Source organism: Myxocyprinus asiaticus, chromosome 44, assembly GCF_019703515.2.
Source record: "Myxocyprinus asiaticus isolate MX2 ecotype Aquarium Trade chromosome 44, UBuf_Myxa_2, whole genome shotgun sequence".
Taxonomy (NCBI): Eukaryota; Metazoa; Chordata; class Actinopteri; order Cypriniformes; family Catostomidae; genus Myxocyprinus; species Myxocyprinus asiaticus.
This window is the reverse complement of record NC_059387.1, coordinates 29918317-30062495: the sequence shown is the minus strand read 5'-3', so window position 1 is coordinate 30062495 and position 144179 is coordinate 29918317. Positions and strand designations below refer to the sequence as shown.

General features: G+C 36.9%; 4 protein-coding genes across 8 annotated transcripts; 2 read left to right on the top strand and 2 right to left on the bottom strand.

The window, feature by feature from the left end:
- Positions 1–9383: 9383 nt before the first annotated feature.
- On the bottom strand, positions 9384–12406 carry LOC127434644 (neurogenic differentiation factor 6-A). 2 transcript variants are annotated; one of them, XM_051687532.1, is made up of 2 exons: positions 12279–12406; positions 9384–11898 (listed from the first exon to the last, which is right to left on the bottom strand). In XM_051687532.1, exon 2 carries the CDS (start codon positions 11860–11862, stop codon positions 10882–10884), a length of 981 nt encoding a protein of 326 aa, XP_051543492.1. In that variant the 5' UTR covers positions 11863–11898; positions 12279–12406; the 3' UTR covers positions 9384–10881. The 2 variants fall into 2 exon arrangements, with proteins under 2 accessions (XP_051543492.1, XP_051543491.1); XM_051687531.1 differs by having other exon boundaries at positions 9384–11872; positions 12279–12401.
- Positions 12407–27891: 15485 nt separating this feature from the next.
- Positions 27892–57207, top strand: LOC127434638 (uncharacterized). 4 transcript variants are annotated; one of them, XM_051687521.1, is made up of 16 exons: positions 27892–28070; positions 31729–31870; positions 33089–33286; positions 33692–33740; positions 33934–33971; positions 34630–34686; positions 40595–40643; positions 41986–42060; positions 42984–43186; positions 43926–44398; positions 45027–45087; positions 45746–45870; positions 47262–48236; positions 53250–53365; positions 53460–53571; positions 53970–57207. In XM_051687521.1, exons 3-16 carry the CDS (start codon positions 33166–33168, stop codon positions 54264–54266), a joined length of 2751 nt encoding a protein of 916 aa, XP_051543481.1. In that variant the 5' UTR covers positions 27892–28070; positions 31729–31870; positions 33089–33165; the 3' UTR covers positions 54267–57207. The 4 variants fall into 4 exon arrangements, with proteins under 4 accessions (XP_051543481.1, XP_051543480.1, XP_051543482.1 ...); XM_051687520.1 differs by lacking the exon at positions 31729–31870; XM_051687522.1 differs by lacking the exon at positions 31729–31870 and having other exon boundaries at positions 28064–28163.
- Positions 57208–60418: 3211 nt separating this feature from the next.
- On the top strand, positions 60419–62542 carry LOC127434653 (protein phosphatase 1 regulatory subunit 17-like). The gene is made up of 4 exons (XM_051687547.1): positions 60419–60474; positions 60805–60911; positions 61176–61298; positions 61730–62542. Exons 2-4 carry the CDS (start codon positions 60842–60844, stop codon positions 61798–61800), a joined length of 264 nt encoding a protein of 87 aa, XP_051543507.1. The 5' UTR covers positions 60419–60474; positions 60805–60841; the 3' UTR covers positions 61801–62542.
- A 126-nt stretch (positions 62543–62668) lies between these two features.
- Positions 62669–141606, bottom strand: LOC127434639 (dual specificity calcium/calmodulin-dependent 3',5'-cyclic nucleotide phosphodiesterase 1A-like). The gene is made up of 16 exons (XM_051687524.1): positions 141319–141606; positions 135134–135160; positions 94982–95095; positions 93842–94024; positions 91576–91642; positions 87756–87872; positions 87311–87451; positions 83756–83856; positions 83538–83666; positions 82377–82478; positions 81057–81177; positions 77975–78056; positions 77769–77889; positions 75766–75938; positions 74279–74665; positions 62669–63470 (listed from the first exon to the last, which is right to left on the bottom strand). The coding sequence occupies exons 1-16, from the start codon at positions 141447–141449 to the stop codon at positions 63307–63309; spliced, it is 2160 nt and encodes a 719-aa protein (XP_051543484.1). The 5' UTR covers positions 141450–141606; the 3' UTR covers positions 62669–63306.
- Positions 141607–144179: the final 2573 nt, after the last annotated feature.

Below are 144179 nucleotides of genomic sequence, written 5' to 3'. Positions count from 1 at the left end.
ACTGAGGAATCAGAATGCTCGATTAAGGAGAATCTTGAGGGGCAGAGAGATAAAAAAATAATGCACTTTTTTTCCCGAACATTTTTGGGTGGCCACCCTGATAGTGCTAATGCAGAATGTTTTAAATGGGGTAGCTTCAAATGGATTGATCATAAAGCCTGATTCCACTTCTTAATGGATGAGGTTATCTACTACCTCTGATTCAGTGAGTGCAGACTGTAAATTATCACAAATAATAATCGTGGAGGGCAGACTATCTAGCCCGGGATTAAAGCCAAGTTTAAGACCGGACAGCAGATAATTGGTAAAGTGAGTGTCAGGATGATTAGCTAATTCTTTAGCTAGGTAGGAGACATTAACAGGAGTAGAGAGATAGTTTTTTTAGATTTTAATTTTTCTCTGGTTTCAAGGCAGGGCAGATGGAGCGGGCAATAACTGACATGTAGTTATTTAGCTCTCAACGCCTGTGGGGAAACACTGAGCAGATGACTTCAGTGTAGTGCCCGAAAACGATGCAGAATTCTGCCAGGGAGAGCACGCAGGAAGAGCTTGTGGAAATGTTTTTTAGGGTAACCAAAATATCACCGCAGTCTATTAGGCAATTTTAAATTCTGGGAGGGAAGAGAGCTAGGAGTGCAGAGTAGTCTAAATCGGCACCTGAAAGAATTTGAGCTCGAATATTGTTAGCAACTGCTGGAGCTCCATTGCAACGGCGTTCGGGGGAACGGCCAGGGGGGTTGCTGTGTAGAGGGTGTAAGAGGGTCGAGCCTGCAGTGAAGTACTGGAAGGAAATGGAGCCTGGCCCGATGCCACTTGTGGAGGCAGGCTCACGCTAGGGTTGGCTCCTGAGATTGCAGATTGGCAGGATAGAAGGTAGCAGGCAGAACAGAAAGCAGGAAAATCCAGAACTGGAACGGTTGTCGCTTGTGAAGGCAGCCTCACTCTAGGTTCTGCACCAGGTAGTTAGAGGAGGGATAGCTGGTTGCATAGGCAGAGCCTGAGACATGGATGGGAGGCAGAAAGGGAGGGGGAAGAGATTCTTGAATCGAAGTGCCCAGTGATTGGTGGAGCCACGGTGGGGAGAGGCTGGAGAGGAAGAGAGATTAGAGAGTGGAATCCGCCAGGGGCGGAGTTTAAGGCACGGGTCTTACTAGCAGTAGGCCTGTTGCGAAGGCCTGACATTGCCTAAGAACATTGGCCTACTCTAGCGCGGGATAAAGACGGGGTCGAATGGGAGTTAAAACCTGGATTGTGGTGAGTGGAAGCGGCTGAAAACTGTTTGGATGTACGCCTGGAAAACTTGGATGATTTGGAGGTTCCATGGGCTTTTTTGGCAAGCGGTTTGCCGATCTGAAGTAAGACATATAAATCATATAGTTGGGCCTTATTTAATCTGTGAGTAAAATGAATGTAAGAAGCACTCAATGCTTGACGTAGTCCTTTTACTGTCCGTTTGTTAGGAATGGCTGGACGGGCCGGAGGAGTGGACGTGGTCGATATGGAGGATTGAGATGGTCTCGAAGGAGGTGGCAAAGGGAGACCCTGGCGTCTAGGAGTATGGGAGCCTGCATGGGTGGGCTGACAACCTTGGGACGACGTCAGCGGTTCGGCGGCTGTGTTGGTGGATGGGGACCCAGTCCTGGGTTCGATGGGTTGTGATGAAGTCTCGGCGAATTCAAAGGATTCTTCTTCGGACAGGAAAAGCTCTTTTTCGGACATGTTCGTAGGTCAAATGCCGGAAGAACAGTCGTAGAACGGAGGTAAGCCACGGCTAGTATATGCTTAATCCGGTGCTGATTGGTTGGATTAAATGAACATGCTCCTCCCAAACTTTTGTTGAGAACTCCACATAGTAAAAATTCTAAACAAACAAGACATATGATAACATATTTCATTCATTCATTTATTCTCTTATAAAATTTCACGTGAGGCGTCAAATCAGTAGGATATCAGAATATTCAGTGTGTAATGTAAGCGTACTGTATATATCTTTGTTTACAGTAGGCAAACAATATCTTAATATCGCTTCTGCCGGGATTCTGAAGCCTAACCATCACCCAATCTAATCCATACACTAACTTTTCAAGTATAAGTGCTAGGCTTGTAGGTACCAAGAAAGTTGTTTCTCATGGTTGTTGTTGTAGATCAAAGAACACACGGTTGAAAAGACAATGCCAACATGGCGGATATAGTACTTTCAGGACTGTATTTATACTACATACCTGCATATCTACAGAACACACTTAATTAATGCTCAATAAGTAAGTTGTTCATCAAATTCAGATCATACTATGAAAGTATGGAAATTAAGACCTGGCCATAGTGTTTGATATTCACTGACCAAGTCATGATTGCACAGCTTTACCATTCTGGACAGACTGTGTTTGGTGATCATATTAGGCATGAATCATATTCCAATAAATAGGATTTGGAACAGAAGGGTTAGCAGTGCATCACACATGGACAAGGGCTATGAGTGATCGTAAATGATATAATGTAGTAATTTACCTCCAACCATCCCCACACACAAATATACACCTACAAACTAACATGTACACTCACCCACACCCACACACATCTGTACCATATGCTGACACACACAATCGACACAAATAAAAACAAGGAACTTCTTTTAACCGAGATGTAAGAAATTCATCTACAAATCATTAATAACAATCAGGTTATATACACTGCTACTTAGAAAACATATACTATCAGTAGTGTGCTAAATTGGATTATATAATGTGTATGGATGAAGAAACTAATATGGTTGAATTATATGTGCTCTTTGAAACTAATAGACATTTGTGTCATCATGGGTCATGCCTCAACATTTTTACTCTTTTGTCTTTTGGAGTTGTGGTTTTATACCAACAAAGGTACATTTTGAAAATGATTGTGACATCACATTTTTTCCAGACAATGCATTATATAAACAATTGAAATGTTGCCACTTCACAACAATTAATTTAGGAATTTGTATCTTTGTAACCATTTAGGAATGAGAATGAGTTGTAAACACAAGCTGAATTCAATTGATGGTGATCCTGATGCTTTGATAGTTTGAGTGATGCATGTAGAAGAGCCTGAGGCTAGTTGCCACTTTGGGAAATTGTCACAAGGACAAGGTATCTCATTAACTAATGTTTTGAGTTCAAAGTCCAGTTGAATAAATGCTTACTTTCATTAGCAGTTGTTGTTGGTCAAAAAGACTACTGTCCAACTTTCAACCATCGTTTTCCAGTCTTTTTTCCTTCTCTTCAGCATGTGCCTAAAACACTAGTAGTGTTTAGTTTGTGAACGAATCTGTATTTTTGAACTAATCTTTTAAGTGAATGAATCGTTCTCATTCACTTCCATTGTTTCAGTCGTCACGACCCAGTGATGTTTAACGAATCAACTGAATCAATGACTTACTCTTTAGGCTACACATTACAGATATTTGGCTACTTACTGGCATAAAGGTTTTGGTGTAATTTACATAAATGATTACTGAACTCATAAGTGAAGGAATCTCTTTGGTGAACGGATTCTAAATACTCGAGTCAGTGAGATAAATCAAAATTTCTTAATCTTGCGGCCCCTGGTTTGAAACACCTTGGTCAAAACTGTCTTATTGACCTGTTTCAGTGACTTCAATTTTCCCCCGCAGCAGCCATAATTGTGACCATCAGCGGGAGGAAACAATGGCGGTGAATGGAAAAACACCCGAAAAACAATATCAAGAAAAACATTAAAAATTGCTTTTGATCCATGCCAAGTCTCGGGAAAAGTTCATACAGGACTGAAGACAGCACAAATATTGCCAAATTGAACTTTCATGGACATTAAAGATATTTTATCTACAATTCATAAATGGATGCAGGAGAGTCTGATGTGTGACTGGCAAGTACACACACCCACCAGTACATACCGTAAACATCTCATTCAGAAGTTACAAATGTTTTTGTGTTGTTTTCTGGTTTGATTTAATCACAGTATTAAAAAATGTCTGTGATGATCCCGTCTGTATGAATGTAAGAGTTTCTTTTAACTCCTGAAGAATGTTCATACAGTGACATCACATGAAACAGGTCTATCCACCTTTTTCCTGAAAGCAGAAGTGTTCCACAGTTTGCCTGTTTTAAATTTCCAGTCTCCACCACGACCCTGCATCAGTGTGGAGAGGCTTAAAAGACTTTACTAACTTAAAGACACCATCCCCCAACACTGTAGGGAACCAACAACTGGCTGATGACTTGAATGTGTATTACTGTAGATTTGAAAGGCCCAGTCTCACACTCCTCACCCACTCTGACCTTCACTTCACACAAACATAAACACCTCCTGCAACCCCCCTCCTCCCCCCAACTGCTACTCAACCTGCACTTAAGATCTGTGAAGAGGAGGTGTGCCGTGTCTTCTGGAAACAAAAGACAAGGAAAGCATAGGGACCAGACGGTGTTTCACCCACTTGTCTAAAATCCTGTGCTGACCAGCTGGCCCCCATCTTCAAACAGATCTTCAAAAGATCACTGGAGCAGTGTAAAGTTCCCTGCTGCTTCAAACACTCCACCATCATTCCTGTCCCAAAGAAACCCAAAATCACAGGACTTAATGACTACAGACCCGTCGCTTTGACATCTGTGATCATGAATTAATTTAAGAGTCTGGTGTTGGCCCACCTGAAGGATATCACTGGACCCTTTCTAGATCCCCTTCAATTTGCTTATAGAGAAAACAGGTCTGTGGATGATGCAGTCAACATGGGATTGCATCATATCCTGCATCATCTGGACAGACCAGGGACATATGCAAGGATCCTTTTTGTGGACTTCAGTTCAGCTTTCAACACCATCATCCCAGCTATACTCCGGACTAAATTACACCAACTCTCTGTTCCCACATCTATCTGTCAGTGGATCACCAGCATTCTGATGGACAGGCAGCAGCTAGTGAGACAGGGGAAATTCACTTCCAGCACATGTACGATCAGCACTGGTGGCCCCCAGGAATGTGTGCTCTCCCCACTACTCTTCTCCCTGTATACCAGTGACCACTGCCAAGGACCCCTCTGTCAAGCTCCTGAAGTTTGCAGATGACACTACTGTCATAGACCTCATCCAAGATGATGATGAGTCTGTATACAAATGGGAGATTGAACGGCTGGCTCACTGGTGCAGTCAAAACAACCTGGAGCTGAACACACTTAAAACAGTGGAGATGACAGTGAACACCCCAACATTGACCCGGCTCACCATTCTAAACATCACTGTGGCAGCAATGGAGTCATTTAGGTTCCTGGGCACTACCATCTCACAGGACCTGTAGTGGGAGACCCACATTGACTCCATTGTGAAAAAGGCTCAGCAGAGGTTGTACTTCCTTCGCCAGCTGAGGAAGTTCAACCTATCACAGGCGCTTCTGATACAGTTCTACTCAGCAGTCATTGAGTCTGTCCTCTGCACTTTAGTAACTGTCTGGTTTGGTGCAGCTATGAAATCGGACATCAGAAGACAGCAAAGGACAGTTCGGACTGCTGAGAGGACTATAGGTTGCCCCCCCTGCCCTCCCTTCAAGAACTGTACACTTCCAGAGAGAGGAAAAGGGCTGGAAAAATCACTCTGGACCCCACTCACCCAGCCCACTACATTTTTTAACAGTTGCCTTCTGGACGGCGCTACAGAGCATTGCGCACCAGAACCGTCAGGCACAGGAACAGTTTTTTCCCTCAGGCTATCCATCTCATGAACAGTTAAAACTGCCCCATTGAGCAATATTTATGTGCAATACACAGCTTAGTCTATTTATATTTATCCAGCATACACTACCTCTTCTGCCATACATTCTCTTGCATCTGTATATAACATATTTGTATTTGTACATACGTATTATATATCTATATCTATATATATATATATATATATATATATATATATATATATATATATATATATATATATACACACATATATATGTAATGTTGCTGCTGGCACTAGCGAAGATGATGACAATGGAGAAGTGATGAACCCAAGTGCGGTTTTATTTACAATAGTGAATAGTAAAACCAAACAAAACAAAAATATGAACAATGAACATAAACTTGACTTGACTATACTTGACTTGACATAAATATCAACTGAACTAAACTAAACTAAACTAAACTTGGCTTGGCTTGGCTTGGCTTGGCTTGGCTTGGCTTGGCTTGGCTTGAATTAAACAACATTACAAACACAATACCTGACATCAGACAATGGCAAACATGAGGGCTTAAATACAAGGAAATGGTGAACAAGTAAACAAGACAACCAATCAAAAGGCTAAACTTTAAACAAGATAACAAGACTAAATGAACTATAACTAATGAAAAGACAAGACTAATAACAAAGTAATCAAACAATAAACCAATGAAAACTAGACACATGAACAGGGGAAACACATGACAAGATCACATGAGGGAACAGGAAATCACATGACATGACAGGAACAGGAAATAAACTTGAAAATAAAAGACATGAACACAAAACATGAACAAAAACACATCTAAACGTGACAATATATATTTATAGTCTTTTTGTATATTTCTATATACTTATATATTCTATTCACTTTTTATTTTTATTCTTTTTTTTATTATTATCTCTGTCTTGTTGTTGTATTGCTTGTGCACTGGAAGCTTCTGTCACCAAGACAAATTCCTTGTAAGTGTAAGCATACTTGGCAATAAAGCTAATTCTGATTCTGATTCTGATTCAGTATTTTCACCCGCATCAGCATTTATTCTTAGCAGGTAAAGTATTACATTTGTAGAAGTTGTCAAAAAACATATGAATCTATAGTGCCGACACTTCACAGAGTCGAGATGACCGATTTTTATAGACAGTGCCTCACCATAAATAGTTTTCATTGATCAATTAATTTCATATTAAGTCCAGTAAACATAAAAAAGCTAAATCGATGTTTGTTGCTACAACCTCCGCCTTCAAAACAGCACCAATTCTTATAGGTACACCTGGTCACAGTTTTTCTTGGTTGTTGGTAGATAGGATGTTCCAAGCTTCTTAGAGAAATTTCCACAGTTCTTCTATCTATTTCGGCTGTCTGAGTTGTTTCTGTCTCTTCATGTAATCCCAGACTGACTCAATGATGTTGAGATCCAGGCTCTGTGGGGGCCATACCATCTGTTGTAGGACTCTTCTATTCTGTTCTATTCTATTTGCAAAAGGAATGTTTGGAAGTCTCAAATTGATATTTCCTATTGACACATTAAAGCTGAAGATATAAATAACCATCTTAAGACAAAAGTTTTTGTGAAACATCTTATGTGCCTAAGACTTTTACACAGTACTGTGTATATATACAGTATACATGTCAGAGGAACTATATCTTCTAGCAAAAGTATGGTACCTAATGAATTATTAAAATACAATTTTTTTAGAGTTATAAAGAGAATTTGTGTATTTGACATTATTATTATGTTGTAATACTTTTGCAATAAGAATAATGTATGAGAGTCTGTGCTGTATTGTGACCTGCTCCATCTCACCCAGAAACACATTTTGAGTTTTATGCACTTAAAGGATTATTCCAAGTTCAATACAAGTTAAGCTTAATCGACAGCATTTCTGGCACAATATTGGTTACAACAAAATATAATTTCGACTTGTCCCTCCTTTAAAACAATTAAAGCAGAGATCTTGATTAGAGTGAAGCACACACACAAACACACATACACACACACACACACACACACACACACACACACACATATATATATGTATTTATATCAATGCTATTAGGACATTTTTGTCAGGCTAATTCTATCCACCTAACAAAAGTTCCAATATTATCATATTTCTAATATGAGAGATATTTCAAAACCTGCTGGGTAATCAAAGGAACACATATTGTATTACAATAATTATTGTATAATAGAGCCTATGTGATTCTGTGAATTACAATTTCTGTTGGCCAAAACAATGGTTTTATGTTTTTGTATGTTACCTTATCCATTTTTGCCTTTTCATTAATTGTTTTGTGTTTCATAGTTCTTTAAAACCGGCACAAAACGGTTTAAATTTCGACGAAAAACAATAAATAGCCAATTTAAATACAGATATGTTGTGAAAGATGACTTTTCTTACTTTATATTTCAAAAAGAAATTCTTCTCAAATCAATGTCAATAAACAGCAGGTGCCCACTGTGAAGATTTTCTCCTTAAATGTCTCACATAATAGCCCTATCTGATTTTTTGTTTTTGTTTTAAATAAATCTTATAGTTTGGATTTATTTGTTAAGAAATAAAATGAATTTAAATGACAGGAGACATTTACATGTATCCCCACTATCAGCAATCATTCCATTTTTATTAAAGTAAATAATTATAAGAAAAAGTGAGGAAGCCTTGCGGTGAGAACTTTCCACGAGCCTCAAGCACAAAGTGAAGTATTGCTGCTCATTTTTCAGCTGTTCGTGACAGCTTTGTCTCTGGGGGAGCATGTGTTCTGCCTCTCTCTGAGTTGTGTGAAATATCGCCACTGTGGGATTTTTCTGACACCTCAGTAACGTCCCCACAGCAAATCAAGAATCTCATTGAATAGATTCGGTACATTTGCAGGTATGATTTTTGCACCTGTCAAAAGCATTAGGTGTTGGTTGTAGGCTGATATGAGACGATGAATGGGATATTAGCGTAGATTACCGGTTAATTTCCTTTGAACGCGTGAAAGTAATATAATTATGACAAAAAAGAAAGTCTGGCGAGAAATGTAACACTATTAGTTACAGAATTGTTCTTTAACCCAAACTAACCCAGGCCTTTGAATGCTGTCACGCTGATTTCTCCGGAATTACAATGCACATTCGTCTGGGAATAGCTGATCCAGGTCTCCTGATCTGCAGTCTGTCACTGTCTGGCCCGCGTCCAGCTCGGGTGGTGAACTTGGAGATAGGCTACTCGAGAGAAGCCAAGATCCAGAACATTTACTCTTTTGAACCCACCCTATATACTCTCCTTTAACCGAGAGGGATCTCTTTATGGATGACTGGCCGATGCTTCCTGAACCATAATCACTTAAGGCCTCTATATGTTGATTGTAACAGATAGCCTACAGTAATATTATACTTTCAACATTTACTTACAGAGCCTAAATAAAATAACCGTATATTTTTACACATTATCTTATACTTCATGCATTTCAAAATATTGTTACACATATTTAGAACGAATGCGACATTAAAATAATGTTGACTTCTGTTTTCGTTTATTTATTTTGTTCTTTTCTTTTGCAATAGTCGAGAGGGTTTGTTTGAATCTGTTCATTTTTTATATTGATTTACTTTTAATTGAGAGACAGTCATGCATTTAGTTGCACTGGGCTGAATAGTAATTTCAAGAGAGAACTGTATTTAATTAAACTTTATTTTACTGTACAAAACAGCTTGACAGTGTACAAATCGGCACATGACCAGTTTCAGTGCATTCAGTCATTTTTGCACAAAAACAAATCTCACAAACTTTTGGTGAGAAAAATCAGAATTCACGAATCCACCACTGAAGACGTCCATTATACATTGCATAAATGATGTGTAGCAAATATATTAAGGCAAGTATTCCCATGACATGAGTTCACTAAACAGGACACATCTTTCTCTTTGAGATCTGTACATGCTTCAGATGCATTTGCTTGATCGATTGTTCAGAGCAATGTGCCACCAATATTATATCGATGTCGAAAAGACAGAGCTGTCAAACAACATGTTGCTTAATGCAATTACATTGTTGTGTTGGGTTTTTCTTTATATCATCCTTTAGTAAAATTATGCGCATACAGATCAATGTGATTTGTGTGAATGTGAGTTAATATTTGGAAACTGAAAAGTTCAAAACGTGATTGTCCGCATATATACATTTAAATTACACTCGAATGAATGAAACAAACAAATTAATCTTTAATTAATATATACCGTAATTATTTCGTTTTTTATTATTACATTCATAGCCATTGTATTTGATAGCCTATCATATTTTGTTTCAAAATACATAGATTGAGTCATTACCTTTTCATTGAGTCAAATATTAAATAGTTATTATTATTATTATTATTATTATTATTATTATTATTATTATTATTATTATTATTATTATTATTACCATTATTACTATTAGTATCATTCTTGAAATCACAATCAGTAATAACCAATGGCTGAATCAATTTATTTAACAACATATAAGTAGTGTCCTGTGTAAAACATCACGAAACTTTTGTAATTATGAAAATAAGCAAATAGATAAAATTAATGTTATTATTACATTTAACGAACGAATAAACAAATGTTGCCTATGTGGTACAAAATGATTAACTAATACCCTTTAAGTCTTTTTTTTCCAACAATATTTTAAAAACTTTGTGCGAACATTGTGTGGATAAATCAGCGGGTCAATTCGAGAATTATAGACTTTGAAGGGACGATGTGTTTGCATAGCACCCTTAGCAGTTATTGCTCTCGGTTTTGACTGAATACTCATCGCAAATACATGACTGACATCTTAAAGAGATTTTGAACTGCCTCTGTACAGTCCGATGTGGGCGTATAAAAGATTAGCATATACATTAAATTTCACCGAAAACAAAGCATAACAAACCAAACAATTTGTCGGATAGTTTAAAACCAATAAAAACCAATTCATTTAGGAACATTGTGTTTTCTGTAGCACATTTTCCAAGTACAAAGGATAAACAATAAAACATAAGACCCAAGGTCCTACCCAGAGAGACGGGCTGCTATATAAATAATACGAATAATACGTTGTTGTAATGCGACTGAAAGTCCTGCATTTTTTTTCTTTTTCTTTTCTTCAGTCATCACCCTATAGTCTCACCCTATTTGACTTTCTCTCATTAATTATGAAAAGTCGTGTTTAATTCATCTTGACCCGGGTAAAATTGGCCGCGGAGGTGAATGTCATAGGGGAAATGGAGATCCGAGGAGCCTCTTGCGCTCTGGCTGATGGAGGTGCGCGGCGGCACCGCGCAATAACGCGTGCCATAGTGGCAGCTCTTGCCATAATCGATCGGGTCCTCGTGCTTGAGGGAAAATATACCGTTGAAGTTCATAGGAGGACTCAGGGGGGCGTCGAACTGAGGACTCCCGCATTCCGGCGAGACGCTCTCGTAGAAAGACTCGTAGGAGCTGCAGTAGTTGAACGGCCTGAAGGGGTTGACGGCGTCTACAGCGCCACTACCGTGTCCAGAGGGCGTCACCACACCAGGGCTGTGGTAGGTCGTGTACATTGAGTCGTAAGGTGACCTGCCAGAGAAAGACGCCTCCCCGTTTATCTGATCCGTGATTAAGTTCCTCGCGTTCAGCTGGAGACATCCGGCCACTAAGTTGGTGGTGGGCTGGGAGAGCCCCTTGCACAGAGTCTGCACGAAGGCCAAGAGGTCAGGCCTCTTCCCTGTGCTCAGGATCTCCGAAAGCGCCCAGATGTAGTTCTTGGCGAGTCGCAGGGTCTCAATTTTCGACAGTTTCTGCGTTTTGGAGTAGCAGGGAACCACCTTGCGCAGGCTGTCCAGTGCGTTGTTCAGTCCGTGCATTCGGTTCCTCTCCCGCGCGTTGGCCTCCATGCGTCTCAGCTTCACCCTGTCGACACGCGCTTTGCTCATTTTCTTTTTCCGAGGCCCTCTCCTCCGAGGCAAACCGTTCTCGTCCTGTCCGTCCTCCCTTTCATCTTCATCCTTTTCCGAATCCTCGTCGTTCATCGTCTCGTTTTTTAACGGTTCTTGTTTATTGACCTTCATTTCACCCACGCAGTCCCGTGGAAAGTTTGGCCCAAACTGAGTGTCTATTATGACAGCATCCTCAAACGGTAGAGTCAGCATTGTGCTCTTTCTGGGGATAGGGAGATGACAGATCTTCTAAATGATTCAGCATGCCATTGAAACAAAGTAAATTAAAATGAATAAATGCACATCAGTGCTCCATTGTAAACACAGTTATACATTGACATACAAATAATGATTCATATTTGACAGGTTTGAATTCCATGAGTGACAGCATGTGATGTTGATTCTCTAATCAAAGCAATGCACACATTAATCTGATGCTTATATAACAAATCTCAATTGCAGCCCATTCTGCACAGGGATGCAACACAATTGAAATCTGCACATTTTATTTCATGTGGGATATTGCTGATTTATCCAAATAAATGCATTTATGAAATATAAAGCTGTAAAATCAAGTGAAAAGGCACAGTCATACTGTCCATCCTTAAGAAAAACACCTTCATCCTTACCTGTATTATGCTGGTGTCAGACAGTTTTCATATTTCCATTTTTAAACTTTTTCCGGCTTGGTTTTTAGCAGGTGAACAGCTCGTGCGTTTTTCTCACCTCCCCACTGTTCTCCTAGTCTCGCGCTAAGAGAAATGACACTGATGCCAACTGCCAGAGCTGGTACCCATGCCATCTGCCGCTGACGTCACGTGCCATGGGTTGGTCATGTGACTCTGTCCAGGGGGACCAGTATTCCTCCCCGATCATCTGGCGTGTGCCTCGAGCTGCGTACCACTGCAAAACCACAATGCAGCCTAAATAAGGACCAGGTACCAGAATCCACCATTAGAATCTGATGCCATTGGTTTGCAGGAGCAGACTGCTCAGGAATATTATGACATGGTCATGATAATCTGTTTCCTAGTCTCTGCTCTTCAGAGTACAAGATATAAAGGAAGTGCAACTGGATATTTTCTCAAATACAACTATAGGTGGTCTAAATTGTCCATTTTAATAGCACCTGCAAGTGTTTCCTATTTATATCAGGCATTCTGTATGAATAGAAAATAAAGTGCTGGTGAATGACAGCAAGTACTGGATGATTGATGGCTCTTGTTTGCCTGGGCAGTCTCTTCAAGGGCATTTGCCAAATGACTGAGCTTGAACTGTCTGTCAACATAAAGGCCATTTTCTGTTGTGATCTTCACCTGAATATAATGGAAATATGATTCTTTGACCAAATAAATCACATAATTGAACTTAGAGGAAACATACTGAGGACAAAATGTGTCTGTGTTAAAACAATGGCCAGGTAATCAACAGTGTTTTTGGTTTTTATTTAATATACCTTTGAAAGAAAATTTTGCTTTATGTTTGCTCTCTCTCATGCTAACACACACACACGCACACACGCAAATCACACGGTCTCTCCCCACCCCCCTTACACACAAGCACACACATTCACATTCACATTCACACCACCTCAATTGTGTGAATTTAATGAAAACATTTCTAAAATCAAAAGAAAATGTTAGAAATTTGATTTTGCATTAAGAAGAGTATGGCTATATTAGGACCATTTTTGCCTGAGACATTATTGTCCTCACAAGTAAAGGAATGTTCCGGGTTCAGTAAAGCTCAATTGACAGCCTTGAAATTGATTCCCACAAAAAAATTATGTTGTCTCATCCCTCCTTTATTTGTATTTTTCTTTTAATGTAAAAATCATGGTACTTATAAGGCAACTGTAAGGTACTTACAAAGGAAGTGAATGGGGCCAGCCCATTAATGTTAAAATATACACTGTTTAAAAGTATGGTAAAAAGATATATACATCATGTGTGTTAGCATGATTTTAGTGTGATAAAATCATGGCATGTATAATGTTTGTGTTTTGTGGCTATACTTTTGAAACTTTTGAAATATTTAGCATTTATGGAATGGTCCCATTCACTTCCATTATAAGTGCCTCACTGTAATTGCGATTATTTATTTTTTCATGAATGAGGCATGAGACTAAATTATTTGTTTCCGTAGTAAATTTTATGCAACACATGCTGTTTATTGAGCTTAACTTGCATTGATCCAGGAAAATTCCTTAATTCCTCCATTTTCTCAATGGTAATTCTCATTATATATTTATTACAGTAATACAATTATTATTTATTTAAATTATAGATTAAAAGCAGAACAAAACTTCTATTATGATGGGTAGTGAATAATAGGCTCTAAATAGTACAATTAAAAATATACAGTATATATACAGAAATTTTGGCATTGATTTTGAAAATATGACTGATCATGCAAAAAAAAAACTGTCTTTTATTTAAGGGTAGTGATCATATGAAGCCATTTATTATCACATAGTTGTTTGGCTCCTTTTTAAATCATAATGATAACAGAAATCACCCAAACAGCCCTGATCAAAAGTTTACATACCCTTGAATGTTTGGCCTTACAGACACACAAGGTGACACACACAGGTTTAAATGGCAATTACAGGTTAATTTCCCACACCTGTGGCTTTTAAAATTACAATTAGTGCCTGTGTATTAATAGTCAATGAGTTTGTTAGCTCTCACGTGGATGCACTGAGCAGGCCAGATACTGAGCCATTGGGAGCAGAAAAGAACTGTCAAAAGACCTGCGTAACAAGGTAATGGAACTTTATAAAGATGGAAAAGGATATAAAAAGATATCCATAGCCTTGAAAATGCCAGTCAGCACTGTTCAATCACTTATTAAGAAGTGGAAAAGTCAGGGATCTCTTGATACCAAGCCAAGGTCAGGTAGACCAAGAAAGATTTCAGCCACAACTGCCAGAAGAATTGTTCAGGATACAAAGAAAAACCCACAGGTAACCTCAGGAGAAATACAGGCTTCTCTGGAAAAAGACGGTGTGGTTGTTTCAAGGAGCACAATACGACGATACTTGAACAAAAATGAGCTGCATGGTCGAGTTGCCAGAAAGAAGCCTTTACTATGCCAATGCCACAAAAAAGCCCGGTTACAATATGCCCGACAACACCTTGACACGCCTCACAGCTTCTGGCACACTGTAATTTGGAGTGACGAGACCAAAATAGAGCTTTATGGTCACAACCATAAGCGCTATGTTTAGAGAGGGGTCAACAAGGCCTATAGTGAAAAGAATACCATCCCCACTGTGAAGCATGGTGGTGGCTCACTGATGATTTGTGGGTTTGTGAGCTCTAAAGGCATTTTCTTCTGAAAATTGATGGCAAGATGAATGCAGCATGTTAACAGAAAATACTGGCAGACAATTTGCATTCTTCTGCACGAAAGCTGCGCATGGGATGCTCTTTGACTTTCCAGCACGACAATGACCCTAAGCACAAGGCCAAGTTGACCCTCCAGTGGTTCCAGCTGAAAAAGGTGAAGGTTCTGGAGTGGCTATCACAGTCTCCTGACCTTAATATCATCGAGCCACTCTGGGGAGATCTCAAACGTGCAGTTCGTGCAAGATGACCAAAGACTTTGCATGATCTGGAGGCATTTTGCCAAGACGAATGGACAGCTATACCAACTGCAAGAATTTGTGGCCTCATAGACAACTATTACAAAGACTGCATGCTGTCATTGATGCTAAAGGGGGCAATACACAGTATTAAGAACTAAGGTTATGCAGACTTTTGAACAGGGGTCATTTCATTTTTTTCTTTGTTGCCATGTTTTGTTTTATGATTGTGCCATTCTGTTATAACCTACAGCTGAATATGAATCCCATAAGAAAAAAAAAAGAAATGTGTTTTGCCTGCTCACTCATGTTTTCTTTAAAAATGGTACATATATTACCAATTCTACAAGGGTATGCAAACTTTTGAACACAACTATATATATATATATATATATATATATATATATATATATATATATATATATATATATATATATATATATAAGTTTGCAAAAAAAATAAAAAATAAATAAATAACTGCAGTCGATTATATATATATATATATATATATATATATATATAAAGAATGATGATAAATCTCAGCAAAATGAAACACAGTAGACTGAAAAACTAAAATGAAAAAAGGAAAAGAAATACAAAATGAAATACAGTAATGAAATAAGGAAATTAAATAAGGTACAATGAAACAGGGTTGAGGCTAATGTTAAATGAAAATACAAACAGGGCATTAGCCTACCCAGATGCTTCAGCATACATCACCTTGGTTAGTGACATGGTTATATCATTCACAGCATTTTATGCATTTATCACATCCTTAAATCACTCAAATCATTTTATACATTTAACACATTCTTAAATCACTCAAAGCATTTTATGCATTATTAACCAGGCTTTAAGGACGTGCATAACAGTTTAAAACAATACAGTTCTCATTACACATGTTCACTTAATTGGAAAACACTCTGGGATAGAAATAATTTAATAAGATATCATTAATTCTGAATTTACATACCAAGTCATGTGCATGTACACAAAACGTGGTCAAACTCCACACATGCAATCCATATGCATCCTTCCAAAATGACCCATAACAAGCACTCAATTTTAACATACATCTCTTCTGAACACATTTAATGTGATTTATAAGCATTTAGTCTAAAATGTTATATTTACCCAAACATTCTCAACCATTGAACAAATCTGGGAGCTCTCTTGCACAATAAAAGTTCTCATGTCTCTAACCAGCACACATGCGCAACATGAGAGAGTGCCAGACAACAGGGGGTCACGTCTAATTTATGTCTAGAGTTAAATTTCATGAAATTGCTCCACTTTGCTACATACAAATATATATATACTGAATATATATATATATATATATATATATATATATATATATATATATATATATATATATATATATTCATTTATTTTTTTGCATTACAATAATCAGATTGAAATATGTATTAGGACTGTGTGCTTGTCATAGAAATATTATCACAATATGAAAGGTGACATTATTTTATGTATGCATATGATTTATCATAGGATGTTCTTGACAGGTTCTGGGAGATTCACCTATGCACTCTTTCACACCCACGTATGTACAGATATTTGTCCATTGACCTGGTCATCTCTGGCATCTTTTTGGCTTTTTGGTTTCTTGTATCAGTAATTGTCCAGAATTGACTCATCGGACACTGAGACAGGACACCCATGCATTCCATTATTTGAAACTGAAACTGTGCCTCTCTCTGTCTCTCTGTCTCTATCTCTGTCTCTGTCTCTCTCTCTCTCTCTCTCTCTCTCTCTCTCTCTCTCTCTCTCTCTCTTAACCACACACACACACACACACACACGCACGCACATGCACGCACACACACACACACACACACACACACACACACACACACACACACACACACACACACACACACATTTATAATTCAGATCAGAAGCTCTTTAAATGCTCCCCAAGTGCATTTACCTACCTTAGATGGACTGCCACTAAAAAACCTTACACCACATAATTTACATGCAACACTTTCCTTTTCCTGTGTAAGATTAATTGACTCTTTAAACAATTTTACCTGGTGTTGACAGATTTTTACCAGTCCTGTTAGTGACAATCCAGAGATCAGGTACAAGGTCCGGTGCTGTGCATTAGCCATGAGTGAGCTTGGAGTGAAATGGAGGCTTCTGTAATTTTTGTTGGGATAGTCAGCTTGATCTGCACTTATCAGCACAACGGAAACATTGTGAACACAGCATACAGATGAAGTTTGCTGACAGTGACAACTCAGTCACGCTTGATTGGCATGTACCCTTGGATGTTTGTGTTTAGGAACACACACACACACACACATCCCCTTCTGTCCCTCTCCAAAAATGCCTCAGCTGGTGACGAGCTTTCCGGTTCAGCTCACACACCAACATCTGATGAGTCCAACTTCCCCATTTCAGACTATCACTTGACTGCACTAATTGCAAATGCAAATATGCAGATTCATATTAATTAATTACACTGTTAATTAGTTCTCTGTTTTTTATTTTATTTTTTTTTATTTTGTGTGTGCAATAAATTGTGCTGCATAAAGGAAAATGGGATGTCCATCCAACATAAAAAAATTTGCGCACAGGCTTGGCAAAAGGACTTGTAACATTAAAAAAATAGCAAAATGCAAAAGCAGTGGCAGGGCCAGACACACATGCTCCCCTGACAGACTTTCACTCCCCTGACATACCTGCTGTATTCCCTGAAGACTCGCAGTGGAGGACTGGCCCCTTCTCATGTGGAACACTCGGCTGACAAGAGCTGTCTGCCAGTGATTTCATTAACACATTATCAGCTCTTAAGGACAGTGCAATGCCAGACACAGGCAGCAAATGAAGGCATGGATGTTCTCACGTCAAGTGGCATGCACACACACTCATGCACACAAGTAAGATCAGCAGCTCTGCTAAAGATGGTCTTTTGAGATTTCTAGACGTCTTTTGATGGGCCTGCTCAAAGCTGATGATTATCAAAGCATTTGCCAAAATATGATGCTTTGACCTGAGATTACATATGCAAATTTACCCCCATAAAATGCATATGTGCAGTTTTTATTTACATTTTTAAATGGTTGCTATATCTTTTATTAAATTCTGAAGAGATTTTACACACATTGAATAGGGAGTAAGAATTTTGTGTGACAGTACACAAATGTAAAACAGTAATACTCTGTACAATCAGATACATTTACTGTAGTAGTAAACTTGCAAAATGTCAACCTGTATTTTTATTGCTTTATATTGCTATAGTACTTGATATTGCTTGCTAGAAACTGTAAATTGCTGTAATATACTGTATATTGCTTGCTACACTTGCATACAACCCAAATATTAACATGAACATGGTTTTAACATATATTTATTTACATAACAGCTGGTAAATGGAAGCAATCAATGTCCTACAAGTGTAATACCATTGCTAAATGCATTGAATACCATAGGAAACACATGTAGGTCATAAAGAACCCACATATTCACAGGGGAAGTGATGCAAATTCTTAAAATGTAAAAAGAAAATATTCAACTAAATGTTAAAAAAGTCAGTTCACATGGTCAAAGACACATTAATTGAGGAATACCTGAAATGTCAGAAAAATTAGACGACTAGATCATTTTTGACTCTCATATGCACTAAGGGTTAAATCTATGAAAATATATTTGTAATGAAAGATACATATTATGGTAAAGTGATTGAGGTCAGTACTACTACACAGGTACAATAGACATTTTAAACTGTAATTAAATGTGAAAAAATAGTTGAAATATAATCAAACAGGGTTGATACACAAAGATACCCATGTGGCAGCCATAGTATTAATGATCTGGCAGTATGGATGCACAGTTCATACATTTTTACAAATTAATAAAGTATATTTCTCAGAGGAGCATAATGGCTGTGTGCAGTAGGAACTGTTGCTTGAAAAAGCTTCTGAGAAACTTTTTGTGAATTATGCATAATATATATATATATATATATATATATATATATATATATATATATATATATATATATATATATATATATATGTGTCAGAGGAACTATATCTTCTAGCAGAAGTATGGTACACAATTCTTATTTTAATTTTTAGGGTTTTAAAGAGGATCTGTGTATTTGATATTATGTTGTAATACTTTTGCAACAGGAATAATGTACGAGAGTCTGTGCTGTATTGTGATCTTTATACTGTATATGTGACCTGCTCCATCACACCCAGAAACACATTTTGAGTTTTATGCACTTAAAGGATTATTTCAAGTTCAATACAAGTTAAGCTTAATTGACAGCATTTGTGGCACAATATTATAACAAAAAATTATTTCGACTTGTCCCTTCTTTAAAAAAATAAAAGTAGAAATCTTGGTTCCAGTGAAGCACTTACAGTACAATGGAAGTGAAGCCAATCCTTAAAGGAATATTCCGGGTTCAATATAAGTGAAGCTCAGTTGACAGCATGTGTGGCATAATGTCTATATATATATATATATATATATATATATATATATATATATATATATATATATATATATATATATATATTCTTTTTTTTTTTTTTTTTTTGACTCGTCCCTCCTTTTCTTTAAAAAAAGCAAAAATGTAGGTTACAGTGAGGCACTAACAATGGAAGTGAATGGGGGACAATTTTTGGAGGGTTTAAAGGCAGAAATGTGAAGCTTATGATTTTATAAAAGCACTTACATTAATTCTTCTGTTAAAACTTGTGTATTACTTGAGCTGTTAAGTTGTTTAAATTGTCATTTTTACAGTCGTTTTAGGGTTTGTTGACATTACATCGTCACGGTAATGAAGTTGTAAAATTAGCTATAAATTTACACAGAAAAGATTAGTAAGGGATTTTATCACACTAAAATCATGTTAACACACATATTGTTTATGTCTTGTGGCTATACTCTTGAAACAGTGAGTATTTTAAGGTTCAAAAATTGGTCGTTGTAAGTGCCTCACTGTAACCTCGATTTTGTTTTAATTTTTTTTTTTTAAAGAAAAGTCGAAATTAATTTTTGTGGTAATCAGCATTATGCCACAAATGCTGTCTATTGAGCTTAACTTGTATTGAACCCAGAATAGTCCTTTAAAGCTAATTTTACAATTTTGTTGCCATGACAATGTAATGTCAACAAAGCCTAAAACGACTAAAACTTTATACTAAATAATTGTAATCATTCAAATGCTTTTTACTTTAGTGCATAAAACTCAAAATGCATCTCTGGGACAAAGTGCCTCAAAAAGATGTATACTATAATATAATATAATATAATCTTACAGAAGAACGTCAGGGCATCAATGGTGCTAAAGTTCTAATTTCCTTATCTCATTAGAATCATTGTTACATGAAACTACATACAAAACAAAGCCTTGAATTCCCCTTGTGATTGCATGAAGAAATGATCTGTTCAGTGCCGCTGATCCACACTGTTAAGTGATTTTAATTTCACTCTTGCCAGTGCTACACTATACAGCCAATGCTATAGTCCAGGGACTAGTGGGGGTGGGTGGGGGAAATGTGTGAGTCTGTGGCATAGATGCACCGTGCCAGAAACGTTGATGTGACTGTGATTTATATCGGATTCGTGCCAAGTGTGTCCATCAGGGTGAACATACGAGCAGCCTCACCCTGTCCGTGCTTAAAACTGATCAGGCCTGCTTGCTGAATTTGGTGGGAATATACTGTACATTTAAACATATTTGGCATGGGTGAAGTCTTTGGCATGGATTAAATGGGTCGTACCCTCACATTTGGCCCCTGTGGAGGCACACATTGGACCGGTGCTGTCCCGTTCAGTCTCCTGCAGACCCTTGCGGTTGTTGCCCAGTCCCAGATCAGGTTCTTCTGGCACATTTCACGCCGGGCTTCTTCCTAAACTGTCTGGCATCTGTTTGCGAAGCAACCCTGAATGTGGAGATGTTAAGGCCAAAATTTGGTTTCTCATGAGACCAGAATGTTATTTTGTCTGTTTAAATGAAAGAGAAATCCATTTTCTTTATTACATTTTTGAAATGTTTGGAATTAGCTGCCTGTTTCATTTACTATTGTGTTTATTGGATATAGTATAGTGCTTATTGGACTGTCCTCTCTGCTTCCTAATATTTATTGTTACCTGAATGTTGCAGGAATGGTATGGAAATGTTATGCATTAGTGTGGCCCCAGCTGCTTTTCTGCATGTCATTTCATCATTTGCCATCAGCGGCCTTTTCAAGCTTGTCTAATCATCTACCCTGACGCAATGAGAAGCACCACTACAAATATTGTTTTGGAAATCGGCCTATTTTTCCTTTTATTGCAGCTTATCCTTCAATCTTACCCAGAGAAAAACATCTCACAAGTTAAAATGCATTCTTTGTTCTCCTGCTATATGCGTTGCTTTCATTACTGTACAATTTTATTGGATCTTTAGCAGCTAATATAGATGTTTATGATCCATAGCTGTAAGAGAGAGAAGACAGAAGCTGCTGTATTTGCTTGTTTTGATTATTACCCCCCCCCCCCCCCCCCCCAGAATCTACGCCCCTGGTGATTACACCCGAGCACACACAATTTTATACAGATTTGTTCCATTTAGCGGGGCTCATATATTGTTCCTTTCTGGCCAAAACCCATCTGGCAGTAGTCATTTTTATTTTGATGTACCCAATTTAACTTCGGTTACCAGCGGAAGGATCCTTGTGTTGGAGCAGTTTTGGACAGCGTGCTGGACGGTTCACCCTCAGGAACAGGCCTAAATGTCTTTGGTTTTCAACAGGCAGCTGTCCCCACCTAAGCCTTAATTTAATTTCCACTCTCCAACCCTCTGAGGCTCCTGTGAATGATCTAGAAAACAAGAATCTGGCAACACAGATACTCTCAAATAAACACACACACATGCCAGGGCTCAACAATATGGACTTTTTCTACTGGACCGGTTGGGCCAGTATTTATGTTTTTCACTTGCCCTACACCGCAAAAAAATAAATAAATAAATAAATAAATAAATAAAATCATTTTCTTAATATGTTTTTTTCCCCCCAGTAAAAAAACTCCTACAACTTGAGAAGCAAAATGGCATAAAAATAAATAAATAAAAAAAATTACATAAAAAAATTTCATCTGTTTGCTGCTTCCATTCTAATTGCTGCTTCTAACTATCCATGTTAGATGTTTATTGTTCAACTCCAGGTTTGATGTTTATTGTTATGATATCTGGTAAATTTTTACAATGTTTTGCTTATATGGGAGAAACAGACCTGTCTTACTCTCTGTGTGGCTCTCTAATATTATGATATGTTTATTTCCCTTTATCTTGAATTTGTAATAACTGCATATTCCATAAAGACAGAAAAAACTCGCAAAGTTACGTAAAAATGCCATTGTCCTCTGAAATGTTGGCCAGTTCTTGTTCTCAGTCAATCTGAAGGCCCCATCTGGTCAGCCTGGTGGGGTTTGGATTAGTCATGATCTGGACCCAATGACCAACCGGCAGCCTCGGTCTGCGCAACCCACCCACAGACAGCCTGTAACTAGCTCCATCCAAAATGAGCACGAGAACATAGTCACATTCAAAACCACCAGCACCATTCTGCTCAGATCTAAAACAGTGGGACTTAAACCCACACATGCGATGAGCACATACTGTTACTCTCAACAACGCAAGCACAATTCGAGTTCACACATATTAAAGCTGTAAGAACAGGAGTATGTGAGAGAGTAAACTGGTAAGAATGTGATGTTTTCATTCACTAATGTTCATGTTTGATATTACAGTGTAGTGAAAACCCTAATAAGTTGTCTTTACTCAATTGATTGAGTAAACTCATTCCCTCGATTGAACTGAGTAATGGCGTCTCCAAACTTTATGTAATAAAGTTCACTTTACCTTGTGTTCATATACAATGAACTAGATGCAAATAGACTTAACTCAGATTTGCCATTTAAATATTGTTGCTTTTACTTAATAATTTTAGTGGAATTGACTCAAATAAAGAAGATTATAACCGATTCTTCATCAATAATTAAATAAACTCAATTCTCCATTAAAATGTAGATAAACTTCTACTGCAGTTGCACATGTCCGAGGTGAACTGAAAAAGTATTATCAGGGTCCAACCTGACCAAAGAGGATACAGACAAAAACTACATCACAGAAAACATCTTTTTGCAACAAAACAACATAAATAATACCACAAAAGAGCTAAGACCTCTATAGATTCTTAAAAACAACTATTTAAATGCCCCCATGAGTTCCCTTTGACCAAGGAAACATAATTAAATAATTCAAGCACAAGGGATTATGGATTTTCCACATATCCTCGATTTCGTACTCAATCGTTTGAGTTATTAACACTTAAAATCTTAAGACTATAGTTTTTTAAGAATAAAAATTTCAATGAACTGAGATATTTGAGTTATGAGTCCAAAACGTGACATTTCAAGTAATGTTTAACTAAGTCAACTTGATTTTTCCAGTAATTACAAGATTTACAGTGTGTAATGTTTAGTATATAATGATTATGGGGTGTTGACGATGCGACGGACACCCTATTAAACATGATTCAATCACACCTTGAGCGTGCAAAGATGATTCTTTTTTAATGATTTCTCCTCAGCTTTTAATTGTATCCAGCCTCATATTTTAGCAGAAAGGCTAGGCAGTATCCACAGCATCGATCCTGGCATGATATGTTGGCTGATGGATTTTTTAACTGGAAGGTCACAATGTGTGAAGGTAAATGGTGTCTTATCAGATGTTATTTTCTCCTCCACCGGATCGCCCCAGTGATGTGTCCTCTCACCTCTTTTATTTGTGCTATACACTAACGAGTGCCAAAGCAATATGTAAGGTGTCATACCATTAAGTTTGCTGATGATTCGGTGATCGTGTCTCTCCTCAGTATTGATGACACTGATCATACTCCTGTAGTAGAAGAATTCACAGATTGGTGCAAGTCGTCCTTTTTGGACATTAATGTATCTAAAACTAAAGAGATGACAATAGATTTTAGGAGGAACCCAATGGCCATATCCCCTGTAGTGTTTAGTGATCAGGCTGTTGAGTTTGTGCAGCAGTACAAATATCTTGGCACTGTCATTGATGACAAGTTGACCTTCGAGTATCAGGTGGATGCTGTGTGTAGAAAAGCCCATCAACGTATGCACTTTTATCGTAAGCTTCAAAGTTTTATTGTTGATAATACTTTTATGAAAATTTTTTATTCCTGTTTTATTGAATCTGTCCTTACGTTTTCTTTTGTCAGCTGGGACAGGTCACTTAACATTAAAAATAGAAACAGATTGCAGGGTATCATTAAAGTGTGCAGCAAAATTGCAGGCATGGCCTTGAATGACTTAACGCATCTGTACAAGGTCAGGATTTTAAAGAAGGCCCAGTCAGTTTTGACTGACTCTAGCCACACTCGTCCAAGAAGTATAAGTTGCTTCCGTCTGGCTGCAGATATAATCTGCCAACATGTAGAAAAATAGACTTAAGAACTCATTTGTTCCAGCTGCCATTGGCTTTTTAAATAATTCAATGTGATTTTTTGTTTATGTTGTATCTATTATCCATTTATTAATGTTTGTCTGATGGTTGTGTGTTTACTGCTTACTGTACAACAAATTGCCCCTCGGGGACAATAAAGATATCCTTGACCTTGACCTAAGAAGGAAGAAAGAAAGAAAGGAAGAAAGGAAGGCAAGAAGGTGGAAGGAGTGAATAAAATGAAGGAAGGATTGAAGGAAGAAAAGAGTGAAGGAAGAAGAAACAAAGAAAAAAGACAGACAGAAAGACAGACAGACAAAAGGAAAGAAAGAAAGAAAGAAAGAAGGAATGGAAGGAAGGAAGGAAAGCAAGAAGGTGGAAGGAGTGATAAAATGAAGGAAGGAGTGAAGGAAGAAAAGAGTGAAGGAAGAAGAAACAAAGAAAAAGAAAGACAGACAGACAGAAGGAAAGAAAGAAAGAAAGAAAGAAAGAAAGAAAGAAAGGAAGGAAGGAAGGCAAGAAGGTGGAAGGAGTGAATGAAATGAAGGAAGGAGTGAAGGAAGAAGAAACAAAGAAAAAGAAAGACAGACAGACAAAAGGAAAGAAAGAAAGAAAGGAAGGAAGGAAGGCAAGAAGGTGGAAGGAGTGAATGAAATGAAGGAAGGAGTGAAGGAAGAAGAAACAAAGAAAAAGAAAAACAGACAGAAAGACAGACAGACAAAAGGAAAGAAAGAAAGAAAGAAAGGAAGAAAGGCAAGAAGGTGGAAGGAGTGAATGAAATGAAGGAAGGAGTGAAGGAAGAAGAAACAAAGAAAAAGAAAAACAGACAGAAAGACAGACAGACAAAAGGAAAGAAAGAAAGAAAGAAAGGAAGAAAGGCAAGAAGGTGGAAGGAGTGAATAAAATGAAGGAAGGAGTGAAGGAAGAAAAGAGTGAAGGAAGAAGAAACAAAGAAAAAGAAAGACAGACAGAAAGACAGACAGACAAAAGGAAAGAAAGAAAGAAAGAAAGGAAGAAAGGCAAGAAGGTGGAAGGAGTGAATGAAATGAAGGAAGGAGTGAAGGAAGGAAGGAGATGAGGAAGAAAAGATTGAAGGAAGAAGAAAGAAAGAAAGAAAGACAGACAGACAGAAGGAAGGAAAGAAAGAAAGAATGAAAGTAAAAAAAATAAGGAAGGAAGAAAGGAAGGCAAGAAGGTGGAAGGAGTGAATAAAATGAAGGAAGGAGTGAAGGAAGAAAAGAGTGAAGGAAGAAGAAACAAAGAAAAAGAAAGACTTTTAATAATTTTACCTAAGTCAAAACAACACAGTAAAATCCTTAAAATAAAGTATATTAAATAGAATAAGATAAAATATAAACAATGTAAAAATAAGAGGATCCTATATTTTCAATATTCTTTGTTCTAAATCTTCCTACTAACACTCTGCATTCAGTTCTTGTAGGCAGATCTTGGTATTGAAGCCCGAGTAATTGTAACAGATGCTGAATGATTAAATTAGCAGTTGCAGGCTGCTCAAATATTCATGCTGCGTTGAAAACGTGTACCGTTATGAACAAAACCCATTAAACACTACTTGATTATTCTATGCTTTTGTTTCCTTCACATAAGACACAAATCTCTCTAAATATGTACTGAGTGAAGATGGTTTCTTATGTTTTCTGTAAGGACACTTGTGGTGGCCTTGGGGGGAAAGAGATGTGTTAAAGGGCTAATACAGCCATTTACATTTTTTTCCAGCTCAGCCTATGTGGTGACAGCATTTTATTCAGCTCTGAGGTTCATTAAAGTTTAAGAAACAGACTCTTGGTGATGTCATGGGAAGCATCACAGTATGAAGTGGAAGGCAGGGGAACTGCTCTCGTGCCCTGGAGCAAGACACTTAAAACCCGTCTGCTCCAGATGTGCTCGGGATGTGTCAAATCCCATTTGGAATGTGCAAAGTATGCAAGGAAAGTCACTCTTGAGGACCAGTAAATATTGGTTCAAAACAGGTGTAAAATGTCTAAAACACATCAAAAATCAATTTTCATTGACATGTATAATGCTTAACAGATCTTTAGAGAAAAGAAAGAGAAATCACAAGAAAAATATGTTTGTTAAGTTTTAAATGATAAAACAATAATAAAACAATTTCTACTAGAAAACCTCCGTGAAATTGAGGGGAGCTGATTCCCAGTACTTTTGACCAGTTGGTTAAAAGTAATAACAAAAATGGCTAGAAATTTGAAATTAGTTCTGAGAAAAGGTCTTGAACTGTGCGTTCACAGATGCCACTTATTTTTAAGCACGTCTTCAGTGTCCAGATTTTGGGGCCACCGTACAGTACATTCAATAGTTAGAAATGTCATGAAACCTTGATTCATATAGCCTTTTGTTATGCATATATTCATATTTAAATGTAAATTAACTAAGCATTAACATTTGTTAATGACTAAATTAATTAAGTGTCACAAAGAAGAAATCAGACAGTAAATAATGCTGTATATATATATATATATATATATATATATATATATATATATATATATATATATATATACACACACACACACACACACACACACACACACACACACACACACACACACACACAGTAGGCATATATTTGCATTATGCAGCCAAATCTGTCACCTTGTTTGTGAAGAGTTTACTGGTCCATAGTGAGCACAGAATATTAATTCACACAGAAAAAAAAAATGATATAGTTTCCACCTTTTATCCTGCAGCCTTTTGGGGGAAAATTGCCATTCATTTTTATAGCGCAAATATGCATTGTGGCATTCACTATCGAGGATAAAGATGAACTGGTTTTCGAAGTAGATTTAAATTTGGTATTTTAGTGACATCTAGCGGTTCAAAAGCAGAACTGCAGCTTTAGCCGACTCGCGGTTCCTCATCAGTGACTTGATAAAGTCACATTACAAGAATAAAAACATTTTTACGATCGCATCTCCCCTTAATTCTTTATATCACACCGTGGATTTGGTGTGATTTTACATATGTGTTAACATAAGATATACGAATGTTTTGGTGACTCCCCTCACACTCGGTTTACAGGTGGGAGGTGGAAGCACATTATTTTGAAATACCACACACTTCCTTTTAACAGGATGGGCAACAGTTATCATGTTTCTGCAAGCGCTCAATTCCTCTTTCTAACACATCTAAATTCAACAGTACTATCAGAGCAGAGCGCGACTGCGCGATACACATTGTGTGTTTTGGTGGATGTTGTTTTCCTCCTAAGTTATTTGCATAAGCCTGCTTTTCCCCCGAATGTGGACCAAATTAGAAACTGTTCCCATTTTAGCCGTGGTTGATAAAGAGATCAGCAGCGTCGTGTGAGAGGTCAGTGTTAGTTTGGACATTCTCCTCAAAAGCGCATGTGAGTGTTTGTTTGATTCTCAGTAGTTGATGCTGCGTCGTGGTGGAAAGCGGCAGGTGATGTATGTTTTGTTGGTATACAGAAGCCTACAAACTTTCAATTAATAGTTTTAGTCGTTGCTGACCACATTACTGTTAAACTCGAAATGTATTCCGACACATTCTGCCTTCTTATTATTGATGTGCATTTACCTATCTTGCATGTCGATTAATGATTGTTTCATGAAATGTTTGTGTGTGCCGTTTTTCTTGCATTGTTATGACAATGGATTGTGAAGTGATGTGTATGTTGTCTACATGATATATAGAAGTTAAAGTTGGTGTGATCACTGTGAAGGGCTTACTTCTGGACCTTTCCCGGGATCAGGGTAATCCACTACAGATTACAGAATACATGCTGTAAAATGTAATTTGTAACGTATTCCATTAGATTAGATTACATTACTGACTTTGAGTAAATACTTTGGATTACTTCTTCAGTACTGGCAAATTTTTCACTTGTTCTGTAAATAAACAAGTAAATAACGTAAGAAAATTAACTTAAAATCCTTAAAGCAAGATAAATTTTTGATATTTTTTTTTTACAGAAAAACAATATTAAAATACATAAAACATTTTTACAATGACAAATCTGTTAGAAAACCTTTTTGAAATTAATGATTGAGTTCACTTACATATATTCATGGTGCAAGCAAAGTATTTTAATATATTTTGCTTTATGGTTACACTAAATTTTTTAAGTCATTAAATAAAAATTTTATAGAAAATGATATAAATGATTAAAAAAACAACAACAATGAAACCAACATGGATTTCTACGAACTTGATAGAGGCGTTTTACGTTAGAGGTCGACAGGTAGTGGATTTTGCAGATACTGATTAATAAATTAGTGGAAAAAGATGATAACCGATTAATCAGCTGATAGTTTTTAAAATTGATTTATGGAATGTTCAGAAAATAATAATATATCATGACTTTAACGGGCTCAGACATAAACACTAGAATAGTCCAAAATGAAAAATTGTTTATTGTTCGACCAAAATCCCATTAATACCCAGAAAAATGAAAATAAAAAAATGGCTCTGTTACAGTGCTCTATAGTTAAGTAGGCTATTATACAAATTAGGCTATTTATAGCCTATATATTCACCAGATGAAGGGGTTTGTATATTTATTTCACCAGATGAGGTTTAATGAGGAACAAGGTTCATTATTATTCACAAGATATGTACAGTAGTTGGACAAACAATATATGTGCTGATGGGACACGGTTCTATCAAAATAATGTATTATAAAAATAAAAATATGTATTAAAGTGAGGATAAAAATATGGATGAATATTGTCAATGATGGCAGAAAATACAGCAAATAAAAACAGCATACAGTATATATCTTTTTTTTTTTACATCTCGGACAACCTTATTCATTAACAACCCATATGTTTGCGTGGGTGGGTGTGTGTATATATATATATATATATATATATATATATATATATATATATATATACATAGCCTAATTTAATATCCTGGGCAGGGTTGGGGAGTAATGGAATATATGTTACGTATTTAAAATACAAACTATAAGTAACTGTATTCCACTACAGTTACAATTTAAATCATTGGTAATTAGAATACAGTTACAAAAAGTATTTTGATTACTGAAAAGATTACTTTGCATTTTATTGTCATTTGTTTCATTTAATGTTTAGACTATTCAGTTGGAAAACATTTATCCATATAAACAATGCAATCTGAGGAGCTTTCAAACAGCAGTGAAACACTTTCTTAAGATGTGTTACATTCATACAGGTTTGTACTGTTGTGAGTGAAAAGGTGGATATGGTGTCATTGAGGAATTGTCGCTTGGGTGCTTAATAGAGGAGCTACATCACGTTTCTACAGCTTAACAAGAACAGTTAGAAACGCTTTGACAGATGAAACATAAATCCAATAAATACATGATTACATGTCTTGGTTTTTATGAGGTTAGGGTATTTTTACAAGAAATGCTAACCAGTGTAGCGTTTGACAACGTATAGAAAGCTACAACCAATATATCTATGATGAAAATGCACATTGGGGCATAACTTTGCTTTCTCTAGTAAGACCTTTGATATTAGAGAGAAGATGTGCTTTAAAAATCTTAAATATTGTTTTTCTGTAAATAATAATATAAAAAAATCCTTAAAGCAAGATACATTTAAGTGAATTTTCTTACTTTATTTACTTGTTTATTTACAAAACAAGTGAAAAAATTTGCCTGTACTGAAGAAGTAATCCAAAGTATTTAGATTACATTACTGACTTTGAGTAATCTAACAGAATATGTTACAAATTACATTTTACAGCTTGTAACCTGTAGTGGAATACATTTCAAATATCATGATTTTTTGCTTAAAGTGTGCTTGTGCTATCTTCTTTTTCTATATGCGTGCATGCATGCATGTGCATACATATATATATATATATACATATATACAGTGTATATATACAGTTGAAGTCAGAAGTTTACATACACCTTAGCCAAATACATTTAAACTCAGTTTTTCACAATTCCTGACATTTAATCGCAGAAAACATTCCCTGTCTTAGGTCAGTTAAGATCACTATTTTAAGAATGTGAAATGTCAGAATAATAGCAGAGATAAATATTTATTTCAGCTTTTATTTCTTTCATCACATTCCCAGAGGGTCTGAAGTTTACATACACTTTGTTAGTATTTGGTAGCATTGCATTTAAATTGATTAACTTGGGTCAGACTTTTTGGGTAGCCTTCCACAAGCTTCTCACGATAAGTTGCTGGAATGTTGGCCCATTCCTCCAGACAGAACTGATGTAATGTGTCAGGTTTGTATGCCTCCTTGCTCGCACATGCTTTTTCAGTTCTGCCCACAAATTTTTAATCAGACTGAAGTCAGGGCTTTGTAATGGCCACTCCAATATCTTGACTTTGTTGTCCTTAAGCCATTTTGCCACAACTTTGGAGGTATGCTTGGGGTCATTGTCCATTTGGAAGACCCATTTGTGACCGAGCTTTAACTTCCTGGCTGATGTCTTGAGATGTTGCTTCAATATATCCACATAATTTTCCTTCCTCGTGATGCTATCTATTTTGTGAAGTGCACCAGTACCTCCTGCAGCAAAGCACCCCCACAACATGATGCTGTCACCCCCATGCTTCACACTTGGGATGGTGTTCTTCGGCTTGCAAGCCTCACCCTTTTTCCTCCAAAGATAACAATGGTCATTATGCCCAAACAGTTCAATTTTTGTTTAATTAGACCAGAGAACATTTCTCCAAAAGATCTTTGTCCCCATGTGCACTTGAAAACTGTAGTCTGGCTTTTGTATGGCAGTTTTGGAGCTGTGGCTTCTTCCTTGCTGAACAGCCTTTCAGGTTATGTCGATATAGGACTCATTTTACTGTGGATATAGATACTTGTCTAACTGTTTCCTCCAGCATCTTCACACGGTCCTTTGCTATTGTTCTGGGATTGATTTGCACTTTTCGCACCAAACTACGTTCATCTCTAGGAGACAGAATACATCTCTTTCCTGAGCGGTATGGTGGCTGCGTGGTCCCATGGTGTTTATTCTTGCGTACTATTGTTTGTACAGATGAACGAGGTACCATCAGGCATTTGAAAATTGTTCCCAAGGATGAACCAGAATTGCGGAGGTCCACAATTTCTTTTTGAGGTCTTGGCTGATTTCTTTTGATTTTCCCATGATGTCAAGCAAAGAGGCACTGAGTTTGAAGGTAGGCCTTAAAATACATCCACAGTTACACTTCCAATTCAGTACACCTCCTATCAGAAGCTGATTGGCTAATTGTCTAAATGCTTGACATAATTTTCTGGAATTTTCCAAGCTGCTTGAAGGCACAGTTAACTTAGTGTATGTAAACTTCTGACCCACTGGATTTGTGATATAGTCAATTAAAAGTGAAACAATCTGTCTGTAAACAGTTGTTGGAAAAATTACTCGTGTTATGCACAAAGTAGATGTCCTAAACGACTTGCCAAAACTATAGCTTGCTAATATTAAATCTGTGGAGTGGTTAGAAATGAGTTTTAATGACTTCAACCTAAGTGTATGTAAACTTCTGACTTCAACTGTATGTATATGTATATATATATATATATATATATATATATATATATATATATATATATATATATATATATATAATATATGTACAGTACTGTGCAAAAGTTTTAGGCAATTGTGACAAATTTTTCATAGTGAGGATGTCTTCAGAAATAATACCATAAATAGTTTTCATTTATCAATTAATGTCATACAAAGTCCAGTAAACATAAAAAAAAGCTAAATCAATGTTTGTTGTGACAACCTCCATCTTCAAACCAGCACCAATTCTTATAGGTACACCTGGTCACAGTTTTTCTTGGTTGTTGGCAGATAGGATGTTCCAAGCTTCTTGGAGAAATTTCCACAGTTCTTCTATCTATTTCGGCTGTCTGAATTGTTTCTGTCTCTTCATGTAATCCCAGACTGACTCGATGTTGAGATCCGGGCTCTGAGGGGGCCATACCATCTGTTGTAGGACTCTTCTATTCTATTCTATTCTATTTGCAAAATTAATGTTTGGAAGTCAAAAATTGATATTTCCTATTGACACTTTAAAGCTGAAGATATAAATAACCATCTTAAGACAAATATTTTTGTGAAACATCTTAAGACTTTTGCACAGTACTGTATATATATATATATATATATATATATATATATATATATATATATATATATATATATATATACTTTTTGTTACTGTGCAGTAGATATTCCTGGAACGAGCTCTGTCTGACTATCTGGGACTGACTGTTCCTACAAGCAGCTCCAACTGTTCATTCCTGATAAATACAAGGGCCAGACCACTCACTCACACTTTTAATATGGCAAAAAGTGTCTGTACAGTCTGTCGTGAGCTGGGATTAAATATATTTGTGTCTTACAGCATTTTGCCCGGAGGAGATGACCTCATATTGAAGTGTTTTCTGCTGCTGTGGTGGATGTTTGGTTGGCGTGGACCTGATGTCCACAGTGATGGCTGCAGATTTTTTGGCAGACAGAAGAGCGATTCTACGGGCTTCACGGAATAGATGGAGCAGGACAGATCATTCTGAGATTGATCAGATTATCAATTCTAACACAAGTACGTATGTTTACACTCATCTGAGATGTTTGCTTATTATATGTGCATGGTTAATGATGTTATGTTGGTCTATAATCTTATAAAGTGGATTGCAATATACTTTTACCGATATTCTTTTGCCAGTCAACCCAAGTGGTCTCTCTGTTTAGTGTAGACTGGAGTCCTAACCAGGGGTACATACTTAAACAAATAATCATGATTAATAATCATCATTAATCTCTATTAATGGGGATTTAGGGGTACATAAATAAAAAATGTTTGGGAAATATTGGTTTAGAGGAGACTGTAGCAAGAAAACTCTTCTTTACTAAAGTGTATTTAGTTAACTGAATGGCAGGAAGATGGTATGAGCAGAGTGGAACTAAATCGAATATTTTAATGATTGGCCTCATTTGTTTTGAACAGGGAACTGTGACGAAGACATTGTACAGCGCTGGCTTACGTCAATCCCCAAGTAAGAGCTGCTTCCATGTCTCTTTTAGTTTGGCTTTATTTAAGATGGGAGTTTAAACACTTCAAAATCCAGCAAGCTGGAGGCTCTACCATTGTGTTGCTGTCGTGTTTTTGCATATCTTTCGACATTGTTTTCTTAAAAGCTTTTCCTCCCGGTGATGTGGTCACTAACAGAGCTCGACTTCCTTGTTTAGGGACGATGCAAAACCAGAGGTTGCCCTGGAGACGGCAAGTAAGATTACATGTCACTGCAAATTTGCAAACCACAATGCCCCCCCCCCAAACAAAAACAAAACAGAGCTCATATGTGATTGCCATGGAATGTACAGTATATTAAATATATATGTACTTAATTGTTTTAGAATACACTAATTATTGAACATATATACTGTTTCCTAAGTAAAGCTCCAGAATATGGTGTAAGGAATATTTATTATAATAATCTGTTGTTATAAAGTGGTTTAATTCAGAATCTGAGATATTATATTCAATATTGGGGTTTGTTTTGGGGCAAAAGCTTTATATTTATATGAATATTTATTGTTTTATAGTTGCTTATTTTATAATTTCAATTCAGTACAATGTAGCTTGATTAATGTGGTCTTCAAATAACATGCAAAGCAATTTTGTGAATGCCCATTTAACCCTGGAGCTCAGTGTTAATACGCCACCTGGTTTACAGTGTAGTGCACTGGATTATGCAATTGACATACTGATATGATTCGATTTGCACTGCGAATATACTGTACAATATCATTTTATCTTGATTTGTCACTTTAAAAAGCTGTCCTATTGGCAGGTGAACTTAGGGTTTGAATTAGTTCCTTTTGAATTTCATTACTTAGACTGCTTTGTAAATACCGTATTTTAATCTTTTGCTTTGCTTACAGTGAAGCCTATAAGGAGAAACAGGAGTGCAGAAGATGATCTGGCACTAGGAGTGGAAGGTAAACATTCCCTTGTTGTATTGCTCTGTTCAGTTAAACCAAATACTTGGCTGAAAAAGGACTGTGAACAGACAAGCAATTCATCTCAGATATGTCTAGAGGTGGTGCTGACTAATAATTGATGGATATATTGATGAATGGCGGTTATTCAGCTGATATTTGGGCATTTTAAGGTACTCGCATCCGTTATAACCATAACAGTGTCCACTAACCTTATAAACTTGTTGCGTCAGTTCCAAAATCGACCAATAGCTTTTTCAATAGAGAACAAACCATTTCTCTTTTAGAATTTTCTTTTTGTGTGTGTTAATTTTGAGTGAATATTGGGTAAATCTCCCCCATCAGACATTTTTGCATTAATTCTAATGTGTTTACCTTTTTCTGTGGCGCTACTGTTGGCATGTTGCGCAAACAGCCTCAGATACACCTGTAGTCCCATGGAAACTAGGAAATAATCATGTTCACATAATCAATGATGAGTGCCATTTGGTGGGTCTGTGTAGCTCAGCAAGTAAAGACGCTGACTACCACCCCTGGAGTCACGAGTTTGAATCCAGGGCATGCTAAGTGACTCCAGCCAGGTCTCCTAAGCAACCAAATTGGCCCGGTTGCTAGGGAGGGTAGAGTCACATGGGGTAACCCACTCGTGGTCGCTATAATGTGGTTCTCGCTCTCGGTGGGGTGTGTGGTGAGTTGTGCGTGGATGCTGCGGAGAATAGCTTGAAGCCTCCACGCACGCCATGTCTCCGCAGTAACGCACTCAACAAGCCATGTGATAAGATGCATGGATTGACGGTCTCAGACATGGAGGCAACTGAGATCCGTCCTCCGCCACCCGGATTGAGGCGAGTCACTACGCCACCACGTGGACTTAGAGCGCATTGGGAATTGGGCATTCCAAATTGGGAAAAAAAAAAGAAAAAAGGAAAACAAAATTAATGAGTGCCATTTGAAGGGTGAATTTTCCCTCTGAAGATTACATTTTTATTCCACTGATGATTAGGGTTGGGGTTTGGGTGTAGAGTTAATCAAATATGCATTCCTAATGACTGTATTTCATCAATTACAACAAAAAAACAACTCGTTTTACAACTTGCTTTTGGCACCAGTTTGTGAATATTTCACCCAGAAACTGGAGCTCACACATGCCCATACATTCAACAATGGTTCAAGCATCGGCTACTGTGGAGCAGTGGTTTGAATTTCGGTAAGCACAGACCGATTTCAGCTAAAGAACTTTAGTCCTGCTGTCGCCAAATTCACAGTGAGATCAGTCTGGTAAAATAATTGTTAATTTTATTTCGGCAATCTCATTTGCTCTCATTTTGTATGCACATATCGGTATTATACTGGCAATCGGCCACCCTTGTCTCTAGATATCGGCATTGGCATCACTATTAATCACCAGTGCTAACAATGTTTGGTAAATGATTGTACTGAGGTTGTGGATTCTGTATTTAAATATTTGCAATACAGTGGCGTATGGACATCTCTATGTTTGTGAAGCCGCAGCGGGCCAAGTCTTAGAATAGATTGACCGATTCTGAATGACTGTGCTAAATCTGGATTTTAAACATGGCAAATCTCTCCATACAAACACTGACAGAAAGTGAGACAGTCCAGTCGCTGCTGTTTCCTGCTTTAGGGGACACCATTCTGAGCTGTGTCACGGCACAGTCGAAGAAAGTTTACCTGATGCTGTTTGGTTTCCAGTCACGCAAAACAGATAAGGACTAGATAAAAGGGAGAAAGATGTATTCCTTAGTTTAACATGATTTACCCAAGTAGGACATGTTCTGGATCAACAGTCTTCTTAGTTCCAGAACAAATTTCTTATCAACCACTCAGATTTTTGAGTTGGGTTAGAGTTCAACAGCATTCTTTTTAACCTATTTTTCCTTGATTTTAGAGTGAAGGTGTTTTTGGTTGCAGTCATATGTGTGCATATATTGGATATTTTACAAGGGCTTTGAATGTGGCTCATCCAATTCAGAATAGTGGCCCATCAATATAGGGTTTTCAATGACCAATTTTACGTATTAGTCCCCCAGTGTTGAAAATTAGGTTACATCCTTGGGGTTAGGATTATGGAAAGGGCACTAATTGCTTGACGTGAGTGTTGTTCCAGGATCAACAAAGGATGTCGATCTAAGCACACGTCCTAATTTGCTATATTATATTATGCATGGTCATATTTTGCCTTTTTGATGTTCTTGTCCTCTCATAAACAGCTCTATAGAAGATTTTGCCATGTTGTCAAGGACATACTGGGCCTTGATGTCTTCTTATAAGGGGATCCTGATCCATTGAGGCTAGTTTATTTTGCCAAACCAACATCTTGTATGGGTATTTTGCCTGATTTTTCATCAATTCATACCTGGGCAATTACAGGTGCATCTCAATAAATTAGAATGTCGTGGAAAAGTTCATTTATTTCAGTAATTCAACTCAAATTGTGAAACTCGTGTATTAAATAAATTCAGTGCACACAGACTGAAGTAGTTTAAGTCTTTGGTTCTTTTAATTGTGATGATTTTGGCTCACATTTAACAAAAACCCACCAATTCACTATCTCAAAAAATTTGAATATGGTGACATGCCAATCAGCTAATCAACTCAAAACACCTGCAAAGGTTTCCTGAGCCTTCAAAATGGTCTCTCAGTTTGGTTCACTAGGCTACACAATCATGGGGAAGACTGCTGATCTGACAGTTGTCCAGAAGACAATCATTGACACTCTTCACAAGGAGGGTAAGCCACAAACATTCATTGCCAAAGAAGCTGGCTGTTCACAGAGTGCTGTATCCAAGCATGTTAACAGAAAGTTGAGTGGAAGGAAAAAGTGTGGAAGAAAAAGATGCTCAACCAACCGAGAGAACCGCAGCCTTATGATTGTCAAGCAAAATCGATTCAAGAATTTGGGTGAACTTCACAAGGAATGGACTGAGGCTGGGGTCAAGGCATCAAGAGCCACCACACACAGACCTGTCAAGGAATTTGGCTACAGTTGTCGTATTCCTCTTGTTAAGCCACTCCTGAACCACAGACAACGTCAGAGGCGTCTTACCTGGGCTAAGGAGAAGAAGAACTGGACTGTTGCCCAGTGGTCCAAAGTCCTCTTTTCAGATGAGAGCAAGTTTTGTATTTCATTTGGAAACCAAGGTCCTAGAGTCTGGAGGAAGGGTGGAGAAGCTCATAGCCCAAGTTGCTTGAAGTCCAGTGTTAAGTTTCCACAGTCTGTGATGATTTGGGGTGCAATGTCATCTGCTGATGTTGGTCCATTGTGTTTTTTGAAAACCAAAGTCACTGCACCCGTTTACCAAGAAATTTTGGAGCACTTCATGCTTCTTTCTGCTGACCAGCTTTTTAAAGATGCTGATTTCATTTTCCAGCAGGATTTGGCACCTGCCCACACTGCCAAAAGCACAAAAAGTTGGTTAAATGACCATGGTGTTGGTGTGCTTGACTGGCCAGCAAACTCACCAGACCTGAACCCCATAGAGAATCTATGGGGTACTGTCAAGAGGAAAATGAGAAACAAGAGACCAAAAAATGCAGATGAGCTGAAGGCCACTGTCAAAGAAACCTGGGCTTCCATACCACCTCAGCAGTGCCACAAACTGATCACCTCCATGCCACGCCGAATTGAAGCAGTAATTATAGCAAAAGGAGCCCCTACCAAGTATTGAGTACATATACAGTAAATGAACATACTTTCCAGAAGGCCAACAATTCACTAAAAATGTTTTTTTTATTGGTCTTATGATGTATTCTAATTTTTTGAGAGAGTGAATTGGTGGGTTTTTGTTAAATGTGAACCAAAATCATCACAATTAAAAGAACCAAAGACTTAAACTACTTCAGTCTGTGTGCATTGAATTTATTTAATACACGAGTTTCACAATTTGAGTTGAATTACTGAAATAAATGAACTTTTCCACGACATTCTAATTTATTGAGATGCACCTGTATATCTACAGTATCACAAATGCCCAAATAGTGACAATTATAGTGAGCTGGGTGTTTCTTCAACTTCAGTCTTTGGAATTGATTTTTTTTGTTTTGTTTTTTGAGCCTAACCCTAACTCAGCTGACTTCAACTTTCTTTTTCTTTTTGTTATATGAAGGTTACATTAAAACTGAATTGGAAAAGTTTTACCATGCCTTCATAATTTATTTTTGATACTTTTCAAATGCCTTATGAACAGATTTGACTTTTTTAGCCTTGTCCCAGACGTTCAAAATTAAAATATGAAAATCCATTATTAAAATAAAAATTATTACATGTTTAAAAATATGATAATCTAAACATAGGGTGAAACAAACATAAACCATTTCAGTATTTATTGTGTGAAAATGATTTCTATCAATTAAAAAATATGACTGTCCCCATAGTTTTGACGTCATTTCCACCACCACAAAAAATAAAAAATAAAAATTCCCAAATAATAATGATTTTTCAAAAGTTATTGTACTTGTTTACCAAGTCAACAAAAGTGTCTGTGAGGAGCATTCTTGAGACGAAATTTAAGATGATTAAAGAATTGAAGGTAAATATCACTTGAGAGTCTTTTTATTGCATGTCATTTTGCCAAATTACTTAAAAGTTATATTATTTAATTGTGTGTATTAAGGATAAATAAAATGTTAATTGTAAAATTAGCCTTAGCAAGCAAAATTAGGCAGCCGTTTTGTTTAAAAAACTTTAAAAATGTCATTTATATTAGCGTCATTTCCACAACAGAATTCTGTTAGACACAATACAGAATGTGAGAAATGTGGTGGAAATTACACTGGTGGGAATTTTCATGACTTTTAGAAAAAAATAGCAAATGACATGACTCTCCTGTGGTACATTTACATACAATGTTATACATTGTTAGTAGACAAATGTAAAAAAATGAGAGTGTGGAAGATGTTTTAAAGAGACTTTCCTTCCTAGAAATTCGAGTGTTAAAAGTGCCCAAAGTTGAAGAAACTAACAGCCAGTTCTATTTAAATATTTTATTTGTTTCTTAAGTAGGCCCAAAACCCCTGTTTACATGTATGCTAATCACAGTAGTTTCTGAAAAACAGCAATCCACTGTGTTCTGTTCTTTCCATAGCCATTGTGGCACACACAGGCTGTAGGGAAATTTACAGAAGTTAGCCTTGAGCTGACATTTCACTTTGAGGACCAGGCCCATTTTTTTGTATTGAATATTTTGCCGAAGAGGACTGCTTTTGCCTTCTTCCTATACCTCACTCATGTCCTTATTCACCCACCTTAAAGTATATTTATTCTGTCTATCTGCTTAGCATGCTGTCTTTGTCAACAGGGTTCTGTCTTGCTTAGAGTCCTGTTTTCTGTCCTGGGCTCAATCTTTATGTTCTGGCTTCTATCGGTCTCTTTCAAGGTGCTCACTGGATTCTCTTTTAAATTAGAGTCTTAAGCTCCTTGCTGTCGACTCTGACTCAAACTCTTTGTGGGAAAAGTTGCTTGCCTCCTCTAAATCTCTGATTCACATTCTGTCAGTCATTTGCCCTCAGTCAGACACACCCCGTCTAACAAATGTGGTGCTTTGGTTTCATAACACAGTGGCAATGGAAGGTTGACAGAACGGAATGGATTGTTACACATTGGAATCGCTGTGATTAAACAAAGATGCTGGTTTGACAATGCAAGTTAGGCTCATTGGATCAGGATGCACTTATAAGACAACATCAAGGCGCAGCTAGACATTTTTTCCCTGACAACATGCCAAAGTCTTCTGTGGAAATTGTTTATGAGAGGACTAGATCATCAAAACAACAAGGATGAATATTGACCTAATATAGCTACTCTACTGGAGACTGGAGGTGTTTAATTGAAAGCGAAGCTGTTTTCCATCTTTAAATGACCTCTATGTTTTATCTGTGTCTGATGCAGCATCTTTATATAGTAAACTCTCCCTCAGGACTGTACGGAGCTTTCGGAGGTAAGAACACATCTGCTTTTCTCTTTTCACTGGCAATATTTTTAACTTGTTTTAAGCATAAATCTAACAAAATTAAGTGAGGTTTATTTCCTAAAACAAGAAAAAAATGTCTTAGCCCAATGGGGTATGAAGAATAACCTTTTTAAGATTAAACTTTTCACATTCAAGATATATGCTCTGAAAACATGTATTATCTTAAACAATTTTGCTTTTAAAGGAAATGTATCCTGTTTGAAAGATGTTTAGATAGTTTTACTGTAAAACAAGTTTTATTAGGAAAATAGAATTTTTTTTTATTTTTTTTGCAGTATTCTTATTGGACTACTGCTGTTTTACATGGTACTTTAATTTGTAACTTGCAGAACTTTAATAAACTTTAAGCTAAACGTAAGTGTCTAGCCAATTACTAAAAAAAGAGTGATTGAGTTATTATACTTGAACCAAAATTAAACATCCCTTATTACTTTTAAAATTCTTGCATGCATGTCCACCAGCTTTCAATTGGACATTCCCCCATATTATATTATATTATACAGGGGCGTAGATTCCAGGGGGGGATATGGGGGGGTAAGCAAGTACAACCCCCCAATATTTATACCATGATCAGTGGAAACATGTAAATGCTTCACAGTGCAACCCCCCATGATCAAGCCAAATCTACGCCCATATGTGGTACTATACATAATCATATAACAAACTTTCCATATCCCAAACAACCTATGATGTAACATGAATATACAAAGTGTATACCTGACTTTAATTAACAGCAAATCTTGTGGATGTAGGATGGTCCTGTTGCGAAATTTTTAACAATTTTAATATAATGTATTGTGATAACGTTGATGTTTATTGTACTCCATACTATCAAGGGTGTAGATTTGGCTTGAGCATTGTGGTGGGGGGGGTGGGTTGTACTTGCTTGTTTTGATTATTGGGGGAGTTACCTCCCCCCCCCCATCACCCCTGAAATCTACGCCCCTGGGCATGTGTATATACTATATATCAGCCCCGCCAGAGTGTAAACGTGTATATGGGTGTGAGGTGTCATAGCCTCGTTCAGACACCTGCCAAACTTGAGTCATATTTCCCATGCAAATGCTGATCCGGTTGTGCTGACCTGCCGCCACATGGGCTGGTTTGCATGAGGTGGAATGTCACTGATGAGGGAATGAGGCAGGAGAAGAACTTTTCTGACCTGTGAAACTGGTCAGAAAACTGGAGAAGAACTGGAGAAACTTGGAAGTTTGAGTGGATTGTAGGGGCAGGACAACAGTATTTGGTATCATTTCTTGAATCTTTTGCCTGATTTTACCACCTTTATTTTGATGTCATCCACATACAGGTCATCTGTAGACCCTCCTTCTCTGTCTAGGTTAAACAGTCTTGCATCGGGTTTCTCGATACAATCTGGAGCCAGGTAAGACCCAAACTTTTCAACTTAAGTGTCACTTACTGTAACTCACAATTAATTGACTTGAGACTTGAGTTGGACTCCGAATTAGACACTTGTGAGTCTTTAAGTCTACTGTTAAGATATAGGGGAGCCTCTCTGTCACTATTATTTTGTCTGAAAATGTACAGCAATTTGCTCCTGTATTCAACAGCAGTGTTTTTTTCATAGGAAATCCCTAGAAATAAGGTATTTTTAAAAATATATAAGATTAATTGTCTTGAAACAGGGTTTATAGAACTAATGGAGGCCCCAAACTACAAGGTAAATTGTTTTTTTTTTTTTTTCACAAAGTACATTTTTTATTTTAGTCTCTCAGTGCTTTCTTGAGTCAATTTCCTACTCTTTTCCCCTAGGAAAAGTATTTTTTCTCCATATTTTTGGGGGCGGTGTTTTTTGTTTGTTTTTTCCTCGTAAAATATATAAATAAATTGCGTAAAATGTTTATATCTCAGCAATTTTGATTCTCCACAATAAAATGAGAACTAGACTCTTGACAAAAGACAAAGCGACTGGTCAGACCGATCGAGTTCTTGTTCTAAATAAAAGCTAGAAAGTATAGAACAGAACGCAGGTGTATTGAGATATGTTTTTAAAAGTCACATTTGTTTTTAACTTGACATAGTGTCTAAAAAAACGCGGTGCTACTGCCCAAGATACTGAAAAACTACGAGACGTTCCGCAATGTTCAAAAATGTCCATCTGTACCACGTTTACATAAATATACAGCTGAAAAACAGCGAGGATGGAGTCAAAAAGCGTTTCGTGAACAGCCCCCAAGACCTGAGACTTGACTTGGATTGTGACAAAAGACTCGACACTTGTGAACATGTCTCTCTCAGTGGTTTGTTAACATGTATTCTTGCGTTGTTGTTTTTTTTTTTTCACAGTGTGATGGATGTGTTAAATATGTTAAAAGATGACCCTGAAGAACTGCTGCTGGATTTGGGTTTCGGCATCGATGAGCCCGACATCACGGGGAGAATCCCGGCCCGATTCCTCAGTTATAAGTCCCATGCTCGCGGCATCAGTTTTCAGCTCTTTCTGGAAGCTCAGCAGAGCCGAATGGACATTGAAAACCCAGATGTCAGGAGTGAGTACCATGCCAGCAGGAGCTAGTCTTTCAATGTCTGATCTTCATATCCATACACAGTTGTCAAAAGCTGCATTTACACCGTCAACCTTCTCCCCCTCCCCTTGTTGCAAGAGATTTTTTACGTCTGATTTTGTACCATTTTCAAATACGGTCATACATCAGATACGTGTCTTAACATCCGGTCATCTTGACCTACATTTAAACACTTTGTCATGATGACCATTCTTCAGTTGAACACAAAAGTAGAATATTTTAAAACTGTGCTGGTCACTTTTTACATTGAATTACAGTGACTGAAGGCTTCAGAAGACTTGGAATATAGTGCACAAATTGCATGGACCACTTTTATGACACATTTATGGTGCTTTGAGACCTTTTTAAAGCAAATCATTCCAATTGTATAGAAAAGAGCCATCATTTGTGTTCATGGAAGAAAGTAAGTCATACGGGTTTGGAATGAAATGAGTGAATGATGACAGAATTTGCATTTTTGGGTGAACTATTGATGTCTACAGTAAATGTAAACAGATTGGACACAAATCTGATATTCTTCAAGACGACAGATGAACACGAACAACTTCAGGTCAAATGGCTGTTTTACTGTAAAATAAAAGTTGACACTCATTTCCTGAACAGGAAATTTCCTGCAATGTGTTGATAGTCTGAATAAGAAGAACTGTTTTCTACTAGTCATGAGTCATGAAATAACTATATCTGTCTTCCTCTCTTTGCTCAGATCGATTTCGACAGCTTGAGGTTCTTCAGCAGGTCACCACAACCTTCTCATCTCTGGTTGGCCCTTCGTCTCCGGTTGCGGATGCAGCTTCAGCTTCCCGAATGTCTTCGGAGGCACGGGAAAGGAGGAAACGCATGGCTATGATTCTGCGTAGAGCATCCAAGAAGAGTCTCAGCCAGGCCCAGAACCAGCAAGCACTCCCTCCAGAGAACTCAGCCCAGTCTGGCATGGAATCCTCTGGAACTCCAACAGCAGATAAAAGAATCCCACCAAAACGGTCTCGGCAAAGTTTATCTGACAACAGCGGCCTCTTTCCCTTACAAGAGGAGCAGAGTTTTAATTTAGAATCAGCTGAGCCCATTTTAATCAGCCACACAACAAGAGGAACGACAGACCTCCTAAAACTTACGTCCGATCCCTTGTCCACCGATGGGAGCGCACAGCAACCTGTGGAATCTTTTGAGCTAGAGGAGGTGACTTATTACGTATTATGTCTATACTTGCCATTTTTTGTGATGGACTAAAGTTATGTAAGCAGGAGTTTCAATAAATGCTCTTTTTTTATTTTTTTAAAGTTATGGTACATTATCGTAGTCAATCAAGATAAAGGAAAATTCCTTATTATATGACAACTTTACATTTTATGTGAACCTTTGAGCCACCACTTCACTTTCAACTTTATTTTTCCCTGTAGGGAAATTTATTGTTTTGCAGTGATGGAAAACAAGACAACTTGCAATGATTAAAAACATTTAATAAAGAAATATAGAACTATTGAATAAAATAATTGCTTTGTTAAATAAAAAAATACATAAATGCTTAGAAATTTAATTGATGGTTCCTAATGGGAAAAATGCAGCCTAAAATTACTGAGAAGGCTAAATAGATTTGTTGTGATTGCGTGATTGTGTGAACGTTGCCTAAATTGAATTGGAGGGGGTGGGGAAAAAATCCATTATAATCCGGGAGCACTTAGACTCAGTAAAATTCTGTGGGACCGGGTAGGAAATGGGATCAAACTCTGAATGTAAAAACAATCTATCTTGCAAAACCTCTATTCCATATTGTTGCCCATGTAACTTGCTTCATTTCTTCTCTCAGATCCAGAGCTTTGATGAGGGCAGTGTTTCTGGGCTCTGCAGTGGCCCGGTGGATCCTGGAGGTGTGTTTGCTCTTGTGACTTTTGAACACAAATATGCTATTTTAATTGCAATAGATTGTTGTGTAATGAAGCACTGGTGAATTTAAGTCATTTATTTGTGCTGTTTCTTATCACATCATTCTCTGTTGGACATTATACTTTTCAAATTCTTAAAGGGATAGTTCTAGTCCAAAACAGAAAACGTCATAATGTCATAAATGATTTACTTTTATGTTGTTCCAAAAAGAAAGTCATATTGGTTTGAAAAGGATAAATGATGACAGAATTTAAATGTTTATGAGAATTATCCCTTTAATTTTTCATTTTAAACTTTTTTGTTTTGTAAAAATCAAAAACCAATGTTTTAATAAAACAGAAGCTCTCTTGGGAGCTTCCTGAAAATTGAAAGTTTTCAAAGGCTGCTGTGTGGATTCAAATAATTTACATGGAACAATTTCCATCTCTGATATTATGCAAATGGACCATGAGATTGTTCAGACATTTTCATGTGTGCTGTGGTGCATGCATTCAGGGTTTCTATTACTGTCCTGAATAAATGCATGCTTGACCACAGAGTTGTAAAAAAAACATGTTTATTTAGTCTGAACAATAAGCTTTAGTGTTCTGTTGCTGCCTTGTGATATGAAAGCACTTGTTCATGGCTCTTGGTTTCATGTAGGTGAACGTTTAGGATCTTATGTGACACGGACAAACAGTTTTCAATCAGACAGCAGTGGCTTCCTCGAGGAACCGTTCATACCCGCGCTCTCTCAGCAGAACAGCCCGGGATCTGAGCTCATGAAGGTAAGATATGATAAAAAATGTCTTCTCTACACATTGCAGAAGGTTCATTTGTAATATATAGGGGATAATGTAGGTTTATTTTGATAATGAAGGGTTTTTTTTACGATAACAACAGGCTGACTATACAATGTCCCACTTATTGCATGGCTATTAACAAAATCAACAAATTAATGGACATAAAAGATTGATTTGCATTGAAATAATGTAATTATGTGAAGAAATATATCGCTGAACAGCTGAAATCCAATCTTTTTAAAAAATAAACGTAAATTTTTTTCAGCCAATGCCATGATTTTTTTTTTTCCCATCGTTCTATAAATGTTTTTACATTACATTAATATGGTAATCATTCAGTACCAAGGTATACATCAAAATACCATGGCAATTGTATTACTGTACGAATATTTTAAAGGAATATTCTGGGTTCAAAACAAGTTAAGCTCAATCATCAGCATTTGTGGCATAATGTTAATTACCACAAAAATGCATTTCAACGCGTTCCTCCTTTTCTTTAAAACAAAATTAAGGTTACAGTAAGGCACTTACAATGGAAGTGAATGGGGCCAATCTGTAAATGTTAAAATAGTTACTGTTTGAAAAGTTTAGCCTCAAGACGTAAACAATATGCATGTTAATATGATTTTTAGAGTGATAGCAACACTTACTAACCTTTTTTTGTGTGAAGTTGTACTGCATCTAACTTTACAACTTCGTTGTCATAACGACATAATGCTGTAAACCATAAAAAGCTGTAAAAACTCAGTTTTAAACAACTTTACAGCTCAAATAATACACAAGTTTAAGTAGAAGAAATAATGCAAGTACTTTAATACAATTCTGAACTTCACATTTCTGCCTTTAAACCTTCCAGAAATTGGCCCCATTCACTTCCATTGTAAGTGCCTTACTGTAGCTTTTACTCCACTATGTTTCAAAGCATAACATTGTACTTTTTACTCCACTACATTTTAGAAAAAACATGGCATTCCTCATTTTTGGTGTGGATATACAAAAGTGACATCTGATTCATGATGAAAATGATTCGCAGTGAAATGATTCGTCTTTTGAGATGATTCTTTTTAATTCGCTGAGCCCAGTCGCAAAACAGACTGAATCGTTCGTTTACTATTCTGACTGACCTGGTCGCAGAGGTTTTTGAGTAAACAACTCGCTGGTTTAATGTGGCCAGCACAGGTCTCTCAATTTCCATGGTATTATCATCTGATACCATCATATCTCTACAGTACTTTTTATTTTTATTTATTTAATTTTTTAACATTGACTTTCATGGTAAAATGTCACACTGTAGCAGTAATGAATGCATTTATCACTGATTTAGGTGTGTATGTAAATATTTGATTGATTTCTTGTGCTTTTTCTGAATTTTGCAGATGCTGAATGTGAAATCACAAGACAGTACAGAGAGTCAAAAGAAGAGTCCAGAACAGCAAAACACTGAGGGGTCCACTGCAGATAAACAGAACTTTGGGACTCAATTTGGCCATACAATAAACTCTAGAAACACTGTTCTGAGAACAGCAGACTCTGGAACTATTAACAACACAGTGGACTCTCATACTGTTCTGGGAAAAGTGGAATCAAGGACAGACTCAACACAGATGAGCAAAACACTGACTGAAAATGCTAATTCAAATTCTTTGTCACCAGACATTAGTAAAATTAATGGGAATGGTGTTTGTGCTTTAATGTACTCTGTTCAGATGGATCCTGTTTGTTATCCACCTCAAATCTTTGACAAATTGCACAGTCTAGATCAACGTGTTGGTAAGCAGTGTATGTCCTTGTTTGATGAACTGAAATCTGCTGAGACAATCTCAAGTTATAGACCTACTGATCTTGGAACAGGTGTTGTGAAAAACGAGCTGGCCACCTTTGCAGATCCCCATGAGGTGGCTGAGAAAGATCAGACCTCCGGACATTCAGATCAGATCTGCGATTTTCTGGCCTCAAACCAGGACAAAAATGTGACATCTAATACCGCATTTGGGAACGATTCCCCAACTGCGCTCAAACGCAGAAGGGAGTCATTTTCCAAGAAGTCCAGGTCTGATGTGTTTACTGATAATGACTCAGGCACAGCACAAACACCCACCACAAATACACCATTCACGTCTGTGGAGACATGTCCAGCTGACATGTGGAACTCTATGGAATGTTCTAGAGGTCATGGACGTTTCCGGACGCGATCGATGTCTCTGGACACGGCGTTGTCATACGAGGAGGAGGATCACAGATGGGAGGGCGTGTTGTGGGCGGGAACACGGCGATGCTTCCATTGCGGATCTCAGATCGGCTACGACAACAGCTGGGCGATACCTCAACCTGAGCTGTCCTCAAATCTGCCTGTGAGTAATGCACACTGCTAAAGACGGTTCCACCCAGAGTTTGCGATACATATTCACATACTTTCCTATGGGAATGTTTCCGTAGTACGGAAACAGAATAGACTACATACTGTACATTGTTTTTTATCTTTCAGAATGACAGACTGCATTTAAAATAGAAAAGGAAAAACACTGGCAAAACAATCTGTGATGATGGCATGACAAGTCTTGTCTAAAAGTTTCACATGGTTAAAAAGCCTTGATGTTTGAAGGTTATTTTGGCCATTTGTAGTTTCAACAATTGCTAGTTATGAAAGAAAAGTCTGACTGGTTAGAAAAATTAAGCATACTTAGTTTGAACGGTCTGAAGAACTGTGCCAAGTTTGATGTAGGTAGCATGAAAGCTCTAGCAGAAGTTGCAGGTACAAATATTTTATGGAAGTCTATGGGATATTTGATTGTCAGGTATGGGAAAGTGTAAGTCTGATCAGTCCAGCCTGATCTCATGAAAGTTATGTGACTGTGATGAAATTTTTGCTAAATTATATTACGTAGTTCCTTGCACAGATAGTGGCAGAGGTGAAATGTCCACTGCGTGGTGCTAAAAGCTTGTTAAATTTTCTTTAAGGTTAATGTTCTATTGAGTTCAACAAAATAGAATAAAACTTTTTTAAATTGACACCCCCACCCTAAAGCTTAAACCTAAGTAATAGTGTGATAAAAAGCAAATGTGAGATTAAAGCACAATTGCTCAAGCAACCACGTCATTTTGGGATGCTTTTGACATTTTCACCTCACGTGTCGACTAACGTGCTCTTCGAGACTCGTACCCCGTTCCTTAGTACGCAAGTGCAGCGTGTTGTCAGTTGAGCTGCTGCACAGTTTTATTGTTCTCAAACAAGTTTGTAAATGTACTTGGTTAAGTCTTGCGTAATAACTGAAGTGTTTTGATGTCATAGATTAGTATTGTGTAAGAAACAGGGTAAAAAGTAAGTGTTCATGAACTTATAATTGAAATTTTTGGAAGCTGACATTTTTGGCCTCTGGTTAGGTATTTTATAAAAACCTATTTAATAAATATACTATCAGATCCAAAAGTCTATCTATGAACATCGGATAGTTATTTTGGATTTGAAAGTCTATCCAAACTGTGGATAATGTTGCATTACATTCAGAATAAAAAAAAGCCAATAATAATAAAAACGGGTTTTTAATTAAATGTAAAAACCCAGTCTTTGGTGTTGTTGGTCTGTTTGGATGCCTCTGAGCAAAAAAAAAAAAAACTTTTCTATTTTAGTTTGAGTGATTTCTCTGACACTGTAACCCTAAGGTCTATGCCCTGACGCTTCCCTAATACTGTAACCCTAATTTTGTTCTTTTTAATAAAAAAAGTGTATGTATTATAATTGGATACAGTTAATAAGTAGACTATCGAATCCAAAAGTACTATCCAAAGTTCATTTTTGGATCCTGTAGGTGGTTAGTTATAGATGCAATAGTAAAATATAGACTTTTGGATCCAAAATTGTTCGGATAGGGCACGAGTCTACGAGTCCCTAAGTCTACTATTTTTTTCCCCCTTAATTCCCTAACTGTTGGAACTTTCAGATATGATTATTGGATCTGAATTCTGAAATCTATATCTGTTAGCGACCCCATATGGACAAAGTCCTGAAATGTAATAATTTTTTATTTAATTTTTTTTAGAAAGAGGGTCGAGTGAAGTATCAAAATTTGCAGCATCAGTTACTGATCGTGAATATTTAGGTTACATATTCCACTTCCCTGATTTTTAAGCCTCCCAGATACACATTTTGGCCGTGATACACCTTTTGGATCCAAAAGTGTTTTCTAAACCCCAGTAAATCCCTAAATGTTGGCAGCATGTTGGCTTTGGATGCATTTTTAGCCTTTGCTGTAAATTGTAATGAGACAGTCTCATATTGGTGTATCTGAGATGATGTATTCAGTTACATTCGTTCTGAGTTCCATATATGGAGTTCTGTGGGTTGTAGACAAATACTGTTGTAGATCTTTGCACTTTAGATTAGATTAATTTAGATTAAACATCTAAAAAAACCAAAAAACTCTTCTACCTTTTTCTTTACAACCTCTGAGATGAAAAGCACCATGTGCTGTTTATGTTTAATAAGGTTCATTTGAATTTGTATAGTTCATTTGCATGTGTAATGGAAAATAGTAGAGTGCGCTAACCACTTCAGAATCTTCACAAGCTTTAAACACGCACGCACTTGCAAAATCCTCTTAAACTCACATCCTCACTTAAAAACACTTTACTGTAGCTCCTTGTATTTGGAGGTCAGAGGTCATGAACTTAAAAATACAATGTTTCTAACTCCTGCCTGTTAGAAAATCCAGTTTAAACTAGCTTCATGATACAGTAGCTGCACTGTAAAAAATGTCTGTAATGTTGTAAAAATGTTAATTGTAAGACAATACAGTAGTTTTTACAATAAAATGTTGTAAAAATTAACATTTTTAGTGGTAAAGTATGATTTTCCTGTATAATTAATGGTAGAAAATGTACATTATATTTAACAAGAGAGTACATGTTCTTTTTACAGAAAAGTATTGTTAAAATTACAGTAAATCGGGCGTTCCCACAATTCCCTGCGTGACCCATTGCATTTCATTATATTTTATGGGAATAGTTATGTTATATTTGATGTAGTTTAGTTAATGTTTACTGCATGATTTAAATTTCACATGTGTTACCCTGATGATGTTTAGTGTTTGTGTGAGTGACATTGAGCACTGTCTCTACATGTTTATTGGTCATTGCTCCTGGAAGAGACACTATTGGTGAACTTCATATCATCATGTGCTCTTCTGTAGTTACTATGGTGATTAACAAATACCTTATAAAGTAAAAAGTAGATTTTTACAGTTTCAGAAGGCTAATATCAAATTTGATGGTTTTTTTTTACTGTAAATTTAACAGATTTTTTATTTTTGTATTTTTACAGTGCCATTGTGGTCATGTAAATTACAACAGTTTTAAACTGTAAAATTTACAGGTTGTTCTGTAAAGTTGTTTACATTTTTTACATAATTATTCTGGCAACCACAGCTGCCATTTTCTTTTTTTTTTTTTTTTTTTTTTTTTTTTTGGTAAAAACAACAGTGTGGTTTTACATGGTGTTTAACTGGTTGAAACTGGCCATTAATTGGCCCAAGCTAGTTTAGGTGGTTAATGAGTTGGACTACCAGTTGGTGGGGCTAAAGTTGTCATCGTAGATGAGTTTGGTGTGTAAACCGCTTTAGTTAAGATGGCCACCTTAAAGTAGTATGTCTGTAAGATTATGGAATACAACTTCTAGTGTTGCATTAAGTTCCCAATTGACATAGTGAAGTAAAAGTAAAGATACATTTATGGAAATTGACTCAAGTAAAAGTTAAAATAGCTCATGAGAAAAATACTTAAGCACAAGTATTAAAGTAACTGAATTTAAATGTACTTAAAGGTGCACTCAGTGATTTTTTTTTTTCCCCCTCATTAAAAATGTTTCTCTCCTAAATAAATGAATTGCAATTTTGTATGTATAAAACCATGAGCACTGAGCATGAGATGAAGACTCCAGTCATATAAGTAACCTAATGAATGTTGTTTTATTCTACATGGAGAGGGTCCCCTAATGGGGGCTGCCATGTTGGAATCACATGACTAGCTAAATACTACTTGCTTAATCTCAGTAACTGCCCTGTTATTGGACGCTTTCACTCATGAATTAAATTAATCATGGCTGACTGTGAATGGTGTAATTCTACAATAGCATTGGTATCTGAAAACAACTGCATTTGAATAATGCGGCATCCATGCCCCTAGGTGTCAGTGTTAGTCCAGGACGACTTGCTGAGAGCACCTTTAAGTATCAAAAGTACAAGTAAATTGCTTTAAGGTAATTGTTAATTGTTTCAGGTTAAATGAGTTTGCAAATGTTATTGTTAGACATTTTAATGAGCACATCTGGTCATTGTTGATTCATACACATGGTACCTAAGTATACCTTAAATGTAAGTGGTAACTGCATTTTGACCTTCAAACAGCTGAACAATACACATATGAACAGGTCTCAGGGAAAGGCGTGAGACTTAAACTAATCTTATTGCACATAACATCAGTATTTCACAATGTTCATAATGTTTATGGCAAAAATGTATAAATTAAGTTATAGCCAAAAACACAATTAAAACTTGCATAAGTTTCTTCTCTTCAGATTCTAAAGTGGAAAGACAACATGCATTGTACAGGGTTCTCCTCGTGATTTTGAATCAGATTCGCAAATTGATTCACTATTCGAATCTTTCAGTCTGCTTTTGAAATGGTTTGAACGATTAAAACAATTCTAATTGATCTAAAGAGTCGACTCAAGTGATTCTTTCGCAAATCGAACATTACTATTGTTATTTGCGGTGCCTGGTCGCTAAAGTAACGAAAAAGGTCTAAGGAAATTTTTCTTCAAAATTAAGTGGTCGAAGTGAAACTCAACAGAAATATTTAAAATCGAGTAAAGTAGAAATATTCAAAAACTGGACTTAAGCACGTAACAAAGTATTTATTCTTCGTTACTATACACCTCTGATAACTTCCAACATTCACTACAAGTTAAAAGTTTGGACATGCTTACTTTTTCTTTACTATTATTCTAAAATGTGGAAAATAATCAATAATAATGAAGTCATCAAAACTCTGAAATAACACAAATGGAAGTATGGGATTTATGTAGTGACAAAAATGTTAGACAAATCAAAACTTGACAGATCTTCAAAGTTGCCTAAACAGTAGAGTTCCCACGCATGCAGAAAACTTGTTGGCTGCTTTTCCTTCACTATCCAGTCCAACTCAACTGAAATCTATACATTTTAGTTTTAAATGAAAGAAATCGATATGTATACACAATTTATATTCATCTATAAAACTAATTTCAAACACTTGAAGCATAAGAATTCAGATGAGAAACATAAATTCATTAAAATGTGTCCAAACTTTTAAATATTCCTCTGTCTTTTTAGTACTCTCTGGATGAGCTGGAGGAGATGATGAGGTGCATGAGAAAGTTCCGTACTGTTCTGACAGAAATTGAAGTGAGACTAGAGGAGGAACAAGCATCTGTACTCAGCTCCCACAGGTGAAATTTAATAGTGCTTTTCAAAAGTAGCACGTTTTTTTGTGTGTGTGATTTGTAGTGTTGTCTAGTGTTTGAAGTTGCTTTTGTGTCTTAGAGAGGAAGTGGAGGATGTTTTGAGGCTACGAGAAGCTGTCAAACAGGAAGCCGGGATGCTCGAACAGCAGCTGTCCGATTTAGTACATCACTATGACGACAGCATCAAAATGGTAATATAGCTACTCTATGTATAACCTCTATTTAATATATGGGCCACATGCAGTGAAAATATTTTCATGAGTGATTGACATTTAGAACTGTGGTTCTCAACTGGTTGTGACCAAAAAAATGTATGTGTTTTAATGTTTTGTGCAGTGAATGTGTCCTAAAGCAAAACCAGTATAAAACCCACTGATTTCAGTTATGGTGCCTTTTTATCAAAGACAAATTTCAGTAGACAAATTGCTATACAAGTCCTAGGTGGGGTTGTCTTCTTCATAAATTGAACCCAGAACCTTGGTACTAGTCAACATCCATAGCCATCAGACAGCCACCAGCCTAGCAGTGAAATATATTTCGTAGACAGCAGTATTGCATTTGTTTTATGCCTGTTCTATTGTGTTTGTAGAAGCTGAACCGGCTCTTGGATGAACAGTCACAGCTGTGCTCTCAGCTGCGGATCACCCCATCTGAAAGGTCCAGTCCTGGACTGCCCTTGACTAGGACCGTGGGCACTCAGTGCTGCCTTCTGCCGGTTACGTCCAGCCCTCAGAGATGTGTTCACCATCACTATACCTGTCATCAGAGAGCACCATGGCAGGATCCACACAGATATCAAACCCTGTGGGAGCCCAACTGCAAGCCAGACAAGCTGGACTTTGTAGCTTTTATTAAAAGTATAAGAAATGCCTTGAATCCTAACTAGGGTTTGGAATTGAGAAAGAAATTTCGAACTGAATGATTTTTATGAAATTCGGATCTGTTAACGCCTCTCTGTCGATGTGAGTGCTATACTAAAATGCTCTGAAAGGGCTTTAGTCCTACACATCTGAGATGGCATGAGGGTGATTAAATAATGAGAGAATTTTCATTTTTGGGTGAACTATTCCTTTAACTCCTGTATTTTGGCCAAAATGAAGATGTTGAATGTGCACAAATTCACCTTTCATTTTCAGTTGTGACAAATGAACTGGAAAAAATTAAGTAATTCAGTGTTGCATGTAAGAAGTCACACATTAGTTCTATGATTGAAAAAACAAACAAACGTAATTACCCATGACATATATTTTTGCAACAACCATTCATCCCTGTTACAGTCAGAATGTTTCAGGGTTGAATGTCAGAGCAAAAATGGTTAATAATGGCCTCAAGTAACATTGTATTTCACCACATTATGCACACTAAATATGTGTACTTTGTACCTAGATGAAATGAATCTGTACAAAAATGATCACTATTTTTTCCCATAAATAGTGTTGAGCTTGACAATTTCGATACTTAACCTCTGTTTGAATGAGGAGGGCAAAAAGACATTGCTGATGTCAGAGCATTTAAAGAAAAATTCTGGGCATAATACAAGTAAAGCTAAATCGACAGCATTTGTGGCTGTTGATTAGCATAAAAAGATAATTTAGACCTGAAAACAAACTTAAAAATCTGGGTTACAGTGAGGCACTTACAATGGAAGTGAATGGAGCCAATCCGAAAAAGTTAAAATACTCACTGTTCAACATGATGTAAACAATATGTGTGTTAACATGATTTTAACGAGATAAAATCGCTTGCTAACCTTTTCTGTGTAAAATTATATCCAATTATACTTCTTTGTTGCCATGATGCCATAATGGCGTAAACCCTGTAATCCCGTACAAATTACGATTTAAACAACTTTACAGCTCAGATAACGCACAAGTTTTAGAATAATTAATGTTAGTCGTTTCATCAAAGATAATTATTAATTATTAAAATCAATAGAACATTGATTAGAATCAACATTAGCTTATTTGTCCTTCAAGTCAACAATCATCAAATATAACTATCAATTATCAAAATCAATAGAATAGTAATAAGAATTAATATTACCGGGGCACCACCCTGGAATCAGGGACTAATAACCAGACAGTATAACAGTCTCAATATAGGATTGTTCTCTTAGGAAAGTCGACATCCGGAGAACATCGACATTCAAAAGGTAAACAATGAAGGCTTGAATCCGAGCACTGACATCCCCTGCCAGCCCTTGACACAGGTGCATGCAGAACAATACCAAAACACTTCTCTTTAAAGTATAACAAAGTTTATTGATGCAGTAATATCAATTAATAATCAATACAATGCAGTCGATAAACTTCCGACTTCCAACTACAAACTAAACAGTAACATGATTAGATATGGTAACAGATAAGCCTATAATATATGAGAGGAGGGTAGAGGTGTGTGTGTGTGTGTGTGTGTGTAAGGAGAGAAGGAGTGCACAAAATGGCGGGTGTGGCTCTCGTGGAGGGTGCGTCACGTGAGGTTTCCAGCCAGAGAATGTGGCCGCGAATGTGGGCGGAGAGACTGATTAATGGCGTCTGCCTGTTTAACACGTGTCTCCGCTGGTACGATAATTTAGGGACAAAGCTAAGCTCTATCGCCAAGTTACCCGTTCGGCAAATGTGTGTGCGGGTATATTTGTGAGGGGTCGTGTGTGTGTGTGTGTATGCATGTAAAGTGTGCTGTTAGTACGAGAGAGAGAACAGGGTGACGGCACCGAAGCCAGTTTAGCGATCATGGGAGAGAAGGCAACCATTAGTATTATCACTCAGAGACGCGGTGAATGGCTCATAATCCGTCCGCCACGTTCGTTGGTTCTTTAATGGATAAACTCAGTGTGCCGTCTCACCTGCAATGGCGGAAATGCATAAACAGCCCAGCGTGGTTGGACGACAACACAGCAAATCTCATTCGTAGTAACAATAAGTTACAATAATACCTCGAGTATTATTAGCAGCAATGAGCAGATTCAGCGGCCCGTAAACTGTACAAGCAATAACCTTGATACACAAGAATAACACACTATAATAATCTATCTCTGCTCAGATGAAAACCTCTTATTTGGGTCACGTGAGTACGTGGGTAGAATGTGTGTTCGTCTGTTGTTTGACTCCGACTTGGTTCCTCGCAGCTCGGGTGATGACGGGAGGCCGTTTCCTCGCTCTGTCAGCGGGCGGTACGGCGGCTGATTCTCGGCAGGTTGGCGGAGAAATCAGCAAAGTCGACTCGGTTGAAGAAGGAAGAGAAATCTTCTTCACTTCTGCAGGCAAAAGGGTGATATGCAGATTGCTCAGTGGTCTCCTTCGGATCCATTAGCGTGCTCGGTGGAACACGGAGAATCTCGGCTCGTCCATTGAGGTGGAGATTGTATGGCCAAAGTTCAGGGGCCGGTTGCACCAGCTATACGTACGTTAGAACTTAGCCTAGTTGTGGCGTAAATGGGCACTAAGTCACAATTTACGCATTACTAAATATTTGAGCATTGCACCATTAAATATAGGTAGGACGTAACCCATAGTATAAACTAAATATTTACGGAAGCCTCCGACCAGGAGTAACGGATGGAATAAAAAAAAAGCAGACTGATATTTTATGACATCAATGAGCTCATGTTTTGCGTTACAGGCTTCAATCCTTTTGACACATATGAAGATGTTGACATTTACACTCATTTACATTTATGAGAGAGAGAAAAAAACATACTTTTAAGCTGCTCTTCAGCATGAAACCGTTCAAAATGTGCAGTTTTTAGGGTGTGTCGCTCAGTGTCAAGTTTCAACACATTCAAAATATTTATAGGATATTAAAATGAATAAATGTCTATTTTTCCAGCTTGTTGTATTAGTATTTATTTATTGTCCCTTATTTATTTTAGATACAGTAATTGAATATTTATTTACATAAGCTAAATATATCGTTAATGAAATCTTGTTTTATTACGTATCATATTTTAATAGGGATATAATTTATTACAGCTGACAATTACATGAGCAGACAAGGTTTGAACATCAACCGTAGCAAGATAAACTGAAATGGGCTTTTTAACATTTCTGTGTACAAATTTGAAGGCTGCTTATTGGATAAATATGGTTAAACGTCATATTATGCGACTATGCATTACTTAACGGAGAGCTTACGACCTATTAGCTAAGTCTTGCCTTAAGAACAGGTGGTGCAACCAAATTAAGCACTGACTTAGTTACAAACTAACTAGTAGTTACTAAGCCCTTAGTGTGAACTTTATGTCCTAACTTACATGAGAACTTGCGCACAGTTGGCGCAACCCTACCCAGGTACGTATGTTACTTCCTTGGGCAGCGAGGCTACACGTGGGAGCAGCAAGGCTGCAACTAGACGTGGCAAATACTGTCGCTGGAAGCAAGCTTAGGAGGAATCTCCAGGGTTTTATACTCGATGACATCATGGTTGAGGGACGCATTCTGTCGTGCGTTTCATCCAATAAGAGTTGAGTGTTCGATCCTTCTGAATTTCACACCTAGGTGTAAAGTGAGCAAGGCTTGATGGGATCTGTATTCTGTTTGGACTCCCTTTGTTTGATTTTGGCGCTGTTTGTGTTATCAGGCTTTGAGTGTTCCTACAGGCCCCAGTCAGGCTTTATGATTGTGTGTAGGCCTGCCTTTTTCTCCTATCTGAGCACAACACTTCACAATTCTGCCTTTAAAACCTCCAAATATTGCCCCATTCACTTCCATTGTAAGTGCCTCACAGTAACCTCCATTTTGCCTTTTGTAAAGTGAAGGAGGGACGAGTCTAAATAAATTTTCGTGGTAATCAATATTATGCCACAAATGCAATCGATTGAGTTTAGCTTGTATTGAACCTGAATATTCCATTAAAAATTACAATCTATTACACAAACACACACACACACACACACAAACAGTTAAATCTATTAAAATGGTGTGGCAAAGTTCAGTATCTGCAGTATTTTTCTGTTAATTTCTGTATATCTTTTATTTAAACAAACAATTTGTTTTACCTCATAATCAGTGCTTAGGGATCATGTGAAAAGTGCCATTTTTCCTCATTCAGTCAGACCACATTTCTACGTTTCCATTTATGTTCATGGCAGATTCTTCTTTACCAGTCATTTGGCTGGCATGTGAATACTTTTAAAACATACAGTCTTCTGTTTAACAGAGCAGTTCAATGGATGAAAAATAATCAAAACCACTCCACACACACTCAACATGGGAGAAAACACCATTCACATCACAGGAGAATAAACAGACATCAAAGCCTCCCATCAAACAATATGTCCACATTGTTTTCCATTACAAATAATTATTCACTTCCTCTCATTCATGCTGTCCATTGTGCTGTTAATGAGTTCTGTGGATGGGTCATAAATTACAGAAATAGGTCATTTTTAACTCAAATATTTTCTGATGTGCTAGGCCTAACTTTGTAATTAATTTTAGATGGACACATGAAACAGAATTTATCATGTAAGCGAATCAAAATCACTCAGTGGGAATTATTGCATTTAGAACATTGTCACTAACACAATCTGTCTAATCCAAGGGTCTTCAACAAGGTCCGCGGTGGTACCGCAGGTAGTCTGCAAATTATTGTTTGATCCACCACTGGCCAGAGCTGTAGCTAGTGGGGTGAAAGGTCGTAGCAATATAGGGGCCCAAATGTCCAGGGGGGCCCACAACAAATTCATAAACTGCATTATTTTAATAGGAAAGGGGCTCAGGACAATATGTAGTCAGGGGGCCCAATTGGTTACGGCCCTGCCATTGGCATTTGTAATAATTTATCACTTGCACGTGAGCGACAGCTAGAGACAGGAGTATGAATTATCAACATGTTGAAGTCCTTTGCAGCTGCATGCCAGCCCAGACAAACCCTTCACATGACCACTGCTCATCACGAGCCACTCAAAGCGTGACACACATCAGGTTCAGCAGAGCTGCAGTAGAGGGCCATGTGTAAATAAATAGTTACCGCTGAGATTATCAAGCTGGCATACAGGGTCCTTGACGTTCCACACACACAAGACAGTGCCTCTCAAATCAACATAATTCAAGGTGCATTCATTGTCATTGTTTTCCTTGTTACAAATTTTTGCTCAATAAAATCAACAGTAATTTAAAATATATGTATAAAATCGATCACTCACATGAGATGAAGACTCCATTTTAGTAACCTTATAAAAGTTGTTTTATTCTGCATGGACAGGGTCTGTCTGTTTTTCTGTCTGTCTGTCTGTCTACCTGTCTGTCTTTTTCTTTCTTTTTGGAGGAAGTTTGGCACAGGGATTTACAGGGGTATTTAAAAATGTTGCAGACCCCTGCTGTACATCCCTGTTGAATAGACGAGCTAAAACCAGCTTAATTGTCGGCTGGTTTTAGCTGGTCGCCCAGCCTAGCCAGGCTGGTCAGTTAGTTGGTTTCAGAGGGGGTTTGAACACTTTTTAGCTGAGCAACTAAGACCACCCTGACCAGCTAAAAACATCCTGACCAGCTAAGACCAGCCTGAGCAACTAAGACCAGCCTGACCAGCTAAAAAAGGGTTCAAAACCCCTTTAAAACCAGCCTGACCAACTATAACCAGGCTGGGCGACCAGCCAACCAGCTTATGCTGGTTTTAGCTGGTCTTTTCAGCAGGGCAGCATTTAATTATTATTTCAATGGTTTTGCAATGTAAACATCATGAAGTATACATACAATAATATGGTAGCCTACCATCCACATTTTTACAGGCATAAAACGCAACAATTTTATACAATATGTAACGGGGGTCACAGCTCCGTCATTCTACCCACCAATGGATCCTTGGCCTGAAAATGGTTGAAGACCCCTGAATCTAACCCCAGCTTCATCATTTCTGAGTTTTAATCGATGCTAAGTTTGTTGAAGTTGGTTCATTTAACCTCTATGACGTGCGCTCATGGAAGCTGGAACGATTGACACAACACAAGGGCATCTATCACCGTGACAACAGGCTCTATTGGAGACTGAATTGAAGGAAGCCCCTCCTTTTGGACTACATAACCTCTCTCTTTCATCTGGCCTGTACTCTCTCTCTCTCTCTCTCTCTCTTTCTATATCTCTCTCGGCAACACTGAGGTAAGTCCCTTTCCATTAATTTATCTGTTAATTCACTTCTACATCAGTTATTTTGTGAATTGAAACTTCATATTACAACAAATGTTTGAATGAGGCATATTTAGAATTTTAATTGATTAATGATGTTTAAAACGTATAATTTTTAGTGGATATTTATTCAATAGGCTGCATGTTCAAGCAACATAAGCACAATGAATGTTTTATATATATATATATATATATTTTTTTAGAGTTTTTAGCGCCCTACTCAGGGCCAATATATTTGCTTTCCAGTAAATATGACATAGCCTTTGTTATGTGTGTGTGTGTGTGTGTGTGTATGTACACTAGCTGTTATCTGATACCTGAACAGACTGCTGTGTGGAGCATGTCTACTGAATGTGTGAGGTCACTCTCAGACAAAGCCGAGCACACATTCACCATGCATAAACATCTCTGTGAGTACCGCAGTGTGTGTTTGCCTGTGTTTTTATATGTGCATGTGGGTGCTGTAGAGGAAACGAAGTAAAGACAATTCATGGAAAGGACAAGAGAAATAATGTAAATAATAATAATTGGGAGGCAAAAAATTGGGGGAACCGTTGGGATTAACAAAGGCAATAACAGATGGCGACGGTCTGACTGATACATACACACACACACACCACTACTTGTGTCTGTTTGTGAATCCAGTTCTGAAGTGTTGTGGTGTTTTTCTGCAGATGGGCATGCTGAAATGGACAATCAGAAGCACAATTCTGAAGAAAATCAGCAAGACAAACTGGGACAGAAGAAACCTCGGAGGAAAGACACTCCTGTACTCAACATCCCTCCACTCATACCAGGCAAGACTTTCTCATTCATTAACACTACAAAAACCTTATTTTAATAAGTATTTTTGTCTTGTTTTCCAGTTAAAATATCTAAACATCTTTAAAACAAGATACATTTTTATATTATGACTACAAGATTTCTCTTTCAAAACATGCTTTGTGCAATGACCATTCAACCTTGATACATTCAAAAAGTTTTAACTGGCAAATCTAAGTGCACCACACCACATTTGGGTTGCTAAGTTCATATTAACTTAAACAATTTTGCTTCTCAAGTATGTATTTTAAGGGATGTATAGATATTTTCACTGGAAAACGAGACAAAAATACTGAGTAAGAAAAATGTTTGCAGTCTTGCCTTCTCACTGTCTGTCTCTCACTCTGTCTCTCTCGATGTCTCTTTGTCTGTGAGTTTCTGATTTCTATGTGATTCTCTTTCGCAGGTGTGAGACTGATGAAGACAGAGGATCAAATGATTCACCAGGAAGATGACGAGACGGAGATGAAGAAGTAGATGTGTTTTTAGGTCTCAAAAGCTTTGGTTTTCATTGTTTTATTTTGACTGTTCACTGTGCCTTCATTAAATGTAGGTTTTGCAGATATTTTTTTGCGTGGTCATGTCATCATTTGAAGGTTACACTGTAAAAACACAACTTGCAGTGAAGAGACTTCCTTATAATAAAAACATGATCATTGCAACATAAATGTAATTTTAGTGCATGTATTTGACAATCCATATATTATATAGACAGCAAAGACAATTTAGCCTTAATTAACATGCAAAACTATTGAGCCTAATTCTGGAAGCAGTGCTCTTTACACTTAGTATTGAACAGATGTGTCCGTGTGTGATATGTATGATATGAAACTGTCAAGAACATGTCCAGGTCATATTTGACCCCAAAGTCACAATATATAACAAATTATAATATTCTCTAAAGAAAATACAGCCTATCTATGGAACAACTGAAATTTTTTACATTGTGATATTATTTTCATGACAGTTAAGCACATTTAGCCCCTTAGTTCTTATTACCATCATGCAAACATTTATACAGGGTAGTATTCATTGTACTTTATGTATAATTTATGCTGGAAAAAAGTAAAATTGACAATTTAAATGAGAATCACCATTGAGAATAATAAAAAAACAAAACAAATGTTCAAAAAACAAATAATTAAATACCTAAATAAAAACTAAAAATACAAATAAAATATTAGTAAAATGGCCGGACAAATAAAATAAATAAATAAATCTATTTTGCTTACATTAAAATTGCCGTTTAGATATTTCATTACCGTAATGCTAAGAAATCTCATCTCATCATTCTCACCATAATGTAAAAAAGTTGTAAAGTGGTAAAACATTTATACATCATGGTAGTACACAGTATGTTGTACTGCCTTTAATTTATGTAGATATAAATGAAAAATATATTTTATTACAGTAATTTTTTTCTGGAATACAATAAAATTCCCATATTACAGTAAGGAGAATCTAACTAGAATAACCCCTCAAAAATAAATAAATAAATAATATATACAAATACACAGTATATATACTGTATATATAATTAAATGATTACCAACTTTAAAATGATTCCATTTTGACAATAGAAACAAAATAATTACTATATATTTCGTTTTTACTTCAGTACATCAAACTCAAAATGTGCTTCTCGGTCAAAATGACTAAAAACGAAGGAGAGGTCAAATATGTAATAAATACAATAAAATATAATGAATAAATAATTAAAATTACAAATAAAAGACCTCAAAAGTAAAACGACCGGATACATCACAGTAATGAGAATTGGTGCATAAAACTGACATGAAAATACTGTAATGTCACAAAGCAAAAACTGTATTTATTGTCATAAAAAGAGGCTTCATTTTCACTTTCATGTAATATTTTGAAAACTGGTCATGTTTTCATGAGTTTTTAACTATATTAACTATGCAGACCAGACCTGTTGTTGTGTGTAACTCAAACACAAGTGTGCGTAGTGCTGAGGTGAGGTCACCTCCCCCGTCTCAAAGAGATGCTTTGTAGATGTCTGGCTTTGCTGCGAGGGTCTGTGGGTTTGTTGTCTTCTCTCTGTGGCCGGGAGGGCAAGTAGGAGTTAGCACAGTAACTGGGTTTCTTAGTGTATCGCACCAGGTGGTACTTACGATGAGTAGGACCTGCAAAAAACAGAGAAGAATGTGAATGGTGGATCCTTGATATATATATATATATATATATATATATATATATATATATATATATATATATATATATATATATTTACAACATATGTATGAATAGACTGATATCAGACATGAATCTGGTCAGAGATACCAAATAAAGACTCCAACTCATCATCTGAGCCCTTTGAGTAAAGATTTATTGTCACAAAAGTGCAATTATGGAGCATCAAAAGAAGCATGATCACATGACTACATGACCACACCTGCCTTATGATGATTTTTTTTTTTTTCTAAAAAAAAAAAATAAAATAAAAAAAAAAAAAAATAAATCATCATCAACAGATATTAATATTGGGGGGGAGGAGGGTATTTTAAAAAATATCTGGCAACTTCAGTGTATGTAATAGATTGCTGTACATTAGACACCCAACAGATGGAAGCACAGCACTAGAAATCAAATGTTACTCATGCACTGCTTATACTTAATAATAAAAGTATCCATTTGCTTTACTAATGGCGCCATTTGTTGTGTTAGCGAAATAATAATAAAAAAAGAACAAAATATAACTTTGTTTTGACAAAAAAAATATAGATGTTGCCAGGCAGACACATAAACATGTAATTGACTGAGCTGAACAAGAGTTACTACAAAGCAGAACTATAAAACGACTCAAGTCAGTATCTCACTGTGCCATATTTACTCTTCATTTTCTATAAATGTACAGCATTTCATTTAGAGTATCTCACATCTCAGTCCAAAGAAGCTAAAGATGAGGCTGAAAGAGGATTTTGCAGAACTCTCAAGATATCAGTGGCAAAAAAATGTCAGAAATCCAAAATCACAGTTATAACCACAGAGAAAGTCAGTAAACTTTGCATGTACTGATTTCATTCAGTGAGGAGTGTATCCCTGTCAGCAACTTTCTATTCTGCTGGTGTCAAACACAATTAAACACAAAATTATATCATTATAACACATGTACTATTTTATAACAGCGCAGCATCAACCAATCAAGGGAGCTTTGCAAAGTTCACAAATTTGGGCAAAGCATCCTGCAGACATTCACATATGAATGAATTTGAGCTTTTGCAGTAATTTAAGAATGAAATGTCATTGAGATGTGTCTCATATATACTCTACCAGTCAAAAGTTCTGAAACACTTTACTGAATGTTTCTCATGATCTTAAAAAATATTTTGATCTGAAGACCTATGCTTAAATGTTTGAAATTAGTTTTGTAGACAAAAATATAATTGTGCCACCATATTAATTTATTTCATTATAAATCTAAAATGTAATAAAAAAAAAAAAAAAAAGAAAGTTTTTGAAATTGATGACTTGGACCAAATAATAAAGAAAAGCAGCCAATAAGTGCCCAACATAGATGGGAACTCCTTCAATACTGTTTAAAAAGCATCCCAGGGTGATACCTCAAGAAGTTGGTTGAGAAAATGTCAAGAGTACATGTTTGCAAATTCTAGGCAAAGGGTGACTACTTTGAAGATGCTAAAATATAACACAGTTTTGATTTATTTTGGATTTTGTTTAGTCACAACATAATTCCCATAGTTCCATTTATGTTATTCCATAGTTTTAATGACTTTACTATTATTCTAAAATGTGAAAAAAATAAAAATAAAATTATAATAAAGAATGAGTAAGTGTTTCAAAACTTTTGACCGGTAGTATATATATATATATATATATATATATATATATATATATATATATATATATATATATATATATATATATACACTGGTTGCCAAAAGTTTGGAATAATGTACAGATTTTGCTCTTATGGAAAGAAATTGGTACTTTTATTCACCAAAGTGGCATTCAGCTGATCACAATGTATAGTCAGGACATTAATAATGTGAAAAATTACTATTACAATTTGAAAAAAATGTTCAGAACTTCTTAAACTACTTCAAAGAGTTCTCATCAAAAAATCCTCCACGTGCAGCAATGACAGCTTTGCAGATCCTTGGCATTCTAGCTGTCAGTTTGTCCAGATACTCAGGTGACATTTCACCCCACGCTTCCTGTAGCACTTGCCATAGATGTGGCTGTCTTGTCGGGCACTTCTCACGCACCTTACAGTCTAGCTGATCCCACAAAAGCTCAATGGGGTTAAGATCCATAACACTCTTTTCCAATTTTCTGTTGTCCAATGTCTGTGTTTCTTTTCCCACTCTAACATTTTTTTTTTTTGTTTTTCTGTTTCATAAGTGGCTTTTTCTTTGCAATTCTTCCCATTAGGCCTGCACCCCTGAGTCTTCTCTTTACTGTTGTACATGAAACTGGTGTTGAGCGGGTAGAATTCAATGAAGCTGTCAGCTGAGGACATGTGAGGTGTCTATTTCTCAAACTAGAGACTCTGATGTACTTATCCTCTTGTTTAGTTGTACATCTGGCCTTCCACATCTCTTTCTGTCCTTGTTAGAGCCAGTTGTCCTTTGTCTTTGAAGTCTGTAGTGTACACCTTTGTATGAAATCTTTAGTTATTTGGCAATTTCAAGCATTGTATAGCCTTCATTCCTCAAAACAATGATTGACTGACGAGTTTCTAGAGAAAGCTGTTTCTTTTTTGCCATTTTTGACCTAATATTGACCTTAAGACATGCCAGTCTATTGCATACTGTGGCAACTCAAAAACAAACACAAAGACAATGTTAAGCTTCATTTAACGAACCAAATAGCTTTCAACTGTGTTTGATATAATGTCAAGTGATTTTCTAGTACCAAATTATCAATTTAGCATGATTACTCAAAGATAAGGTGTTGGAGTGATGGCTGCAGGAAATGGGCCTGTTTAGATTTGATCAAAAATGACTTTTATTCAAATAGTCATGATGCTGATTTTTACATCAGTAATGCCCTGACTATACTTTGTGATAAGCTGAATGCCACTTTGGTGAATTAAAGTACCAATTTCCTTCCGAAACAGCAAAATCTGTACATTATTCCAAACCTTTGGCCACCAGTGTAAAAAAATTATAAAATAACGATTAACTTTTACACTACCACATAGAAAACAAAATAAATTAAAGTTTTGTGCCGTGACCCATAACAAAGTCAGGGAAGGACAAACTAAACAGTGACAGAAGATCAACACAAATATTCTAGGAATATTCTATCAGAGCGGCATGAATGAGGGACATAAGAAATAATTCACAAGATCATGAATTAATAATAGATATAAGGCTACAACGCATTACTCTTACTTTTTTCTGTCTGTCTGTCTTTAAAACCAATGACTCACGAAACATGCGTGTTTGATGGCTTACGATGACCTCCAGTTAAAAGATACAGACATTATAATCATCTTTGGTTGAGGCAACAAACGTTTCTACAAGGATTTTGTTGGCTATTTATGACAGCCTATATACAAGTAGGCCTAGTTTTTAACATTTTTTTTTTTTTTTTTACTTGATTTCTATTTTTCTGTTTATTCATTAACACAGTTAAATAGAAACTGATTGAGAAATATTTAATGTGAATAATGCATCATAAGGATGTGTCCTATAGTAACTATATATATACACACTCTCATCAGTCTCCTCTAAAGATCATTAAGGCAAGGCAATATAGATTACACCGATAATGAAATGAGTTTGGGACATAAGTATCCATATAAATACCAATAGGACATGGAACTAAATAGTTATGTTAAAATAATATTACTGAAATCTATATAAAATCTAAATAAAATCCCTTTTTAGCTCTCATAAATTTTTTCAGAGGAAGATTCGACAACATATGTATGGTGTGCCTCCTCAAAAGTATAACGTTCATACCAAATTTAAAAAATGTGAGAAGCTCTATAAACAACACTTCATAAATAATGTCATCTTTTATATAGATTAAATACAAAAATAGAAGAAAATTCTAAATAAAACCTACTGTCAAAATAATTACATTTAACTACATTTCAAGGTCTTGAAGAGCTGAAAATGTTTGCAGAGGCTTGAGAGAAACATAAATGTACCTTGATTACAATAAATATATGCATTATTTTCCATTTCTTTTTACCTTCTTTATAATTTTACATTATGCAACTGATAAAGATTTAAGGGTATGTTGTGCAAATCACAAACGATAACATCCTATGTTTGTCGAAATGACTCCATATTCTGAACGAAATACTGAAGCGATTACGATTTGTGTGGATAACGTCCTGGTTACTTACGTAACCTCTATTCCCTGATGGAGGGAACGAGACATTGTGTCGATGTAGTGACACTAGGGGTCACTCTTGGGAGCCCGAGACACCTCTGGTCTTTGATGTCCCCCGGACATACGTGTATAAAAGGAGCTGGTATGCAACCACTCATTCAGGTTTTGTGCTGAGGATCCGAGACAAGGTCCCGGCCATTTCAGCGGGTAGTTCAGCATTGTGGCAGGAGGGACACAACGTCTCGTTCCCTCCATCAGGGAACGGAGGTTACACAAGTAACCAGGATGTTCCCTATCTGTCACTCACTCGACGTTGTGTCGATGTAGTGACACTAGGGGTCCCAATACAAAATCCGCAACTGGCTGAACTGTGTCATGTGAACTGCCAGTGTGTGACGGGCAGACCACTGTGTGCCTCGTAGCCAGCGCACCAGGATGACACGTAACCTCTCCCAACACTGTTATGAGTGTCGAACGGCCCTTTGGAGACAAGTCGACTACCCAAAAGATAGAGACGGGCTAGCCCAGTCGTGGCCTCTTATCCCCTTTTTTTCCTCTCCCCAAAAAAGGGAATTAACCGACTGGGGCCACCAGGTCTAGTCGGGAGACACCGCGGAGACCAAACCCCGGGGGGGTATTTAAATGGAAATACGTCACATGGTCTTGCCGAGCTTTGTCGGAAGTATGCCATGTGGAGAAGTCCCATGGTAGGTCCTACCCTCCGGGGGAGGAGTTACTACAAGCATGATGACTGGGGCAGAGGGGCCTCTGCCCAAGGAAGACGCAGTTTACCAACAGGGAAACGAATTAGCGGAAGATATTTGTCGCATGGGGTTACCTATGGGGAACCACCACATGTGGAGCACCTACCCCAGTACAGGGCTTAGTTATCATGTGTACTGAGCTGGCAGCGAGTTTCTCTGCAAACTCGTCTGCCACAGGGCTTGGAGGAAATCAACCAGGGAACACAGTTTGTGAACACTACTGGGAGTCAATGTCTTCAGCTCAGGGGAAGTGAAAGGCGCTATGCGCAAGTGATACACACGGCCAGCTGTCCCAGACTTACCTGCTTGTGCGTGCCACTATACGGGACGAAACCGTTCCCACCCGGAGATTGTAGAACCTCGCAAAGGTGTTGGGTGTTGCCCAGCCCGCTGCTCTGCAAATGTCTGTTAGAGAGGCGCCACTGGTCAAGGCTCAGGAGGCCGCTACACCCCTGGTAGAATGGGTCCGTAGCCCTACCGGGGGCGGCACGTCCTGGGCATGATATGCCATAGTTATGGCGTCAATGAGCCAGTGGGCGATCCTCTGCTTGGAGACAGCGCTTCCTTTCCGCTGTCCACCAAAGCAGACAAAGAGCTGCTCAGAGACTCTAAAACTCTGCATGCGATCCAAATAGATGCGTAAAGTGCGCACCGGACTCAGCAACGTCAGGGCTGTGTAGTGTACTTTACTTCTTACGAAAGCAAGTCGCGACCGCAACGTTGCCATGGTCATGTTCTCGCAATGAGCACATGATCCATCCACGAACGCTGTCTCCACGTGGTTCGCGCCCAGATACGAAAGACAGCGATCGTGACCATCAGAAGTTGAGAGATAACGACCGCAACCAGGAATAACACACAAATGGAAAGGCATCTTTAAAAAGATGTGTCTTTAAAAAGACGTTATGTGTGTGCTGCTCTTTTAGAGAAATATACTCTTTTAGAAAAATATACTCTCTTATTTCTGCCGAAGCACCCAGGGGCGTTCTCTGCAGTGCACCAGTGCAGAGGAGGGAGAAGCCATTGAAATGCGCCATCAGATCCAGCATAGGTGAAATGAACAGTCAGCTCAGTGAACATCGACCGTTCGGCTCCGAAGAGAAAATCTGAATGAGTGGTTGCATACCAGCTCCTTTTATACCCGTATGTCTGGGGGAGTGGTATGCAAATACCACTCGCCAATTTTCATTGGCCTTTTATCAAAGACCAGAGGTGTCTTGGGCTCCCAAGAGTGACCCCTAGTGTCACTACATCGACACAACGTCGAGTGAGTGACATATAGGGAACTTCAGTCACAATGAAATAATATATTTTGTGATCAAACTGACACTATAACAGTTAGTCCCAGTACTTTAATCTGATTTGACAAGCTTGCGGCCCATATTGTGTCTAAGGCCACATCCGCACTAATCCATTTAGTTTGAAAACTCAGTTTTCAGTTTCCCAATAGCAGTATGTGGTAATATAGAGCGTTTCCGAAATGCTTCATTTTCGGTGGAGGGAAACGGTGTACTAGGCCAAATCCACACTAATACGTTTTCCTTTGAAAACGCATTCATTTTGCTACGTTTGCACCTCTCATCCTCCACTGAGAATGGATCGTTTCGGAAACTCTCTCCATTACCGTATACTTTGGAAAACGCTGATGTTAGGAAACTGAAAACAGAGTTGTCAAACAAAGACGCATTAGTGTGGATTTGGCCCAAGTGTGGATGAAAAGCATAGATGTAGTGAAATCAAAGTGTTTTCAACTCAAAACATATTAGTGTGGACATGGTCTAAAATGTAAGTTACTCAGTATTAACTTCTTGTCTATAAACTTTAGTATAAAAGCAAAATCACTCTCAATTGTGTTGTGGTACTGAATTCTTCACAGCTGTGATGGCTGAGATATTCAGTTTAACAGCACTCTTGCTTGTATGATATTTCTTAATTGGCAAAGGATACTGGCAAAAGCTTACGGGTCATTAAACTAACATTGAAACCCTCTATAACATACAAGGTTTGTTTCACACCAGCATATGTACAGAGAACGGACACTCTGGAAGCTGTACAGTATCATACACATACAGTAACAAAAAACTGTAACATCAGTATTACTACTACTATACAGTTAATAACAAATAATGAGTGGGTTTACATGCACAATATTACACCAATTATGCTTAATAAGCCGACAACGTTTAAGGTCATAAATGCCTTAAACAATTTTCCTTTATTAGGGTAAGGTCATAAACGTTCTAAGTAAAAACCGATTGGCACACGTAGATTTTTGCCCATTACTCCAATTTCTTGTGGCTGCCTTTACCGACGTTCTTACCGGTTTATCCAATGTGCACAGGTTGTGCACATCACATTTTGATGTCAATTACGTACCATGATCAGATGATTTCAACTCTAATGTAAGCACAGTTTTCTTGTGTTGTCAGAGTTTTTAAATGAACTAATGTTTGGTAGTTATCAGTATATCGGTGTGCATGTAAATGCACTCATTGATAAAAAAAAAAAAAAAGCTAAAAAAAGAGGTAAACAAACAGCAATTCTGCAGACATTCTTTGGACGATGTAATGAGGGCCCGTTGAAGGCTGTGGCCTGGTTGCATGGGACTGAAGTTCTTTGAGGTTCTCTTTCTGCTGTCTGGAGGTTTGGTGCTTGAGCGGCTGGCAGATGTTATGTTGTCCCTGGGGAGGAGATCAGCTGGGGTGGCCTACGTTAACACACATATTTAATTTCCGTGTGGTTCTGGTTCCAAAAGTTCCTGAAAGCCCCCATGAAACATCATGACTTAGGCCCACATAGCATAAACAAGACAAAGTCTCGGATTGTTTTGTGTATCTCCGATTCAAAACCAGGTTTGCATGTGAGGCCATACATCTTTAAAGTCAGGTTTGAATAAAAGAAAGAAGAAAAAACATAAGGCAGGTCCATCAGAGATAGAAAATCTTCTAAATGTCCTTCAAAAAAGAAATGAGATGAGTAATAAAAGAATGTAACCACCAGGTGACAGCACAGAACAGGGTTTGGAGTCAGTTAGTATGTATCAGGCGCAGAGGCTGCACTGTCTGCCAGTGATGAGGGGCTGTTCCCACAGTTACTGTGCTCCTCTTCTGAGTCTGCAGAGGAGAGCAGATATTTGGCACATTTAGAGCTTGTGTTTCACAGCTCCGACTGAGGTCTGACACGGGAATGACATGCTACGACCACTGACATATGATGGAATGGTTCGCGCAAAAATGAAAATTCTGCAATCATTTACACACACTAATGTTGTTCCGAACCTAAAGACATTCTATCTTCCGTGGAACACAAAAGGAGGTGTTAGGCAAAATGTTAGCCTCATTCACCAAAGAAAGTCAAAGGAGTTTGGAACAGCACGGGGGTGAGTAAATAATGACAGAATTAGTCATTTATTTTTGGGTGAACTATCCCTTTAAGAGGAAATGAGGGGAAATGAGAACAAAATATCTAATTTTGAATAAACCAGAGTGCATTGAATTTAAAAACTTCCCTTAATAAAGTTAACTTCCACTAAAGTTGTTGAACAATTGTGGGGAATTGATTAAAGGCATTTAATAATTGCACACTGGGATGAACCAACATTTGCTCATACATAGAGTAGATGTCCATATTTTTGTCTGACAAATTACACAGCAAAAATGCAGAGAATGCCTGAGAACACTGAATATGGATGTGAAAAATGATGTGTGCAAATGACCAAAAAAACAACAACACAGCATTGTGATTTTAAAGTGGCTCGGTGAAGCTCTCCAGCTGATAGTGGCTGAATCCCAAATTGTATATTATCTATTGCAAAATTCTAATTAGTGCATCCCAAATAACTGTATGTTGAAAACAGTATGCCAAAGGTGCCCAGATGGTGTACTATTTCCAGTGGATTTTCAAAGAATGTATCTGTGCATACTTTTTGGCCTAACTTGTAGTTTTGTAGTAGCTAGTCCCAAAAAGTATGTAGATTGCACACATTGTGTCCAAATCGGGTTTCACGAGACTATAAAAACGACATATTACAGTATCTGTTCCATGTTGAGCTGAGTTTTTGGCAAGTTTTTGGGTTGTTACCAACACCAGTGCAGTACATACTTTTAATACATACTGTAGTAATAGTAGTAGTATGCGAATAGGGTTTCAGCCACTGTGTGGTGCTGGTAGCAGTTTAGGAAGATGATGCTGTTACCGTCTGAAATTTTGTTTTCACTGTCGCCACTGTCACTGTGTGAAGGTGAATTCAGTTCCTCGTTTCCTGACAGTTAGATAAGACACTGGTCACTAACTGAGCTCGCTTAAAGGGACAGTATCCAAAAAACAAATAGACGAACAAACAAACAAACAAAAAGACAGACCCTTTCCTCTGTAAGCTAAAATTTGCCTTCCTTCAGTATACTGACTGTGCTGCAATAGTATTAAAAAACAAACAAATTAAAAGACAAACCATTTATCTGGTCAGTCCTACAACCGCTTGAAGGAATAATTCACCCAAAAATGAAAATTCTCTCACCCTCATGCCATCCCAGATGTGTATGACTTCTTCTGCAGAACACAAATATTTTTAGAAAAATATCTGAACTCTGTAGGTCTATACAATGCAAGCGAATGGTGACCAAAACTTTGAAGCTCAAAAAGCACATCAAGGCAGCATAAAAGTAATCCATACGACTCCAGTGGTTTAATCCATGTCTTCTGAAGTTATCCAATCAGTTTTTGGGTGAGAACAGACCAAAATGTAACTAGTTTTTTTACTGCACATCTTGCCATTGCAGTCTCAAGGTACGATCATGATTTCAAGCTCTGTTACACTTCCTAGCACTTGACGCATGCGCAGAGTGCTAGATGGCACTAGGGAGTGTAATCGAGCTTGAAATCATGATAGCCAAGAAGACTGCTGATGTCAAGATTTATAGTGAAAAAGGAGTTATATTTCGGACTGTTCTCACTGAAAACTGAAGATCGCTTCAGAAGACATGGATTAAACCACTGGAGTCGTATGGATTACTTTTATGCTGCCTTTATGTGCTTTTTGGAGCTTCAAAGTTTAATCACCATTCACTTGCATTGTATGGACCTACAGAGCTGAGATATTCTTTTAAAAATCTTCGGTTATGTGCAGCAGAAGAAAGAAAGTTATACACATCTTGGATGGCATGAGGGTGAGTAAATGAAGAGAACATTTTCATTTTTGGGTGAACTATTCCTTCAATAAACTGACTGTGCAATCAGTTTGGCACTACATGGCTTTGCTTTAGTACAGCACATATTTATTTAGCTACGCATTTTAGTAGTCATAACAAACACAATATTTTCTGTAAAAAGAACATGTCTTGCAAGAACATAAATGTATATACACTACAGAGATCAGCATAATGTAGCACACAGCACCACAATATAGGCCCCAAAACAGAGTACAGAACTAGTAAGTAGTGTACATAAGTAAGTACACTAGTTTGTGAACATTACACACTTACATTGCACGTTATACACCACACAGCACACTATAAATTATTGAGCATAGTATACACTATAAAGCACACTACACACTATACAACATAGACAACACTATATAACAATAGATAAGTGTACTAAAAACTATTTAGAACAAAGCCATTACAACTTGGACATTCAAAGTTTTGCTTGCAATAGTACCTGGTTACTAAAACAACAATGGTAACGAAATTAAATAGTGTTTAAGCCATAATAGTATCATTTTTCAGAGTACTTCATAGTTTATTGTAGCTATTATACTATAGTTTATAGTATAAGTTATAACTTTGACAGCGTGTATCATCATAAAATAGTTTTACATATATTGAGTAATTGCAAAAATCTACTTTCAGAACACTCACCGTTTTGTGCTTGTTGACTGTTGTCCGTATCACTGCCGGTCTCTGGATCTTTGGCATCAGATGCTGGCATTTGTGCCTCATTTACCCCCCCTGGGTCTTTATTGCCCTCTTCTTCTCTGGGCTGCTGCTCTGTGGGTTCCTTGTTATCTACTGTAGCTTTTCTTGAGTCCTCTTGATTTTTTGAATCTTTCTCCTTGGCGTCGTTCTCTTGTCTTGCTTCTTTTTTCCCTTTGTCTTGTGATTTCTCAGGTGAGTCTGTGTTGATTTTGTCTTTGTCAGGTGTTTTAGTATTATCATCTTTATTTGTTGTGCTGTCATTGTTCTTCGTGTCTGTGGCACCATCGTTTTTCTTCTCATTCTCTTCCTGTTTAGCCTTCTCTTCTAAATCTAACACACAAATTCGGAGATTGGAACTACCATCACTGTAATGCCATAGAGTGCAACAGTCTGGCTCGGGAAGTAAAAGTCCCATTACTTTTTTCCATAGACAAATTGATTTTCAAAGATAACATATAACCTTTTAAGACAGACCTACCGTGAGCTCCGTGGTTGTTCATTGATGGTATATGCCTCTGTTGAAACCATCAGTCCACTTTATTTCCACTTCATTTTTAAAAATCATGTTTAAGAGCAGAATTCCTAGTGAACTATCACACTACCCCTGGTCCAGCAGAGAAAGATCCACCAATCAGAGAATCGCGGCAAACAAAGCCTACCAAAAAAGTCCAGAAGCGACTGCCCACTTCCATGACGCACTGTGATTGATACAGTCGGCCTCCCGACACCCTCAAACTACATATCCTGTATATTTGTATATCATATTATTTAGCATTAAATTTATTGTTTCTATACTTATAATCCCAAAAAGTACAAACAAAGGCACGCACATTCAATTTATACCATGTGTTAGGGTGCAGACTCCAAAAAACTCCAACAGTAGAAACAAAGGAGATGCACACCTAAAACAAAATTCCCATCAACAGGATTTTAAAACAAGTAGCAACTTCTTGAGCATCCCACTCTCACAGGAAGAGCGGGATTCTGATGATGAAGAGCGAGATGCTCGAAATGTTACTACTGTAAAATAAATAGTTATATATATTTCCATCATTTGTTATTCGATTACATCATTCGCAATGCTTGTATTTCGTGCCCTTGTGAAAGACGGTAAGTACACAGTCTAGTTTGTACCTTTGCCGTTTTTGAATTTCTTGCTTCAAATTAAAGTTTGTAATGTTGTGATTCACCTCAGAGCTGGTTGGCTTTGTTCGTGGCTTACAACTCCTTTATGAAGGATTTTATGAAAAGCCTAAGCAGAAAATAAATGGGAAAAATACTTCCGGAACCCAGACGGCTGAAAAAGTGGGTGGGAACTGTTGCACTCTATTGCCAGACAACAGTTCTTTATGCATGAAATTTGTGCCAAATAGAGTTACGTTATAAAGATTTATATTTGTTTATCTGTGTGTGTGTGTTTATACATATACCTTTGGCCGCTTGCGCTTTCCATTTCTCTCGGTTTTTTTGCACTTCCTCATTCCAGGTGCCCTTGAAGGACTTGTAATCGACAGTGTGTATGGAGCAGTTAAAAGAGGTGCCGCTCTCTGAACCTGTGCTTCTCGCATTAGACCGTTTACCATCTGTTGGGATGTTATTCAGACTGCATAAACACACAGAAAGAGAGGGTTTATTTAGCATCCACTTAATGTTTGGCTTTGGTTAATATGACAAAACATCACTTTTAAGTGTAATGTCTTTAGTTGTCAAGTTGATGAAGGACACAAAGACTATGAGAGTTTCCATAACAAGACTCGGAATGTGTGTGCTTGCGTACCAGAAAGAAATACCAGGTCACCTGAATTATAAGGACACTCTGGTATATGTAGTAGGTTCATACATTATGACTTCATCTAAGTGGATTGTGGAATTAAAACTGGCCAGTGCACATATGGGAACTTTTGTGTTTGCATAAATGTGTACAGATGGAGATTATCTGTGGTATACTGCCAATTACAACAAAAATAGTTTTAACTCATATCTCAGTTTGTAAAAACAAGGAAAGCTCATATCTACAGGAATGTAATTACAATGGAAGTCTATGGGACCAGACATTCCAATGGGTTTAATAGCAGAAATGTGCATCTTTTATTTTCGATAAAGCTCTTATATTAAGTCTTCCATACAAAAATGTATGTTTTTTGATCAGTAAAGTTGTTTAAATAGTCCTTTTATTGGTGGGACTACTTTTCCTTCTAGATTAAAGTGATGAATTTACAGTGGCTTTCTGGTATTCTTGCACATATCACTTGAAAGTTACCTGGTTTATTGGCTTTACATAGTCATGACCTGAGTTGAAAGATTAGATATAACTTTGCATAGACAAGGTCTGTAAGAGAGTTTATCACACAAGTCTCATGTTAACACATATAATGTCTATTCTTGTGGCTATACTTTCTAAACAGTTCATATTTTAAAGCGTATAACAGTGCAATGCCTTGTCCCATAGACTTCCATTGTAAGTGCATTAATGCACACATGATTTTGGCTTGTTTTTATAAACTAAGGGTTGAGTCAAAATTGGTAATCCTTTGGTAATCAACAGCATAAGGGATGTGTCCGAAGCCGAATACCTTATTCGGAATGGCACGAATAATCTATTCAGAATATTCCTGCACATGGAGGATTCAAAAAATAAATAAATGTGCATGCGCGATTTTTCCACTTTTCATTTCTAGAAATACTGTATATAGAGGGTCGATCACTAATTCTGCACTTGTTATTTAACTAATTAATTATGTCCTCCACAAAAATATATGAACACAAAATAAGCCTCAAGTGTATCATAAAACTTTCTGTTAGAGATTTACGGTGCTTTCAGTTTGTAGGCTATATACATTTATTCTCATTTCATTTAATATTCATATTTGTATTTAATATTCGCTGCAAAATGTGTGCTTGACATTTTACAATTGCTTGACACCTCGTGCCTCCAGAATATATCAATGATATAATTAAATAATAATCATTTTAATAATGTTTATTATATTAATTAATAATTTAATTAATATAATAATAATAATAATAATAACAATAAATTATTATTATTATGATATTAGTAATAATAATATTTAAATATGTAGGCCTATCCAAGGCATATTTTAAATACAGAAGCTATAGCCTAAATGTAAGATGTTAACATTCTAAAATGAGTTTTGACGCACTTCCGGTTTAAACCACGCCCACATCCGGTTCTTTCCGAATACAGTTACAGTTACAGATAATATTGTCATAGTAACAGATACAGATACATATAATGGCTTTGCAGCACACCCTTAAACAGCATACCATAGAGCTGTGTCATTTTATCAAACACACACCATATCTCATCTAGAGCGTGTTAAATGTAATAACTTTGCACATCAGCTTTTTGAACATGAGCTTTAATCATTTAATAGAACAGTGCCATTGCCGCCCATTCAGTTGTGCTCACCTGGATCGTCTGAATCCAGACAGGCCAGAGTGTGAGGCCTCTTCGACAAGCGGAGAAACAATTTTCTCGATCATGTCTGTGAGGACAGTGAAGGTAGGCTCCACGATGAAATCAATGAAACCTGTGTTTGAGAAGTGAATGAAACATCTTGACACAGATGTAGATATACTATTTCATGCTTTACTCACACATGCTTGATCACTCACCGATCTGAGACTGGGCCACCATGGTAGACTTGCGGTCACAGAGAGGAGAGAAAGGCAATCCAAGCTCCGCCTCCTTATCTCCCTGTAAAACACACCAGACAGGCTATAACTCAGACAAACACACTAGCATCATCCAATCAGCTCGTCACATTCATTCATGTTTTTGTTTAAGCAGTTTTGGTTATAAAACGGGTAACAGCATAATTTTTTATCCTTTTACTTTTTATCTGGTTATCAAGGTTTTTTTTGCACCTAAGACATATTTGCATCATATTTTTAGTTTTTCATGAACATTTTGCACACACTCTCTGGCAATTAGAATTAAACTGGCTGTTTTTTTTACTGCTGTGCCTTAAAGACTACTATGTAAACACCATGAAATGAGTTTCAGCGATTTGCTGCGCTTACATCCAGGATGCGGGTTTGCGGTCGGCTCCAATATAATTAGCACTACCCTATCCTTTAATGATCTCTTTGCAAAGCTTGAACGTTTAAACTTTTTAGAATTAAATGCAGATTTAAATGACCATGGACACTGTTAAAAATAACCTTGAAATACGCAATTTTTTTAAGGAATTATGTTTAGGAATAATCGAATCTGTCGTACTTCCTCCTTATTACGACTGGGCGGTCCAAGTTTCCAAAGTGTGAATAAGCACCGCTGATGTGTCCTCACACATTTTAATACAACTCAAATTACTCCTTGCATATCGGGTTCATTCTCTGTGTCCCTAATTATTCCTCTGAAGTCCATAACACTTAATTTGCAAATATCATAGTTAATCCTGAGGAACAATAGCTGTAATTATCTTTGCTGTGATGATGTTCTGTGTCTTTTTGCCGGGTAATAAAGCTGTGACCTCTAAAGAAAATAGAATACTAAACAAATTACTTCAGTTCTACATGAGAGAGTTTGCTGATCAAAATTCCTGGGGAATGATGTTTCATTTGTGCTCCTGCTATTACAATTAAAATGTCTGGAGCTGCCTTACCTGGTGATGAACTGATCAGTTTCAAGTTAAAATGTCAATAAATCAAAGTTTCAATTTCAGTCTGTCAGTTACACCAGTGTTATTTCAAATCTGACAATCAGATAATTGGTTTGGCTCTACAGGAGAGACACTCATCTTTTAAAATCACACCATGTTAGGATAAGAATTAGATGATTTTCATGAAGTATGGAAACTGAGCTGTACAAAATTATTTATTCCATTAAAGAAGAAAGAAAACTTGGTTTAGAGCCAGCGTCAGCAGGGGTGGACTGGGAAGAGAAATCGGCCCCGGATTTTACATACAAACTGGCCCAAAAGTTGTTGAACGGGTTGGGTGTCGCTGTCCTTTTCTGCATATCGCTGCCCCCTTCGGCGATGCCGCTTTGTGGCCCGCTCTGCATAACGCGGCAGCCCATTTCAGTTTATCGCGGCCCATTAGGCCCCATTTCCCCAAGTCCCGGTTCTCCCGATGGCCAGTCCACCCCTGATCGGCCCCAATGTGTGACGGCCCACTGGGAAAATGCCCGGTATGCCAGATTACCAATCCAGCCCTGAGTGTCAGACGTTAACTTGTTTATAAGGGACATTTTTCCATTTATTAAAATGGAAAATGTGTTGCCTATTGAAATCAAAGATTCATTTAATTGAAATAAATTCTCAATCTGAATAATTGTGGCTGTAACCTTCAAAATAAAATAAACACAAGTATTTGGTGGTATTACAGTTTCAAGTTGGAGTATTATCTTCATGCTATAGGCACTAAACCCATAATTAGATACTGTTAGCCTAATAAACTATTATGAAACACATAAAGTGTGAGATCGCAGATAAAAGGTTAACTAACATTAACATAACTAAGGAATTAACTAACATTTTCATAATCTGGGGCATTTTAATCACTTTCAATAGCATTTTTTCCTCGAAGTCCAAGTTAATTTTTGCTATTCTGAATGACTTTATATATGACTTCATGGAAATGCAAAAGCCGTAGAATAAAGTAAACCAGCCGAGATTCAAATGTTGAGGATGCTGGAAATGGAAGTTTAGAGGAGATTAATGGGATTTTTACAGTGGACGTTACAAGCTTGGAATGCAAAATAGGATTAAGACTCAATTTGAGATTGGATCAGAGAGGAGATGACTATAGAATGGAAATATGGAAGAGGTCCCGAGAGAAAGCTCAATGTGAGATTTAGGAACCATAAAAATTGTTAAGGGAGTCTCAGCTTCAGACGGCAGGCATATTGGACACACAAATGGCAAGTGCTTTCTCAAAACAGCAATCTCCAGTGTGATTGCAAACATTTCTGGGAGTCAGAGTACACAGGTTTTTATTGGTCCACCAGGAAACTAAGTCTTGGACTGCTGCTGGATTTGAGTTTGTGAGGTTCAAGGCAAATTAAATTCAAATCAGATATTTTGAGTTTTGTTTGTAGTACCGATTTAGTGAAAAGGATATCCTTGATGACAACTGTATATTCTGCTTTGTAAGAATTAGTAAAAAACTATTTACTATACTGGTCAAATTAAAAGGAAAAACATGAAATTGTATTTTTCATGAAGAAAATAAAGACAAATTTTTTTGGATCATTAAAATGATTATTATTTTTTTATGTTTTATTTTTTTGCATTATGATATTATTATACACTAAACATCTTGTAATATAAATCAGCATTAAATAAATTCAATAAAATAAATATTACAATGATGTATAAATAATTTACAATTAACCTTTTTCACATTATAGTAATGAAAATGAAAAATGTTTGCATTAGTAGTGATAATTATTTTTATGGAAAAATATATTATATACAGTATATGACCTGGACATGTTTTTAGAGATTCTGATGACAAAGCCCACACAAATTTTCCATTTAATTTTTGGTGACATTTGTACAACCGTTTCACATCAATCTATTATTGTAGCATAAGCGAGTTCAGATTTTCTCACCCCTCATACATTTTACTTGTAGGTCAGGCAGCTCCTTCCTGTCCAAGTGTGCATCTTTTAGCCAAAATAAGCTCGAAAGTTGACCAGACTTTGCTGATAGTCAAACAGTCTGGCTCTGCCAGACTAACAGGAACTGACCTGTCTGAAGAACTCCTCCAGCAGTGAGGTTGTCCAGCGATGGTGCATGTTCCAGTTTTTGGCAGGGTGGCTGATATCAGCCGTGTGCAGTAACAGGGATAAGGCCTTAGGTTTATCAATCCTGTAAAGGACAGAGAGGTTCAGCTCTGCAAAGCTGTTATAAACACTCTGTCAAACCTTTAAAGGAATGGTTCACCCAAAAATGAAAATTCTCTCATCATTTCCTCACCCTCTTGCCATCCCAGATGTGCATGACTTTCTTTCTTCTGCTGAACACAAACAAAGATTTTAGAAGAATATCTCAGCTCTGTAGGTCCATATAAGGTCCATATAATGCAGGTGAATTGTGACCAGAACTTTGAAGCTCCACAAAGCACACAAAGGCAGCATAAAAGTAATCAAAAAGACTCCAGTGGTTTAATTCATGTCTTGTGAAGCGATCCAATCCGTTTTGGGTAATGTAACTCCTTTTGCACTGTCCATCTTGCCATTGCAGTCTCTAGGTATGACCATGATTTCAAGGGTCACACTTTATATTAGGTGGCTTTAACTACTATGCACTAACATTAAATACATACAAGACTATGTATTTACTATGTAACTACACGTTGTTCTGCAAAATATCCACATTTGCTGCTACTGTGGTTAAGGTAGGTTTAGGAGAAAGGATAGGATTCGGGTAAGGATTAGGGGTTAGAGTTATGTTTTGGGGTAAGAGTTGGGTTAGCGGTAAAGTTAACAGTGTAACTACAAATTAAATCCAGGTGCTTTAAATGTTATTACAACAACATGTATGTACATAATAAGTACATTGTATCAAATGGTTAACTACATAGTAGTTAAGGTGACCTAATATAAAGTGGGTCCTTTCAAGCTCTATTACACTTCTAGATGCTAGATGGCACTAGGAAGTGTAATCAAGCTTGAAATCACGATTGCCTAGGAGACTGCTGATGTCAAGATTTGTAGTGAAAAAGGAGTTACATCTTGGTCTGTTCCCACCCAAAATCTATTGGATCGCTTCAGAAGACATGAATTAAACCACTGGAGTCTTATGGATTATTTTTATACTGCCTTTATGTGCTTTTTGAAGCTAAGGACCTACAGAGCTGAAATATTCTTTTAAAAATTCTTTGTTTGTGTTCTGCAGATGAAAGAAAGTCATACACCTCTGGGATGACCTGAGGGTGAGTAAATGATGAGAGAATTTTCATTTTGGGTGAACATTTCTTTTAACTATGGATATGAATATTTGTAGATGCACAAATGTGTGTGATAAACTAAAGATCTCATAACCCTGATGTGTACGACACAACTCACGCTTCAGGCTGCTGGAGGAAGTTCTTCATAGCTTTAATCTGCTGGAAGTGGCAGGACATGTCCGTGGCCAGGACCATCTCAACCACCAGGGTCCGAAATTCTCTGGGGAAAAAAAGAGTGTAATTTTCAGTATTTACATTTCACTTTTAAAAATAAGTTCTTTAATGGTTTTGTTTAGCATCTTAGGTTCCCAAGAACCCTCTTCACAGGAAGTTTAAATGTATAGGGTCCTTAAGTCCGCTATATGGCTCTCTGGAGATTAAAAATGTTCTTGATTATAGGTTCAGCTTCAGTTCAGCATACTGGTTTCTATGTTCTTTAAAGCACCAGCACATAGATGGCTTTCTAGTTTTTTAAAAAAATCATAAAAATCTTTATTTTTAAAGGAATGTAAAAATAATTTTTAATTGTCCCTCATTATATATATATATATATATATATATATATATATATATATATATATATATATATATATATACATATATATAAATAATAATAAAAAAATAAGCTAAACATTACAACATGATAATATTATGATATGATATCATATTAATGATATCATATTAACTAATCATATTAACATGATTTTAGTGTGATAAAATCAGGGTGTACCAGCTTTACAGCATTTACAACATTACAGTGTTTACCGGTGTTACATCATTTCAAGTTTTAATATTGGTTATATCTTTACACAGATAAGGTTGCGAAGCAATTGTATCACAACAAAATCATGTTAACACATATAATGTTTACATCTTTTGGCAATAGTTTTGAAACAGTGTATATTTTATTTTATTTTTATTTATTTTAATTTTTTTATCCCTTTTTCTCCCAATTTGGAATGCCCAATTCCCACTACTTAGTAGGTCCTCGTGGAGGTGCGGTTACTCACCTCAATCCAAGTGGTGGAGGACAAGTCTCAGTTGCCTCCGGTTCTGAGACCGTCAGTCTGCACATCTTATCACGTAAGCTCGTTGTGCATGACACCGCGGAGACTCCGCTTGTGGAGGCTCATGCTAATCTCCGCAATCCACGCACAACTTTGAGAGCGAGAACCACTAATAGCGACCACGAGGAGGTTACCCCATGTGACTCTACCCTCCTTTTTTTTAAACAAACAAGGGATGAGACAAAATTATTGCCTGACTGCATGTTTCTAACCTCCAGTCATCTTTAGACAAATTGTAGAGGATGTTCATCTCATCGTCGTCCTGCAGTAGGCGATATGCAGTGCTCACATGGTGGTTTTCCTGTACGGCACGGTCGTTGTACAGTATAGCTGAATCTGATCTGTAAAATATACATCAGTACTCTTCATGCACACTGATGTATTTGATAATATAGAGTCAAGTGATAAATGTGTTTGAGCGCATTGGTACCTGGTCTGTATGTGGAAGTTGTTGGTGGTGCCAGTATGTTCGTAATCGTGCACAGCTGCGGCAAACAGCATTGCAAAGATTTCTAACTCGGTCAACCAGTGCTAATAGAAGGGCAATGAAGAGAAAAAATTTGTGCTGTAGAGACAAATGTTTTTGTTATTGACATTTCAACTTTTTTACAAGAGTGAAACAACCTATTTTATAATCTCCAGCTTAACTGCACTTAAATTCTTAAATGCACAATAACACATTATTTAGTGGTGCTTGTTAATGTAGAAAATGTCAAAATCAAGTTTCATTTTGTCTGGTCTTAAAAGTGCAATATTATTGCTAAAATTTAAATCAACACCTTATTATTCAATAAATAGCAAAACCATTCTCCTGAACTGAAGATAAGCATAAAGGAAATTAAACTGTATTGGTTCCTCTAAATTAAAATGCATGACTTTTTTATTATCTTAGTACTAAATCCCCAAAGTGCCAGCATGCCAAAGAGAAATAATTTATGGTTCAATGTTGTAAATGCTAGAGGGGAAATAATTTATCAGACGTGTGGTGTGATGTCCACACATCACAGAGAGGTTAATGAGCCCACGGTGCGAGTGACAGGAAAGTTTTTTGAGACGTCGAGGGAGATTAACTTGCTATTGATTGGTATACGAGCAGCATCGCGAATCGAGTGTGGACCACTGCGCCTAATTCCATTCTGAGGGCTCCAACCTCAATAAATACCACAAGTTCAGTGTCAGCCTCAATAAAACACACTTTAACATCCCAGTTCAGTAATGATAGTAATAATAATCAACCCAGGGGACTCAATGTACTATACATGATTATTTTACCAAAGCACACATACATATTGTTGCTTGAATTCACAGGGCATCTAGTGCCTTTTCCCGAGCCCAATAAGTAGGCTAAACAATGGCACCCCTCCAAATTATGCAACTTCTTTGAAGTAATTCAAATGAAGTAAATTAATGTTTAATATAATGTAATATAATGCATATACCTATATCTATATATCTATCTATACACTGTATATATATATATACAGTGGTGTGAAAAAGTGTTTGCCCCCTTCCTGATTTCTTATTTTTTTGCATGTTTGTCACATTTAAATGTTTCAGATCATCAAACAAGTTTAAATATTAGTCAAAGATAACACAAGTAAACACAAAATGCAGTTTTTAAATAAAGGTTGTTATTATTAAGGGAAAACAAAATCCAAACCTACATGGCCCTGTGTGAAAAAGTGATTGCCCCCTAAACCTAATAACTGGTTGGACCACCCTTAGCAGCAACAACTGCAATCAAGCGTTTGCGATAACTTGCAATGAGTCATTTACAGCGCTGTGGAGGAATTTTGGCCCACTCATCTTTGCAGAATTGTTGTAATTCAGCCACATTGGAGGGTTTTCGAGCATGAACTGCCTTTTTAAGGTCATGCCACAGCATCTCAATAGGATTCAGGTCAGGACTTTGACTAGGCCACTCCAAAGTCTTCATTTTGTTTTTCTTCAGCCATTCAGAGGTGGACTTTCTGGTGTGTTTTGGATCATTGTCCTGCTGCAGAACCCAAGTTCGCTTCAGCTTGAGGTCACGAACAGATGGCCGGATATTCTCCTTCAGGATTTTTTGGTAGACAGCAGAATTCATGGTTCCATTTACCACAGCAAGTCTTCCAGGTCCTGAAGCAGCAAAACAGCCCCAGACCATCACACTACCACCACCATATTTTACTGTTGTTATGATGTTCTTTTTCTGAAATGCGGTGTTACTTTTACGCCAGATGTAATGGGACACACACCTTCCAAAAAGTTCAACTTTTGTCTCGTCAGTCCACAGAGTATTTTCCCAAAAGTCTTGGGGATCATCAAGATGTTTTCTGGCAAAAATGAGACGAGCCTTAATGTTCTTTTTGCTCAGCAGTGGTTTTCATCTTGGAACTCTGCCATGCAGGCCATTTTTGCCCAGTCTCTTTCTTATGGTGGAGTCATGAACACTGACCTTAACTAAGGCAAGTGAGGCCTGCAGTTCTTTGGATGTTGTTGTGGGGTCTTTTGTGACCTCTTGGATGAGTTGTCGCTGCACTCTTGGGGTAATTTTGGTTGGCCGGCCACTCCTGGGAAGGTTCACCACTGTTCCATGTTTTCGCCATTTGTGGATAATGGCTCTCACTGTGGTTCTCTGGAGTCCCAAAGCTTTAGAAATGGCTTTATAACCTTTTCCAGACTGATAGATCTCAATTACTTTCTTTCTCATTTGTTCCTGAATTTCTTTGGATCTCGGCATGATGTCTAGCTTTTGAAGATCTTTTGGTCTACTTCACTTTGTCAGGCAGGTCCTATTTAAGTGATTTCTTGATTGAGAACAGGTGTGACAGTAATCAGGCCTGGGTGTGGCTAGAGAAATTGAACTCAGGTGTGATAAACCACAGTTAAGTTATGTTTTAACAGGTGGGGCAAACACTTTTTCACAGAGGGCCATGTAGGTTTGGATTTTGTTTTCCCTTAATAATAACCTTCATTTGAAAACTGCATTTTGTGTTTACTTGTGTTATCTTTGACTAATATTTAAACTTGTTTAATGATCTGAAACATTTAAGTGTGACAAACATGCAAAAAAATAAGAAATCAGGAAGGGGGCAAACACTTTTTCACACCACTGTATATATATATATATGTATATACATATATATAGTATGTATATACATTATATATACTGCATATATGTGATTTTCTTTAACTTCTGGAAATTCTGAGTGTCAGGGGATGATTTTCAATCACATTAAAATTGACTTTAAAAACTTCTTACCAGGATTTCATTATTTATTTTTGGTACTTTTTATCTGCCTTTTAGGCATAGATTTTATTATTTTAGCTTTGTCTCAAACCTAGACTTTCAATATTAAACTAAGAAAATCCATAATAAAAATAGAAATGATTGCATATATAAAACAGTGATAATCTAAACAAAGAGCAAAATAAACATTAACCACTCCAATATTTATTGTGTGAATTTGAAAATTATTTCAATCCATTTTTAAAAAATTACGAATGTCCCACAGATGTGGCGTCATTTCCACCACATCAAACAATTTTGTCCCTTATGAAGTTTTTTTCAAATGTAAGCATACTTGCTAACTAAGCTGACAAAAGTGTCAGTGAAGAGCATGCTACAAAAGAAATATGAGACAAATAAACAAGAAAACAAAGACAAATTCAGGTAAATATCACTTGAGAGCATACTGTATCATTTACTATCAAGCTGCAATTTTGCCACATTATGGGTTAGGGGTTAGGGTTATGGCTTAGAGGTTAGGGTTAGATATTATTTAATTGTGTGTATTTAGGATACATAAATGTTAGCCTTTGAAAGTCTTAGCAAGACAAAGGAGTCAGCCATTTAATTATTATGACAAAAAAATAAAAAATAATTTCCATCACTGTAATTTTCACCATAGTACTTAACTACAAACAAAAGTGAAATATGAACAAAGCTGTATGTGCTTTGAAGGGTTCTAGGTTTGTAACTCTAGCACAGGTCTGGACTTACCACCATGCCAGTCTTGAGCAGAAGGTAATGCACTGTCTGGGTGACATCTGCAGCGTGGATTAGATTGTGGTAAGGGTTTCTGTGTTTGCTGTAGCCCACCTCCAAGGCCTCTACAAAAGACACCAGTGCAGAGACAGGGATCTAGAGACAAACAGGACATAAAGCTAAAATATGATCCCACTGTGCTGAAGTGTGCTGTGACACTAACCATAGATCATTTGGGTGTTGATTAGTGTCACTCTATAAGGAAATGTCATTATGACAGCTGGTTGAATCAAAACACACAGTATATATCAGATTTCAAGTGAATCTGCACAGTGTAAACATGAAAAAAATACATGAATCTTCCTAATTTTCTTAATTTTTTATCTGAGATACAATAACATTGAAAGGCAGCTTTAATGTTTCAAATCCTGATTGTAATTTTGGTAAAAGAGCATCTAACCTTGAAGCGATTGATTAAGTCATATCTGGTGAGAAGTTCGTAAAAAATAAATTTGAGTGCATGATCACCGCTGGCATCGTTAAGTGTGAAGACATCAAAGGACCAAGTATCCACATGCTAGACCAAAAACACAAACAGATCAGTTAGTGCATCATAATCTTTATCATAATCATTAATATTAATGTAATATCAACTTTCATAATTATCATACAACTTTCAACAACTATCATATTCCTGTGAAGAACAAAAACAAAAACATTATCTTATGTTTTATAGGCATAGCATCTAAAACAATACTAGGTACCACTTTACAATAAGGTTCCATTCGTTAACATTAGTTAATGCTTAAGGTATCATGAACTAATAATGAACAACATATATTTTTTACAGCATGTATTAATCTTTGTTAATGTTGGTTTATAAAAATAAAATTATTCATTTTTAGTTCATAGTGCATTAACTAATGTGAACATATACCTGTATATATATATAAAAATGGCTCATTTCATAAAAATAATTTTAGTAATAATGCAAGAGATTTGGTCCACATTAAGGGCTGGGTTATTCATTGAACAGCATTCTATATTTCTCTCCCCTTCTCAGTTTAGAGCCAATACTTTCTCATCGCTTTAGAGCACAGTTTTCTGAGGGTTTGATTAGTTGGTTGCAATGAACATTTCGAAAATGCTACATTAAATATTCAGACTCTCAGATTGGAAGGTTTGTCCTGCACTTTGTCTCAGTCAGGGCTGCGAGCTTTGAATAGCCTCAGGCTCTGAGATATATATGCAGATTGACTGACTGCTGCCTAAATCTGGCTGTGAAGCACACAGAACTGTTAGCGGGCACGCAGTATAAACCTGGGGCCTTTATAAAATGCACTTACAATCAGAGATGATCATAAATTACACTGATTTGATCCAACATTATGGATACGTCAACACAAATATGTTTTTATGTGAAACTGTTGATTTTGCAACGTTCCTCCACAATGGAAGGGTGTTTTCCTCCAAAAGAAAACTTGAGAGATTTTCAAAAATGCTATCCATAACTGCATCATTTGGAAATCAATGGCATTAGGAAAAGGAGTTTAGTGTGGACACGGTTAAAAGCACTGTACAAACGAAATTTATAAATGCAAAAATTGACATAAAAATGTGAAAAGCAAGCATATATACGTTTTTAATTTTTACATTTACATAGTATTGATTTTTTGGTAAAGTTTTGTGATGTGAGTGATTGAGGGACTGAATTGTTTTTTTTTTTTTTTTTTTTTAAATCACTGACCATGTCTATATGCACAATACATAATATTTGATAAAATTCTGATTATGTCTGCATTAAGTAAAAGCCTTATTTGTATATTCACTGTTTTCATTTATAATATCTGAGCATAATATATTTATATTTATTTGTGTAAGTCAATTCAAAGTAATTCTGAGTCCTACAAGATAACAGGCAGTTTGCAATGATTTTTGATCAATAAATTGTCATGGACTTAGAAACATTTTTCCACTTGCATAGATGTTTTATAAATGATTTAATTAACATACATTCACATTTACGATGATTCTTTGTAAACTAGGCCCCTAGCCTATGCATGTGTCAGTCACCATTTATTTTCATTGCATCTTTTTTCCATGTAATAAAAGTGAATCGTGACTGAAGTAGCCATGCTGCCTAAAATGTTTTGTTCCAGAGACAACAGCAATAGGGTGAGTAAATTATGACACACTTTTCATTTTTGGTTGAGCTATCATTTTAAAAACAATTAGATATATTTCAAATAAAAGGCAGCTTACATACAAAACAATTACTCATTATTTTTAACTGATTACCCTCTTCATTCTCTAATAAGATTACACAGATTTAAGTGGGCCCAGCCAGCAAATAACTGCTATTTGTGGAGAACAAAAACACTTGTATTAGTATTCTGTTACTTATTCTTGTCACTTAGCTGACACTTTATATATTTATTGGCAGATAAAGCAATCTAAGGCAAACTGCCTTGGGCTCAAGAGCATAAGAGGTAAAGTAGAATGCAGGAGATCCATTTGGTCTCCCCTACAAGGTTTATACCTCTGCCCTTTGTGATATCAGCCTAGAGGCTTAACCACTAGGATACCACATTATTCTGTCCATTTGACTTTCATTCACAGAACTGAGAATTTTTTTTTTTTTTTTTTCCAGCGTTATGTCTGGAATTTATATGGGTTTGTATGTTTATAAAACACGAATGCTCTCCTGTTTAACCCAAGCTTATATACAGTAGTCTAGAGATACTACCATAGAGTCAAACTCAGATATATATATATATATATATATATATATATCTGAGTTACCGTAGGCTTTGTCAGTTCGAACCAGTCTGGCCATCCTCCGGTGACCTCTCTCATCAACAAGGCGTTTCCATCCACAGAACTGCCGCTCTCTGGATGTTTTTTGTTTTTGGCACCATTCTGAGTCAGTTCTAGAGACTGTTGTATGTGAAGGTCCCAGGAGATCAGCAGTTACAAAAATACTCAAACCAGCCCATCTGGCACCAACAAATACCCATGCGATTATCTAATCAGCCAATCGTGTGGCAGCAGTGCAGTGCATAAAATTATTCAGATATGGGTCAGGAGCTTCAGTTAATGTTCACATCAACCATCAGAATGGGGGAAAAAATGTGATCTCAGTGATTTGGACCGTGGCATGATTGCTGGTGCCAGATGAGCTGGATTGAGTACTTCTGTAATTGCTGATTTCCTGGGATTTTCACACACAACAGTCTCTAGAATTTACTCAGAATGGTGCCAAAAACAAAAAAACATCCAGTGAGGGGCAGTTCTGTGGATGGAAATGCCTTGTTGATGAGAGAGGTCAACAGAGAATGGCCAGACTGGTTCGAACTGATAAAGTCTACGGTAACTCAGATAACCGCTCTGTACAATTGTGGTGAGAAGAATATCATCTCAGAATGCTATTCTGAGATGTGGGTTGGCACTGTTTTGGCGGCACGAGGGGGACCTACACAATATTAGGTAGGTGTTTTTAATGTTGTGGCTGATCGATGTATGCTGCATCCTTTAAGACAAGTGTGCGACTTAACTAACCACAGGCTAAACTCTCTCTGCCCTGTTCAATCATGTGTGCATGTGTGTGTGTGTGTGTGTGTGTGTGTGTGTGCCAGGTAACACAGCTGGCTGAGGAAAAGATCAATTCTGCACTTTAGTTGATTAAACAGGCCTGTTTGCCAGGCAGAGAGTTTGATTTACCAACTCTCCCTTGTTATGTTTCACATAAACGAATGTGCATTTAAAAAATAATTATCATCGTGCTGTGACAAGATTGACCAGATTTCTCTAACATTGTGTGCGTTTATGTATATATGGGTGATTCTAAAATTAGGGGCACTTTTGACTATTTAAAATGTCTGGATGCGAGAAAAGCCCAAAATCATAAAATTCTGGCACATTTAAAAAAACAGTTCACCCCAAATGGAAATTCTGTCATCATTTACCCTCATTCATGTCATTCAAAACATGTACGACTTTCTTTCTTATACGGAACACAAAATTAGATGTTTTAATGAAGATAGCCCTCTTTATACCCTTTTTTATGAAATGGCAGTGAGTTTGAGGTAGACCAATATATCGGTTTTATCGGTGCCGATAGTTGCTTTTTGGAACTGTCGGTTATCTGTAAAAATCTATGCTGATAGTTGCCAATATTTATTTTTTTTCATTTTTTTTAATTCCTCTGCATCAAGATAGAATCGGCAATATGTGTTTGAGGAGGGCACTAGTCTGATAAGCCAAGCTGATTGGCTGTTTACCTTCAAGGCAGTGATCACGCTGGGTGGATAGCTCAGTCCAACCATGTTGGAGGTCCGTCGGTACATCCTGTCAGAGAGAGATAACACACTCCTGTCAGTGTGAGAGAGATTCTGGAAGCAGAAAATGTGGGGGAATCCCGTGTTTTGGTCGAGATGGCCTTTAACGGTTACATTTAAAGAGCATGCAAGACAGGGAAGAGGACATGGGACAGGAAATGCACAGCAGGAGACCACAGTTCTGTCCTGACCAATCCATCATTTCTGCATGCCACCCATCAGTCAGTCCCTGCTTGAAATATATTAGCTCAGTATCAATACTTTGAAGGTTCCTATTTATTATCAGAGAGATGCTGAAGGTTTTAAGGGGCAAGGTGCATTTTTTTATCATTTAATTTTTTTTTTTCCCCTGGGGTTCGCTTCCAGTATATTGAAAGTCAAGTAGAGGTGGAAAGTAATGAATTACAACTACTATTTTTATAGAGTAAATTTGTCAAAATGTTAAACTTTTACGTATAAATAAATAATAGTACTTTTACTTTTACTTGAGTTGATTGAAAATGAAGTACTCAACTTCGCTACAATTATTTTTCAACACAATTACAAAGTACAAAAAAAATACATAATATTTTTGAATTTTCAGAAGAAAAAAGTTAAAAGTGCTAAATCTGTTTATAAACTAAAATGCGCTGTGTCAAATACTTGGACACATGTGAATGAGAATAAACCTGAAATAGGAATGTGTTTCAGTCACAATGCTCATTATGTAGTTTAGAGATGATTTAGAGACATTTAGAATATTACAAATGGCTATTTCTATCTAAATAAATGTTGTATTCTTAAAAATGTATGTTTGTCCAAGAATCCTCTTGCAGCAATGCAGGTCTTTGGCATTTAGAAGCTGCTAGTTTAGGACCTGTGAGAGTCTGTTTCTCAAACTAGAGACTATTTACTTGTCTTTTTGTTGTGCATCTGGATGTCCACTTCCCTATCTATCCTGGCTATAAATTATTTTATTCAAAACAGTAATGCATGGAATAACCTTCATCTCTCTAAAACAATAGACTTTAGGAGAAAATAGAATTTCAGGAGAAATGTGTTTCTTTTCACCTATTTTTAAAACCAAAATTTGACTTGCAAGTGTAAAGCAACTTGTAAGAACTCAAAACTCAGCAAATGGGGCTAAAAAAAACACTGTATTGTGATTTCCGCATGGTAGCACAACCATTTTCAATAGTTCTAATAATTAGAACATTTTCTTGAGGACCAAATTAGCACTTTAGAATGCTTTTGTAAGGAATAGGTGACACAGTATATGTTTGCCATCACGGGTAAAGAAAAAAATAGAATAAATATCACTTAAAACAATTATTTCAAACCATAATAATATTGGCAATTAATGACAGTATTTTTGATCAAATTAATGCATCCTTGGTGAAAGGAAGCATAAGTTTCCTTCAAGAACGAAAATGTCTTTGTGTTCTAAAAATGGAAGCGTATATACTATATATAATATCATTTTCATAAAGTAACTTGTAACGTAATAGAGTAGTTTTTTGGCAAACGACTTATTTACTCTTACTTGAGTCATAATATTTCTTAGTACTTCTACTTGTACTCAAGTGAATTATTTCTTTCCGCCACTAAAGTCAAGTCATAATTTAGTTTTCATTGAGTATTTTCCACCCTCTTTAAGACCGGTAGAATTAAACGATCAATTTTTGCTACTGTGACTTTAATAGATGCCTTCTTTGCATGTGAAATGAGCAAAAGCATTTTGCTGTGAGCTTGCTATTATGTCAAATATAGTTTTTTACTGCCCCTTCAATAATTGTGTCATTGCGAAGCCTGTATTACATTGTTACATGTTTAAATAAACAATCTGTGCTGATATGTGCAGCTCAAACTGTTTAGATGATCAGAAATCTTGTTAAACATAAACTTTTGCAACTATTTCCTAATGTTGGGATTATTCAGAAGGTTGTGCAGAGTGCTAGACACAGCCGGGAATGGCTTTTCCAGCATTTTACTCTGAACGTCAGAGCTGGTTTTCAGGAATAATAGCATATGTATAAAACATACTGTATATGTTTTGCAGCTTAGTTTTAAGAAATGGTCTTTTAGGACTGAGGCTTTTCAGTAAGTTTTCAGTAACTCATAGTATGTTTTTATAGAACAACAACCTCTTATCTCAAAGGATCAAGAAAAATGTACTTCCTTTAAATTTGTTGACTTTATTCCGATGAACTTGGAAGAGCCCCACACCCACCTTTCCACAAATATCCCAGCTTGCACCGCATGCACAATGCTGCGAAATCGCGGCTTCTCCTCAGACCGTCTCAACATCAGCCCCATCTGACGTGTGAAAGTTGACGCCAGCCAGTCGCGCACTTCTGAGGGAACCGAGTCGGACTGGATGTCACTGAGCTCATCCTCTGTGTCCACCAACCGCCTGCAGGAACACACACACACACACACACACACACACACACACAAAAATAAGACACGATTGCTGTATGAAGGCACTTAAATGTGTAAGTCATGTCACTCTCAATCTAGTCAGATTGAATTTCAGCCAGAACACCTTGGAGCAAAATTGATGGAAAGAAACAGAGATAAAAATATACAATTCTACACCAAGATAAAGGATATGGATTATCGACAAAATGTTTTTTTTTTTTTTTTTTTTTATCAACATCAAGATTGTAGGCTACAGTGTATTGGAATGTGTAACGGAATTGTGTATTTTAGCTCATTGTATTTTAATCAACTTTTGCCTTCACTAGTTTATTTTAAATGGCCTTGCAGTGTGACAGATTAATTTTTACAAATACAAACGTACCACATAGTCTCTCAATTAATGGGGTCATAAAATCTACATGCACAATAATTATAACAGAGTTAGCAAAATGCTTTTAAAATCATTTTAGATGGAGTATAGCATGTCACACCACAGGACAGGTCAACTTCCCAAAAGTATTTTCTCTCATATCCATGTATTACCAATGTACAAACATTTCCAAATATTCCAAAATCACCTAAACAGAATACTAAACATGTCTATGGTGGTCTGAGAAGTATTTAATTTGACGGATGCCACACATATTTCTGAGCTGGTAGCAGACGTCTAGACATCCATTTCATTTGTCCACACATCCAAATCAAAACAGTGTAAATGCAGGATAGCCTCCAGAAACAAGATAACATGCAATCCCTCTTACATTTTTTTTTTTTTTTTTTTAATCTTAAATCAACCTAGCGGTTTTAGAGCAGCTTTAGGGATTACGCCATCTCAGGCACTCATAAAACAACATTTACCCCTGACCTTTGACAGTCCTGTTGATTTAATATTTGTTAAGAGAAAAGAGGGAGAGAAATTTACAACCTGTGTGAAGTGTGTTTTCATTACCTCGTCTCTTCAATGTAGACGGACTCCAAAACGGATGCAGCATATTCTAGGTTTTTTTTCAGGTCGACAACTGAAGCTTCACCTCTCTCCAACTGTTTTACCAAACATCTTAGCCTGAAATAAGAAGAAAAAAAGATAAAATCTAATTAATTCTGAAAAAAAAAAAAAAAAAAAAAAAAAATTAGCAATTTATTATGTAATGTTTGTAATGGACAGGACAGGGAACAGCTAGCAAGAAAGTAGAATTGGGTGTTGATATAGAATGATTTGAACTTGTGTCCTGTGAGCACATGCATTATCCAGTGCACCACAGCGGCAACAAAACTGAGCCCTTTAAATGTGTTAGCAATTAGGGGGCATGATTTAGTAAATGCAGTAAAAAAAAAAAAAAAAAACAACATTGCAGAGGCACACTCAAGGCATCAAGGGCAAACTAGATTCACATTTATTAATTGAATGCAAGAAGACAGTTCGCAATTCACTATGCAAATTACAACATCATCACTGCCAGGTTTAATGGAAAATATTCTAACAAAGTAAGTCAATTGAAGATTTTAAACTTGAAATTTCTTACAGAATATTAATAGATTGCACTCCAATGAAATTATCTACAAAACAAAGCTTGAATGAAGTCTTTACGTTAAGTGGAGCATTGCAGAAAATTATGGCGAATAAAAGAGGAATTTCAATATATCTGTGCCTTTTGAGCATGGTAATAAATACAGACATATTGTTATATTGTTTAGCTGAGTAGCAAAAACTTCTGCCTGAAATTTGTTGTTTGTGGCTGCTGAATGCTTTTTACACAAAGTGAAAAGATTCATCCATCATCTGTATAACTATGGATGATATAAACACTCTTTGTTGCTGACCGGCACCAGATCCTTTTCACTGCCAAGAACTAAAATGAAGTGTTCTGTGTAGATTTCGACAAAGTGTTCAGCTGTTAAAGTATACAAATTTGACACCACTGAGTTTGCGTCACTGTTTTGTTTATGTGTCATATTTAGCATCTCAAAACTCTGATCTTCACTCATGTGGACATAGGGCCACATTATTAGGCCAACACTGATGTCCCAGGTGTGTGCAGACAGACTTCATTCTGTGTGGGCCTGGGTGATGAGGTGTGTGAGTGTGAATGGAGAACATAGGAAACAGGTTTGACCCAATTCCTGACCGAATTGCCTAGAACACGCAAGGCTGAGAAGTGTGCTTCGTTGAACTAGAGTGAAATGATGTAGTCAATTCACTGTGGATTTAAATTCACAGTCTGGTTTAACATTTATGTGGCATGCCAGTGTGGCAGGATTCCAGATAAGCAAATTACTGTATATGTGTGCCCTCAGTTAATTTAATGTGGAGACTGTGTTTAGACACTACCATGGTATTTTCATTTTATATATATATATATATATATATATATATATATATATATATATATATATATATATATATATATATATATATATACATACTGCCAAAGTGAATTTTTGTAAGTGCAGATGTTATAAACTGACATGTATAATTCTTCTTTTTTGAATCTTTTATTTATTTATTAATTTGGGGGGGATAAGCATACAACAACATCCCTCCTCCACATAAATAAAAAAAGATGAACAATTAAAGGAATAGTTCACCCAAAAATCTAAATTCTCTCATCAATTACTCACCCTTACACCATCCCAGATGTGTATGATTTTCTTCCATCTGCTGAACTCAAATGAAGATTTTTAGAAGAAATTCTCAGCTCTGTAGGTCCATACAATGCAAGCGAATGGGTGCCAAAAATTTGAAGCTCCATAAATCACATAAGTCAGCATAAAAGTAATCCATAAGACTTTAGTGGTTAAATCAATGTCTTCAGAAGCGATATGATAGGTATGGGTAAGAAACGGATCAATATTTAAATCATTTTTACTATAAATTATATATTATATTTTATACAGTGCCTTGCACAAGTATTCAGACCCCTGACCAATTCTCTCACATTACCGAATTACAAATGGTACACTGAAATTTAATTATGATTGATGTTTTATTTTAAAACACTGAAACTCAAAATCAGTTATTGTAAGGTGACATTGTTTTTTTGTTGAAAAATATTTTTATGAAAAATAAAAAACTAAAACATCTTGTTTGCATAAGTATTCAACCCCCACACATTAATATTTGGTCGAGCCACCTTTTGCTGCAATAACTGGTTTAAGTGTTTTGGGGTACATATGTACCAGCTTTGCACACAGTGACGAAGTGATTTTGGCCCATTCTTCTCTGCAGATTTGCTGCAGGTTGTTCTGGTTGGTTGGGTGACGCTTGTGGACTGCAATTTTCAAATAATGCCACAGATTCTCAATAGGACTGAGATCAGGACTTTGACTGGGCAACTGTAGGACATTTATCTTTTTGTACTTGAGCCACTCCAGTGTTGCTTTGGCCTTGTGCTTGGGATCATTGTCATGCTGAAAGGTGAATTTCCTCTCAAGCTTCAGTTTTTTAGCGGACTGAAGCAGGTTCTCTTGCAGTATTTCCCTATATTTTACTCCATCCATTCTTCCTTCAATTCTAACAAGATGCCCAGTCCCTGCTGATGAGAAGCATCCCCACAGCATGATGCACCATACTTCACTGTAGAGATGATTTGCCTTGAGGCATATGAAGTGTTAGGTTTGCGCCACACATAGCGCTTTGAGTTTTACCCAAAAAGCTCTATCTTGGTCTCATCTGACCGCAAAACCTTCTCCTACGTCGCAGCTGGGTCACTCACATGCTTTCTGGCAAACTCCAGACATGCTTTCAGATGGTACTTTTGAGTAACGGCTTCTTTCTTGCCACCCTCCCATACAGGCCAGCATTATGCAGTGCTCTTGATATGGTTGACTGGTGCACCATTACACCACTCCCAGCCACTGAACTCCGTAGCTCCTTCAAAGTGATTGTTGGCCTCTCTGTTGCGTCTCTCACCAGTCTCCTTTTTGTTAGAGAGCTGAGTTTTGAGGGACGGCTTTTTCTTGGCAGTGCCTTGGTGGTGTGGTGCAGCTTCCACTTCCTGATTATTGATCCAACTGTGCTCACTGGGTTATCCAAACATTTGGATATTATTTTGTACCCTTTCTCTAATCTAGGCATTTTTATTACTTTAACTTCTGTGGAATGCTCTTTGGTCTTAATTTTCTTTCAGATTCACAGCCTGACCAATGATCCTTCAACAATGGGTTTTTTATCCATAAAATGTGATTGCAACTTTAATGATTCACAGGTGGATGCCAATGGTAAAGTAATTGTGTCCTCTTTAGGGCAATTTCTTTCATCGGTGTAACCTGGCAGCTTCCACAGCACAGGGGTTGAATACTTATGCAACAAAGATATTTCATTTTTTTTAATTATGTTTTTTTTTATATTTCCCAACATAAAACCAATTTCACCTAACAATGATTGATTTTGTGTTTCAGTGTGTTAAAATAAAATATCAAACAGAATGAAATTTCATTGCACCATTTGTAATTCAGTAATATGAGATAATTGGTCAGGGGTCTGATTACTTTTGCAAGGCAATGTATATTATATATATTGTCTTTATGTGATTTTTGAAAATTTTGGCACTCATTCACTTGCACTGTGTAGACCTACAGAGCTGAAATATTCTTCTAAAAATCATAATTTGTGTTCTGCTGAAGAAAGAAAGTCATACACATCTGGGATGGCATGAGGGTGAGTAAATGATGAGATAATTTTTATTTTTAGGTGACCTATCCCTTTAAGTGAATTAAATTAATAGTTCAGTATTACTGCAATAATGCTAATCATAAATAAAAAATAAACATTTAAAAATGATTAAAGGCATAGAAGATACAGTATTATAGACTCATCCCATGTTTATTTAAAAAAAAAAAAACACAAGCAAAAATCTTGGTTACAGTGAGACACTTGAAAAGGAAGTGAATTGGGTCTGTCCATACACATTAAAACAGACGCTGTTTCAAAAGTTAAGCCACAAGATGTAAACATTATATGAGTTAAAATTATTTTAGTGTGATAAAATCGTTTACAGAGTTTACCGGCGTTTGTCACCATTGCAACAAAGTTGTAATACTGGATATAACTTTACACAGTTAAGGTTAGTAAGCAATTTTATCACACTAAAATCATGTTAACAAGTATAATGTTTGAATCTTGTGGGTATACTTGTGAAAATGCATATTTTAATGTTTATGGCTGGTCCATTTCACTTCCATTGTAAGTGCCTCACTGTAGACTTGATTTTTGCTGAATATTGCATGAATATTCAAAAATATTTTTGAGTGGTAATCAGCATTATACCACAAATGATGTTGATAGAGCTTAATTTGTATTGAACCCAAAACATTTCTTTATATTTCATGTATATTAAAGGTAGTAGCTGCTTGTTTAGTTTCTACCCCGAAATAGCAACTTGTATGTTGTCTCAACGGCCTCTTGTCTCCTATCTTGAAGTACTCAGCAGCTATGTTATTTGAATGAAGTGCTCTCGTTCAACTCAAAAGCGTGATGTCGGAAACAGGGTAGAGGACACGCTGTTTGAACAATGTTATCAAAACCGGCGAGGCAGAGCAGAAACATTCCGCTGGTGTCCACGAGGAATCCCTTCCTTCAGACAAACACACAATCAATGCCATCCCATTTGAGTATTAGTACTTCCTAGAATCTGTCTGGAGCAGAAATGATAAGAGCAAAAATTCTTTAGACATGCACACCCGCTCGGCCACAACCGCACAATGTATGACCTTTCTAATACAGAGAAAGAGCCGGATTAGATGCTTAAGATTAGACCATTAGACCACGCCTTCTGTCTCAGAGTCGATTGTGTCGATTGGGATCAGGAACATTAGATTTCGAAAGCATGGTTAAAGAACTGTGGAACGTAAACGTAGCATCTGTGAATACGAAACATAGCTGCAGATGTATTCTATTCACTTTTAATGCCAATCTAATAGACATGGGTCATTGGGGAATTGCATTTATTGATTGTTTTTTCCCCCAAAACTGCATGTGTTTTTGATAAGAATGGATTATGATGTCAGCATGCTCTAGGCACAGATGTCTCTAAAGATCCACCAGCATAACATTTTCTACGCACTGTATGGTCCGTCAAACTGGTTTTACAATGGCACTGTAATGTGACAAGGCAAAAACAGTGAAATGCACACCGATTTTTTACTTTCGGATGCTTTCAAAGTAAAAGTAAAAAACATTGGGGCGTTCTACACAAATACCCTGAAGGCCTGTGCTTTAATCTGTCTGTGGTTGTATGATGTGTTTTCTAAGAAGTTAATTCATGCCGAAACTTGCCGGCCAGAACATGTTTTATAAATTACCAACAATCTGTAACATAACTGTACTCAAAATATACAGTACCATGCGCAAGTACGTAAAACACATTCCCATGACATTTGTGTCAGAGTGCAATTCATAACACAATGCAAGTCATGCATTGCATTCTCAGCAGTGACACAAGGGGCGCTGTGACAAGCATTAGTGTAAACCAGTCAAGTAGGTATAGCTGCAGGCCGGAGACCTCCAAATGGAGATGGAATCTACAAAAGAGGGCGGGGTTACTCCACAAGGGGGTGGGGTTATTCCATAAAGGGGGTTGCACCAACTCCAAAAGGGGGCGTCACTTTCAGTCATGGTTAAGGTTAGGGAAAGGGTTAGGTAAGGGGCTCTGTATATCTTCAATGGCATTTTTGAGCAACTGCCCGTTTTTGGATCAATGACTGCAGCTACAGTATACCCATCTCAAACCAGTGCTCAACTCCGATCCCAAAGGGCCACGTCCTGCAGAGCTTAGTTTCAACTCTAAACAAACACACCTGCCTGAAATTTTTAATTCATCCGACTAATAAATCTGAACAATAACATCTGATTTTATGGCACAGATATTTGAAGGTAACTTCATCAACCCCTTGAGGTTTGTTTCCACCACAGTAATAGAAAAATGCAGTGCGTTGGCCAAGCAAATCTGCGTAGAGTATGTTTATGGCTTACGGTGAACTCTGTATGCAAATGCCATTTTATTCGCTGTTCATTCACTGTCATATTTTGCCAGACAGATATTCAGATTCTCCAATGTACAAACAGACCACCAGTGATATCACACACTGAGAATTTCCTGTTCATTAGCAGCTCCTAATGAGAATGTGTGCTGATGACTCATCACAACTGTTTTGCTTTTGTGGAGAAGATAAACTTCAGACTAAGGGGTTAAGATAGCACTCTTGTGAATGGAAACAGGTAAGCTACTTTGAAATTTTTTCTTGCCAAGCTACAATCTACTCATGATTAACATAATCAATGTTAATCTCGCCAAAGAAATAACTGACAAAAATGTTTGTTGATGAAGGGCTTTTTGTTTTCGTCAATGCAAATGAAGACAAGACGAAAAAGACGCATTATGACGATAATTAAACAATTGTAAGTTAAACATACTGTTGATGAAAATACACTTAGAAAAAAAATAATACTGAAAGACACTAGCAATGCACTACCAATGTTTTTTAAAGAAGACAAATCTAGAAAGATAACACTATGTAACAAAATTTTTGTTCTTGGTAGTAAGTGTTATTTCCTAATTGCTTATGCCTCAAAAGTATAGAAAATGGCTATTATTCCCCACAAACTTTGCTTTTGTGACCAGGACAGTGATATTTTGAAATTTATCTATTTCCAATGAGTAAACAGGCAAATTTGTGTCTTTTTGTTCACATAAAGTCAGAAAAAAACAACATATGAATCCAAATTAACATGTATTTATACTAAAGTAATATTCAAAGCCAAAAAAAAAAAAAAAAAAAAAAAAAAATTGTTACACAGTGTAATCCGATCATAGTATGATGGGGATTTCACTGTTTGAGCTGTGTGAGCAGATATATCGGCTAAATTCCGGCAAACTGAACCACTTTACTAAGGGGTTAATTAACTAATTATTTATTAGTTATTAATGTTATTATTTAATATTAGTTATTAATCTCTCTCTCTCTCTCTCTCTCTCTCTCTCTCTCTATACAGAGAGAGAGAGAGAGAGAGAGAGAGAGAGAGAGAGAGAAAGAGAGTAATACTATATTATGTTATACTGTATGTATATGTTATGGATGAAGCTGATTAATCTCATATTATGTAGATGTACTATACATATACAGCTGATTAAATCATTCACACACACCCAAACATATGATTTATCATATGATTAATTACATCCACAACATAAATGTAATATTACTTACATAATATAACATAATATACATAATACATAATATAGCATAATATTATATACAGTAAAATCATCGAATCTAACATAATATAATATAATTTAGTTTTTTTTACAGTAACTTCTAAAAAGTAGATAATACTTCAATATCCTCATTATATGCCATTATTTTATACACAATTTTCATAAGGACAGTTTTCACATGTAGTATTTTATTTACTTTAAATATGTTTGATACATCTTAAAAAAAAAAAAAACATCCATAAATTATATATATGCACATATTTTATGCACATTTTGTATATCACATAAAAACTGCTGGATAGAAACACCAAGATGTGAATAAAATCTCCGAAATGCACATAAAAAAAACGTATAAGCTTGCTTGAGGTAGCTATATTTTTTGGTTCGATAAGAAGAAATACGCAAAAACTCTGATAGAAACACATTTACTGAGTAAGTTCCTATTGAACTTATTAGGAATACAAGATGCACATAAAAAAGTTATGTGACTGAATAATTCGTTCATAACTGGACTAACCAGCAGACCAATCATCCCATCTGTTGCTGTGGTCATCCTGAAATATCCAAAGCCTGCATAGAGTTTGAGAAAATAAGTAAATTACAAATTTCAACTGTGCCAAGGAGCAGGTTTATTGACACTTTTGAAAAATATCTTATAGAGCTGCACAGTAAACTCATAAGGATGGAGGAACGTACACATATATATTGCTCCCAGAACTGTGTGATGTGCTGTCGATCCCAGACATGAGACAAAGTTCTTTGTTAGAGTGTTTTGTCTGCAGGCTCTTGTCTAAACCGTGAGTATTTTATAATTTAAAGGGTCACATTGGCTACAATTTCCCCGAAAATGAAGATTATGTTCTTTTGAACACAAGGGATGGAAACACAACTTTATTTGCACATTTTTTTGCGATATTCGGATTTTTCGCATGAATTAAATTTGCAACTTGGATGGAAACATAGCTATTGTCAACTAAAATACGTTATTTTTGTTGACTACTGTCAGTGCTGGGTAGTAATGGATTACATAATCAGATTACAAAAATCAAGTACTTGTAATTGGATTAAACTACATTTGAAAATACTCGTAACCGGACTACAGTTACTTTTTTTACAGATCACGTGATTACAAATGAACAAGGCAACAGCAGTAAATTGTTAATAATTTATTGATCATCCTAATCATTCTCTTTTTTCAAACTGTCACATTTTTAATTCTAAATCAGCACACCACTGATATATGTTCAGTAAGCCTTTGAATATTTTCGGAAGAGAGGGGGAGAATGATACTCGCAACTAGCCAGCCAGGTGAAGATGGAGCGGGCTACCTTAGCATTTAACCACTGGATCTATAGAGGTCATTTAATTTAAAGGACATTTATGTCAAAAGACTCAAATATGACTTTAAAAAACAGTGTAAAATTAACACAGCTTAGTTAAATTAGTCAAGCAGCAGTCAAGCACCCTTTAAAAAAAAAAAAAAAAGAAAAAAAAGCAGCTATAGCAAATTTCAAACAAAAAGTAACAGCTATGTGACAAAAACAGCAATGTAGCATTTTATCATGCAACACCACTACTTGTTGGAAAAATTAGCCTGTTATTGGAAAGTGACATTATTTAAAAAAACAGCAACTGTCAAGGTACTGAATCATCACTACTTTTAGATGTCACTCTCTAACAGCGGAGACATCTTCCCTTGACTCTGTCACCATCAGAACTGGTTTATTTGTAGACTTGGAGGGGAATACTGTGTATATACATGTCCTGTAAGTGCTGAGGTCCATGCTAGGGCTCCAGGGTCTGGAGGGCGTCCCGACCAGATCGCTCGATGGAGTCTCTGATACTACATGAACAGGGAAACGCCATTAAAACAGAGGCCTCTGGAGAGATACAAGGATGTGTGTGTTTCTTTGCCTGCTTTGGTTCACCTCTGTGACAAGGTCACTTTTAATCCATCCTTTAATCTCTTCTCCCACAATTTTCTTTCTGTTTTAATGTATTACACACACACATGCAACAACACAAACTCCATCACAAATACACCCATGCATGCATTAACTCAACACAAACTGCTTCCCAATACCAGCCCTCTCCATTCAACCCTCCCCCACACTGAGAGATCTCCATCTCTTTCTCTCTGCAGAAGGTCAGTTATTGAACATCTGAGCCTTTATCACACTTTGCTGACCCCTGGAAATGCACAAAAGCTGCTGGAAGTCTGAGGACACAAGCTTTATGGAGTCTTCGGGCAGGACAGTAATGTCTTGAGTTTATGTACATTGTACTGGCAGACGTTGTCCCAGGGTAAGCATACTCTCTGGTTGGTTAGGTTGAAAGTCTGGCTGTCAGACTAAGGCTCTGGTCCAAACCCAAGTGAACTGCCTTGCTGCCTAGTATCCTAACTGAAACGTAACCTAATTAGTGATACATTTAAAAGTCTGTACATTGGCAGCAACTCTGTGCATCATGTGCACAGCAATACCACATGCAAAAGTTGCACAACTGTTTAGTAAATTCATTCCTCAGTTTTAATTATACTTTTTTATCTCTGTTTTTTGGATTGAAAAAATTCTAAATATATTTGTATATATTTGTAATCAACATTTCTCTAGCTTAGTACACCTAGGGTGGGCTGTGAAGGGGCAAATTATTGATTGGATGAGCTTATTGAACAAATGTGGCCCTTCACGGAATGAGTTGGTGATTTGAGTGATTGGAGTGGCACTGAAAGAGTTATGAACAAATGTCTTTTGCACTGAACAAATATCCTTTCCTGGTGTCAACAATTGAATTACAACTTGTAAAAATGCTAAATTTTCATATCTGTACATTTATTTCAACATGTTAGATTTTGTACTTCAGATAGCTGAAAATGTATTTCAGCTATCAATAAACTAATTAAAGCTAATTAGCACTTAGCTAATTACATTTGCAATGCAATTAGACTAGTAGTATTTCCAAGTTGGATCTCAAGAATTTGCATTTTAACTAGTGATATTGTAATTGTTGATACCTATAATTGATATCCTGCACGATTAAATGTCAAAAGGCTTACGATACATACTGCGTCATACAAGGGACATTAGGTTGTTGATGTATGATTATGGGGTTGCACTGCAATGTTCATTGTCATAAGTTTTTTTTTTTTCCTCATGGTACACTAAATTAATGTGTTTGTGCTGAGTGGACTGTTTACGGTAACCTTGACTCAGCAGGTAAAATCAAACTCTGTGATGCTGCAAACCACGTGGCTCCCCTTGAGTTCCGCTGCCGCTGAGGTTGCCGTGGTGATGTGTGATGCGTCAGTCGACTGGCAAATGTAGCCTGAAACATATGTGGGTTCCACTGGGGGGCCCAAATGCCTTCCTGCCTCATAGTGGGAGACGGGACCACAAGGACATGCTGGGAATCAGGTCCCAAACAACCGGGGCTTAATCTCCAACCGGTTGTGGTTTCAGAAAGGAAGACCGGTCAGGACCCTGATTTCTCATTAGTTCTCAAATTCTGACTCACTACCGGAGGCCCGCAGGGAAAAAACTAATCCAGGCCAAAGGCACCGGAAACCATTTGGATTGAGAACAGTGACATAATAGTCTTCAGTGGCTCCTCCTTGACCTTCAAATTCCAAACAGAAAACACACAACTCATTCGTTTTAAAGACTTTTCAAACCTGTTTGGTCTTGACTCTTCATGGCAAACACTCTATAATTTATAAATAAAATTGCTACTTTCTTCAGGAAATGATGGGTAGAAGAAGGGGGAGCGGGATTTGTAAATATTGTAAGCCAAATTCAAACTTGCATTGCCTACATGAGCACCATGTCTGTTTGGAGCATGATTGGGTGAATCTTACGAAAGACGTGTCCAGGTCATATTTCACGCCAAATTACATTACTGTCCAAACACAATGAATTATATATATATATATATATATATATATATATATATATATATATATATATATATATATATATATATATATATATATATATATATATATACTATTATTATTTATTATTATTATTATTATTACGGTACATTTAAATAAATTGAAAAAAATATTATTTTTTTTTTCCTTTTGATTTTGGGATGAAATAGAATCGTTTTTATGAGATTTGCCTGTGCTCTACCCCCTACACCACAGCTTTGACACAACAGTAAACACTTTGTTAGCTGTACACACCTCTCTAATCTCAGCTGCTTTATACTGTAGATAAACCTCAATCCACCAGACTAGAGATGCATCTGCACTTATCAGCAACAAGTTCAGTGTGTTAAGTTATTTCAGAACCAAAGCACAATGTTGGATAAAGCAGAAAATACGATGTTGGGCCGATCTTCTCAAGCTCATTGGGTTTAAACCTGTCTGTGAAGCACAACACTGTTAAAGCTCTATAAACCCTTTAATCAGGTTGGGGAGAGTAGGACTAAGTGCACCGTAATCCCTCTCAACTGCCTTCTAATTGGATTGTGGCCGAATTACTCATGTGCGCATTCAGGACTGAAATTATGTTTGGGCTTTTACAGCCATCGCTAACTGAACTTTGACAGATGTGTGAACTAGTGACCAAAAAGTGTCTGGCCTTACATTTGCTTGGATTAATCATTTTGGATTAAAAACAGAAAATTCTGTACACATCAACTAATAAGGCCTCATAGTGTCATGTTGAGTCATATATGAAATTCTGCAGTATTAAAGCAGATGCTGAATATTATAGATTTAGCCATCCACTGGCTGGGAAAAGCCATGTTTGTTAACGTATGAGGTCACAAAAACACTGGTTGGAGCTATTAGCACTGTATTAACTAAAAGCAGGAGGGTTAGACCATCATCCCCCTTCACTAAAGCACTCAGTCAGGGAGATAACACACTAATCAATGGAGTCAGAGAGGAGACCAGGCAGAGAAGAGCAAAAGAGAGAGGCAGAGAGGAGAGAGTGAAAAATATAGACTAAATGTCTTCATGTATATTTACTAATACTGATATATCTAAATCAGCTCAAGATATTATTTAAACCAATACACAACAGAATGGTTTTAAAAAATAATAAAAATAAAAATAAAAACTGGATTTTTTTGTTATAGCTCTTGGATAAAGTGAACATAATCAAACATACTGGCATGCATTCAGGCATGGATGAAATGTTTTATAAAGAAGATTTTTTTACTGAAAGATTTAAATGTGTTCATTATGACAAAGGTATTTTTCATACATATATATATATATATATATATATATATATATATATATATATATATATACTGTATATATGTGTGTGTGTGTTTTAAAAAACAGAAATAATTAAACTAGAAAAGACAAAATCATCAATCCAAGCTTTGTTGTTGGTATAAAGACTTGTCTGAAAATTACAAACAAGGCTCGAAGCTTGAATGTTATTTAGGCCTTATATAGTTATACGCCTTATGTCAGTTCTGTAATGAATTGGTTCTTAACTCTAAACTGCATGAGGACAACCAACTTCAGCAGTCACAGTAAGACACAAACCTCTCATGAGAAATGTCTGGCTTATGGTGCATTAACTCAAAGTGTCGCAATACAGCACTTCACAGGGTTACCCTAATCCTCTTTAGTCACATGCAGAAACCACGCACACGCACGCACATGCGAACTCAAAATGCATTCGGTTTGTGCAGCAATGAGTTTAGACATCGTAAATTCACTCCATCTGTCAGAAACTTTTCATACTGATTGTAATATATTCAAACACTTTATGCCATTTGTCTATTCATCTGAAGCAGTAAAACAGATTTATGTAATAAGAACAGACGATCTGAATGCATAAAATGACAAAGGAGGTGATAAAGAGACTTGATTACTTTCCGTCAGCAATCTGTTCACTTTGAATTTGGTAGAATGGAACGTCAGCTTCAATTATTGTTAATAGACAGACCCAAAAAATAAAAACAAAGGAAGGAGAATGCAGAGAAGGATTTCATCAATAATAATAATTAAAAAAAACTACACTGAGTTGCAGTCAGTGTGTTTAAATAATTATGACTATGTCAGTAAATGATCAACAGAAGAGAAAAATTTGAGATATTGAAAGAGAAAGACAAAAAGAGAGCTCATTGGGAAAGAAAAAAGAAAAAACACTTCTAATTGTTGACTTGCTAACATAGCTTTTGCCTCGATTAATCCAGAAAATTCTATGGGGAGGGCGCGGTAGAGATTATGGTAGTTTGTATATGCGTTACTCTGAGAGGATCAGAGAGGGGACGTCCACTGCCATACAGCAACATTACAAACCATCAAATATGTTTTTAGTGCTAATGTTGCAAGTTCTTGTGTGAACACTCATAGCGCTCATGAACACTCAACAGACGTCAAGATTTTCACTGAAATATGACTTAAATTTTGAATTGTTTCCCACAGAAACATTTGGACTTGTTTGACTTGGAAAAGACACATGTGTAGCATGGACTACTTTTATGATACTTCTGTGTCCTTTTTTTAACTTAAAAGTGGGGCACTATCCACTGCCATTGCATTAAAATGATGGACTGAGATATTTATTAAAAATGACCCTTTTGTGCTCTGCAAACTAATGAATGTCAGACAGTTTTGAAACAACATGAAGGTGAGCAAATTATGAGAGAATTTTCATTTCTGGGTGATTTCTCATTTCCTTTAATCTAATATATACATGAAAAGTGCCATATTTATTTTAAGTCCCATATTTTTTTCTGACATGCTGGTTGTAACTCATGTGCTCTTTTGATAACCACTGGCTCTCTTGTTTGTGCATGCTATACAAAGCGCGCTCAGTGAAATTACATGATGTCACCACCCAAGGTTTAGTGTACAGTAGTCCTGAAAATTACATTGATTCTAAAGCTCAGAGCATACCTAAGCCAGTTACTCTCTCATGCCCTGCGATACTAGTATGAGCATGTGTCACTGTGTATGATGGCTGCACAAATTTCAAATTTATTTGACTGAGCTTTAGATATTGATTATACCTGTGAACAGCTTTGATGGAAAACAGCAGGATTCAGAGGGATTTTTGAGCTGGCACTCAGAAAGAGCAACGACTTGGGCTGATTTTAACTGACCATCTGTGTCATAATGAAAATCATGTTTTTCAACTTAAAGCCTCTTCATGAAAAGCCTTTCTCCACACTGCAACGGGCATACGCAATGCACTGGCAGCTTCAAAATCAAGTGCAGCTTGTTTACAAAGCAGATCCTAAGCATCAATCTGGAACACAATATCACACAAATGTTGTTGAGGTATGAAGGTCATACAAAGCTTCAGGTTACAGGTTACATGGTGAGTTTAATTGCCTTCCTAACTCAACAGAGAAAGCAGATAGGTCATGACAGACAGACAGAAAGACAGACCGATCAACTGACCAACCGACAAACCGATTATCTATCTGTCTATATAGACCGACCGACAGACCGTCTATCTATCTAGACTGACCAACCGACAGACCGTCTATCTCTCTATCTAGAATGACTGACAGACTGTCTATCTAGACCGACCAACTGTCTATCTAGACCAGGGGTTTTCAAAGTCTTGGACAGTAAGCCGTGCCCCCTTATTAGAAGTTTTATCAGATATTGTCCTCTAGTGTAACATTACCAAAATTTATTTCAGGTTTTGTGAGCAATTCACCAATGATGATCAAGAATCTTAAATTCAGTCTGACGGACTTATTTGGCAACGTGTCATTCACTGGTGCTTGATTAACAGCTATAAATGTTTCTATTAATAATATAAAACCCTATTTTGCATTTTTTCAAATAAAAAATACGGTTTGTCCTTATGACAATGTGATAACTAAACGGTTTTTTAGACTATATTGTGATTTTGTGTGGTAACAGAAGACAACAGAAGCAACAGATGTTTAGTTGCAGTTTTATTTGCTCACATCACTTACATCATCAGCGAGCATCAGAATAGCCTATCATTCTTGCAATACAAATTTAACCATGTATTATGCTGCATTTCCTAAAAAAAGTTACCGGCCAAATGGCGAGTTGATTACTCAAACTCCGGTATTGTTTCTCCCTTGAAAGGCTATAGCACATCTACACAGCCTCCCTGAGTGAGAGCAGAGAGATTTCATAGAGCAGTGCACTGTATATTTGAGAGCCCGCATCCAATTTTTGTGTGAAAGCCAAGGACGTCCGCGTGCGAGCAGAGAGATTCACGCTGGCGCAACCGGTACATGAATGTGCTCTCGCATAACATGCATGCATACATGACATTAAAAGTATTATAACGCCATAGAGCTACAGTCTATTGTGCTGGACTATGGTCTATTAAGTCAATAATTTTCATTTATCTTCACAAAACATTTTTGTAATATTTATGTATTGTAACAGGTAAAGGTGGGCAAGGAGGAGGCGGGAACGGCTGAACAGTCAACAAAGTTTAATGAGAAACTCAACATAAAACAAACATAAACAAGCACATGCTGACCAACTGTCTAGCTGTCTATCTAGACTGGCCGACCGTCTATCTGTCTATCTTGACCAACCGTCTACGTATCTGTCTACAGTATGTAGAAAAACCGACCAACCGACCGGCCGTCTATCTAGACTGACTGACCGTCTATCTGTCTATCTAGACTGACCGTCTATCTGTCTACAGTCTGTAGACAAACCGACTGGCCATCTATCTGTCTATCTAGACAGACAGACCGACCATCTATCTAGACAGACTGACCGACTGTCTATTTGTCTATCTAGACAAATAGACCGAATGACCAACCATCTATCTGTCCATCTAGACAGACCGACCAACCTTATATCTCGGACCGTCTATCTGTATCTAGACAGACTGAGCGACTGACTGACCGTCTATCTGTCTATCTAGACAGAACGACCGACCGTCTATCTGTCTATCTAAACCCCCCACCACACACACTTTATGCTCTCTGGTGACGACATGAAAGTCACACTGATATACAAGTATGCAATCACTCACGATTGCAAGTACACATGCACTCCACTGCATGCGTCCTCTGAATGATACTTTTGGGAGTTTTTCTAAGGATTTGTGCCACTGGAAATGTTCAAACACAGTGGTACATCAGCATGTCAGATTATTTAACTCACTTTATTACTCGCACACTCTATAAAACAATTTCATTCTCAACAACTTTTCAGCTCCAAAAAAGAGGTTTAAAATACGACTTGGGTATTTGCATAGTGGGTTTGACTGTATTGTGTGATATGTATAGCCATATGCCAAACACAAAAGAACAAAGAGAGTTCCATACAACTATGGATCAATAACCTTGTCCCCCTGCAGATTATGACATGATCAACCGCCCCACCCCCACACAAATTGTCCTCCACACACACACCTTCCATGTGAACCCAACCCGCACAATCCTAGCAAACCAGCCTTACCAAGATCTATGATTGCTATACTTCAAGACTTTTTTCTTCTGCAGAACATAAATTAAGATTTTTAAAAGAATATATCAGTTCTGTAGGCCCATACAATATAAGTGAATGAATGGTTGAATTTTGAAGCTCCAAAATCCACATAAAGGGAGAATAAAAGTAATCCATAAGGCTCCAGTGGTTAGATCTATGTGTTCAGACACAATATGATAGGTGTGGGTGAGAAACAGATCAATATTTAAGTATTTTTTATCATAAATTCTCCTCCCTGCCCAGTAGGGGGCGATATGCACGAAGAATGTGAATCACCAGAAACAGAAGGAGAAAGTGAAAGTGAAGGAAAAAGGACTTAAATATTGATCTTTTTCTCACCTCCACCTATCATATAGCTTCAGAAAATATGGATTTAACCACCAGAGTCGTCTAGAGTACTTTTATGTTGCCCTTATGTAGATTTCACCCATGAATCACCCATTCACTTGCATTGTGAGGACCTACAGAGCTGAGATATTCCTCTAAAAATCTTTGTTTGTGTTCAGCAGATGAAAGAAAGTCATACACATCTGAGATGGCATGAGGGTGAGTAAATGATGAGATAATTTTAATTTTTTGGTGAACTTACCAAATTATGCATTAATAGTAAAAGTTTTTTGATGTCATAACATAGCAATGTGTGAGAAAAATAAAACGCAAAATTGTAGGTATAGTAACATGATTCAATGAGACCAGATTTGATATGACTCCTTATTTTCTACTGAAACTAACAATAACTAATAATGATATCAGAGTCTATCTGTAATGGTTCAGACAAATCTAGATGCACTAAATGCCACCCTAACTTGTTTCACTCAGAAATACATTAGATCATCCTCACTGCATTATTCCATACAATGAATAATAGGGTGATCCCCCAAAGGAGATCACAGAGTTATGGCAAAGGGCAAGATTTTCAGTGAAAAACAACTTACATTTTGGTCTGTTCCTCACACAAAGCTGTCATACTGTATGTCTATAGAAGATTTGGAATATAGCACACAACTCTTATGGACTACTTTTATGGTGTCTGACAGTTGCCGGTCACTATATGCTTCTGCTGTATGCAAAAGGGCAATGATTACAGAAATAATCATTGATAATTCAATTAGATTAATTATTCCTTTAAATATGCTGTTTCAGGTTGTCTTTAAAACGCTGCCAGGCTAAAGGACAAAGAAAGGAACACCCTGACTCACGACTTGAAAACATACCCAACAGGCCACATGTCTACAGTCACACACTAATGTAAGTGTACTGAAACTGTTGGACTGTGATGTGCTCTTGGCAGAAGTTCCAGAGAATCAGTCCAGTCTGGGAGGAAGAGCCCTGTTTCTCTGTAACCGTGGAGAGAGAAGCAGATGTGGCGCATGGGGGGTGTTGCCAATGATGATAACAGAGGGTGAAAAGTTTAATGGGCACAACAACACACCACTTACTGGACGTCTTCATTAATTAAGACCAGAGAGAGTGGTGTGGAATTGGCCAGGGTGGGGAAACTTTAAATAGTCTCTCTGTTTACTGTCTCAGTGGCTGATGCACTGGTGTGATGGCAACGAGAGGCTGAAGGACAATGTATTGACACAGTGTTTGCCAGAACCATCTGGAGTCTTTCCACAAAGGTCCAGACCTGCAGAATTGCTCAATGGGGATGGAACCAATGCCCAGTCTGACCTGACTCATTCTCCTGCAGCTTATGACAAGATATGACAGAGATATGACAGGATACAACTCAGTGACCACTTTATTAGGTACACATGTACACCTACTTATTCATGCGATTATCTAATCAGCCAATCATGTGGCAGCAGTGCAATGCATAAAATCATGCAGATACGGGTCTGGAGCTTCAGTTAATGTGCACATCAACCAACAGAATGGAGAAAAAATGTGATCTCAGTGATTTTGACTGTGGCATGGTTTTTGGTGCCAGATGGACTGGTTTGAGTAGTTCTTTTAAACAGTTATATGCTTCACATTTCTGTTTAAGCCCTCCAAAAACGTGCCCTATTCACTTCCATTGTAAGTGAAAAGGAGGAACGAGCTGCAAATAATTTTTGTGGTAATCAATATTGTGCCACAAATGCTGTCGATTGAGCTTAACATTCTTCTAAACTAGTATTTTCTTATTATTTTCTGACTTAAGAAAATAGGTAAGAATATTTTACTTCTTATAATGTATCCTAAGAACTTTCTTAATTGTTTTCTTAAGATTTTTGTGAATACAGCTCCATAATATTAAATTCCTTACAAGTCCCATCGCTTGCAACTACACTCTATTTGGTCAGCAAGATAATACGTAACTGCAAAATAAGTGGCAGAAATAAGCGCACAGATTATTAGACCGGGGAAACACAAAAACATGAGATGAAAATTGTCTGTTTGTGGAAGGGGAAGATTTATTCTCTAATACCACACAACATGACATTTCACCAGAGCTTTAACAGGTTCAAAGCATATGCACCCGGATAAACATCCCTTTGTATCTCCTGATTATTGACATCACTTCTCTCTGGGGGGGGATGTGTGACAGGGAGTGATGAACTGAAGCAACCTTCTACAAGCTCAGTGTCAGACCGGTATTAAAATAACTTGATTTTAATATTTTCTGAAGAAAATGTGAGTGGTGCTTGCCTGTGCAAAACTTGCTTCCACAATGCTAGGGTAATGTAGGTAGTTGCTAGGAGTTGCTACGTGGTTGCTAGGGTGTTCTGGGTTGTTGCTAGTGCATTAATACCATATTTTGGGTGGTTGCTTTGTAGTTGCTTATTGGCCCAAATCAAAAGGGCCCACTACCCAAGTCTCTACACTGTATTTCTGTCTAGCTTTCCATTAAAAATGATCTAAACATCCTTAAAGCTAGATACATTTACCTGATAATCAAAATGAATGAGATATTAAGACGTGAGAATATATCTTATATAACAGAGTATTTTGTGGTATATGGGCAGATTTTTCCACCTGTTTATGCTTAATTTATTGCATTTTTAGTTTATGCCATTTTATTGTCTGCCAGAATCGTAAGTCCAGTCACAAAAGTTACAGCAGACCTCTACTTGTGAATTGTAATCAGGTATCGACTAAAAATTACATGTCACAAAATGCAGTCAGTAACGTAATAGATTTGACAACATTTTGGGGGTAATCTAATCTGATTACTTTTGGATTACTTTTGGATTACTTTCAACCTAATTCTGCAAGGTTTAATAGTTTGAGTGGTGCTTATGTCCACAAATTCAGAAAAATGATTGCAAATGTAAAAATACGAAGGAAGTTTTTACATTTTTATGTTTTCCCCTGTGATGCTGATGGAGGTCTAGGCCCTCCATCAATGACAGAATCAAATATGTTTATTTGATTTAACAGGCATTTATTTTTGGAGATTCTAAAATTATGAACAGGTTCCCAGAGCACTTAACACAAATGTGGTCATGCAATTTCAGCATTTTACAAATGCCAATCACATGTAGTAAGAGATCAGAACAGTTATATTTGTGAATCAGCGTCACAAAAACGTCTCAGTTATCACTACACCAAAAGTGCATTCATAAACATTTTTGAAGCTAACTACAAAAGCAATTTAAGAAACTAAAAGTAACTTTACGGCGCTAATCCAAATGAATATGAAATGACAGGTATTTGTGCATTTGTGTATTTAACAAATCCACAATGTCTTTCTTCCATTGTGACACATGGTTATATTACACACAGATGATAATTCAAATAATAATTGAAAAAATGTGTTTGAGTTGGTTAGATTTGCGATGTAAAGTAAAAACAACAACAACAACAAAAAAAAAAAAAAAACAACATGCAAACATACAGTACCTCCAAATGCTTCTTTAGATTTGACATACAATCCTTTGCAGTTGGCTGGATATTAACTTTTGGAAGGAAGAGTTTACATTGCACAGTTATGTTTTTGCCCCATGTCTCCTTAAAAATGAAATTATCACTATAGATCCAGTGGTAAAATGCTGAGGTAGACCACTCAATCTTCACCTGGCTGGCTAGTAGCGAGTATCAGTTCTGTACACACAACCCTCCCCCTCTCTTCCAAAACCACTCGAAGACTTACCGAACCTATATAAGCAGTGTGCTTATTTAGAATGAAAAATGTAAAAGATTGAAAAAAGAGAATGATCAATTAATTATTAACAATTTACTGTCGTGGACTTGTTAATATGTAATCATGTAATCCATAAAAAAGTAACTGTTGTACGATTACGAGTATTTTAAAATGTAATTTAATCCAATTTCAAGTTCTTGATTTTTGTAATCTGATTACAAAATCCAGATTCCATGTTGCACGATTTGAGATATCATTCATGTCCATAGCACAAACAGTTTTAGGACAGGTTATACACAAAAGTTTCATATTTAGGTTTAGGGGTGTGTTCAAAACCCTAACCCCAAGTATGAGCAACAATAATTGTGTTATTATCAGAGCAATTTGTGAAATATGAGGGATTACATATAATATAAAACAGATTGTATTCATAGTCCACAGCTGCAAAGGCCAACAAATCCTCTGTTTTGTCCCTCATCAACCAGAGCAGAGAATATCAGCTTTAGAGCAAAGCTCTCCCAACATCACAGTTAAACACCTCAGATCTCCTCATGACAGAGTGCCATTTCCAACTAAAGGTCTCTGCCAGAGAGAGAGATAATAAAGATGCCATTCCCCTCTGTGACAGATAGATACTCCTGTGGCCTAGAAAAAGAGCAGCATAATGCTTCTAAAACAGTTCAGCTCATCAGTTTGATGTGTCTTTGACCTGAATATCTGACCTGTGTGAGAACAGAACAGGCCCTTATGATATGCACCATATGGAAACACAATATGTACACACTTTGATCATTATATTTTCAAGTCATGCTAGGATGTGCAAACTCGCCATAAAGTCTCCTGCATACTTTCTATGAAATCGAAGAGCGAACGGGTGTGACGTCATTTAGAACAAAATCTGTCCAAATAGGTGTTTTTGAGTTCATTTCGGTGATTTGTAACAGCTTGCCGGGGCGAACTTTCAGGAAAACTTCTTACTGGCAGCTAAACACCTTCTTTCTGCCATTTCCGTCATTGGTTCGCCCAAGAAATATTACACAAGATCTACAGCATTTATGGTACTTTAAATCATCATAGAGTAATTAAAACATCTCCTCTTACTGATCTCGTGTGAATTCTACTCATAGAATGAGGCATGAAGTCAATGATAACACATTTTAATGTCATATTAGTTGATGTTTTACATGTAGTATTGAGCATCCTCATATTTAAATGTACCTCTAAAACACCTCTCTCAGAAGCGTGGCCGGTGCTGAATGTTCGCAAACATTATGTTGTTGCTCAGCTGTTTCGAACTTCTTTTTACCTCTGAACAAATAAGATCTTCTCCAGAAATGTGATGGGGACATAACAATGCTAGGATGTTGTGAGGGGTTGCCAAGACATTGCTATGTGGCTGCTAGGGTGTTGCCAAGCCTTTGTGGGTGGCTGCTAAGAGGTTACGTACTAGCCTAAGTCAAAAGAGCCCACATTTAAAGGCATGGTTCGAATTTCCGGTGGCGAAGAAATTTCCCAACACCATTTTCAACTGGAGTTTGAGTTTGGTGAACATTGTTACACACTTGCTTAACATCCGCCCAGACCTTCAAACTCCATTTGGGGATTCTAGTGGCACAGAAATTACACACTTCCCCTTTAAAATGTACTAAAAATTACATAAACATTCTGGACGGAATATGGCGGAAGTGACTACAGCTTCATGAAGCTGGTTGCTCATAGCACAAAGTGCTCTTGTAAATAATATTTTTTAGCATCTGCCTTGTTCTGCTCCCACGACCCGGGCCCTCAAGGAGCCACATTGTGCATAATAGGTCAGCTGCAGCCAAAGTCATCACAGCTGTGCTGATTTTATGGAGCTGAAGAGCTGCATGAGCTCAGGCCAAGGCCAGTTCTCTCTCCTCCAGAAGAAAACACTGTTTATCCCCACAACAGTACTTGTGCAGGGTTTAATCAGTATATCTTACAGCTATCTGCATTGGAATGGAAAGCAAGGTCAGATGTCACCGGTACAGTGCATCCCTCATCTAAAAATAATTACCAGGAGCACAGTATTAAAGAGTGTGTTGTAGGGCGGCTTCTGTGTTTAAGCTTGCCAGAGAAGTCCAAACTGCCATTACTTCCAAAACATCCATAAATCCATTTGATAAACACAGCTGAAGTCACGAGGTCACAGACTTTCCATCACACTTCTATGGCCTCTGTCTACGCAAAATATTTTTCTGCAAGACCAGCGTTTGTACAACCTAAACACACTCAACTCAGCTTGCAAGCCTGCTTAGCATTGCTTATTCTTATTCTTATATGTTCATAATTTTATCCTTTGCCATTTTACCGCGTGCTTCGGGTTTTCCCGCATTTCTACTGTTTCAGCTGCATGTATTTTACCGTGAACACCTGTTTTCTCTCTTTTTTCTTTTTCTACTTGTCTACATCTCGCATCTCGACTGCGTGCATTCGTTTTCTCCACTGTGTTTTACACAAATTATTGCATCAATCTCAAACATCTGCCGATCAGGAACCACATCAAACGGTATCGATCTCAAACCCTCGCCACACAAGAACAACCATAACAACCACAACAAACAATTGCAGTAAGTCATGGCATCCATTCATGTTATTTCTTCCTGCACTGCATGCCACATGTTTACTATAGCTTCTTCCATCAGCAGTGATGGATACACATGTGATAAATGTAAGGAATTAGTCAGGCTGACAGAGAAGGTTAATGAGTTAGAGACACGCATTCAAAAGCTAGTGGAGGTCAGTGAGAAAGAGAAGCCGGTAGATACTGTTTCGGATGCGGGTAGAACAGCGACACAACACACACATTTTGGTTCTGGCTGAAGAGCCCCCACAGCAGGGCGTTTGGGTGATGTCTCAGCAGCATACTCGCAGGGTTGGGGAGTAACGGAATACATGTAATGGGATTACGTATTTAAAATACAAAATATAAGTAACTGTATTCCACTACAGTTACAATTTAAATCATTGGTAATTAGAATACAGTTACATTCAAAAATTATTTTGATTATAGTAGAGATTACTTTGCATTTTATTGTCATTTGTTTAATTTAATATTTAGTCCTTTCAGATGTTAAACATTTATATATATATATATATATATATATATATATATATATATATATACAGTAAATGATGTGATCCAAAGTGCATTTGAACAGCGGTGAAACACTTTCTTATGATGTGTTACATTCATATGAGCAGACAGAGAAATATGTTTGAAGTAATTTGGAGCAGAAGAAATAGAAATAAACCTTGTGTAAATTGTCAGCTTTACGCTAAGTTAAAATGTTATTTCTTGCCATTTAACATGCACATGTTACCAGGCACGATCATATTTTTTTATCAAGAAAATTCACGTTAGATCATAATTTCTTTTTTTCTAGTAAGTCCTTTGATATTAGGGCAAAAATCGTATTCTTGATAATAATGTTTGTATTGTTTTCCTGTAACAAATATCTAAAAATCATTAAAACAAGATCAATTTGATTTATCTTGTAGAAAATAACACTGCATAAGATATTTAGGGTTTTCAGAGAATGTATTTTTTAAATGTGTATTTTGTCTTACTGTTCTGGCAGAGATTTTATAGTAAAAAAAAAAGTGAAAAAATCTACCAGTGCTGAAGAAGTAATCCAAAGTATTTAGAATATGTTACTAACCTTGAGTAATCTAACGAAATATGTTACAAATTACATTTTACAGCATGTATTCTGTAATCTATAGTGGAATACATTTCAAAAGTAACCCTCCCAACCCTGCATATTCGTAGGGCAAAGCGACACCACTCTCCCATTCCTGTTAGGGTTTCCAATCAATTTTCCCCACTCAGTGATGCACCCACTGAGAATTATGTTGAAAGAGCCTGAATAACTGGTGATTCTATTGTAAGGAATGTGGAAATAGAGACTCCAGCCACCATAGTTAAATGCATTTCCGGGGCTCGAGCGTCTGGCATCAGATCAAATTTACAAGTGCTGGCTAATGCTAAATGTAGCTTTTCTAAAATTGTTATTCATGTTGGCACTAACGATGTCCGGCTTTGCCAGTCAGGAGATCACTAAAGATAAAGAGGTGTGTGAACTTGCAAAAAACGATGTCAGACACTGTAATATGCTCTGGCCCCCTCCATGCTCGTCATGGTGACGAGGTTTATAGTAGATTAGTGTCACTGAATGGCTGGATGTCTGGTGTCTTAGTGTCACTGTGAGGCTGGATGAGTGGTGTCTGGAGAATAGCATAGGATTTATAGACAACTGGACACATTTTTGGGGTAGACCTGACCTGCTAAAGAGAGACGGACTCCATCCCTCCAGGGAAGGTGCTGCTCTCCTCTCTAGTAATTTGGCGCATAGTCTTAATAGTGATAGTATTTGACTAACTGGGGCCCAGGTCAGGAAGCAGACAAATTGGTTACTCAGAACGTCTGCTAGCTGCACTGAGACATCACACAGGTCACATAAACTACAACATAATAATATAAATACAACAAGATAAACATCATATAAAGGTAGGGCTACTAAACATTTGAACTCTTTCTACCAAAACACTAATTGTAAATGCAATTATAACAGATCATATTTTGGATGTGCTCTGTTTGTCTGAAACCTGGCTTAAACAGGGTGAATATATTAGTTTAAATGAATCTACTTCCCCAGGTTACTGTTATAAACATGAGCCTCATCTGATGGGTCAAGGAGGAGGTGTTGCTACAATTTACAGTGAAGTTTTGGTGTTACAGAGGACAGAGGACAGGATACAAGTTTAAGTCTTTTGAACTAATAATGCTTAATGTGACACCATCTGTCATCTTTTGCCCTTGCTACATTATATAGATCACCTGGGCCATACTCAGATTTGTTTGGTGAATTTGCAAATTTTCTATCAGATCTAGTAGTTAATGTAGACAGAGCTTTAATTGTTGGTGACTTCAACATTCACATAGATAATGAAAATAACATATTGGGATTAGCATTTACAGATATTCTCAACTCTCTTGGAGTTGGACAAATTGTGACAGGACTAACTCATCGCCATAACTGTACACTAGATTTAATTATGTCATATGGAGTTGATTTTGATACTACAGAAATTCTACCACAGAGCGATGACATCTCAGATCATTACCTCGTCTCTTGTTTGCTGCGATCAGCTAATGTCACTCAATCTACACCACGCTATCGATCAGGTAGAACTATTCTTTCGACCACTAAAGATAGCTTCACTAATAATCTTCCAGAATTGTCTCACATACTCAGTAAGCCAAAAAGTATAGAAGAACTTGATGTAATAACAGCAAATATAAATACAGTCTTCTCTAGCACTCTTGATAGTGTCGCCCCCCTTCGTTTAAAGAAAATTCAAGAAAAAAGCCCCGCACCATGATACAATGATCACACTCATGCTCTCAAGAGAGCAGCTCAGAAAATGGAGCGCAAATAGAAGAATATAAAATTAGAGGTATTTCGTGGTGCATGGAAGGATAGTGTCTGTGCCAGGTCAGCATATTTTAACAAACTCATAGAAAATAACCACAACAATCCAAGGTGTTTATTAAGTACTGTGGCTAAATTGGTTAGGAATAAGGCATCGACTGAACCAGGCATTCCATCACAGCACAATAGTAATGACTTCATACATTATTTTACTGATAAAATTGAAATAATCAGAAATAAAATTGGAACTATGCAATCAACTGTCACAGCACCTCAGAAAACAGTGTCTCATAATTCTCCTCATGAGCAACTCCAATCCTTCACTGTCACAGGTCATGAAGAGCTAACAAAACTTATCAAAAAATCAAAAGCCACAACATGTATATCAGATCCAATACCAACTAAAATCTTAAAAGAGGTATTCCCTGTAATCTCAGAATCTCTTCTTAATATTAACTCCTTGCTATCCTTAGGACATGTCCCAAGAAACTTTAAAATGGCAGTTATCAAACCACTTATTAAGAAGCCACAGCTTGATCCTTGAGAATTGGCTAATTATAGACCAATTTCAAATCTACCATTTATGTCGAAAATACTAGAATAATTAGTGTTCTCCCAACTATGTTAATTTTTTACAGAGAAATAGAATATATAAACTATTTCAGTCAGGATTTAGGCCCCATCACTGTACAGAGACTGCACTCATCAGAGTTACAAATGACTTGCTCTTATCATCTGATCGTGGCTGCATTTCTCTTCTAGTGCTTTTAGATCTTAGTGCTGCCTTCGACACCATAGATCACGACATTCTCTTGAATAGGCTGGAGAATTATGTTGGTATTAGTGGACTTGCATTAGCATGGTTCAGGTCCTATTTATCAGACCGTTACCACTTTGTATGTGCGAGGAATTGTCAAATCAAACAAAAGTTAAATATGGAGTGCCACAGGGATCAGTTTTAGGGCCTCTGTTTTTCTCCTTATTTATGCTTCCCCTGGAGATATTATCAGGAATAGTGGAATAAGTTTCCCAACTTTATATTTCTTCTAAACCCAATGAAAATTCACAATTCTCCAAATTAGCAGAGTGTATCAATGAAATCAATGATTGGATGGCCAGAAATTTCCTTCTACTCAGTTCCGACAAAACAGAGGTACTAATGATTGGACCAAAAACCTCTAAAAATAAGCAGCTACAATATTATTTGACTCTTGATGGATGTACTATTACGTCATCTTCTACAGCGAAGAACTTGGTTGTTATATTTTATACCAATCTGTCCTTTGAAAATCAAATTTCCAATGTTTGTAGAACAGTATTCTTTTACAGCATTCAAGTTACGACACATGCTTTCTGTTGCTGATGAATTACTAATTAATGCGTTCATGACCTCAAGACTAGATTATTGTAATGCATTATGGGGAGGATGTCCAGCAAGTTCAATAAATAAACTACAATCAGTTCAAACTGCAGCTGCCAGAGTGCTGACTAGAACCAAGAAATATGATCATATTAGCCCCATTTTATTGTCGTTACATTGGCTACCTGTTCAATTTCGTATTAATTTTAAAATTCTATTAACTACAAACAAAGCTTTGAATGCTCTAGCTCCACAGTACTTAAGAGACCTTCTTACATGCTACATTACATCACGTTCATTACGATCATAAAATTCTGGCTTGCTAATAGTTCCAAGAATATCAAAATCCACAAAAGTGGGTAGATCCTTTTCCTATTTGGCTCCTAAACTATGGAATAGTCTCCCTAACACTGTTCAGAACACAGGCACACTCACTCCATTTAAGTCTAGACTAAAGACTCATCTATTTAGCCAGGCATACACCTAATTTATCCATCAACTCACAATTAGGCTGCTTTAGTTAGGTCTGCTGAAACCAGAAACATCTATCATGATCTATAACTCTGCATAAAACTGAATGGCATCTACACTAATATTATCTTATTTGTATCCCAAGGTTACCAGAGCCAGCCAGATCCAGCTCTGACTCCACTACTATGTGTCTCTGAGTGATGATGACTAGATGTAGCTGGTGCTAGCCAGACATCACTTCAGTCTTTTAGGATGGACTTCAGAGGATGAACTGATGCCAACTTCAACTGTAAGACACTGGATACTTCATATGCCACTGCCTGAACCTTGGACTTATGGGATGGACCCCACCGAGCCTCACTGAAATGACCAGACTGGTAAACTGCAATGCACCACATTGATCTCTGCCTGCATCACCTTTGTCAATAGATGGACTACATTCTTGAAATGGAATACATAGACCATCATTTACTTGCCAACAAAAGCATTCATCAGCCAACTAACAAAGGACAATGCATCTATGTGAAGTTAATCTTACAGTTCATAAAAAAATCTTTTTTTAAACACTGGACCTTATCACTTACTTAGCTTACACATTTTAAACCATGACTTGCACTGCACACAAATAACTAATGTTGGCATTATATTCATGTTGTTTAGCCAGAAGGGAACTGGCCCCCACAGTTAGCCTAGTTTCTCCCAAGGTTATTTTTCTCCATTAACAAACATCTTATGGAGTTTTGTGTTCCTTGCCACAGTCACCTTCAGCTTGCTCACAGGGGTTCTAAATACAATTATTATTATTTTTTTTAATTATTTATTTTTTATACACAATTTAAAATCATATTTAATCAAACTACACAATGATCAATGTAAGACTTTATATATATTACAGTTTAATTTTTTTGTTAATGCATGATTTTCTGTAAAGCTGCTTTGAAACAATGTGTGTTGTGGAAAGCGCTATACAAATAAAAATTACTTGACTCAAGGAAAGCAAGCAGACAAAAAATTATTAGGTCATGGTTGATTTAATGGCACACAGACCATGTGTGCTACTAATTTAATTTAATCAGCATTTTGCGTTTTAATAATCACAGATGAATATATCATGATTTTGATGTTATTTTTATTAATTGTGCAGCCCTGAAGCATCGTGAAATTAGTCTACTGATGCGCTTTTTCGAAAATCAAGTGGTCAAATAAAAAGTGCATTAAAAACATTGCGGAATTCATGATATTGCTTCATTTTATATCACAAGTGAAATCATTGCAATGATTCCTAGCCCTACACAGCCCTACACAACAATCTGTGCTTTTTGCAGGTGACTTTTAAAAAAAAAAAAAAATCACCTCACCCCTCGATCACCTCACACAGTGCTCGTCTGCTTGAGGAGCGAGTGAGACACAGAGGCATGTTCTCATCCTGTATATCTTGATCCAAAGGTTTTAAACATTAACATGGCCATTTCAAAAAGTGGAAAATGTGTTTGATGTAGGATCTTAGTTAATGTCACTCTTGACAAGCTCCGATTTCTGAGACATGCACAATAAACTGCCAACTGATTTGAACTTGATATCACACCGTGCACATTTTCATTCATAAAGTTTATACTTCAGTCATATTGGTTTCACTCACCACTGCACTGTAATTTTAGATATGTTTATTTAAAATTGAGCTTTTTCCCTGTGCTTGCTGTCTGATAATTAGTCAAACATATAATTTTTCTAATATTCGGAAGAATTAGTTATTCGTGCCTTTCCCAATAAGGTATTATGCTTCAAGCATACTGAAGAAGTTCTGAAAATGTATTTTGCATGTATATTTATGAACATTTTAAAAATTTTAATTTCAAAACCGCCTGTAACCGGTTTAAAACTCTACAGTGCTTTCTGGGGTGCTTTGCTCCTGCTTTAATGCATTAGAACAAAAGAGCATTTACACTATGAGCCCAATATAGACCATATTTGTCCACGACCATGTGGATGAAGTGGATAAATCTCAAAACATTTTGGGCCACATTTAGACCCGTCTTTAGTGTTATCCTGTTTCAAACTGATTGCCAAATTCTCATCTTAAAACCAGATGCAAACAAAGCCAGTGTTGCTGTCTGGTGCAGATATTCAAATCACAAATATATGCTAGTCTGCACCCATTACCTGTTTTTGGAGTGGAGAACGAGGGTTCATAAGGGGCCCGGGGGGTGGAACGGTGTTGCTTGCTGCTCTGAGAGATAAACCCAGACTCATTTCTGCTTTGCATCTATCGGCCGGCGAATTGAAGGACAGATCAGAGAGCAACGTCCCCACAATCAGCACTGCTCTCTTGAACAGAATGGCACATTTAACCTCCGCAAACTCCTCATAGGCACATGGACTCTTCAAGAGTAAGGAATAGGATGATCAATAGAGATCCTACTCAAGGTCTATAGAGAATGAGAGAACGGCATAAAGATTGACTAAACCATTAGTTCTCAACTTGCAAGTCTGTTATGATTGCAGGTATAAGGGATAAAACAATGCTAAATGCAAATAATAAAATGCAACTGACCATATAATCATGCATAGTTAGGACAGCAAAATCAATAGACTTATGAACTTTTACAAAATAGGAGGAAATGCTCCCATATCTTTCATTGTTGGCATAACAGGCTATGCTTCCAATCAAACGCTACGTATTTTGGGGCAAATTTGTCACTTGGTAGAAGCTAGCTAAATCAGGCAGATGCCAGTATGTACAAGCTTCATTACATCCTCGAAAATCATGAACAAAACTATGCAAAGTTAAAGAAAACACGACCCAGACTACATTAAATACAATACAGGATCCCATTAAATCACACTTCTGATGTTATTTAGCCTATGCCTTTACAAAAATGTTGATTTTCCTATTCAACCAGTCATAAGTTAATACATTTGTATATTATTGGGCCCTTGCTATTTATAGCATTTTCTTTTACAAAATTCACTGTTTAATTTGAAAGGATTTTTAGTTTTTTTACTTTTGTAAGCTAGTTAATTTTGGTACTGTATTGGACTTGATTTCCAATGTAAAACCTGGGTCCTGAAGCAAAGCCAGTTGAGAACCATTGTATTAAGCGACACCAACAAAGGACTCCAAATGACAATAGCATCCAATTTTATCTCCCTGTTTTGTATTCAATTAAAGAAATACACCAGCAATGGCAGCTCTTGGGGAGGGGCATTGGTGTTGGTGCTCTTGGGGAGGTGAAATCGCTTGTTGAATATGTCTGTTTTGACTGAGGTAATTATCTTGTTAATTATCAGGTGCGGGGGTTGCAATTCAATGGCTGTGAAGCGATCCATTAACAAGCTGAAATCAGTCAGCAGAGGCATGACGAGACAAGACCTCTGAGAGCCGTGCGCATCCAGCTCGTGCAGAAAACTCACAACTGCCAAAACACAGCGCTGGATCACTGACTGACTCAATCTTTCGAGATGTTATTGTGTGAAAGTCTAAACACTCCAGTGCGAAAGAGAATTTTCATCTGTCATTGGTCTCTAAATATTTATCTCCGCTTCATTCTAACTTGGCATCGCTAATCGACTTCACATGTAGCTTATCAGATAAGTTCAGAAACAACAATATGAAACTAGGTGGAAAAAGGGAAGCTTGGAGTTCAAGTTAGGTCTGGGTGGTATGGCTAAAAATGTATATGTTTAGCCTTTTGATAATTTTTAATGTATATACTGAATATATCATTATTTTTGTATTTTCTCTGAAATTGCTTAAAGTGTGTTTTTTTTCAGACAGAAGAACCATCATTTCAATCAAACAGCTAAAGCAAGTAAAAAGTAATCAAATATAGTACAAGAGTAATAAACAGCAAAATGTACCTATATATTTCAAACATTTTATTATTTGAAAAATTGCCACAAGAGACGTTGAGTGACAACGCATATTAATCCTTGAACCAGAGCTTGGAATCAGTTCACGAAAAAGAATCCAACTTATATACCAAATGTAACCTCACTAATGCGTTTTCAATTTCCTAACGTCATCGTTTTGCGCTAATGGTGAGCGTTTTAAAAATGCTCAATTTCCAGTGGAGGAAAACGGCATTCTGTATTGGAGAAAGGCGTAAATATGAAATGAATGCGTTTTTAAATGAAAACTTTTTAGTGCGAACGTAAGGTTACGTTTCAATACCTTTATGCCTTTCATCCACACTAGAACGCCATTTTCCTCCACCGAAAATGGTTTGTTTAAAAAATGCTCTACATTACAGCATACTTTGGAAAATGATAATGCTAAGAAACTGAAAACGAAATATTCAAACAAAAACAGATTAGTGTGGATGTGGCCTAATGCAATTTTTGCGACTGAACACTATTAAAACTTCTCAGTCTCAACTCCCATACTCACAAGGAAAAATTGCAAAACTAGTATAATGGCACTTTAGGAAACTTAAAGCTGAAGTGTGTAATTCCTGCGAAACTAGCGCCACCAAAACGGAATTGTAAAAATTAACATTGTTTTCAAAACAGATTTCTGAATACGCCCCCCTGTCTGACGTTGGTCAAACAAAGAGATAGTCCCGCCCCCAACTCACAGCATTGGTTGAATAATGTTGTTAGGGTAGGTCTAGTCGGGTCGCTCTAAACAAACAGAGAAGTTTTCAAAGTGCCACAGAAAGACCTATAAATGGCTTACTAATTGTTGTATCTTCATATTTAGCTTGGAGAGGAGAAAGTATTTTAACACAGAAAAAGTTACATACAGTACATCAGCTTTAAAGGCCAAATAAAAAGCACATTCAAATGATTGTGATATATTTATAATATTTCTTAATTTTATAATGCCAGCAAAAAAATACAATAATTTTATATCGCAAATAAATTATATGAAAAATATTTGATCACCCAGCCTAATTCAAACCACATCAAAGCTAGCTTCCATTCCACAAAACATAAAAATAAATGAAAGAGAGAACTTTAAAATAATGTGTAAACAAACCCCATCTGCACAGTGTTTGGCTGAGTTTGAATGCCCCAGCGTTCATTGCACCATGTGTGAGAAACAGATTGAAGTGCCGTCGGGCTGTGGGAATCTGTAATGGCTGTGAGCTGCCTCTGACTGGAGCGCCAACTTTAATTAGATCATCAGAAAAGGCAGTTATACCCTCTCTGGGCTCTTTCTCAATTGCTCGGATATTAGTTTGGGTCAAGACACAAATAGTGGACAGAACACTGGTGGCAATGCAACAAGAGAGAATGTAAACAAGCCCAGAGAATGCCGAACCGATAAAAAACAAAGCTTTGTCTGGAAGTCACCATACGGGTGACAAACAGATTGTTTGCCCCTATAAAACTCTCTCTGAAAACAGTCAGCTCTGCAGTGATTAATGGAAAAGCAAAACTACTATACTTTTCCGTTTCTCAACCCAAAAGTCTGCTATAAACAGTGGGCGGTGAATTAAACTGCTTTATAAAATACCTTGTTTTGGCCAAAAAGAGGCTGTTCGCACAGGGAACTTTCTTGCATTCTGTCTACTGACATCAGTGGATAGTGCCTCATTTTAAAGCTTAAAAAAAGAGCCAAAAAGTATCATAAAAGTAGTCCAAGTCTTCTGACAAGATAGGTTTTGGTAAATAACAACAAAATAAATGTAATTTTTCAGTGAAAATGTTGACGTCCATTTTGCGTTCATAAGTGCTATGAGAGAAACTAATTCACAGTCGCTTGTGTGTTCACACGAGACTTGTTTTTAGCACTATACATTGCATATTTATTAACACATCTAATTTTGTGTTCCGCATAAAAAAAAGTCAGGGTTTGGAAAAACATTATGACTACATTTTAATTTTTGGATGAGCTATTCCTATAAAAATAATTCTAATTGTGACTAGCTGAGCAGCAAAACAATGTCAGTCGATGAGCCAATCAGATTAATCTGGGGGCGGGATAAGCATTCTGCATGTACATACTGACAAGTGAATTACATTTTTATATTAATGACGTTGTATGCCATCCATTGCTTTAAAAATACCTCCAACATCTTCTTACTGACAATGCCAGATTCCACTGAACATCAAACACAGGCAACATGTATTCCAGTTTGTCTGAAGATATAGGTCAATAGTATCTCTATAGCCATAGCCAGAGGAAAAGTGTTGGACCAAGAACATCAACTACACATATTTAAGTTCTCTAACATGTCCACTCTTGCTATGAAAAACTTGGATTAACCTAATTGTTTTTATCTTCAAAAACCTACCATCCAATCTCTTCGAAAGCACTGTGCACTGACCAAACTCTTCAAATCCCTTCAGTTATATCTGAGAAGTTCAACAGCTTGTGGTTTGTTCAACAGCTTAATGGAGAACTAGACCTTACCAGCCACCTTTAAAATCACATAACTAGAGTGGACAAAAGTCCTCTTGTTTACAACAAAAATGCTGTGTGCTCAATTAATTATGAAAAAGAGTTCTGACTTTTTTAAGAGAGGTGACTTATTGACCAGACGTGCATATAATACAGTAAAACAGAATGTTAATAATACCTGAATAATAGACTTATAAAGTTACAAAGAGCTAAAAGACTAGCGAGACGACAAGGCACAATTGTCACAAACATCTGTCTAGCGAATGTTTACATAGAAACATAATTGAGAAACAGCGCAGACAGACATGCAGACGGACACAAAAATGTGTGTAAAAAACGGTTTATTCCAGGGTTTTAGCATAAAACAGCATTCAAAAACATGATGTAAACAAGAACACTGATTTCCTCACGCCATTTGAGGGATTAAGAGAAAGCGGTTTAACACACCTAGGTTTCTCTCAGAGAACGCGGTTTAGTGTGCTCATGTAAACACAAAAAGCGGCGTTCAGATAGGTGTTTGAAGAGTGTGTGTGTGTGGAACAGACCAGGAAAACAAACATCATAGGATGGAGCCCAACAACATGTAAACACAGTGGAAAGAATTAAACATTTCTGGGAGTACAGTGGGGAAATCAATAAACTATACCCATTTATACGCACGAATGTAAAATATCGACTGTCCCTAACATCTGCTTATATGCACTCATACACTGGGGGGAATCCCAGAGTTTTATGTCAGAGGAAAACCTCCACTACTGCGTCACAATTCAGCTGCAGGTCGCAATAGTAAGTCAAAGAAACAAACACAGAAATAAAGCGAATCAACAGAGAGTAAAATAGTGAAGTCTTTCTCGGATGCCATGTGTGTTTACACAAGCGTCGCAGGAAATTACGTTGCTGTGGAAAAAGCTGCTTACTGACGGAGCCACATGCATATGGGATTAAAGAGTACACCGCTTAAACTGTGCATGTAAACGGGAACGCTGTTTCCTCACAATAAACCACTTTCTCACAATAAGCTGCTTTCTGGTGTCCATGTTACCGTAGTCACTGTGAATGAACACAGTAATCCTTCTTTGTAGTCACACAGTCTGTTTTATTAAGTTATGAGCTTCATGGAAAACCAAACCATCCAAAAATGGCAAGAAACTGTGCTACCCAACTAAACAGTAAAGTGTGGACCCATTATCCTCAATTTGGTTTCCCTAGAGCTGTGGTTGTCAACTGCAGGGTTGTGGTCCAAAAATCTGTTCTGTTCACTTCAAGGACAGTAGATTATAAAAATGTTAATTGCAAATAATAATATGCAATTGACCATAAAATTGTGCATAGGTTAAATAGCTAAATAAATAGGCTTATCAACTTTTAAAAGGGAGTAAATACACTTCATATATCTTTTGTTGTTGACATCAAAGACTGTGCTCTACCAACAATTTACAATTTGGCCCTAAGTCACTTGGTAGAACTAGCCAAAATAGGCAGATGCCGACATTGACAGGTTGCATGACATGACCTCATCCTCAAAAGCCAAGAAAAAACTATGAAGTCACTTGCAAAGAGTATAAACATGGTTTGTGCCAGCCACAAAATATTTTATGTGGTGAATTATTGGCTGCTGAGAGTATGACATCATCAAAATTCAAAAGACATTTAGAAACCAAACAATCAAATGCAGTTCATGGTAATATTAATACACATTTTTGCTCTGTGCTGGGTCTCCATTTGATGTCCAATGTAAAATCTAGGCCCATAATGGGATAGTTCCCAAATAATGAAAATTCTCTCATAATTTACTCCATCCCAGACTTTCATCTGCAGAATACAAATAAAGATTTTTAGAAGAATACCTCAGATCTGTAGGTCCATACAATGCAAGTGAATGGTGACCAGAACTCAGAAGGATCAAAAAGGACATTAAGGCAGCATTAAAATAATCCATACCCCAGTGGTTAAATTAATTTCTTCAGAAGTGATATGATAGGTGTGGGTGAGAAACAGATACATTTTTAAGTCATTTTCTTTACTATAAATCTCCACTTTTACATTCTTCTTGTGTTTTTGGTGATTCGCATTTTTGTGCATATCGCCACCTGCTGAGCAGGGAGGAGAATTTAAGTAAAAAATGACTAAAATATTGATCTGTTTCTCACCCACACCTACCATGTCGCTTCAGAAGACATCTATTAAACCACTGGAGTCGTATGGATTACTTTTATGCTGCCTTTATGTGCATTTTGGAGCTTCAACATTTTGGTACCCATTCACTTGCATTGTTAGGACCTACATAGCTGAGATATTCTTCTAAAAACCTTTGTTTGTGTTCATTAGAAGAAAGAAAGTCATACACATCTGAAACTGCATGAGGGTGAGTAAATGATGAGAGAATTTTCATTTTTGGGTGAACTATTCCTTTAAGCAAAACCAGTCGAGAACCACGTCACACATCCCTTTGCCTTTTGTTGCCTTTTTCTCTGGAAACAATACTATTTTAATTGAGGGGATGGTACTGCATTTAACAAAGGGATTGTGGATACAATTGGTTAGGGAGGATTTGGTCTTTTGGTGTTTTGAGCATGCCAGTGCTATGCCCGTGACCTCCCATGAGATTGTGTGAAGAAATGGAGTGATGGTGATAATTATGTCAAATTAAACAGCTGCCACCAATAGCCCCACCAGAGCTGTATTTTGCCTGAGAAACGTCACTCTTGCTTTTGACAATGACACATGCATACACTGTGTGTATATATATCCAAGTATGATTAAAATACCCGAGCTGCAATATCACAACATCGTTTCTCCTATCCATTTTAATAGCAAGGTTATTCCTTTTATAGTTATGTACAGCTTCCGAATATTGAATAAATATTGAGATGAGTTTGAAGAGCAGTTTATTTTGATGCATGTAGCGTAATAGTGCAGGTATTAAGTTAAAATGTTTTTTTTTAGTTAAGGACCCTGATGAAAATTAACCATGGTTCTACTATAGTAATATTGTAGTAGCCATGACTGCTGTCACCATGGTTTTCTGAACAGAGATCATGGTTTTGATACAATTAACCATGGATTTATAACAAAAATATTGTAGTTACTATATAGTAACCATGATTTTACTATATATTGTAACCATGAGAGTAACCATGTTTATATTGTGGTTATTATGATTTTACTACAAATGCCATGGTTAAACTATGGTTACTGTTGTAAGACAATGATTGTTATTTAAGGGCAAACTGGTTGAAGTGTTTACCAAAGAGAGTATTCTTTGAATTTGGCAGTAATATATATTTTTTTTCTGAACAAAGCAAATACAGAACCGTAACGAAACCATGACCCTTAAACCGTGATACAAACCGAACCGTGAGAAATTTGAATTTTTCACGCTTAATATATATATATGTATATGTATATATATATGTATATGTATATGTATGTATGTATATATATGTATATATATATATATATATATATATATATATACACACACACCGATCAGCCACAACATTAAAACCACCTGCCTAATATTTTGTAGGTCCCCCTCGTGCCACCAAAACAGCGCCAACCCGTATCTCCTCAGAATAGCATTCTGAGATGCTTTTCTTCTCACCACATTTGCACAGAATGGTTATCTGAGTTACCGTAGACTTTGTCAGTTCAAACCATTCTGGCCATTCTCTGTTGACCTCTCTCATCAACAAGACATTTCTGTCCACAGAACTGGTGCTCACTGGATCTTTTTTGTTTTTGGCAACTTTCGGAGTAAATTTGAGAGACTGTTGTGTGAAGTTCCCAGGAGACCAGCAGTTACAGAAATACTCAAACCAATTGACTGGCAGCAGTGCAGTGCATAAAATCATGCAGATACGTGTCAGGAGCTTCAGTTTTTGTTCACATCAACCATTAGAATGGGGAAATAATGTGATCTCAGTGATTTGGACCGTGGCATGATATACATACAGTATATATACTATATATTAGTATGGTATATATACTTGCTATGAGACAGACAATATATATATATATATATATATTTCACTATCACTGATCTGGCTAAAAATAACATCTGAACTTCACAAACTTCATGGCCTTTTGCCCAGAGACGCAATGAAAAAAAATCTTCATCGAGAGAGAAAAAAAATGTCACTTGCTCAGATGTACAATGATGTATATGTTCTGATGTCTGAACAGCTCATGACCTTTAACCTTAACGGACCCATAAAGCAAAACTCCCACAAGCCCTGTCGAAACACACACACATGCACACACAGACACACAATCATTCACATCTGTAGCATTACCCAGCCAAACCATCAAAGCCTGGCAAACCCAGACATTCTCATACATGAAAAGACATAGTGTGAAGGCCAGGAAAGGCATCTGCAGGTTTGGGTGATTTACGAGGAATTTTTTTTAGGTTACAAACTGGTAATTACAAGGGTATTATGCTATAAATGTGGTTTATGAGGACATTTCTAGTGTCCCCATAATTAAAATAGCTTAAAAATCATACTAAACAATGTTTTTTTGAAAATGTACAAATGCAGAAAGTTTTTTTTTTTGTGAGGGTTAGGTTTAGGGTTAGGGTTAGGGGATAGAATCGATAGTACGTATAAAAATCATTATGTTTATAGAGAGTCCTCATAAAGATAGCCGAACCAACATGTGTGTGTGTATGTGTGTGTGTGTGTGCATGCGTGTGTGCATGCGTGTCTGGATCAAAGTCATTAATGACCTGTAACTGCTTCTTCTTTGTATAGTCTCTGGTTAATGTCAGCAGGGAAAGTGTTTAGCTCTTATTTTTGTGTTGTGTGTGGGTGTGTGTGTGTCACCCAAACTCAAATACGACACACATACCCCTACACACAGAGAGATAGAACACACATTCACAATTATTAGTAGACTTACCCTTACAAAAAAAGCACTGGTCCCATGTTACCATGATGGAACAGATGGTAATTCTATGGTACTTTTTATATAAAACGTAGGACCAAATAGCTTGCATATTCATGTAACTTGGTATTTACATAGTACTTCAAGGAATTTCAATAATACCAATGGTACTATCATGGTACATAAAAAATAAAAAAAATAAAAATAATAGGATTAACATGCTACATATATACAGTATATATCCTGCATATAAAAAACTTGTTATTACAATGGTACATGTCCAGTTACCCACGGTATTAACACAGTATACTGTATATCCGAAAAACATGGTACAATAGTAATACCAAGGTTTTACAATACTACCACAATGGTTATCGCATAGTACTCTTTGAAGCACCTTAGAGTACTATGTTAATATGAATATGGTAATCATTTAGTACTAGGGTATATATCAAAGATCCATAGTATTACCACCTTGTACAATCATTGTTCCATGGTACCACCACCATACATTTTTGTAAGGGTTCACATATGCTAATCTCCAACTGCGCTCCATTCACTTGTTGTAATAAAAAAAATTGCTGTTTATATCCTACTGACACCCAGTAATGAAACACTGCTGCCATGCTTTTTTTCTCTCCAACATACACAACATCAGGAAAATGCAACCGGACCCGTGTACAACAGATGTGGATCTGCTGGCCTTAAACCAAATGGTACACATCTGGTTTCTGATTTCAACTGAATTCTAGCAGAAAATAAAACAGCAGAGACATGTTGTTTGCAAACAGTTTTATTCACTGAGTTCAATGCCTTGCTCGTGTTTCATGTCGAGATAACAACATTTTCTGTTTAAACACACCAGATTTGAGTGAGTATCTTACCTCTGTGACGTCTTCTTATATTTTCGCCTGAAAAACAACAAAATATAGAAGTTTCAGTTTGTTTACAACTAAACAAACAACTGCTTACAACACAACAACTGTTTTACAACTATACTACAACTGTTTCAACTTGCTCACACTGATCAGAGAAGGAACAGACCAAAAAGTCGTTATGTACTGAAAATCGTTCATTCTGCTGTAGCTCTCAAATCTAATCTGCGCTTGCCTATATTCAAACATGTTGCATAAAGACATGTTGCGAAAGGTTTTACATCAGTGAACAAGTTTGCATGCACACCAATATGCTGATAACAATTTTAAAAATCAGCTTATTTAAAAAAAAAAATCTGACAAACACAAGAAAACTTTTAGCGTCAAAACGTGAACAGTCATGCACACAACATGTTCATTGGATAATCCGATAAGAATACAATAAGGTGTTTACATGCAATGCAAAATCTGGGGAATGGGCAAAAATATATCAAGCAACCACAAATCTACCAAGCATTGTAAGAATGTGTATATAAACACACTCAAAGATGCCTAACCACCAGTTAACACAAGTCTATACCTGCCAATCATATGCCAAGGATATAAGTGGCTGCATCCCTCACACCGGTGACGATTCTTCCGGCATCCATCCACCTCCCCATCTTTATATTTCATAACACCTAAGCCAATTGCAGTATTTCAAAATTGTCTTTCTATTTCTTAATTTAGTCAGATAGTCCAGGGAGGGATCCCAGAGCTCAAGCCCAGTCCTCCGTTATGGACAGCATGCCAAATACGTTTACCTTAAAGGAATAGTTCACCCAAAAATGAAAATTATCTCATCTTTTACTGACCCTCAGGCCATCCCATATGTGTATGACATTCTTCTGCAGAACACAGAGATTTTTAGAAGAATATATGAGCTCTGTAGGTCCATACAATTCACATGGATGGCAACCAGAATATTGAAGCTCAAAAAAGCACATAAAAGCAGCATAAAAGTAATCCATACAACTCCAGTGGTTTAATCCATGTCTTCTAAAGCGATATGATAGATGTGGGTGAGAAACAGATCAATATTTAAGTTTTTTATTATTATAAATATATTCCACTTTCACATCCACGTTTTTCTTCTTTTGTTTTTTGCCGATTCACATTCTTCGTTTATATTGCCACCTACTAGTCTGGGCTGGTAAAAGGTGGAGATTAATAGTAAAAAATACTTAAATATTGATCTGTTTCTCACCCACACCTATCCTTCTGAAAACATGGATTTAACCATTGGAGTCATATGGATTAATTTTATGCTGAATTTATGTGCTTTCACTTCATTTCACTTCACTTCACTTTTTATTGTCACACAACCATATAAACAAGTGCAATAGTGGGTGAAAGTCTTGGGTGCAGTTCCGAGCAACATAGCAGTCATGACAGTGATGAGACATAGATGAGACGTATACCAATTTACAATAAACAGATATACACATCACAATTTACATATCTAATATACACATAATTACACACAACACAATATACAAATAATAATATACAATATACCGTATACAATACACACAATATAGAATACAAATACACACAATATAGAATACACATTATACAATTAAAAAAAAAATAGTATATATTGTATAAATAAAATATACAGTAGGTTGTATTGTACTGTACTGACATTCAGGCTGTCGGTTGATAGTCAGTTGCCAGTGTGTTGTTAAGAGAGAATATAATTTAAAACAGTCCAGTGTGAGATAATAAGATTAATAAAGTGCAGTGCTGATGTATATTGATCGTGAGAGATCAAGAGTTCAGAAGTCTGATTGCTTGGGGGAAGAAGCTGTCATGAAGTCGGCTGGTGCGGGTCCTGATGCTGCGATACCGCCTGCCTGATGGTAGCAGTGAGAGCAGCCCATGGCTTGGGTAGCCGGAGTCTCTGATGATCCTCTGAGCTTTTTCCACACACCGCCTGGTATATATGTCCTGGAGGGAGGGAAGCTCATCTCCGATGACGTGTCTGTCAGTTTGCACCACCCTTTGCAGGGCTTTGCGGTTGTGGGCGGTGTTATTGCCGTACCAGGCAGAGATGCAGCCAGTTAGGATGCTCTCTACAGTGCTGGTGTAGAACCGTGTGAGGATGTGGTGGTTCATTCCAAACTTCCTTAGCAGTCTCAGGAAGAAGAGGCGCTGATGAGCCTTCTTCACAACGACCTCAGTGTGGACGGACCATGTGAGTTCCACAGTGATGTGGACACCGAGGAACTTGAAGCTGCTGACTCTCTCCACTCTCCATTGATGGTGATGGGACTGTGTTCTCTGTCTTTTCTCCTGAAGTCCACCACAAGTTCCTTTGTCTTGCTGACGTTGAGGGAGAGGTTGTGCTCCTGACACCAGCATGTCAGAGTGTGCACCTCCTCTCTGTAGGCCGTTTCATCATTGTCAGTGATCAGACCTACCACCGTTGTATCATCAGCAAACTTAATGATGGCATTGGAGCTATGTGTTGCCACACAGTCATGTGTGTACAGGTAATACAAGAGTGGGCTGAGAACACAGTCCTGCGGGGCTCCAGTGTTGAGGGTCAGTGATGAGGAGATTTTGCTGTCCATTCTAACCACCTGGCGTCTGCTTGACAGGAAGTCCAGGATCCAGCTGCACAGCGAGCTGTTTAAGCCCAGAGCCCGGAGCTTCTCATCAAGCTTGGAGGGCACTATGGTGTTGAATGCTGAGCTGTAGTCTACAAACAGCATTCTCACATAAGTGTTCCTTTTTTCCAGGTGGGAGAGAGCAGTGTGTATTGTAGATGCAATGGCATCATCAGTGGAGTGGTTGTTGTGGTAAGCAAACTGCAATGGGTCAAGTGAGAGAGGCAGCACAGAGCAGATGTAGTCTTTCAAAGCATTTGCTGATGATGGGGGTCAGAGCAACAGGACGCCAGTCATTTAAGCAAGTGATTTGGATTGCTTTGGTACAGGCACAATGGTGGACGTTTTAAAGCATGTGGGGACCACAGACAAGGAGAGGGAAAGGTTGAAAATGTCTGTAAAAACACCAGCCAGTTGGTTCGTGCACGCTCTGATGACGCGGCGAACCAGTTTGCTTTTTGGAGCTTCAAAGTTCTGGCCACCATTCACTTGCATTGTATGGACCTACATAGCTAAGATATTCTCCCAAAAAAAAAAAAAAAAAAAACTTAATTTGTGTTTTGCAGAAGAAAGAAATTCATACACATCTAGAATGGCATGAGGGTGAGTAAATGGTGAGGGAATTTTCCTTTTTGGGTGAACTATTCCTTTAATATGCTCCAGGACTCTATGAACCAGTGAACTTGTGAATTCTCATTTTCTACCACTTGCTTGTTTTTACTTGTATGAAATAGTAACAGAGACGAATAGGACATTGATATGTTGCTGCATGTTTCCTTGTGAAGTGTGGGGGACACTATGATGGCAAACATATGTAATGTTTTGGCTAATTCTGACAAATTTCATTAAAAAATTGCTTTGGTTTATAATTTTCAAAAAATAACGACTTCAATTTTGGTCTGTTCCTCACACAAAGCTATCACATTATGAACTACTTTATGGTAGTTTTATGGTGCTTTTTAGTCATTTTTGGAGCTTAACAGCCCCTGGTCACTATTTGCTTTCACAGAGATAACATGTGTTCCACAGAAAAAATAAAGTTATACAGAACTTACATTTTTGGGTAAACTGTGCCTTTCAGCAAATGTGTGATTGCTTTACATATTGTGAAAATGTACAGCTACCCTTAACCTCTGCCCCAAACTTCCTGTCTGTCAACATTATATTATATTCTTCATCATCATCATCATCACTTGCCCTTTGTTCAAAACTTAATTCTTTCCCAAAACTTCTCTTTCTCTCTCTCTCTGCACATTTGATCTCAGTTTTATCTCTTAGTGTGTCTCCATTTATTACGTTCTTAAACTTTTATAGGTGTGTGTTTTCTCTGTGACCAATGGTGTCGACACCGGTCTCATTTCTGCTGCCAGGGGCACAATCAAATTCTTAATAAACTCAATAAAACCGGCTTAAAAGGGAAATAAAGCTGGAGACACAAATTTGCTTTCCTTTGGTTGAATTCCACTCTGCACTTCGCCTTGCTCTTGACCGTTGGCGTTATGACAATATTGATGGCCCTAAAGATTGTTTCAGGACAAATAGCAGCTGTCTGATTTATCCCACCTGGGTTCATGGACCCTGGGCTGACAGCTACCCCATCGTCAGGGCAAAGGTAGCTGTCATAAATCAAAGATGAGAACTGGAGGATATTTTTCTGCATATGACTGGGTTTAGCATTGAGAGGGTTAATGTGGAATGACATAGCAAGGAATCAGATCAAGCCCTTCAATAACAAACAATAAAATCCAGATGTGAGAACACACATGGTCATTATTTCCCAAAAGCTTTAGAATAAGCAATTATTCTTGTTCATTGGCAAGTAGGAACTAAACTGCAAAACATACAAATGTTTCATGCTTCCATAGCACTTGTAAAGTTGTGAGACAGTGAACAGAAGTGTCTTTCCTCTGGGCTGTTTGCTTTTTTTCCGCTACATTATGCTCATTATCACACTGTAAAAAGTGTAAATTTGCAGATTTTACCTTAAGGAGCTATTTCTACTCGATATGAAACTGAGAAAATACTTTTGTTGGTGTAAAGTTGATTCAGTCATAATAAATACTGTTTTTGACTCAAAACCAGTTAATTAATGAAGCAAAGTTTTATGTTAGGCAAGAAATGAACCAATTGGCAAACAGTGTTAAACCTCAGTCTTAAACTAAGGAAAACAGCATGCAGTTATTAGTCTATTCTTGCTATCTTGTTTCAGTCAGATTATTTATGTGATCTAGTTTGAGCAGAACATTGAAACATAACATTTCCCCTAAGTGATTTCTCAAATGCGTAAACTTTGCAAATATTCTGTCTTAAAATGCTGGTTCCATTTGCAGCCTGGTTTCAAATGAATACACTTTAAATGGTGCTAAACTGAAAACACTTCTAATGTAAGAAATGGTTTCATTTGTGTCTGGGAACTGAGCCACACATGAAGAGGATGCTTGTATTGAAAGTGACCTGTGAACCCTGACTTGAATCTCACTTTCACAAATTTTGTCTGCGTCAGATTACAACAGCAACTACTGAAAATCGGCCTCAACTAACACATGAAAAGTCCAGTATTTTACAATAGCAATTTGTATTATTAAACTGTATTATTAACATTGTGTATTATTGAGAATATTTTATTCAACTCATTTATTCTTTGAAATGCATAATTCTTAAAATCACAGTAATATTTGTGTATATCTCTACACTGGCTTCCAGTGAAATTCAGGGTCGATTTTAAAATTCTGATTTATGTCTACACGGCACTATCTGGTCTCGCGCCCCAATATATCAGTGACCTTCTACACCCTTACTCCCCCCACCAGAGCGCCCAGGACATCTGATCAACTTTTATTAAGGGTTCCTCATTGTCGCTATAGATCTAAGGGTGACCGTGCCTTTTCTGTGATAGGTCCTAATCTCTGGAACAGTCTCTGTTTCCATGTGAGGTCAGCTTCATCATTAGCCATTTTTAAATCTTCTTTAAAAACGTATTTTTATTCTGTAGCTTTTGAATAGATCATTGAATAGTTTGAAATGGATAAATACATGATGTTGTTTTTTAAGTGTTTTTATTTATTTTATTATGTTTTATATTTAACTTTAAATCAATCTGTTTTTATATCACTCTATCATTTTGTTTGTTTGATCTGTAAAGCACTTTGGGTCAACTTCTGTTATTCTTAAATGTGCTCTATAAATAAAGGTTGACTTGACTAAAGGTTGACTTATTACATTGTATTTTTAACATTGTGTTATTACATAAATGTATTAATAATAAAGTATTTTAAATGATTAAATTTTACTCATCATATTCTCTTATTTATTCTCCGTAATGTATTATTCTTAATGTGTTATTTTATATTATATATTATATATTATTATTATTTGATATATTTATGAATTTTGTTTTATTTTAGTCTTTTATAACACTTTATAACACTTATAACACTAACACTTTCTGTTGACTTTTTCCACTGAAATTCTATAGCAAATCCATAAACATGTTGCTCACTCATGCACACAAACAGAAGACACAAATTATTAAACTCTACTCACAGTCCTCGCAGTCTCAGCCAGATCTTCTCAATCTGCTCTGGTTGCAGATACTTCAGAGAGTTGTTCTCAAAATCCTCGATCTCTTTGGTGGGAGATTCCATGTCGAAAAAGTCAACCAGGCAAAACGACATGAACGAGTTTGTGTCCGGCCCGCAGCAAGGACGCAGAAGCAGTTTTTTCAGCACGATCACTACAGCAGCAGACGCAGAGTCTGTCACAGAGACAGCTGTAGCACGTCCCTCATCCTATCTCTCTCTCTGTCTCTCTCTCTCTCTATCAGTGGCTGTGGGCTTGTGTCACCAGCTCTGGTCAGGTGTACTGAGAGAAGCGCATATGGCAGAGCTGCAGAGGTCCGCTCTCTCCCCCTAATGAATATAAGGCAGGGGGAGGTCGAGGAGGAGGAGGGGAGGGGATTAAACAACCGCTGTTATAACAGTCTTGGCTCCATGTAGACATGCACATAAATGAAATATAAAACCAATGCAACAGGATGCACTCTTTGGGATTAGAATAAAGAGAGAAATTAAGGAGAAGAGAGACAGAACAAGGAAAAAGAAAGGGAGGGATGAGAAGTTGAAAGAGGAGGACTTGGAGGATGAGTAGATGAGGATGTCTCTGGAGTATGAATGATAGTGTCTGAGAGATAGTGAGAGTGAGAGAGAGAGAGAGAGCGAGAGAGAGAGAGAGGAAGGGAGAAAGACATTGACTTCTATGGAGTGTCAAGCAGAGGCAGTGGCAGGATTTTTACACGGGGGGGGGGGTCGGCAGGCAGGGTATAGTTACCAGTCTGGGGTGGCACCTAAATATGGGTGGGTGGTGTAAGTTTTATATCGTCCAACCAGGTGTGAGTGTTATATTGTCCGACCTGTGTCAGGGGTTGATGGGGAAACGTGACCTCACGTTTTTAACGTTCTTTAACCGTTTTTTGTAACACTATATAATAACTAAACGGTATAAAGTATTGTTGTAAGTGTTGTTGTACTGAATGTATTGTACGTTTTTAATTTATACAGTGATTCTCTGTTGTGCTCATTTGACAAAAATAACTGTTTTAGATTCAGCTGTGAAGATGTTATTGTAGCACTTTATATGATCAAATAATTTCATTTGATGAACTCTTTATGAATTCATTTGATTAGTCATATTTTGATAAAATATAATAATTAATCTTTTAAACATGGAATTCAGAAAAAATAGAATGGAAAACAGAATTTGGGAAAACAAAGCAGAATTAGGAAAAACTAAATTCATCGGGTCCTATTTGTTATGCCTTGCAAACTTACACATTTGAATTTTAATAAAAATAAAAGTTATAGTAATAAAAGTTGGTGATGTATAGAATGTCTAATTTTGCTCATTGAAATTGGCTAAAAAAAATTCTATGAGAGACAAATGTGTCTTCCTGAAGGGGGCGCCTCCCGGCCAGAATCCTGAAAGCTGAATTCTTCATTGATCAGCATTCAAATTTTAGGACGTTTTTGTCATACTGCAGACATTTGTACATTAAATACTGTGCTTGAGTCATTTTACTACAAGGATTGGTACCTGAGATACAAATCAACCCCTGCCATCTCTGGAAAATTATTACATAAAATGCCCTTTTCAGTAACCACAAACTTTTGTTATTGTTCCATCCGGCCCAGTGCTGAGAAATAGTAACATGTAATAGTAACATGCATAGTAAGGAAATTTTCACAAATGAAGTTTAATACGCATTGAATTGGCAAAATATCATTTAAAATCAATAACATAACGTTATATGCTCTTTCCTATTTCTATTTTATTTTATTTTTTGTGGTGAAGTGCTGCCTGTTTCCAGAGCATGCGCACCGACTTTAGTGGTATTTTTGGACTTTCCTTCTGAAATCGGATTCAATTTAATATTTATAGTAGGTCCACTGGTGAAACTGACAATAATGGTGAATAATGAGAACAAGTCTGCTTATAAAGCTCAATAGGATGGAACATGCTAAAGTGGCATTTGAGCAATCAAAGGATGTCTTTGAATAAACTGTTGATTTTCCTCTCTCACTATTATTCCTGTTAGGTTTTATTATTATTATTATTATTATTTTAAGCTTTAGTGTTTGTTTTGAGCCTTTGTGATTGAGATGCTATGGAGATGGTTATTTTCAGACTACTGGATCATTAATTAATGATTAATTAGGCATATACAGTTCTCACTTGAGATTAGGTCATGAAAATGCTTAGTTAGCAATTATTCAATACTTTATTATGACCTATATATTAAGTAATAATTGTTTTACTAAAACAACAACAAATAAATTAATTACGTTTAAATATATATCCAATTAATTACATATATAAATTCTTTATTTACTATGAATTCATGCCTTGTTCCTGTAAAAAAAAAAAAAAAAACATTATCAAACTGCCTATAAATGAACTTATTAATAATAAATCTTAAAAATAATAAATCATTTGCTACAGTGCATATAAACAAGTAACAAACTATTTGTATGTAGCTTATTAATGTAGGAACAATAATTTATAAATGATCTATTGACTATAAACTAATGCTTTACAAATACTTTATAGTTATAAAGTGTTAGCCAGTTCGTGTGTGTGTGTGTGTGTGTGTGTGTGTGTGTGTGTGTGTGTGTGTGTGTGTGTGTGTGTGTGTGTGTGTGTGTGTGTGTGTGTGTGTGTGTCAAATACAGCACGGATGGATGTAGAAACAGCTTTCAGGAACGGCCATGTTTACCATAATTTTATGGACATTATACTCACGAAAACAATTTTCTAAGTATTTTAGAGCTGGGCATTACCACAAAAACTTTTATTCACTATATAAATTTCGATGACGTTTGACGTTTTTTTTTTTTTTCTTCTTCTTCTTC

Excerpts from the sequence above, each read along its gene's own strand:
- LOC127434644 (XM_051687532.1), bottom strand. The coding sequence starts at position 11,862 with ATGCTGACTCTACCGTTTGAGGATGCTGTCATAATAGACACTCAGTTT.
- LOC127434638 (XM_051687520.1), top strand. The coding sequence starts at position 33,166 with ATGTCCACAGTGATGGCTGCAGATTTTTTGGCAGACAGAAGAGCGATT. Across the intron at positions 53,366-53,459 it reads TCTGTACTCAGCTCCCACAG|AGAGGAAGTGGAGGATGTTT; the intron begins GTGAAATTTAAT and ends TTTGTGTCTTAG. Across the intron at positions 53,572-53,969 it reads ATGACGACAGCATCAAAATG|AAGCTGAACCGGCTCTTGGA; the intron begins GTAATATAGCTA and ends TTGTGTTTGTAG.
- LOC127434653 (XM_051687547.1), top strand. The coding sequence starts at position 60,842 with ATGTCTACTGAATGTGTGAGGTCACTCTCAGACAAAGCCGAGCACACA. Across the intron at positions 60,912-61,175 it reads CACCATGCATAAACATCTCT|ATGGGCATGCTGAAATGGAC; the intron begins GTGAGTACCGCA and ends GTTTTTCTGCAG. Across the intron at positions 61,299-61,729 it reads CATCCCTCCACTCATACCAG|GTGTGAGACTGATGAAGACA; the intron begins GCAAGACTTTCT and ends TCTCTTTCGCAG.
- LOC127434639 (XM_051687524.1), bottom strand. The coding sequence starts at position 141,449 with ATGTCGTTTTGCCTGGTTGACTTTTTCGACATGGAATCTCCCACCAAA. Across the intron at positions 95,096-135,133 it reads TATAAGAAGACGTCACAGAG|GCTAAGATGTTTGGTAAAAC; the intron begins GTAAGATACTCA and ends TTCTTATTTCAG. Across the intron at positions 81,178-82,376 it reads TTCCTCCAGCAGCCTGAAGC|GATTGATAAACCTAAGGCCT; the intron begins GTGAGTTGTGTC and ends TGTCCTTTACAG.